The sequence below is a fragment of the Sminthopsis crassicaudata genome, chromosome 3 (assembly GCF_048593235.1).
Source record: "Sminthopsis crassicaudata isolate SCR6 chromosome 3, ASM4859323v1, whole genome shotgun sequence".
NCBI classification, from domain to species: domain Eukaryota; kingdom Metazoa; phylum Chordata; class Mammalia; order Dasyuromorphia; family Dasyuridae; genus Sminthopsis; species Sminthopsis crassicaudata.
In genome coordinates, this window is record NC_133619.1 from 368,351,686 (window position 1) to 368,495,864 (window position 144,179).

Genomic DNA, 144,179 nt, shown 5'->3' on the forward strand with positions numbered 1-144,179 from the left:
CTCTGTGGGTATGTAAATGCAATACATACTTACACATTTATCTAAGTTATACAATAGATAGAATAATGAATCCAAATATACTAGCTGTATGAGCTGAGCAAGTTACCTAACCTCTTTCAACCTTAAAATCCATATATATTAATGGGGATAATAATAATGTCATCTACTCTATTGTGAAAACAAATTGAAATAATCTTTGTAAATACTTAAGAAACCTTAAAGAGCTATATAAATTCTAGCTGCTATTCATTTTTTAAAGAAATATTTTATTGATCTTTAAAAAAAATGTCACTTAGACTTACTGTTAAGTAAAATAAGCAGCCCATTATCCATGTACAACAAAACATGGCAGATTTTACAGTTGATGTACTGTTATTGGTGATGCTTTTTTTTTCCCCCACTGGCAGTGATTTTTTGAAAGACTAAAGAATAACATGTGTGTTATAGAATTATTTCCACAGTTTTCATTTAACAAAAAGAAGGGAATGAGTTGGAAAGTGTTGTATATTTTCCTAAGTCAGATCATTAAAAAATGCATGTTTCTCTGATCAGATCACATATGCAGCATTTTAGGAAAGATAAATATTTTCCATGGGACCTGGAAATCCAATAGGCCTCTCAAACACAACCTACCTCCTAACACTATGTTGGCTCCAAAATTCCCTTTTTTGTCGGTGGGCACCATAACTACTTTTTAAAATTTATATTATTAAATATTCCCATTATATTTTAACATCTATTTTCTTTTTTTTTAATAGCTTTTAATTGACAGAACATATGCATGGGTAATTTTTCAACATTGTCCCTTGCACTCAACTTTCCCTGTTCCAACTTTTCTTTCCAACCCCCTCCTCTATATGGCAACAATTTCATACATATTAAACATTTTAACATTTATTTTCAAAAATTTTGAATTACAAATTCCAACCTTCATCTTAACCATTGAGAAGACAAGTAGTATAATATATATTGTGCATGTGAAATCACATGAAACATATTTCCATATAAACTATATGGCCAGAAGTACATGTGTGTGTTCCTGTGTACATATATACAACCAGAGAAATAAAAATAAAGTGAAAAAAGTATACTTTAAACTGCACTCACAGTCCATTAGTTGTCTTTCTTGAGATGGATTGCATTTGTAATCATTTTTATTTGTCTTACATCATTGTATTATGAGAACAGTTAAATCTTTCACAGTTGATCATAGTTAATAATATTGATGTAATTGTGTATGATGTCTTAGTTATACTTCCTCGACTCTGTATCAGTTCATGTAAGTCTTTCCAGTATTCTGAAATCATCTTGCTTGCCATCTTCCATTGCGCAATAGTATTCCATGAAAATCATATCACAATTTGTTCATCCATTCCTCAATTGATGGTTATCCTATCAATTTTCAATTCTTTGCTACTACAAGAAGAATTGTGATGAAAATTTTTGTACAAAATTTTTGATCTCTTTGAAATACAGATCTACTTGTGTTATTTCTGGTTTAAGGATGTTCAGTTTAATAGGTCTTTGGGAGTAGTTCCAAATCATTTTCCAGAATAGTTGTACTGTTCCACAATTCCACCAACAATGCATTTCCACTTTTCCACATTCCCCTTAGTATTTGTCATTTTCTTTTCTTTCATATTAGTAATTCTAATGAATATGAGGTAGTATCTAAGGTTTTTTTTTTAAGATTTTAAACTAGAATGAAAAATCTTTTATTTATTTGGATATTTATAACATAATTTGCAGTCCTTAAAAAATTAGCAGCTTAAAAAATCAATTGTAATTGATTTTGAGAACTGCTTTCAAGTGATTATTGATAGTTTTGAATTCTTCTGAAAATTATTTCTTCATATCTCTTGACCATTTATCAATTGGGGAATAATTTTTGCATTTTTAAAACTAAATTTATTCCATATGTATGTGTGTATACACACACACACACACACACACACACACATATATATATATATATATATATATATATATATATATATATATATATATATATATATATATATATATATATATATATATGCTTTTTAGCACAGCTGATCCATGAAATGACAGAGGTTATGCCCAAGGAGGTACAAAACAGCAGATCAGTAAATAGAAGTATGACAATGAGAACTAGGCTCAACAGTGGCCCAAGTGTTCAACCAATTCATTAAAGTCATACTCAAGGAGATAATAACCCAAAGAGGTTGGATGCCAATGATGCCAATGAGGTAGGATGTCAACACTGAGGTGGAAGTCAACAAGGTAAAATATCACAATTCTAGTTAACAATTAAATATCAGTGAGGTAGGTTGTCACAATTTACTCTTTAACCTGGCCTACCAAACTCCTTACCTCTCAGCTATCCATCAGCTTGGCTTGGCTTGGCTACCCCAGGCTAGCGAGCCAGATTAAAGAGAGCAACTGCTGTCTGCAGTGGACTTATAAAGGGCCTGTGAGGTCACACGCACAGCCAATCAGCGAGAGAGCTGTCACCCATTACAAAGCTATCTCAATATGGACAGGATCCCACCCACAGGGCAGTCCTATATTCACAGAGGATACTTCTTGGGGAACTCAATCTCCTGTTGCACTGTGGCACTGCCCATTTAAAGGGCCCTTACAGTTCCCTTCTCTTGTTTTGCAGGAACTGCACATCTCATCAAGCTAAACCTTTAGCACCAGCTTTTTAGCACAGCTGATCCATGAGATGACAGAGTGTTACACCCAAAGAGCCTTTAGAAGGTCAGGACTCTGATTTGATCAACCAGCAGAAAAGCAATCACATGGAAGAAAGGGATTACTTGATCAGTCAGCCAGAAGACAATCATATTGTAAAAATGGATTACACTTGGGGAGAATACAGACCTTTTAAACCAACAGGGCTGTGTCCAGTGCAAACAACTCCAATGTAATTACCAGATGGTGAGAAGAGATTTAGAAAGTGGTAAATAGAAGGTAAGTAGATAGGTTAACTGCCTGGGAGAGAGGATTTGCTTGTATTTCTTCAGATGGAGAAGGAATCAGATGGGTGCCAACGAGTCATATTTGCATTGTCCATTGGAGAAAGAGACAGAAAAAGAGAAAGACCTCAAAACAAAGGAATAAATCTAAGAAACATATGACACTGAAAGAGCATGGCTGATAAGAAGATTGTTAAAGAACTTTAAAACCAGCAGGAATCATTGGATTTCCTAACACAAGATGAGACTAATGGACAATGGACTTATGGACATTTATAAATTCTCAATTTATGATTATTTGATCATGTTATTTGTTACATACTTCTAGTATGTACTATGTTACTGTATTTTTGCATATGTGGGTCTCTTTCTCTCTTTTAAGATCTCTTTGGGATATAATCCCAGTAGAAACACTGCTGGATCAAAGGGTATGCAAAATTTGATAACTTTTTCAACAGAGTTCCAAACTGCTCTCCAGAATGGTTGCATCCATTCACTGTTAATTACATTACATATTGAAAAGGAATAGCAATTGTACCTAATAAATTTGTGGTTTTGTGTATAATTATCTTTTTTTTTCTTATTCTGTTATGGAAAGGCTTGTTTTGTTTCTAAAGTCCAGAAATTTTAAAAATTGATAGGATTTCAACAGATATAGATGATGGATAGTATACTTTATACATAAGATCTAAAAGCCTTTTTTAGGGATAAGAAAGAGAATAAATAGAGACAGGACATAGTCAATGTATTTAGGGAAAATATAGAACATATAGGGAATGAATAGGAAAATATGAGAGGCAACATGGAATAGTGAACAAAGAGTTAGGTGTGAGATCAGGAATTTTTTTTTCTTTTACCAAAACACTTCTAAATTAAATGCTGTTTTGAATAAGTTACACTTTTTTACTTTTATTAGACTAGATGATAGAAAACTATACCTTTGCACAGCACATGTACTTTAATAATATTTTATGTGTTTATATGCAGGAATTAGAACTGATGAAATATACTTTGCTGGGTAATTGAAAAATGGCTTTTCTATTCATTTTAGTAGAATCTTAGGTCCTTATTATTCAGTGCTTCTGTGTAACTTAGAATGGAACTCTGTTTTACTAGATTATCTTCCTACTAAAAAATAACTGTCTGAAGTTCCTTAACCATATCTTTAAACTCAAGGCTTCAGGTCAAATTTGAAGATCATCATAATAGCAATTATGGATAGTTATTACTTCTGATTAAAATTAAATTAAAAAGCACTTGTCAACTAAAGGGAGACTTAATTATACCATAAAACCTATCAGACTTTTATTTCTAACATCTGTTAGATATGTGTGCCAATAGCAATGATCTGAAGTATTTGCCAGATACCTAGTCAAAAACCCTCTATGTATCATCAGAGAATTGACACAATATGATTTCAAATATTTTGCTTCTAAATCCAACAACTGGGTCCAATCTAAATACATTTAAGAACTCAGCGATGCTAATCTTTCCTCACATTATGGAACAAATGTAGTATATGCTGTAGGGACAGTCATTATGATTGATCATATTCTTCTGTGGTACTTGGAAGACTTGGAATTCTTGAGAGGAGGGATTATCATTTCCTGGACAGGAGCCAGCCTTGGAATATTTGTTGCTTCCCCATGATGTATAGATAAAGGCTATTTTTATTCTGATATTTAAAAATCTAAAGATTGGAACTCATAGCTTCCCTAAATGTTTTTGGACGAAACACTTTTGGATCAAAGATAACTAATTAGCAAACAGACTGGATGGGCCACATGTAGCAGCTGGGTGACCTGTTTTCTGTTGATTTTCCTTCTTTTTGTCAATGTGCTAACTAAACGAAGCTCACTCTGTGACTGTGGCTAAATCCCTCTGGGGCTCAGTTTCTTCATCTTTAAAATGAAAGAGTTGGACTAGATGGCTTCCAAGATTCTTCCAGTTCAGGTACTCTGTTACATATGAATCTAGTCTTTAAAAAAAAAAAAAAAGATTATAATGTACACCACTTGTTTGTTTATTTAACTGGAAAACATATACAGTTCTGTAGCCTCTCACATGCCTGATTTTCTCATACTAAATAGATACTTTTCTTCCAAAGTATTAAAGTTGCTATTTCTGGGATATTTGAAGGGATAGGAAGCAGTAAAAATTACTTTAGTTTTAATTCATTAATAAACTATCAAGTATGAAAGCCAGGAAGACATTAATTTGGGTCCCACTCCTGGTACATAGTGACTATTTGATGCTGAGACAGTATTTTAATTCTTGGATATCCTGTCAACTCTTTAAAATTATAAATTACAGAGACGATACTGCAAAGATGGTGAAATAGCTCCGAAAATTCAAAGCTATAGGACCTCAAAGTAAACATACAGTGTTAAACACTGTATACATAAAAGTAAACATACAGTGTTAAATATAAGTAAGAGTTGGCAGACCAGTATCCCTCCTAGGAAAACTGGAAAAAATTCAAAGAAAGATGTCAGGACAGAGGTTTGGCTCCAGTATAAACACTTTGAAAGTATCTCCCCTGGGCCTTGCTGGGTTGCCTCTATAACAGGAATTTTCATTTCCCAGGCAATGTGGAGTGTGAAGTGTTCGAGCCAGGGAATATTGAGGAAATCGCTGCTGATAAGGGACATCATGCCCAGCCTAGTCAGTAAGATACACTCCTGGGTGAGAAAGAACTGGTACACATCCAGTAAGTGCAAAATCAGTGAGGCTGGGATGTTGTTAGCTGTGTTTACTTAGAAGATATTGGAGTTATTATTTTGGGGATCCAGGCTAGAGGGAAGAACTGAAGGAGGACCTGAACCCAGAATTACCACAACCTAGTATTAGAAGTGATAATAAAAACAAACTCTTTTTTTTTTTAATGCACAGGAAAAGAAGAAAACCCAACCACAGATAGTTACTATGGGAATAGAGAAGACCAGAGCTTATCTTTAGAGGAGATAATAAAGCAAAAAGAAAATCTCTCCTATTCCAAAGAGTAATGTCAAATGGTAACCTTCCCCAAAATAATTCACAGAAAAATTTTTAAAAGACTAAAAAATCAAGAAAGAGATTGAAAAATGTTTTTTTTTTTAATATCCAATAATATCTAAGATAATCCAATAAAAACAAGAATATTATGAAAAGAAAGCCAATTATCTAGAAAAGGAGATCCAGGATCCAGGAAGAAAATGACACCTTGAAAACTAGAATTTTTCAGTATGAAAGCACGAAAGTTATGAGACAAAGAAATATAAAACAAAATATAAAGAATGACAAAATAGAAGAGAATGTGAAACATCTTATAAGGAAAAACAATTGATCTGAAAAATAGATCAAGAAGAGAAAACAAAAACAATTGGACTACATGAAAGCTACAATTAAAATAATCTTGATATAATGATACAAGAAATAATTAATTAATTCTGAAATTTTAGAACAAGAGGGGAAAGTAGAAATAAAAACCAAAATTCTACCCATCATCACTGAAAAATGTCCTATGAGGTAATCCTACAGAACTATCATAGCCAAATTCCAGAAATACCAGGTCACAGTAAATTTATTATAAATAAGAAGAAAAAATCTATTATGGGGGAGTTTTAATTAGAGTTACATAAGACTTAACAGTATAGAAGTGGGTCTTGGAATACTACATATTGAAAAGCAAAATAATTGGTTTTGTGGCCAAAAATATCATACTCAGCAAAATTAAATATAAGCATGAATGAAAATAAATATATTCAACGAATTATCAGACTTTCAGCATTTTGTTACAAAAAATCCTCAACTTAATAGAAAATTTAGTCTACAAGATCCAACAGAAATATAAGGTAAACACAAAAGATTAATTACAAGAGATTCAATAAGGACAAACTATTCATGTTTTATATGTGGGTCTGTGAACTATATGTTTCAGATTGTCATTATTAATTAGAAGTTTGAAAGAAAGATTGAGGAAGGGTTGAATATAATTCTAAAAATGAAACTATAAAAAAAACCCAAAACTATGTAGGAAACAGAGAAGAATTAGAGGAGGAAGAATGGTAATTGTAGAACTCTACTTTCATTGGGAATGGGTTAAAAAAGGAATAATACATATGTAATGAGAAGGTTTAAAAAGTACTCAAAATTCAGAAAGAAATAAAAGAATAATGAGAGAGGGAGGCCAAATATAGAAATAGGAGGACAAGGGGAAAGGGTTGGGGGAGAGGATGAGAGGGATCCTTAAATGAGGAGTAGATTAAGTAACAGAAAAGCAAAGTAGCCAGTAGAAGTATAGTAAAGGAATCAGGAGTGATAGGAAATAAGAAATAAATACAACATAAAATAAGATCATGAATCAAATTTATTATGGAAAAAATGGGTAATAATCATAATCTCAGACAATATTAATGATAAAATAGATTTATTCAAAAGAGATAAATATGGAAACTTTACTATATGTCTGCAATATTTTAGACAACTTAAAATAACTAGGCAATATAAGGTTGGAAAATTGCTATGATGTGGGACATGAGCTGGTGTATTTAGAAAAATATATAGAAACTCAGACTTATGAAGGTTTAGGGAAACAGAACAAACAAGCATAATATTGTCTTACATTTATACATGTGAATGTACCTGAGTATGATTATAGGATTTTAGATACCTTTGTGTGTGTATCTATATTTATATATATGAGCACACAAACATGTATCTTCATGAAATTATAGTGTTTTATTTTTCTGAAGGGCAGAAAAAAGGATAAAAAATAAAGTAAAAAGTGCACAGCAGAGAACAGAAAAAAAACAATCTATAGGGAAAAAATAGATAACTGAATAAAATACAATGTTAGGATTTATTATATAGATTTTCTTGAAATAAAAATTTATTGCTTTGTATTTTGAATCCTCTTTTATTTTCTGCTCTTACAAGTGATATCTTTTCTTCCTTTTCTTACATTGTCTTTACGTTTAAAATAAAGTTTTTAAAATGTAAAAAAAAAAAAAAGAAAAGAAAAGAAAGAAAACAGGGTCAGCTAAATGGTAAATTAAATAGAGAAAAAGCCCTTGAGTCAGGAGGACCTCAGTTCAAATCTGGCCTCAGACACTTGGTACTAACTAGCTATGTTACTCTGGGCAAATTGCTTAACCCTTATTGCCTCATCAGTATATACATATACATATCTATCTATAGCTATAATGTGTATAAGTAATATAAGGTGTATATATATATATACATATATATATGTATATATATATGTATATATATATACATGCATGTCATATATATATACATGCATGTCATATATATATATATATATACATATTACATGTATAAATATATGTATATCTATATTGTAGAACAATTGCCAATAATAAAAAGTAAATAGCATTTTTATTGAACTTTTGGCTTACATATTATCTTATTTATTTGCATATTATCTCATTTATTCTTCATGAAAACCTTTAAAGTACATGCTTATTTAATCCCCATTTTACAGATGAGGAAATAATGTGAGAAAGGTTAAGTTTCTTGATCAAGAAAATATAGCTGGTAAGTATCTAAAGTAGGGTTAGAAATCTAATATATCTGACTTCAAATCTAGCTATCTATCTATTATACAGCCTAACTGCTTTACAGCATAGGGAATTTCTTCCCTGATAGTTCCCTAAACAAATGATAACATAATTCTGTACCACTAACAAAAGGAACTCTGAAATATCATAACATTGAAGAAATAATTGTATATTTGCATATCAGATCTCTTGTCAGGAATACAAACAGCATATTTCATTGGAACTTTATAATCGTCTATTCTACAACCTAGTTGTTACCTAATTTTTCCATGGGATCACTAACTTGATTACCTTGAGCATTTTCTTTTATTTCACTAACCCTCCATTTCTAGAAGATGAACAGTCCTTGGAATTCCCCAGTATTTCTGGTGAAAAAGAAATCTGGAAAATGGCGTTTGTTAACTGATCTAAGAAGAGTAAATAAACAGATGGAAACTATGGGAACTCGTCAGCCTGGACTTCCATCTCCTACTCATTTGCCAAGAGAATGGCCTCTTTGGGTTATAGACATTAAGGATTGTTTCTATTCTATCCCTCTAGATAAGGAGGATATGACAAGATTTGCTTTTTCAGTGCCTAGTATTAATTTGGCTGAGCCTTATAAAAGATATGAATGGACAGTTTTGCCACAGGGAATGAAAAACAGCCCTACTATGTGCCAAATGTATGTTGCTGCTGCTCGTACTCCAGTAAGAAAAGCATTTCAAAAAGTAATATTGTTACATTATATGGATGATATTTTGGGATATGCACCTGAGGAACAGATGTTAGAAGCATGTCTACAAAAGACCATGGAAATACTAAAGTACTATAAACTGCATATAGCTATAGAAAAAAATCAAAGACATGCGCCTTTTCAATATGTAGGATATGAAGTATATCCTAAGACACTCACAGTACAAAAGCTTTCTTTAAGAACAGAGAAGTTGAATGTAACGTGCTGTTGTCTCCAGAAGCTGCTGATCGCTCTCTGGGAGGAGATCTGCTGTGTCAACTCAAATCTCTTGGACAGATTCTTCTTCCTGTAGAGAACTGTTGTCTCCAGACAGTTGCCGTTAACTCTGGTCCAGAGAAGTGAATTCCCTTCCTGCAGAGAGCCGTGTCAAGCCTGGTCTAAAGCAAAGACTGACTATCTCTGGAGTGCTGCCCTTTTTATCCTCCCAGAGAATGGGCATGAGATAATGCAAGGGCTTCTGGGAAGAACCACTTCAACCAATGAACTTGCTCCTCCCAAGCATGCAAGCTCTTCCCCAGGAATTCACAAGTCAAACTACCAGAAAAGGCCAGAACTAGAAAATTGTCAAGTACCGACTTAGCACTTAGTAAAAACCCAATATCTCATTATCTCATTAGCACTTAATAAGAACTTAACATCTCCCCCTTTCTTTTTGATTTAGAACATAGGGTGGTCGTGACCTTGAAACATAAATCTGTCAATAAGGGAGGCATTACACATAATTACATAGATTATATAAACACATAGTAACATGGTAACATAGTAGCATAATATATGCTAGAAGTATGTAACAAATAACAGGCAAATACGACTCATTGGCACCCATCTGATTCCTTCTCCATCTGAAGAAATACAAACCTCTCCCCCAGGCAGTTAACCTATCTGGTCCCTTCCATTCACCACTTTCTGGGTCTCTACACATCACCTGACAATTATCTAAGGACAGTGGAGCTGCTCGCACTAGACACTACCCTTCTGGTGGGTTATAAAGCCTGTCTGCCGGAGCCAGTGCATCTTTGTCAAAAATTAGAAAATTAATGGTATAGAGGACTAAATTTAGAAGTTCCCTAGGGCAAAAATTAATAGGAGATATCCAATGGATGTGTCCACTCTTAGGCCTAATTACCAATCAACTGCAACCTCTATACGACATTTTTAAGGGGAGACAGTGCTTTAAATTCATCATGCCAGCTTACAAAAGAAGCATAAGAGGTTTTGAGAGAAGTTGAACTGGCTTTATCCAATGTGGTTGAAAGAGTCACTCAAAAACCCTTGGAAATATCAGTTTTTGCTACAAAGAGGCACTCAAAACAGTCCTTCATCAAGAAGCCAGTGTGATTGAATGGATGAACCTCCCAGCACAACCAGAACAAAGCCTTACTCCTTACCCAGTGCTTGTGGCTAGAATTTTATTAAAGGCCATTAAGAAAGTAGTACAATTATCTGGGATAAGTCTTGAAAAAATATACACATTCTATACTAACATACAAATTAATGTATGCTGTGAGACCATCCCAGAATGGCAAATTTTATTGGCCACAGCTGCAAATTTTGCACATGGGTCTCCATTAAAGATAACCTGGCTACTACATAATTGGCAATGGATTTTTGAAGGAAAAGTTTCTAAGGTTCCTCTTAAAGGACCAACAATCTTTACAGACACCTCCAAAGAAAATATTTGTGCTGTATACTCTCATGATTTAACCATAAAGAGAGTAGTCAGGACTCCTTTTCAGTCCACTCAACAGAATGAATTATTTGCTATCATGCTAGCTCTTACTTATTACCCAGGAGACGTAAATATAATTACTGATTCAGCCTATTCAATAGGTGTGGTACAAAGAATTGCCACAGTCCAAATAAAATTTGCAGCCTCTAATATTTATCAGCTCTTTAAGGAACTTCAAGAGCAAGTGAGACAGCATCCAGGCAAGATTTATATCTTGCATGTCCACTCACATAGTGGACTTCCAGGTCCTATTTTTGATGGAAATTCAAAGGCAGATAGCCTTTTAACTATGTTAGCCAGTATTCCTTTATTTCAGGAAGCACAAGAATCTCATTCTAAATATCATAAGGCTGCCTGAGCTTTATGTTTACAATTCGGAATAACAAGAGAGGAAGCTAGGAGCATAGTAAAAACCTGTACAGCTGGTCTTCCTTTCCACGCTCCTACACTCCCTCCATGGAAGAATCCTCATGGTTTGAGACCCAATGAAATCTGGCAAATGGATGTGACCCATTATAAATCTTTTGGTCTTCTGTCTTTCATCCACATGGTAGTAGATACCTTTTCAGGATTCACTTTTGCAGTGCCAACAGCAAGAGACAGTCTGAGTGTTCACTGAATTCCTTATCCAAGCATTTGCAATTATGGGTGTGCCACAATAAATAAAAAACAAATAATGGACCTGCATATAGTTCTAAACATTTTGCACACTTCTGTGCATAGTGTAATCTTACACACTACTGGAATACCTTCTAATCCGCAAGGTCAGGCAATAGTAGAGAGAAGAAACAGAGACATTAAGATACTCCTCCAAAAACAAAAGAAAGGGGGAGCCACAGGTAGCCTTAGATAACTTCTAAATTTAGTTCTCTATACCATTAATTTTCTAATTTTTGAGAAAGATGCACTGGCTCTGGCAGACAGGTTTTATAACCCACTACAAGGGCAGTGTCCAGTGCAAACAGCTCCACTTTCCTTAAATAATTGCCAGGTGATGTGGAGAGACCCAGAAAGTGGTGAATGGAAGGGACCAGATAGGTTAACTGTCTGGGGGAGAGGGTTTGCTTGTATTTCTTCACATGGAGAAGGAATTAGATGGGTGCCAATGAGTCGTATTCCCCTTGTCCATTGGAGAGAGACAGAAAAAGAGAAAGACCTCAAAACAAAGGAGAAAACATCTGACACTGAAAGAGCATGGCTGATAAGAAGACTGTTAAAGAACTTTAAAACCAGCAAGAATCATTGGATTTCCTAACATAAGATGAGACTAATGGACAATGGACATATGGACATTTATAAATTCTTAATTTATGATTATTTGATCATGTTATTTGTTACATACTTCTAGTTTTTCCTATTTTACTATGTTACTATGCTACACTATGTTACTATGTGTTTATGTAATCTATGTAATTATGTGTAATGCCTTCCATATTGATGGATTTATATTTCAAGGTCATGACCACCTTATGTTCTAAATCAAAAGAAAGGGAGAGATGTTAGGTTCTTACTAAGTGCTAATGAGATAATGAGATATTAGGTTCTTACTAAGTGCTAAGTCGGTACTTAACAATTCTCTAGACCAGAACTAGCGCCCCAACATACACGATCCTGATTCCAGTGGAAAAACCTCTGATTCAGATTCCAGTGGAAAAGACTTTTTGATGCAGAAATAACCATGAGAAACAACGAAACTTTTTAAAAGATTAAGTGAATGTTCTAATAGACAAATAAGGAACTTAACTTGTAAAGGGCTAAACCAGCAATCTCTTATAGTGAAATGGGGCAAATGCCTTCTGTTCAAGGAAAATGTTTAGAGAGCATCATCAAGGTTACAAAAGCCAAGGACTGATTATAATTTTGGAGGAGATTACTGAACTTTTAAAAACTGTGCAGGCCATATGTCCTTGTTTTTCTCTGGAAGAAGAATTGTATCTAGATGAATAGGAATTAGCAGGAAAGCAATTAGGTGAACACTACAATTCCAAACCAAACTCAATTTCTAAAGATACACTTCATACCTATAATTTAATTCAAATGGCTTTAAAAATTATTATTCTAAAGGAAGAGAAGAAGGAGCAAAATGGGGAGGTGTCAACTAAACTAGGTGAAAAGGATGAATCAGGTAACAATGAAGGTAAGTACAATTCTGAGCAACAGAAGCATTTCCCATCTCCTCCCTCAATTAACCCTTTAGGAGTGGAGCAAGAGAGAGATGGTGAAGATGCAGAAACACAAACAGAATCTCCTGTGAAGCAGCCTAGGCCTATGACAAGATTAGAAAAAACATTGGTTAAATCTAAGAGAGAAGGACAGGATATAAGTGATTTTATACATGCAGATCCTGTGATTGAAGATATTGACTCTGTAGGTCAAAAAAGGAGAAGATATACACCTTTGGATTTGAATAAAATTAAAGATTTGAAAAAAGGTTGTACCCTTTATGGAACTACATCAGCTTATGTTAAAATTTTAACCCCAAATGATTGGAAATCCATAGCAAGTTCATGCCTAGAATCTGGACAAAATTTGTTATGGCTTGCGGAGTTTTATGAATTATGTAAAATCAAGGTCAGATGCAATTTGGAAAGAGGAGTTAACACACAATTCACTTTTGAGCACTTAGCTGGTGAAGGTAGGTATGGAGAAAATTCAGAACAGATTAATTATACCATGACAATACATGAGCAAATTGCTAAGGCTGCAATAAAAGCTTGGGGTGTCCTCCCTGGACAGAAAGATTGGGGAGAGGCTTTCACTAAAATAGAGCAAGGTCCCAATGAACCTTTTGCAGATTTTGTGGGATGTTTGCAAACTGCTGTCAAAAGAACTATTGGAGAAAATGCAGCTACAGAAATAATGACCAGATATCTGGCTAAGGAAAATGCCATTGAGATTTGTAAAAGAATTATTTTGGAATTAGACAAAGATGCTCCTTTAGAGGAAATCATAAGACACTGTGGTACAGTGGGAACAAATGCTTTTAACAACTGGACTATGATGAATGTGGAAAGACAGGGTCCCTCTTGGCAAAGGATTTCTAGAGAAATTCGTTGATGTTTTAGATGTGGAAAAATTGGACATCCAAGAGCTCAGTGTAGAATATCATAAGCTTTCAAGTTGTTAACCTGGAGTAAACTAGAGTATAGGCCAATATAAGAAATTCAAATGTAGATTATATGGTAACACATTGCTTTTTCTATTTAATATATTATGGATTTGTAAAAAATAAAACTACACACTGTCTCTAATATAATATAAATGTTAAATCATTTTACAAGATCATTATATAACACAATACAATATAATGTAAATGTTTAAGAACTTTTCCATTCAAATCTTTTTTTTTCAGATGTTCAAAGGGAAAAAAAATTATGTTGCATGCAACTGTTAAGAGCAAAATTTTGTCTGATACCAAATTTTAAAATGGCCAAAAGGTGACTAAAAATAAATCTTAACATTTGTGCTCATGTTTTAAATAATTAGGGTAATATGGCTAAGGTGAATCTAATAAGTTTAAATACAATATGTAAATCCTTAACTTTGTAGACTGATAAGGAAAATCTCTTAATTTTCTATGCCTCATGAAATCTAACACACTATTTTACACAAAACAGAGATTACTTGTTGACTGATTTGATATATTTATTATGCTTAAGTTCCTTTCTGTGCTTTTTAATTTTTCATTTTTTTTCTTTTTGGAAATTGATATCCATAAAGGACTGTTTCCATGGGCATAATTACTACAGAGAGTTATTTGCTCACATTTGCCAAATGATATCACAATGGAAATCTCCAGGTAGGGGGAGAAACATTTTTAAGAGATAAAGAAAAAGAAAGGAGAAAAATGAAAATTCATTCAAACATATCCAGAGAAATTTCATATAATAAAATGTAGTTAAAAATAATTTAGAGCATCCCCAGAATTAACAGAAAAGATTTAAGTGTTCTGATTGATGCATTTGTTTGTGGAGCAGAGGATTTATTTTAAATTAAAACAGAACACATTTTATCCTTTCTACATCTCCTCCTCCCAACTGAGAAAGCAAGAAAAGCAAAACAAAGCAATACCCATGCTTATATTTATACACACAGAGACATATATCCCCCAAAAAAATCCAAGAAAAGGAAAAAAGACCTATTTAAATTATTTTGTTAAGTTCTTTTTGTAGTGGCAAAGAAATGGAAATTAAGGAAATGTCCTTCAATTGGAGAAGGGTGAAACAAGTTGTGGTATAAATGACTGTGATGAAATAGCATTGTGCTATAAGAATTTATGAACAAATGGTTTCAGAAAAACCTTGAAAGACTTATATGAACACATACAAAGTTAAATGAGCAGAACCAAAAGCATATTGTACATAATAATATCTATATTATAAGATTGATCACATGTAAAAATCAAAGCTGCTATGCTCAACACAATTCTTTATTTAAGGCAATTCTTAATGACCAACAAAACATATCTTTTAAAAATTATTTTTTTCTTCGTTTAGCATTTCTGTTTTCTTTTCCAAGATGCTAATATGCAAATATATTTTACATGACTTCACATATGTAATCAATATCACATTGTCTTCTCAATGAATGGAAGAAGAACAGCATGAAGGGAGAGAGGTTTGGGAACTCAATATTTTTTTTTAAATTTTAAAATCTTTCATGTGATATGTAAAATGTATTGGATTACCTGTCATCAAGGGGAGAGAGTAGAGGGAGGGAGGGGATAATTTGGAAAAATGAATACAAGGGATAATATTATAAAAAAAAATTACTCATGCATATATACTGTGAAAAAATTATTAAAAAAATAAAAAAAAAACTTTCATGTGATTGTGAAATAATAAAATAAATATAAAAAGGTAAAAATGTGAGCAATAAAAGGGAAATATTTGATATTTCATATCAAATTTAATATCACTTCAGAAAAAGAAAAAAAAACAAATTAGAATAGTCAAAACTGAAGATAATTCCGTAAGGCAATAATAAGGTTAAATGGCTGGAAAAAAGAAAGAAAAAAATAATATATTGCATAGCAAAAAAACAAAAAAACAAACAAAAACAAAATAACTTAATCAGAGAAACTATTAAGAAGAGATAATGCAGAATTGTTAGACTCCCTGAAATATATATATATATATATATATATCCAGAAAAAAAATTCAGACATATTTTTAAAAATCATGTAGGAATACTTCCAAAATCCTTTAGAATCAGAATAAGTAGTAATAATAGAAATAACCCACCAATTTCTTTCCTCCTGAAATAAACTTTCAAAACGAAAACTTCCAGGAGCAAGTGTCCAGATCAAAGAAAAAAAATATTGTAAAAATCCAGAAAGGAAAAAAAAAAATACGTAGGAGTTGTAGTAATAATCAGATGTGATTTAGCAACTGCCATGATACAGGAGCAAAAGAATTTAGAATACACTAGTCCAAAAAACAAAACATAAAGTTTTACAGCCAATAATAACTCACTCAGCATAACTAAATATGATTGCACAGGGAAAAATTTAAATTTTCATAAAGAAATAATTTTTAAGCATTCCTTATGAAAAGATAAAGAGCTGTGTAGAAAGTTTGAGACACATAAAATAGCAACCATGAAAAAGCAACTATATATAATGACAAAATGCTTACATTTTAATAGCAAAAGACAATAAATGTATCCTTATAGAACATTATCATCAAGTTTTTAAAACCAAATTATTATTTAATAAGGCAAAGGCCAGGGGAGTGGTACTTTTGTACTTTGGTGATTTAAAAACACAAAATTAGTGGTAGTGAAATACATTGGGAAGTTTGGCATTTGAAACATCCTAGAGATAACACCTCATCTCAATATATCTATTCCCCAAACAGGGCTGGCAATAGTTCTTGCATATTGAACAAAATTAAGCCCCCAAAGCACAACCCCCTTAATCCCAATTGAACAGGTTTAGGACATATTATTGTCTTTATGTATTGTCAATGTCTTAAATGTTCCATGGGTCATGCTGTTGTCTATATACAATTTTGACATTTTGTGAACAATTTACTTTTACTGCTCTGGGTTGGAATTATCACTTTTTTGATGATTTCCTGTTAAATAGAATCTAGGGTCTTTTTTTGATCATAGTTTTCGGGAAGTGTAATGATCCTCACATTATCCCTCCTAGATCTATTTTCCAGGTCTATAGATTTTCCCAGGAAGTATTTGACGTTATTCTCCAGCTTTTCATTTTTTTTTGTTTTGTTTTGTTTTGTTTGACTGATTCTTGGGTTCTCAATGAATCATTCATTTCTATTTGTTCCGTCCTGATTTTTAATGAGTTATTTTCTTCATTCACATTTTTTAGTTCTTTTTGTATATGCCCAATTGAGTTTTTAAATTAATTTTTTTGCTCTATTGAATTTTTTCCATTTCCCTAATTTTTTTAGAGAGTTATTTTCTTTTTCCAATTCAGAAATCCTACTTTCTTGTGATTTTTTTAATGTTTTCTAATTCACAAATTTTGTTTCCTTGCATCTCCTGTGAATTCTTTATTTTTTCCAACTCAAATTTCAGGATATTGTTATTCTCTATCATAGGTTCTCTTTCCTTTTCCCATTTTTCTTCAAACTCTTAACTTTTTAATATTCTCCTCAAGGAGAAAGTTATGCGATGGGAGGCAGGTATTGTTCCCCTTTAAAGTGTTATCTGCTGACTCTTTGCTGTTAACTTCCTTGGGGTTGGATACCCGCTCTTTCTCTGTGTAGAAGGAATCAATAGTTCTCTTCAGCTTTTTACTCATTGTTAAAAATCTTTTGGGGTCTGCCCTTGGGGTAAGAAGTTTATTTACTAATTTACCAGCTTCCTCCCAGACCAGATGGATTTAGCGGCTCCTGTGCCTGAGGTAAGACAGAGCTCTGGGAGAGAGTTCCCCTCCCCCCTCCCCGGAAACGCCTCAGAGGTGACACGGCTGTGCTGTGAGGGTTGCCCAGTGAAGGACCCTGCTGTGTGTCCTAGCGACTTCCCTGAGGTTTAAGACTGAACAGTAAAAATGACACAAAGCCCGGCCAATGCATCCTGTGGGGCGTAGATATCAGCAGCTGAGGTGAAAAGCCCCTGCCTCAAACTGGAAGTGTTGGCCTGGAAACTGCGGTCCCTACTTCAAAGGTTCCGCTTCTCTGGGAGTTCTGCTTCTCTGGGAATTCCGTGGCTGCCAGAGTTTCATTGCCTCAGACCAAGCCTGGCCCTATGTGGATTAGATGTTGCCTTGGGCTGTGTCCCTGCTGTTCAAGCTCTTAACTACCCCAAGATGAAACCCTGGACAGCAGAAGGTGGTTTCACAGCTGTGCTGAGATCTGTTAGGTCACTTCTGGATTGGGGTGGTTCTAGGATCTAGCTTTATATTTTAAAGTGGCTTGATTTCTCTTCTGGACTGCTGTTTTATAAGCAGAGAAGAGCTAATAGCCTGTGTCAGATTCCTCTATCTCAGTGGCTTCTCTGATCCCAGAGTTCTCCCCAGCGGCACAGTGTGCTAGCACCTAACTATCTGTGTTGTCCTTTTCTGTAGAGACTCCAGATTCTCTTCAGCTGGAATGTTGTGCTTCTAATCCTTGTGGTTTCTATCAGTCCAGCATTATTTTTGAGGCTGATTTAACTAATTGGTACTGAGGGAAGAAGGGAGCTTACAAATTTGCGTGTATCTTTTCCGCCATCCTGGCTCCGCCCCTGGAATTATCACTTTTTATGATTCTTTCTTGACTTTTCCAATAAAAACTAGTCCAGTTATTTTTCTAGATCTTGTGGAGTTGTGTTGGGGAACTGGGCTATACTTCTGTCAACTTGTTATTCTACTATCTTGAACTTGACCTTTCAAGTGAGAATGGGAGTATATTCCATCATATTAATTGAGGCCCACAGAGCAAATGGTTTTTCCAAAGCATAAATATGGGGGAAGTCATAATATTTAAACCAAGGTCTTTCTGACTTCAAATACAGTGCTCCTTCCATTGTGTTATGGAATGAAGTTCTCAGTAAGATAACAGAAATTGTGTCATAGATAGGACCCAGTAAATCTGAGAGTTTACTGGCTTTTAGACATTCGGCTTAAACATTTAAACACTAGAGGACAGACAAAATGAAAAAAAAAAAGTGACAAATTGAAGAACCATGCTTCTGAGACTAGTTTGATATCTATGTGATGAAATTTAATCTGATGCTGAGTGAAATGAGCAGAACCAGAAGATCACTATACACTTCAACAACAATACTGTATGAAGAGGTATTCTGATGGAAGTGGATATCTTCATCATAAAGAAGATCCAACTCACTTCCAGCTGATCAATGATGGACAGAAACAACTACATCCAGAGAAGGAACACTGGGAATTGAATTTAAAATATTAGCACTACTGTCTATCTACCCCGGTTACTTATACCTTCAGAATCCAATACTTAATGTGCAACAAGAAAATTGGATTTACACACATATATTTTATCTAGGTTATACTGTAACACATGTAAAATGTATGGGATTGCCTGTCATCTAGGGGAAGGAGTAGAGAGAGGGAGGGGAAAATCTGGAAAAACGAATACAAGGGATAATGTTATAAAAAAATACTCATGTACATATACTGTCAAAAATGCATAATTATAAAATTAATTTAAAAAAGAGATATAAAAAAAGAAATTTTATCTGAAATATCTGTATTCTTAGAGGTATTTCTCTTATTTTAAAGATGATGAATTTTATTCACTATTTTCTGGAAGAAAAAAACAAAAAAAAATCTATTTCCTGGCAGATTGTTTTTATATTGTGGTAAGATCCTGAAATTTAAATAGATACAACTAGGGAAATCATAGTTGGGAATTTCATCTTTTAAAGAATATGATAATGGGTAAAACCCAATGCACCATGCCCAACTGCAGAGCAAATATAATGGAACCTATAGAGAGTTAATAAAGACTAAATCAAATTAGGGAACATGTAAATAAAACAAACATTAACATCTTAACAACATGAAATAGAGCTGAAAGAATTATAGATGCAAGCAGTAGAGAGGAAAAGTGGTAAAGGGAGATGAGGGGTAGGAAAGAGCCCCTAGAAACAATAGACTTGAATAACTGAGAATAAATTATGTTGTTCTAAACTACGAACAGATTTAATGGGAAAGAAAATGAAGTTTCCACCATTCCAATAGACAGACAGACACTATTGGACCAAAGATTATTTATCATTTAAAAAAAGAAAGTCAGAAATTAAAACAAACAAAAAAGCATGGCAGGTGCTGGAAGTGTGTCTGATACATTTCTCCCAATGAAAATGGAGTTTCCCCTTCACAATTATTTAGAAAAGTGAATAGAAGGAAGAATAATAGATTTTACCTCTGGACACCTAGAAGTTGGGGACAGTTACCCTTTAATTCTTAGGATTCTTTAAAATACTCTATTGCTTCTGGGATACTTCTTTTCATGCAACAGCTAGGTCCTAGTTCATGTGAATAATGACTTCCTTTAGTAGTTGCATGAATTTGAATCCACATTATCTGAATTTATAATTAAGTGAAATGTGGTAATTAGTTTCAGCCCAATGGAAGCAAGCAAGGCAAATTTGAATAATGTAGCCACCAGAAAATTCATTATTCACATTAAGCAGACCCTAGTTCTATTAAGTACAAATTGGCAGTGTCTTTCCTTTAAAGTTAAACTTATTTCTTCAAATATTGTGCACAAAGTTCTTGTTATACCACATTGCCTCACTTTTAGAAAATGCATTGATTGTATTGTCCTCAGGACTTAAAACTTATTTTTTTCTTAAACTCTTCAGGACACCTGAAGTTTGTAAGTTTATAAAAGCCAGTGTCTATTTCATCATTCACTCACACATAGCATTTAAGAACTGGAGCTCATGGGAAGTGATACTGAATAAAGAAGGAAATGCTGTTTAGTCAATGCAATAGTGTGGATAGTATGTCAAATCCCAGAACCACGATTCCAAATACCTAGTACTTCCTATGATTTAAATGAGGAAGAGTAGTAGAAAGAATAAACAACTTGAAGTAAGTAAACTTAGGTTTGGCATTTAACATATATTATTTACTACTGGTGTGACCTTAGGCAAGTCATTCAACTTCTTTATGCCCCATTTTTCTCATCTGTAAAAGAACAAGATTAGGTTTGAGGTTAGTGAAAATCCCTTCCAGCTCTAAATTCTTTGATGTTAAGCATAACATAATTCAGAGAATCATTAAGAGTCTGAACTCCTCCTTATGTAATCAACTTAAACTGACTAAAGTAACTGTGTTCTTGACAGCTAATAGAGGATGAAGCATAAATTTGCTTTCAGATTTGGTGAGCAGAGTAGGTTGATAAATTTATCAGACTCATATGCAAAAGCCATATTAATATAATTCCCTTTTGAAGGTCCATGGACGTTCCTGAAGACATCTGTCTCTATGATGAAAAAGCAGAAAAAATGTAGAAATTGTGGGAAAGAGATTGCCATATTTCACCTAGAACTTTAGCCAGTTTTTTTCACTTTTCTCTACTCTGTTCTTTTTCAATTTTTTTGAAATTTTTACAATTTATTTTTACAATTTTATTTTTTTTTAAATTGAAAACTTGATTTTCCTTTAAAAAAACAATAGATTAGTCATAGTTTTATTGATCTATCAATCTTTTAAATAATCAGATTTACTTTTCTGTATCATTTTTATATCTTATTTTTCATTTGACTTGGAAGTTTTTGGAAATGTGTGCTTAATGAATTGATTTTCTGTTTTTCTGTTTTACATATCACTTTTCAAGGATCTATTATTCCACTTGGAATTGTTTTGCTGGCATTCTAAAATTGGGCATGAATTGGTTTCTTGATTTGATTAGTTTTTAGATAACATTTGTATTATTTAATGTCATTATTAAATCTCTATTTATGTTTCCTTATTTTGCTTGTAGTCCCAATTATAAGGTTAATCTAGGTTCAGAATTTGTATTTAACAGGCACAGCCTTAAAGAGGGTGAATACAAGTTTATTATTTTTCAGAACCTTGATTCAAACAACACAAAAGGGAAAAGGAAGCTTACAAGATAAAGTAACACAGAATCAACAAATATAATGATTACTATAACAATAAAAATAATATAAGAAGCCAAAAAACAAACAACCTACAATATACAGCATCACCACTCCTAGGAAGCACCATGTAACACTTGAGGTTTTTCCACTGGGACAATTCCTAGTCACAGTTGTTCAAAGTCTCAAAGTGAAAGGGTCCCAAGTAAAGTATCCATTCTCTCCTGGGTGAGATTCTCAAAGTCTCTTTCCCACTAAGTTTGTATAAGCTAAGGACAAGGAAGACACCATGCTAAATGTTCTCATTTGATATGTGAATCTTGAAATGAAGCAGCCTTCCAGGGATCAGGTACCCCATCTTGAGTGACCCATCAATGAGTGTATTTATTCATTCCTTTAGGATGATTGCTTTTACTCAGGGAAATGGCCAGCTTTCCAAGGCAAACACAGGTCAGCAATAAAGGAAACATTAATCAATGCATAGGAAGGGTGGCCTGGCCTTCCCTTCCTATGCTTCCTGGAAGTCTATCAGATAACTGCAAGTATGTTCTCATGTTCTCAGCAAAAAGTTACTCAAAAGACATAGCCAAGATTCACTAGGATTTCTTACTTGCTAGAATTCCTTATACCAGTCTTCATACTTTTCATTGAATAGCTTGAGATGGAGGAGGAAGATGGTAGAAACTCACTTGAGCTACCGCAAATGCTTCCAAATACTCATCGATTATATTTAGAGCATTACAACTTAAAAAAAAAAGATGTGGTGGAACAATTTTCAGAAGACAACTTAGAAAATGAGCAAGAAAGACCTATTGTATGAGGATGGGACTGGAGAAGAGTTGAGATATAGGTTGTACTAGCACAGGCTTAGAGCCAGCAAATCAGGAGAGGTCTTCAAGAGCTACTGAATCAACAGCCATGGAAGCAATAGTGAAAGCAATAGCACTAGCTTCCACAAATCTCAGACCACAGGTAGGAAGGCTGTGCACCTGGTAAGATGGAGATTTTAAGGTGCTTTTGCTGGTACTGAGATAAATCTTTGTTGATTTGCCCACACTTAAATCTGGGTGGCAGTGCTGGCTCACATTACAGATCCTTAGAAGGATCTCTGAAAGTAGCTGCAGAAAACTCCTAAAGTTTTGGATATTGCACCCACCACCATGAAACAGAGCCCTACTATAACAAAGGGTTAAAAGTTAAATTATAGGCTGGGGAAATGAGCAAATGGAAGAAAAAAAAGATTCTTACCATAGAAAGTTACTATGTGACAAGGAAGATCAAAACACATACTCAGAAGAAAATAAAAATGTCAAAGCTCCTACATCCAAAGCCTCCAAGAAAAATAAAAATTGGTCTCAAGCCATGCAAAACTCAAAAGGGATTTTTGAAAATAAAGGAGAGGTAGAAGAAAAATTGGGAAGAGAAATTATGATGATATAAAGAGAAATACAAAAAACCTAATGAGAAAATGTCTTAAAAAGCAAAATCATCCAAATGGGTAAGGAGGTACAAAGGCTCATTGAGAATAATAATTTCTTAAAAATTAGAAAAGCAAATATAAGCAAATAATTATAAGAAATCAAGAAACAATGAAACAGAATAATAAAAAAGAAATAATATCTTATTCGAAATAAAACTGATTTGGAAAATAGATGATAGGAAAGATAATTTAAAAATTACTGGTCTCCCTGAAAGCCATGATAAAAAAAAATCCTCTTGCTTATCTTGCAATATTATCAAGGAAAACTATCCTGATATTCTAGAATCAGGATAAAATAGTAATTGAAAGATTATATTTCTGAAAGAAATCCCAAGATGAAAAAAAATTCAAATTATAGTCAAATTCCACAACTTCCATATCAAAGAGAAATTATTAAAACCATGTAGAAAAAAAGATTCGAATATATAGGAACCATAGACAGGATAACACAAGATTTAGTACCTTCTACATTAAAGAATTTGAGGTCTTGGAATATGATATTCCAGAGGGAAAGGATTATAAACAAAAATCAATTTCCAGTAAAATTGAATTTAATACATTGGGTAAAAGGTAAAAATTCAATGTTTTATTTCATAAAACTTTAAGAATTTCCTCACTTTTGAGGAGCTACAGGGTAAAAGGAGAGAGAGAATAGAATATATGAGCAGGAAATATAGTTAGCAATAGTATTTATGAAAATAATTTTAAAGCAGATTTCTCTGTTGAACGCTTCATTTCTTAAATGTTTAGGGAACTGAGTCAAATGTAATTGCATCAAAAATTCCCCAATTGATAAATGATCAAAAGACATGAAGACATGAAAAAGCTATAAAAAATCATACATACTATCTGACCCAATAATATCACTGTAATCGCATACCATAAGAGATATTTTAAAAATGAAAAGGATCCTATTAACAATAAATAAATAAATAAATAAATATATATATATATATATGTATATACAGAGAGAGAGAGAGAGAGAGAGAGAGAGAGAAATTCCTATCTCAGGGCAAATAATTGGTAATTGTTTATTTTGTCTACTTATTTTAAATGGAATTTCTCTATCTCTTGCTGATGGGCAAGATATGATATGATCAATTCTTATAATAGTTTTCCTGAATATTGAACCAGCTCTGCATTCCTGGTATAAATCCTACTTGATTAGAGTGTATTTTCCTGTTGATAATTTGCTGTAATCTCTTTGCTAATATTTTAAAAATTTTGCATCAATATTCATTAGGGTAATTGGCCTGTAATTTTCTTCCTGTTTTGGCTCTTCCTGATTTAAGTAATAGTACCATATTTGTGTCATAGAAGGAATTTGGAAGGACTCTTTCTTTACCTAATTTTCCTAATATTTTACATAGTATTGGAATTGATTGTTCTTAAATGTTTGGTGGACTTTATTTGTGAATCCATCTGGTCAAGGAAATTTTTTTCCCCTTCGGGAGTTCATTAATGATTTGTTTAGGGATGAGTCAAGTTGGTGGAGAAGGCACACATGAGAATCTGAGCTCCTCTCATACCCTCATTACCAATTTTTAAAATCAGCCTCAAAAATAGCACTAGATTAGTAAGGTTTATAAAGATTGGAAGTACAAAAACTCACCCAGCCTAAAATAATCTGGAATATCACCAGAAAAAGTTTGCCTGAGTGGCAGGATCAGACCAGTGTAGGGGAATTTGAATAATTGGGAATGTGACCAGTGTAGGGCAGGGATAGAATCAGAAGTGGGGCGGCCTCTGTTGTTGGGAGGTTTATATACAGTTCTCTGCCATAGCCTGACTGCTTTGCTTTGGGCAGAGTAGTAGACCAGCAGAGAAATTGGAGCCTATGTAAAGGGTACTCTGAGAGATGCCAGAGTCTAACAGGATTTGGCTGCGCCCACCCAGGACTGGAAGTGACTCAGTGAAGACCATAACACAGCTCTTTATGGCATTCTGCAGTTAGAGGCTCTTGTTGGGGGACAGTCACAAACCTGCACAGCAGGGGCACTGCCCAGGGCAGCCTCTCATCGGCACAGTGGGGGGCTCAACCTGGGGTAGTGGAATTTCCCCAGCTTAAGCTTTCCAGGTAAAGACACTTCCCTGTGGGATGAGGGATAGAGCACTGCTAATGCTCAAAGCAGGCGGTTGTGTGTGTGTGTGGGGGGGGGGGCAGTGATACTTTTGCTGCTTAACCTCTAGTCCCAAGGCAGTCTATAATCCTCAAAGTTGGGGTCCTTTCAGGGCACTTACACAGCCTGGCCCTTGATACCCAGACCTAATCACTTCCCTGTGGAGCTCTTCCCAGAGTACTGATCTAACCAATTGGAAAAATATATATTTTTTTATTTTTTTTTAATTTTTTATTATATATATATGTTTATAATATTATCCCTTGTATTCATTTTTCCAAATTATCCCCCCCTCCCTTTATTCCCTCCCCCCGATGACAGGCAATCCCATACATTTTACATGTGTTACAATATAGTCTAGGTACAATACATGTGTGTGAATATCATTTTCTTGTTGCACAATAAACATTAGAATCCGAAGGTACATGCAACCTGGGCAGACAGATATTAGTGCTAACAATTTACATTCACTTCCCAGTGTTTCTTCTCTGGGTGTAGCTACCTCTGTCCATCACTGATCAACTGGAAGTGGGTTGTATCTTCTTTATGTTGAAGATTTCCACCTCCATCAGAATACATCCTCATACAGTATTGTTGTTGAAGTGTACAGTGATCTTCTGGTTCTGCTCATTTCACGCAGCATCAGTTGATTTAAGTCTCTCCAGGCCTCTCTGTATTCCTCCTGCTGGTCATTTCTTACAGAGCAATAATATTCCATAACCTTCATATACCACAATTTACCCAACCATTCTCCAACTGATGGACATCCATTCATCTTCCAGTTTCTAGCTACAACAAAAAGAGCTGCCACAAACATTTTGGCACATATATGTCTCTTTCCGCTCTTTAGTATTTCTTTGGGATTTAATCCCAGTAGTAGCGCTGCTGGGTCAAAGGGTATGCACAGTTTGATACCTTTTTGGGCATAATTCCAGATTGCTCTCCAGAATGGCTGGATTCTTTCGCAACTCCACCAGCAATGTATTAGTGTCCCAGTTTCCCCACATCCCCTCCAACATTCATCATTATTTGTTCCTGTCATCTTAGCCAATCTGACAGGTGTGTAGTGGTATCTCAGAGTGGTCTTAATTTGCATTTCTCTGATCAGTAGTGATTTGGAACACTTTCATGTGAGTGGATATAGTTTCAATTTCTTCCTCTGAGAATTGTCTGTTCATATCCTTTGACCATTTATCAATTGGAGAATGGTTCGGTTTCTTATAAATTAGGGTAAGTTCTCTATATATTTTGGAAATGAGACCTTTGTCAGAACCTTTGTTTTTAAAAATATTTTCCCAATTTGTTACTTCCCTTCTAATCTTGTTTGCATTAGTATTATTTGTACAGAAACTTTTTAGTTTGATGTAATCAAAATCTTCTATTTTGTGATCAATAATGATCTCTAGTTCTCCTCTGGTCATAAATTCCTTCCTCCTCCACAAGTCTGAGAGGTAGATTATCCTCTGTTCCTCTAATCTATTTATTATCTCCCTCTTTATGCCTAAATCATGGACCCATTTTGATCTTATCTTGGTATATGGTGTTAAGTGTGGATCCATATCTAATTTCTGCCATACTAATTTCCAGTTTTCCCAACAGTTTTTTCCGAATAATGAATTTTTATCCCTAATGTTGGTATCTTTGTGTTTGTCAAAGATTAGGTTGCTATATATGTATCCTTTTTTGTCCTTTGTATCTAATCTGTTCCACTGATCTACCGGTCTATTTCTTAGCCAATACCAAATGGTTTTGGTGACTGCTGCTATATAATATAGCTTTAGATCAGGTACACTTAGACCACCTTCCTCTGAGTTTTTTTTCATTAGTTCCCTTGCAATTCTCGACCTTTTATTCTTCCATATGAATTTTGTTGTTATTTTTTCTAGGTCATTGAAATAGTTTCTTGGGAGTCTGATTGGTATAGCACTAAATAAGTAGATTGGTTTGGGGAGTATTGTCATCTTTATTATATTCGCTCGGCCTATCCAAGAGCACTGAATGTCTTTCCAATTATTTAAATCTGATTTTATTTTTGTGGCAAGTGTTTTGTAATTTTTCTCATGTAATTCCTGACTTTTCTTTGGTAGATGGATTCCCAAATACTTTATACTCTCAACATTTGTTTGGAATGGAATTTCTCTTTGTATCTCTTGCTGTTGCATTTTGTTAGTGATATATAAAAATGCCGAGGATTTATGTGGATTTATTTTGTATCCTGCCACTTTGCTGAAATTTTGTATTATTTCTAGTAGCTTTTTAACAGAGTCTTTGGGGTTCTCTAAGTATACCATCATGTCATCTGCAAAAAGTGACAGTTTAATTTCCTCATTTCCTACTCTAATTCCTTGAATCTCTTTCTCGGCTCTTATTGCCGAGGCTAGCGTTTCTAGTACTATATTGAATAGTAATGGTGATAGTGGGCAACCTTGTTTCACTCCTGATCTTACTGGGAAAGGTTGCAGTTTATTTCTATTGCATATTATGCTTACTGGCGGTCTTAAATATATGCTCCTGATTATTCTAAGGAATAGTCCATTTATTCCTATACTCACAAGAGTTTTTAGTAGGAATGGATGTTGGATTTTGTCAAATGCTTTTTCTGCATCTATTGAGATGATCATATGGTTCTTATTAATTTGATTATTAATATGGTCAATTATATTAATAGTTTTCCTAATATTAAACCAGCCCTGCATTCCTGGAATAAATCCTACTTGATCATAGTGTATTATCCTGGAGATGATTTTCTGAAGTCTTTTTGCTAATATCTTATCTAAGATTTTAGCATCAATATTCATTAAGGAGATTGGTCTATAATTTTCTTTCTCAGTTTTCGATCTACCTGGTTTAGGTATCAGTACCATGTCTGTGTCATAAAAGGAGTTTGGTAGGACTCCTTCATCCCCTATTTTTTCAAATAATTTATATAACATTGGGACTAATTGTTCTTTAAATGTTTGGTAGAATTCATGTGAATCCATCTGGCCCTGGGGATTTTTTACCTGGGAAGTTGATTAATAGCTTGTTCTATTTCTTTTTCTGAAATGGGACTATTTAAGCAATTTATCTCCTCCTCTGTTAATCTAGGGAGCCTATATTTTTGGAGGAAGTCATCCATTTCACTTAAGTTATCAAATTTATTGGCATAAAGTTGGGCAAAGTAACTCCTTATTATTTCTCTAATTTCCTCTTCATTGGTGGAAAGATCCCCCTTTTCATTTGTAAGACTATCAATTTGATTTTCCTCTTTCTTTTTTTTTGATCAAATTTACCAAAGGTTTATCTATTTTATTGGCTTTTTCATAAAACCAACTCTTGGTTTTATTTATTAATTCAATAGTTTTTTTTTTACTTTCAATATTATTGATTTCTCCTTTTAATTTTTGTATTTCAAGTTTAATTTTTGGTTGGGGGTTTATAATTTGGTCTTTTTCTAGCCTTTTAAGTTGTAAGCCCAATTCGTTAATCTTCTCTTTCTCTATTTTCTTCAAATAAGCCTCTAAAGATATAAAATTTCCCCTTATTACTGCTTTAGCTGCATCCCAAAGATTTTGATATGATGTCTCATCATTGTCATTATCTTGGGTGAAATTGTTAATTGTTTCTATAATTTGCTCTTTCACCCAGTCATTCTTTAAGATGAGATTATTCAGTTTCCAATTACTTTTTGGTCTATTTACCCCTACCTTTTTACTGAATGTAGCTTTTATTGCATTGTGATCTGAGAAGAAGGCATTTATTATTTCTGCCTTCCTACATTTAATTTTGAGATCTTTATGTCCTAATATATGGTCTATTTTTGTATAAGATCCATGAACTGCTGAGAAGAAAGTATATTCCTTTCTATTGCCATTCAGTTTTCTCCAAAGGTCTATCATACCTAGTTTTTCTAATGTTCTATTTACTTTTTAAATTTCTTTCTTGTTTGTTTTGTGGTTTGATTTGTCTAAATCTGAGAGTGCAAGGTTGAGATCTCCCACTATTATAGTTTTACTGTCTATTTCTTCTTGCAGTTCTCTTAACTTTTCCTTTAGAACGTTAGATGCTATACCACTTGGTGCATATATGTTTAGTATTGATAGGGCTTCATTATTTATGCTACCTTTCAGCAGGATATAGTTGCCTTCCTTATCTTTTTTAACGAGATCTACTTCTGCTTTTGCTTGATCTGAGATAAGGATAGCTACCCCTGCTTTTTTGCCTTTACCTGAAGCATAATAGGCTCTGTTCCAACCTTTTACCTTTACTCTGTATGTATCTCCCTGCTTTAAGTGTGTTTCCTGTAGACAACATATTGTAGGGTTCTGCTTTTTGATCCAATCTGCTATCCGTCTCCGTTTGATGGGATCGTTCATCCCATTTACATTTACAGTTAAAATTACTAATTCTGTATTTCCTGCCATCATATTATCCCCAGATTATGCTTTTTTCCCTTGACCCCCCTGATCCCCCCTCCCCGATATTTAATTTACAGACCCCCCTTGTGACGTGCAACCCTCCCTCTTTTTTTTTTTTTTTTTTTTTTTTAGGATCCCTCCCCCCTCCCTCCAAGTCCCTTCACTTATTCTCCTTTTCCTTTTCCCTTTTCCTCTCCCCCCTTTTAATGAGGTGAGAGAAAATTCTCTGAAAAACAAATATGTTAATTATTTACTCTTTGAGCCTCTCCTTATGAGAGTAAGATTCACACAATGATTCTCCCCCTCACTAAGTTCCCTCAGATATGGTGTATTTTCTATGCCTCTTCCTGGGATGTAGTTTCCCTCTTTTTATCATTCCTTCCCCTTTTTCTGAACCGACCTCCTTCCCTTTAGTACACCCCCCTTTTTTTTCTTTTATATCAGTAAAATCAAATTGTCCTTGAGTACTTTTTATATACCCACAACAGAGTTACAGTTCTCAAGGGTTCTGTGTACCTTTTTCTGTTTCTCTTCAGTCTTGTGGATGTAGATCAAATTTTTTGTTTAAGTCTGGTTTTTTTCTTAGAAACATATAGAATTCCTCTGTTTCATTGAATGACCATCTTCTTCCATGGAAAAAGATGCTAAACTTAGCTGGGTAGTTCATTCTTGGTTGCAGTCCTTGATCTTTTGCCTTACAGAATATCAGGTTCCAGGCCCTTCTATCTTTTAATGTGGAGGCAGCCAGATCTTGGGTGACCCTTATTGTGGCACCTTGGTATTTAAATTGTTTTTTTCTAGCTGCTTGCAGGATTTTCTCCTTTGTGTGGTAATTCTGCAGTTTAGCCACTCTATTCCGTGGTGTTCTTTTTTTAGGGTCTATTTCAGAAGGAGTTCGATGAATTCTTTCCACATCTACTTTCCCTTCTGTTTCTATTATCTCTGGACAGTTCTCTTTGATAATTTCCTGTAAAATAGAATCTAGGCTCTTTTTTTGGTCATAGTTTTCTGGAAGTCCAATAATCCGCAGATTATCTCTCCTAGATCTATTTTCCAGGTCTATAGATTTTCCCAGTAAGTATTTGACGTTGTTCTCCAGCTTCTCATTTTTTTTTTTTTTTTGTTTTGTTTGACTGATTCTTGGGTTCTCTGTGAATCATTCATTTCTATTTGTAACATCCTGACTTTTAAGGAGTTATTTTCTTCTTTCACAGTTTTTAGTTCTTTTTGTAAATGCCAATTTCATTTTTAAATGAATTATTTTGCTCTATTGAATTTTTTTCCATTTCCCTAATTTTTTTTTGAGAATTATTTTCTTTTTCCAATTCAGAAATTCTATTTTCTTGAGACTTTTTTATCTTTTCCAATTCAGAAATCCTACTTTCCTGTGTTTTTTTAACCTTTTCTAATTCATAAATGTGGTTTCCTTGCATCTCCTGTGAATTCTTTATTTTTTCCAACTCCAATTTCAGGACGTTGTTATTCTCTATCATAGCTTCCCTTTCCTTTCCCCATTTTTCTTCAAACTCCCTTAATTTTTTAAGAGTTTCTTCTAGGAGAGAGTTATGTGATGGGGGGCAGGAATCGTTCCCCTTTAGGTTGTTATCTGCTGTCTCTCTGTTGTTAACTTCCTCGGGGTTGGATAGCTGCTCTTTCTCTGTATAGAAGGAATCTGTAGTTTTTCTGGCTTTTTTGCTCATATTTAAAAAATCTTTTGGGGTCTGTCCCTGGGGTAGGAAATTATTTATTTATTTCTTTACCAGATTCCTCCCAGACCGGATGGATGCAGCGGCTCCTCTGCCTGAGCTTAGAGAGAGCTCTGGGAGAGAGTTCCCCACCCCCTCCCTGGAAGTGCCTCAGAGGTGATTAGCACTGCTGTGCTCACGGGCGTTGAATAGTAAAGACAGCACAAAGCCCAGCCTATGTGTCCGGGTGGGGCGTGGATGTCTGCAGCAGGTGACGTGAAAAGCCCCTGTGCTCAAACTGGAAGTGTCTGCCAGAAACCGCGGTCCCTAGTTCAAAGGTTCTGCTTCTCTGGGACTTCCTGGAGCTGAGTTCCACTCCCTCCAGCTAAGCTAGGCAGTGTGTGTTGCCTTGGGCCGTATCCACCCACTTGTCAATCTCTTAACTATTCTCAGGTGGTAGCTGAGGCCACACCCCCTGGTACCCAGATCTGCTGAGTCACCTCCAGGATCCAGGGAAAATCTAATCTGAGTTTTAAAATATTTTGGCTTTCTCTTCTGAACTGCTAAATAATTAGCAGAGAAGAGCTAACAGCCTGTGCCAGATTCCTTTGCCTCAGTGGCTTCTCTGATCCCAGAGCCCTTCCCAGCGCAATGGGCGCAATATGCGAGCACCCAGCCGTCTGTGCTGGCCTCTCTTCTTCCTCCCCTGGGAACTGACCTTTTCTGTTGAAACTCCAGATTCTCTTCAGCTGGTAAGTCGTGCTTCCAGTCCTTGTGGTATCTATCAGTCCTGGGCTTATTTTGAGACTTAATTTATCTAATTGCTTGTGAGGGAGTGAGGACATTCACAGAGTCATGTGTTTCTTCTCCTCCATCTTGGCTCCGCCCCTGTTTTCCACTTTCTAATAATAATATATATATATATATGTATATATCTATATATCTGTATATCTATAAATATATATATATATATAATATATATATTTCCCCATTTACCTTTCTATACTCCTATTGAATGCAGTTATTGTAAATTAAATTTTCTGTTTAGTACTTTTTTTTTAATAGAGATGACTGAAAATCTCTTATTTCACTGAAATTCCATCACCTTCCCTGAAAAATGATACTGAATCTCACTAAGTAGTTGATTCTTGGTTGTACTCTAGATCATTTGCCTTCTGGAATATGGTATTCAGGCCCTCTCATCCTTTATTTTAGAAGCTACCAGATTGTGGGTAATCCTGACCGTTTCTCCTTTATATTTGAATTTTTTTGTCTGGCAGCTTGCAGAAATTTTCCTCTGAGACAGACTGTAGTTATAAAATTTCACAATAATTTTCGTGGAGTTTTTGTTGTGGGATTTCTTTCCCAAGATGATTGATGGGTTCTTTCAAAGAATATTTCCACCTTAGTTTCTAGAATATCAGGGCAGTTTTCCTTAATGATCTCTTAAATAGTGCTATCCAGGCTCTTTTTTTTTCCTCATGGTCTTCAGGTAGGTCAATAATTTTTAATTTGTTTCTTCTGAATCTATTTTTCAGGTCAGCTGTTTTCCCAATGAGGTATTTATTTCACATATTTCACATTTTCTCCCATTTTTTCATTCTTTTTAGTTTCTTCGATTATTGCTGTCTCATAAAGTCATTAACTTCCATTTGTCCTTTTCTAGTTTTTAAATTGTGATTTTCTTAAGTTAGGTTTTGTATCCCTTTGCCCATTTGGTTTCTTTTGAAGGTGTCATTGTCTTCATTTTTTTTTTTTTAATTTGGCCTATTCTACTTTTAAGGAGTTTTTTTTTTTTTTCTTCAGTCATTTTTCCCTTTTCTTTTCCAAGCTGTTGACTCTCTTATGTATACCTCTCATTTCTTTTCTCATTTTTTCTTTCACTTCTCTTATTTGCTTTTTGAAGACTTTTATGGGCATTTCTATGAAACCTGTTTGGACTTGAGACCCATCATATCACTGTTTGTTATTTCCTCTGTGGATATTTTGTCTTCATCTGAGTTGCTCTTTTGGTTTTTTTATTACCATAATAGCTTTTTGTGGTGAAGGTTCTTTTCTGTTTCTTCCTCATTTTCTTTCTTTTTCTTTTGGTATTTCCTGCTTTTTTTTTTTTTTTTTTTTTTTACTTTTATGGTTAAGCTTGGCTGTTGGGGGTAAAGGATATGATATTTCAAGCTTCCTTTGCAACTCTGAGCTTTAGCTTTGAGCACAGGAGACCCTTGTATTTTGCAGTGGGTATTTTAGCCTTGTCTTTTCTGAAAACAATCTAGTTTCCCATGATTTGTCTTTGGAACTGGGTCTGGGAACTACCCCACTGATCTTCTCTCTATTGAGCCAGGACTGAGGATCTTAGTTGCTGATTATGATTAAGACCCTCTAACTGGCTTTCCCAGAGAATGTCTAAGCTGGGCTTTTATTACAGTGAGCCTGACCTTTCTTGAAGTTTTTCTAGTACTATATTTTTTTATTCACATATATATTTATTAAATGCCCTGCATTGTTCAGTTTATTTTCCAATCACTATTTGTTTTTTATTTCTTTTTTTAGGTTATTTATTCAATTCCCATTGTAGACTATGTTGGTTGTTTGGATTTTTCTCCAATTATTGCTTCAATACAGATTTTACTATTTTATTCTATTTTTTATTGATTTATATATTTTATCTATCTACTTATCTGTCTGTCTATTATATCTTGATTTTTACTACTTTCTTCTTTCAAGTTTGTATCTTGGGGAACTTTTGGCCAAGATGGCGGAGTGGAGGCAGACAGCTGCTTGAGCCATGTTTTCTCTCAGGACTTACTTCATGACAAGACTCAGAGTTAATGTTTGACCGGAAAAGAAACCCACAAATAATCACCAACAGACAACATCCTTGAAATTTTCCAGAGAAGGTCTGTGTTTGCTCAGGGGAGGGTTGAACAGAATGGGTGCAGATTGAGGGCAGGCAAGCCAGAGTGAGACAGACAGCTCACACAGTTCAGACCTGAGGGGGGAGGGGTACAATCTCTGCCATTTCTGCAAAAAGACTTTTACCCCAGTGTGGATATTCTGTCTTGGCAGCAAGCCAGGAGCAGCAGAGAGGGTATAAACACCAGAGGTGAAAATTAAAACCCCAGAAAGCTAGCGTCTCTCGAACCAGCCACCCCCAACCCCCACCTGGAGTGACTCCGAGTTTTCAGAGCCTCAGAGCGCAGACTCAGTGCAAACATCGCTGTCCTGTTAGTGGCTTGTCGCTGCCCTCCCCCCCCCCATCTGTAGAGAAAGCCCATTAACACCATCCAGCCCCATCCCCCCCAAAACAGACCAATTGTTTCTCTTGTCAATTTGTTTTCTTCCATTCCACTCTTGACAAAATGAACAAAAAATTCAAAAGGGCTCTAACCATTGACAGCTTCTGTATGGAGAGAGAGCAGACTTCAAATACTGAGGAGACTAAAAACAGACTATCCCAGAGGAATCCCCTAAGGGGGATATGATCTGCTCCTCAATACATAAGACTCTCATAGAGGAAATCAAAAAGGCTCTCACAAGAGAGCTAGAATAGAAATTGGAAAAGGAAAGGGAAGCTTGGAAAGAGAGCCTGGAGAAGTCATCCAGAGTGGATAAAGAGATCAAATCATTGAGAAACAAAATTAGTGAATTGGAAAAGGTAAACAACTCCAAGGAAAACAGGATTAGTGAGCTGGATAAAGAAATCAGCTCTCTAAAAAATAAAATGGATAAAATGGAAAAAAATTCCATAGAAGAAAATAACTCACTTAAAAACACACTTGGACAATTACAAAAAGATATAAAAAAGTGAGTGAAGAAAATACATCATTAAAAATTAGACTCGAACAAGTAGAAATGAATGACTCAAGGAGAAACCAAGAGGTAGTCAAGCAAAACCAGAGAAAGGAAAACAATTGAAATAATTGAAAAGAATGTCAAGTACCTCATTAGAAAGACCTTATTAGAAAGACCTGGAAAACAGATCCATGAGAGACAATTTGAGAATAATCGAACTCCCTAAAAAATGTGAGGAAAAAAAGAGCTTGGACACTATTTTTGAGGAAATTATCAAAGAGAACTGCCCAGATGTTTTGGAAACAGAAGGTAAAATAGGCATTGAAAAAATCCATCGATCACCTACTGAAAGGGACTCTAAAATCAAAACACCAAGAAATATAGTGGCCAAGTTCAAGAACCATCAGACAAAGGAAAAAATATTGGAAGCTGCTAGAAAAAAGCAACTCAGATATGGAGGAGCCACAATAAGGATAACCCAGGATCTAACAGCATCCACATTGAAAGAACGAAGGGCCTGGAACATGATATTCTGAAAAGCTAAGGAGCTTGGTATGCAGCCAAGAATAACGTTTTTCCAGGGAAGAAGATGAGCATTTAATGAAATAAATGAATTCCATCAATTCTTGATGAAAAAACCAGAACTACATAAAATTTTTTATCTTCAAATACAGAACTCAAGAGATTTCTAAAAAGGTAAAAAGAAATCTTGAGAACTATACTTCTGCCAAAAAATTATGTAAAGAGCACATGTATAATGTGTCCTAGAAATTGGAGGTGGAAAGGAAATTATATCATAAAAAAGTGTAAAGTGGTGGTACTACATCTCATGAAGAGACAAAGGTAACCTATTATATCTGAGAGAAAGAAAAGAGGGAGATGAACATAGTGTGTATCAATAGACATATTCGATTTATGATGAAAATTCTTCCACTTCATTGAAAAGTGAGAGGGAAAGAGTAAGCTAAGAGGAAGAGAATACACAAAATTGTGAGGAAAAGGGGTAAAATAAGGGGAGGAACTTTAAGGTGGGGGAGGGATACTAAAAAGGGAGGGCTGTGAAAAGCAAGGGGTGTTCACAAGTTTAATACTGGGTAGGGGGGTAAGAGGGAAGGAAAGGGGGAAAGCATAAGCAGGGGAAAATAGACCAAAAAATAATTGGAAACTAAATAATCTTATACTAAAGAATGATTGGGTAAAACAGCAAATCATAGACATAATTAATAACTTCACCCAAGAAAATTACAATAATGAGACATCATACCAAAATTTGTAGGATACAGCCAAAGCAGTAATAAGGGGAAGTTTTATATCTCACCAGGCCTGCTTGCATAAAATAGAGAGAGGGCCAATGAATTGGGCTTACACCTAAAATTGCTAGAAAAGGAACAAATTAAAAACCCCCAGACAAACACAAATCTTGAAATTCAAAAAATAAAAGGTGAAATTAATAAAATTGAAAGTAAAAAAAAACTATTGAATTAATTTATAAAATGAAAAGTTGGTTCTATGAAAAAAAAAACAAACAACAAAATAGACAAACCCTTAGTAAACCTGATTTAAAAAAGGAAAGAGAAAAAGCAAATTGTTAGTCTTGAAAATGAAAAGGGAGAACTCACCACTAATGAAGAGGAAATTAGAACTTTGCTCAACTTAATGCCAATAAATTCGATAACTTAAATGAAATGGAAGAATACCTTCAAAAATATAGCTTGGCCAGATTAACAGAGGAAGAAGTAAGTAGTCTAAATAGTCCCATCTCAGAAAAAGAAATAGAATAAGCAATTAATCAACTTCCTAAGAAAAAATCCCCAGGACAAGATGGATTTATATGTGAATTCTACCAAACATTTAAAGAACAACTAACTCCAAAGCTATATAAACTATTTGAAAAAATAGGGATTGAAGGAGTCCTACCAAATTCCTTTTATGACACAGACATGGTACTGATACCTAAATCAGGTAGATTGAAAACTGAGAAAGAAAGCTATAGACCAATTTCCTTACTGAATATTGATGCTAAAATCTTAAATAAGATATTAGCAAATAGACTTCAGAAAATCATCCCCAGGATAATACACTATGACCAAGTGGGGTTTATACCAGGAATGAAGGGCTGGTTTAATATTAGGAAAACTATTAGTATAATTGATCACTTTAATAATCAAATTAATAAATACCATATGATCATCTCAATAGATGCAGAAAAGGCATTTGATAAAATCCAACATCCATTCCTACTAAAAACGCTTGAGAGTATAGGAATAAATGGACTCTTCCTTAAAATAATAAGGACCATATATTTAAAACCGTCAGTAAACATCATATGTAATGGCGATAAACTAGAACCTTTCCCTGTAAGATCAGGAGTGAAACAAGGTTGCCCACTATCACCATTACTATTCAATATAGTACTAGAAACGCTAGCCTCGGCAATAAGAGCAGAGAAAGAGATTCAAGTAATTAGAGTAAGAAATGAGGAAATCAAGTTATCACTCTTTGCAGATGACATGATGGTATACTTAGAGAACCCCAAAGACTCTGCTAAAAAGCTATTAGAAATAATTCAGAATTTTAGCAAAGTTGCAGGATACAAAATAAATCCACATAAATCCTCAGCATTTTTATACATTACCAACACAATCCAACAGCAAGAGATACAAAGGTAAATTCCATTCAAAAATAACGGTCGATAGAATAAAATATTTGGGAATATATCTACCAAAGGAAAGTCAGGAATTATATGAGCAAAATTATGAAACACTTGCCACAAAAATGAAGTCAGATTTAAATAATTGGAAAGACATTCAGTGCTCTTGGATAGGCCAAGCAAATATAATTAAGATGACAATACTCCCTAAAGTAATCTATTTATTTAGTGCTATACCAATCAGACTCCCAAGAAACTATTTAATGACCTAGAAAAAATAACAACAGAACTTATATGGAACAAAAAAAGGTTGAGAATTTCAAGGGAAGTAATGAAAAAAAAAATTAAATGAAGGTGGTCTAGCTGTACCTGATCTAGAACTATATTATAAAGCAACAGTCACCAAAACCATTTGGTATTGGCTAAGAACCAGACTAGTTGATCAGTGGCATAGGTTAGGCTCACAGGGCAAGATAGTGAATAAAAATAGCAATCTAGTGTTTGATAAACCCAAAGATCCCAAATTTTGGGATAAGAATTCATTATTTGACAAAAACTGCTGGGAAAACTGGAAATTAATATGGCAGAAACTAGGCATGGACCCAAATTTAACACCACATACTAAGATAAGATCAAAATGGGTCCAAGATTTAGGCATAAAGAATGAAATCATAAATAAATTGGAGGAACATGGGATGGTTTACCTCTCAGACTTGTGGAGGAGGAAGGAGTATGTGTCCAAGGGAAAACTAGAGACCATTATTGATCACAAAATAGAAAATTTTGATTACACCAAATTAAAACAGAAATATGGGGCAAAGAGATAAGGAAAGGGGAGGATCTCTAAAGGGAGAAAGCTGCTTGAGGCAAATTGTACTCATAAATAAAATACCAAGGAGGAGGAAAAGGAGAAAAAGAAAGAGAAAAAATATAATTTGGAGTTAATAAGATGGCAGGAAATATAGAATTTGTAGTTTTAACCATAAATGTGAATGGGATAAACTCTCCCATAAAGTGTAGGCAGATATTGTTTACAAGAAACACAAGTAAAGCAGAGTGATACATACAAAGGAAAGGTAAAAGGCTGGAGCGGAATCTATTGTACTTCAGGAAAAGTAAAAAAGGCAGTGGTAGTCATCCTGATCTCAGATCAAACAAAAACAAAAATTGATCTAATTAAAAGAGATAAGGAAGGAAAGTATATTGTGCTAAAGGATAGCTTGGATAATGAAACAATATAAGTATTAAACATAAATGCAAGGAAAAGTTAAGAGAGTTGCAAGAAGAAATAGAAATGCAAATCTGTAATTTAAGGATGTCTCAACACTGCCCTCTCAGAACAAGATAAATCAAACCACAACATAAATAAGAAAGAAGTGAAAGAAATAAATAGAATACTAGAAAAGTTAGTATACTATAATAGATCTTTGGAGAAAATTGAATAGAGACAGAAAGGAGAATATTTTTTTCTTGCAGGTCATGGAACCTGTGCAAAAATTGACCATATTTTAGCACACAAAGACCTCAAAATCAAATGCAGAAAGACAAAAATAATAAAATGCATTTTTTTCAGATCATGATGCAATAAAACTTGTATTCAATAAAAGGCCAGGGGAAAAAAGCCTAAAAATAATTGGAAATGAAATAATCTTAATGAATGGGTGAAACAGCAAATTATAAACACAACTAATAATTTATCCAAGAGAATGGTAATAATTAGACAACATACCAAAATTTATGGCATGCATCCAAAGTGGTAATAAGGGGAAATTTCATACCTCTAGATGCTTACTTGCATAAAATGAAGAGAAGATCAATGACTTAGGCTTGCATCTAAAAAAGCTAGAAAAAGAACAAATTAAAATGCCCAATCAAATAGCAAACTTGAAATTCTAAAAATAAATGGATTGACCAATAAAATTGAAACTAAAAGAAAAACTATTGAATCAAGCTAAAAGTTGCTTTTATGAAAAAAACAACAAAAGAGATAAACCTTTATAGTTAATTTAATTAGAAAAAGGAAAGTGGAAAATCAAATTGTTAGTCTCAAAAATGAAAAGGGAGAACGCCCCAACAATGAAGAGGAAATTACAGCAATAATTGGGAGTTACTTTGTCCAATTTTATGTAAATAAATTTCATAACCTAAGTGAAATGGAGGAATATCTACACATATATAGATTGTCCAGAATATATAGATTGCCCAGATTAACAGAAGAGGAAATTATTTAAATAGTCTTATTTTAGAAAAAAAGAAATACAACAAACTATTAATCAACTCCCTAAGGAAAAAAAAAATTCCATTAACAGATGGATTTACATGTGAATTCTACCAAACATTTAAAGAACAATTAATTCCAATATGGTAAAGGACTGAAAGTGAGAAGATACCCTTGGATAACCAAGCATGTAAGGCTAATTACAAATTGGACAATACTCTATTAACATATTCTTGGAGAATGGCCTTGCCCAACTATTCTGTGCTGGCTCCATCTGTAGGTGTAGACAGAGAATTGTGAGAGGGATCAGAGGGTGGAGTAAGACAAGCAGGGGTCACTTTTTGGCTGTGGAGAAAGAGAAAGAAGATGTGGAGATTCCTACATCCATTCCCCATAACTGCTATCCCAAAAGACCAAGAATAAAGATCAAGGACTTTTGCTTATCCTGACTCAGCTAAGGTATCCAGGGTGCTAACTCAGTCTTTATATTTGGTGCCCAAGGTATGGGCCAAGGACCTTACTTTCACTGAAGAAGTCCCCCAGTGACCAGGAAATTAGGTAAGTATTTTAATAGATAAACAGGGAACTTATTTTGTTAAGAACTAAACTTGTGGCTTTTTATAACTGAAATGGATGTCAGGAAAAGATTCTCCTCTGTCCCCAACCCCACCCCCACACTCACCCTGAAGAGGAGCTATAGAAAGCATGCTTAAGTTGATTAAGGGACATGGCTTAATTATAACTTGGGAACAGATTGTTAGACTCTTGAGTACATTAGAACACATGTCCCCTTGGTTCTTAAAGGAAGAAAATGTAGACAAAGATAATTGGAAACTGACAGGAGAACAACTATCTGAATACTACAACAATAGATGTCCTCATTTAATTTCCAAGGAAACATTCTATACATACAACATAATACAATTGGCCTTAAAAAATCCTGCAAGTTATAGAAAAAAGAAAAGTTTTCAGAACATCCAGAAGAGGAAGTGTGAGGAAAAAGAGGAAGACAAAGAACAGTTTAATAACCATATTGCCAGAGGGCATGGGGACTTAAATGAGATTCAAAGGTGTGGTGATTCTCCCTCTCACAAGGCAGCTTCAATCCCACCTACAAAGCAGATTATTGACATGCCCCCATCAATTTCACCTTCCTGGATAGAGGCAGGAGACATAGTGGGAGAGACAGTGATACAACCAGCATTGCCCCCCTGGCAATCACTACCTCCTATGACTAGATTGCAAAAGGCAGTACTTAAAACAACAAATATAGGTGATTTGAAAATAGGTATGTATCCAATGATTCAACAATTTAACTCTTCAAGTCAAGAAAGTAGAAGATACACTCCTTTTGATATAGAAATCCTCAAAGACCTGAAAAAGGCTTTCACTCTTTATGTGGCTACATCAGCTTATGTTAAGATGTTATTACAGAATATAGCTTATGAAGTCTTAATCCTTAGGGACTAGAAATCTATACCTATGTTTAGAACCTGGACAAAACTTGTGGCTTTCTGAATATAGTGAGCTCTGTAGGATACAACCTAACAAAATAGTCAAAGTGGAGTTAATACTTCCAATCACCTGTGACCAACTAACAATTGCTGCTGCTGTTATCAAAGCATGGACTTTTCTCCCCAATAAAAACAACAAAGGTGAGACATTCACAAAAATTGCACAAAGGTCAAATGAACCCTTTGCTGATTTTGTGGGACATTTGCAGACAGCTGTCATACGGATTAATGGTGAAAATGCAGTAACAGACATTTTGATAAGGCAACTTGCTAAAGAAAATGCTAATGAGGTTTGTAGGATTATACTAGGACTACATAGGGATGCTCCTTTAGAGGAGATCATAAGATGCTGTGCCACAGTGGGCACAAATGCCTTTTATAGGGTATGATGCAGACTTCCCAAGATCCCAACATGGGAAGACAGGGTCCCTTTTGGTAAGGGACTTCCAGAGAGACTCATCAATGCTTTCAATGTGATAAAATAGGGCAAGTGAAAGCTCATAATTGACATAGAGATAGAGTGAGAAAACAGGGTAGGAGAATAAGACCCAATACCCCATGTCCAAAATGCAACAGAAACTTTCATTGGGCATCAGAATGTAGACTGATTCAGGGAAACTTGATAAGGGGCCAAGCTCCAGGGCCTCAGGCAAAAAGCACTTGGGGTGTGATGGTAGCCAATGCTATACCCAGAGAGTGCTTAGAAGTCTAATATCCAGACATGACCAATCAGCCAGGAAGCCATCTGATGAAAGAAAGGGATTACACAATCAATCAGCCAGGAAGCAACCTGATGGGAGAAAGGGGTTATAGTTGGGGAGAATAAAGTTGTTTGGCTGGGACAACTGAGATACCCCCTGGAGAAGTGAAATCTGTTCCTCTCCAGCCTACGGATTTCTTGCCTCCAGGCACAGTAGGCTTCACCATTTCACCTCCTGAGTCCATCCATACACTGATGTGGGAAACTGGGTAATGTCCTAGTCACTAATACAGGTAGACAATGTGTGACTTATCAACCAGGAGAAGTAGTAGCATAAGGTTTACTGATACAGACTCTTAATAAATAATCTGGTTATTTCCCAGATTCTGACTCCAAGCAACAAAATCCAGGAATATTCGAGACAGCAGCTGTGACAGCTGACTGATCTATGTTCACTATCTATATAAATGGCATACCATTAGAAGGATTGGTAGACACTGGTGTAGATCGCACAGCCATTAGAGGTACCAACTGACCCAGTCACTGGCCAAAGACTAAGGCAGACACCTACATGTCTGGGGTAGGAGGATCAATAGCAGCTGAAGTTAGTGCTACCACTTTGGGATGGACTTTTGAAGGCAAAACAGGAATTTTTACTCCTTTTATAGTTGAAAAAATCCCCATCAATCTGTGGGGAAGAGCTATTTTATAACAATTAGGATTAAAAATTAGTACTTCAGTTTTTTAGGCAGAGCTGCTGTTGAAGGCCTGCCTACACTTTCACCTGTTCCTATCCAATGGAAAACTGATACACCAGTATAGATAGAACAGTGGCCTTTAGCTAGTGATAAAATTCAGGCCTCATTAGACATAGTACAGGAGCCACTTGACCAAGGACACTTACAACCTTCTCTAAGTCCTTGGAATTCTCCTGTATTTGTTGTAAGAAAGAAATCTGGAAAATGGAGGATGTCGACTGATTTAAGAAAGGCAAATGAACAGATGGAAACTATGGGAACTCTTAAACCTGGACTTCCATCTCCTCCTACTCAATTGCCTAGAGAATGGCCCCTTTGGGTTATAGACATTAAGGGTTGTTTCTATTCTATTCCTCTAAATAAGGAGGATATGAAAAGATTTGCCTTTTCAGTGCCCATCATTAACTTAGCTGAGCCTTATAAAAATATGAATGGACAGTTTTGCCTCAGGGAATGAAAAACAGCCCTACTATGTATCAAATGTATGTTGCTGCTGCTCATACTCCAGTAAGAAAAGCATTTCCAAAAGTAATGTTATTACATTATATGGATGATATATTGGGATGTGCACCTGAGGGACAAATATTAGAATCATGTCTACAAAATACCATAGAAACACTATGGATTATAAATTGATCATAGCTCCAGAAAAAATTCAAAGACAAGCTCCTTTTCAATATTTAGTATATGAAGTATGCCCTAAGGTGCTTAAAGTACAAAAACTTTCCTTAAGAACAGATAAGTTAAACACCTTAAATGACTTCCAGAAATTAATAGGAGATATCCAATGGATGTGTCCAGTGTTAGGCTTGACTACCTATCAATTGAAACCATTATATGAAATTTTAAGAGGAGACAGTGCTTTAAACTCACCCTATCAGCTTTCAAAAGAAGCTCAAGTGGTTTTGAGAGAAGTTGAACTGGCTTTATCCAATGTGATTGAAAGTGTTACTCAAAACCCTTTGGAAATATTAGTTTTTGCTAAATATGAGGCACCCACCGCAGTACTTCTTCAAGGAAACAGTGTGATAGAGTGGGTGAACCTCCCAGCACAACCAGAACAAAGCCTTACTCCTTACCTAAGGCTTGTGGCTAGAATTTTATTAAAGGCCATTATACAAGCAGTACAATTATCTAGGATAATACCTGACCAGAAATATACCATATATACTAATGCAAAAGTTAATGTGTGCTGTGAAACCACCCCAGAATGGTAAATTTTATTAGCCATGGCTCCAAATTTTACACATGGGTCTCCATTAAGTATAACCAGACTATTATATAATTGGTGATAGATTCTTGAAGAAAAGGTTTCTAAAGTTCCTCTTAAAGGGCCAACTATCTTTTCAGATGCATTCAAACATAATATTTGCACTGTATACTCTTGTGACTTAACTATAAAGAGAGTAGTCAGAACTCCTTTTCAGTCCACTCAGCAGAATGAATTATATGCAATCATTTTAGCTCTTACTTATTATCCAGGAGATATAAATATAATATTTGATTCTCCCTATTCAGTAGGTGTGGTACAAAGAACTGCCACAGCCAAAATAAAATTTGCAGCTTCTAATAATTCCAATTTATAATGTGCTGTTGTCTCCAGAAGCTGCCAATCGCTCTCTGGGAGGAGATCTGCTGTGTCAACTCAAACCTCTCGGACAGATTCTTCTTCCTGTAGAGAACCATTGTCTCCAGACAGTTGCCGTTAACTCTGGTCCAGAGAAGTGATTTCCCTTCCTGAAGAGAGCTGCCTCAAGTCTGGTCTAGAGCAGAGACTCTTTAACCTGGCGCTCTTTAACCTGGCTCCCTAACCTGGGTGGCCAAGCAGAGATGGATAGCCGAAAGAGGTAAGGATTTTGGTAGTGAACACATGGGTCTTCTGACCAGGTGTTCACTCTGGAACCAACAAGTCAGGGCATCGTCAGGGCATTATGTGAATAGGTATATTAAAGGCTTTTAAGATTATACATGGCTGTTCTTGAGTGTGCTACCGGTTATTAAACTATAGATTCGAGAGATCATGGCCAGAGACCTTTGAAGGCCTCAGAGGAGGCGAGCTGGGTAGAATTCACACTGCAAAGATCAGTGGTCAAAGGCACTCTGTTGGGCCTAGGACAGACTAGTAAATGTAACTGCCAGGAGGGCATGTTACAAATGGCTCTTTAAGGAACTTCAAGAGCAAGTGAGAAAGCATCAAGGTCAGATTTATATCTTGCATGTCCACTCTCATAGTGGACTTCCAGGTCCTATTTTTGATGGTAATTTGATTTCTAACTATGGTGACCAATACTCCTTTATTTCAAGAAGCCCAAGAATCTCATTGTAAATATCATCAGGCTGCTCAAGCTTTATGTTTAGAATTTGGAACAACAAGAGAGGAAGCTAGGAGCATAGTAAAAGCCTATCTGGCTTGCCTTCCTTTCCACTCTCCTACACTCCCTCCAGGGAAGAACCTCTTGGTTTGAGACCTAATGAAATTTGGCAAATGGATGTGACCCATTATGAATCTTTTGATCGTGTGTCTTTTTCCATGTTGTGATAGCCACCCTTTCAGGATTCACTTTTGCAATGCCAGCAGCAAAAGAGAGAGCCTGAGTGGTCACTGAATTCCTTATACAAGCATTTACAATTATGGGTGTGCCACAAGCAATAAAAACAGATAATGGACCTGCATATACTTCTTAACATTTTGCACAATTTTTTTGCATTGTAAAAAATTTTACACAGTACTGACATACCTTTTAATCCTCAAGAACAGGTAATAGTAGAGAGGAGAAAGAGACATTAAGACACTCCTCCAAAAACTATTAACTTCTTGATCTTTGACAAAAATACACTGGCTTTGGCAGACAGGTTTTATAACCCACTGGAAGTGCAGTTTCCAGTGTGAGCAGCTCCACTGTCTTTAGATAATCACCAGGTCATGTGGAGAGACCCAGAAAGTTGTGAATGAAAGGGACCAGATAGGTTAACTGCTTGAGGGAGAGGGTTTGCTTGTATCACTACAGATGGAGAAGGAATCAGATGGGTGCCCATGAGCTGTATTTGCCTTGTTTATTGGAGAGAGATGGAGCAGACCCTTGAAATGAAGGAGAAGACCCAAGAAACATCAGGTGGTTCTGTTGCTGACTGTGCCCACCTCTGAAAAGCCTGGCAGTTATGGCATTTGACTCATGGACTTTAAAAATTGTTGGACTTTAAAACCCTCAGGAATCATTGGATTCTCTGAAACATAAGATTGTTATAGGACTTCAAAACTCTCAGGAATCATTGGATTCTCTGAGACATGATAAGACTGTTTAGGACTTGAAAATCCTCAGGAATCATTGGATTTTCTGAGAAATAATAAGACTGTTGCAGTACTTCAAAATCTGTAGGAATCATTGGATTCCATAACACATAAAAAGACTTTTGCAAGCCTTCAAAAACTTGTGGGGATCATTGAATTCTCTGACACGTGAATCAATGGATAATATATTGGTTTTGGATTATCTCTTGGCTGCTGAAGAAGGCATATGTGTGACTAAAGTTTACATATTCTCCTTCTAGGATGTATGGAAATCTTTTACAAGACCATGATGACTTATATTGTTTGTTATATCACTACTTGCACGTATAATTCATGCTTGTTATACCACATTGAGCCTGCACTGGCTGTGGGGAGAGTCATCACCAATAGCCTGTATGTTATTGCTGTGTAGTTGTGTAATACCTCCTATGCTGATGGATTTGTGCATACCTGTTTCTAATAAGACTCTTCAGTGCAGAAACCCACAAGCAATTCCCACTTCCATTTGGTGCTTTTCATCTCCCTTCCTGAGAAGTCAAGGGAGTTTTCACCTTTTTGGTGTTTTCAACTTTTTTTCCTGAGAAGTTAGAGAGGGCACAATCACCTTCTTTTTGGGGTTCTCACCTCCCTGAGAAGTCAGGGATGGTGTGACCACCTGTATTCTAAAACAAAAGAAAGCAGGGGATATAAAGTGCTGAAACTGAGCAGATGCACTTGGATAACCAGGCACTTAAGGCTAATTACCAATTGGACAATACTCTATTAACATATGCTTAGAAAATGGCCCTGTCCAACTATTCTGTACTGGCTTGATCTGGGGGTGTAGACAGAGAATTGCAAGAATGATCAGAGGGTGGAGTAAGACAAATGGGAGTCACTTTTTGGCTGTGGAGAGAGAGAAAGAACATGTGGAGATTCCTATATCCATTCCCCATAACGGCTATCCCAAAAGACCAAGAACAAAGATCAAGTACTTTTGCTTATCCTGACTCCACTGATTTTAAGGTATCCATGGTGCTAACTCAGTCTTCATACAATATTTTTTAACTATTTGAAAAAATAATGAATTAAGGACTCTTACCAAATTTCTTTTATGACACAGACATTGCACTGATCCCCAAAACAGGTAGTATGAAAACAAAAAACAAAACCAAAAAAAGTATAGACTAACCTCCCTAATGAATATTGATGCAAAAAATCTTAAATATAACATTACCAAAGAGATTATAAAAATCATCCCCAGGATAATAAACCATGACCAAATAGGATTTGTAAGTGAAATGCAGGGCTAGTTCAATATTAGGAAAACTATTAGCATAATTGACTATATCAATAACCAAATTAACAAAAAAAAAAAACATTTGATTATCCCAGTTGATGGAGAAAAAACATTTGATAAAAGCCAACATCCATTCCTATTAAAAACACTAGAGAATATAGGAATAAATGGACTTTTCCTTAAAACTTTCAATAGCACCTATTTAAAATCATATGTAATGAGGATAAACTGGAACCATTCCAGGGGTTGATTAGGGGTGAAAAAATGTTGCTCACTATCACTATTACTATTCAATATTGTATTATAAATACTAGCTTTGTCAATAAGAGAAGGAAAAGAGATTAAAGGAATTAAAGAAGATAATGAGGAAACCAAATTAGCCAAGAATTATACCCAAAACCAACAGCAAGAGATACAAAAAAGAAATTCCATTTAAAATAATTGTCAATAGGATACAATATTTGGGAATCTATCTGCCAAGGAAAAATCAGGAATTATACAAATAAAAATACAAAACACTTTCCAGAGAAATAAAGTGAGATCTAAGAAATTGGAAAAAATATCAGGTGCTCTTGGATAGGCTGAAAAAAATGTAATAAAGATGACAATACCATCTAAACTAATCTATGCATTGTTATGCCAATCAAACACAAAAGAAATCAACAACATTCATCTAGAAGAAGAAAAAGTCAAGAATTTCAAAGGAATTAATGAAAAGAAAAGCAAATAAAGGTGACCTAGCTATAGCAAATCTAAAACTATATTATTATGCAGCGATCATCAAAATCATTTGGTATTGGCTAAGAAATAGACTAGTTGATTAGTGGAATAGGTTAGTTTAACAGAACAAAACAGTTAATGACTATAACAATCTAGTGATTCACAAACCCAAAGAATTCACTTGGATTTTGGGATAAGAACTCACTAAATGACAAAAACTGCTGGGAAAATTGGAACCTAGAATAACATGAAACTAGGCATTGACCCACACCAAATACCATGAGAAATGGGAAACATTATCTAGACATAAAGACTGATATTATAAGCAAATTATAGGAACATAGGGCAGTTTACCTCTCAGATCTTTGGAGAAGGAAGAAATTTGTGGCCAGAACTGAAACTTCTCATTGTAGATAATTTTGATAATATTAAATTTAAAAGTTTTTGTACAAACCAAACTATTGCAGACAAGATTAGAAGGGAAGCAATAAACTGGGAAAACATTTTTACATTCAAAGATACTGATAAAGGCCTCATTTCTAAAATATATAGATAATTGACTCAAATTTATAATAGTTCAAGCCATTCTCCAATTGATAAATGGTCAAAGGAAATGAACAAAAATTTTTCAGATGAAGAAATTGAAACTATTTCTAGTCATATGAAAAGGTGCTCCAAATCACTATTGATCAGAGGAATGCAAATTAAGACAACTCTGAGATACCACTACACATTTGTCAGGTTGGTTAAGATGACAGGAAAAGGTAATGGCCATTGTTAGAGGGGATGTGGTAAAACTGGAATACTAATACATTGCTGGTGAAACTGTGAATGAATCCAAACATTCTCAAGAGCAATTTGGAACTATGCTCAAAAAGTTAACAACTGTTCATACCCTTTTATCCATCAGTGTTACTACTAGTATTATATCCCAAAGAGATTTTAAAATAGGGAATTGGACCTACATGTGCAAAAATGTTTGTGGCAGTCATTTTTGTAGTGGCAAGAACCTGGAAACTAATTAGATGCCCATTAATTGGAAAAATGGCTGAATAAACTATGGTGTAAGAATGTTATAGAATATTATTTTCTGTAGGAAATGATCATCAGGTGATTTCAGAGATGCCTGGAAAAACTTTTTTTATTTTTTATTAATTTTTATAATTATAACATTTTCTTTGACAGTACATATGCATAAGTAATTTTTTTTTTACAACATTATCCCTTGTACTCCCTTCTGTTCCAAGTTTTTCCCCTCCTTCCCTCCACCCCCTCACCTAGATGACAGGCGTTCCCATACATATTAAGTATCTTATAGTATATCTTAGGTGCAATATATATGTGCAAAACCGAATTTTGCTGTTGTTGTTGCAAAGAAAGAAAAAAAAAACAAAAACAAAAACAACAAAAAAACAATACTCTCAGTTTACACTTATTTCCCAGTGTTCCTTTTCTAGGTGTAGCTGATTCTGTCCATCATTGATCAATTGGAATTGGATTAGCTCTTCTCTATGTTGAAAATATCCACTTCCATCAGAATACATCCTCATACAGTATAATTGTTGAAGTGTATAATGATCCCCTAGTTCTATTCGTTTCACTCAGCATCAGTTGATATAAGTCTCTCCAAGCCTCTCTGTATTCCTCGAGTTGGTCATTTCTTACAGAAAAATAATATTCCAAAACATTCATATACCATATTTTATCCAACCATTCTCCAATTGATGGACATCCATTCATTTTCCAGTTTCTAGCCACTTTGAAAAGGGCTGCCACAAACATTTTGGCACATACAGGTCCCTTTCCCTTCTTTAGTATTTCCTTGGGATATAAGCCCAGTAGTAGCACTGCTGTATCAAAGGGTATGCACAGTTTGATAACTTTTTGGGCATAGCTCCAGATTGCTCTCCAGAATGGCCGGATTCTTTCACAATTCCACCAACAATGTATCAGTGTCCCAGTTTTCCCACAACGCCTCCAACATTCATCATTATTTCTTCCTGTCATCTTAGCCAATCTGACAGGTGTGTAGTGGTATCTCAGAGTTGTCTTAATTTGAATTTCTCTGATCAGTAGTGATTTGGAACACCCTTTCACATGAGTGGATAAAGTTTCAATTTCATTACCTGAGAATTGTCTGTTCATATCCTTTGACCATTTATCAATTGGAGAATGGTTTGATTTCTTATAAATTAAGATCAGTTCTCTATATATTTTGGAAATGAGGCCTTTATCAGAACCTTTAACTGTAAAAATGTTTTCCCAATTTGTTACTTCCCTTCTAATCTTGTTTGCATTAGTTTTGTTTGTGCAGAAACTTTTTAATTTGGTGTATCAAAATTTTCTATTTTGTGATCAATAATGGTCTCTGGTTCTCCCTTGGACACAAACTCCTTCTTCCTCCACAAGTCTGAGAGGTAAACCATCCCATGTTCCTCCAATTTATTTATGATTTCATTCTTTATGCCTAAATCTTGGACCCATTTTGATCTTATCTTAGTATGTGGTGTTAAATGTGGGTCCATGCCTAGTTTCTGCCATATTAATTTCCAGTTTTCCCAGCAGTTTTTGTCAAATAATGAATTATTATCCCAAAATTTGGGATCTTTGGATTTATCAAACACTAGATTGCTATTTTTATTCACTATCTTGCCCTGTGAACCGAACCTATGCCACTGATCAACTAATCTATTTCTTAGCCAATACCAAATGGTTTTGGTGACTGTTGCTTTATAATACAGTTCTAGATCAGGTACAGATAGACCACCTTCATTTAATTTTTTTTCATTACTTTCCTTGAAATTCTCCACCTTTTTATGCACCATTATTGCTCTGTAAGATATGACCAGCAGGAGGAATACAGAGAGGCTTGGAGAGACTTACATCAACTGATGCTGAGTGAAATGAACAGAACCAGAAGATCGCTGTACACTTCAATGCTGTATGAAGAGGTATTCTGATGGAAGTGGATATCTTCAACATAAAGAAGATCCAACTCACTTCCAGTTGATCAATGATGGACAGAAATAACTACACCCAGAGAAGGAACACTGGGAAGTGAATGTAAATTGTTAGCACTACTGTCTATCTACCCAGGTTACTTATACCTTCAGAAGCTAATACTTAATGTGCAACAAGAAAATGGTATTTACGCACATATATTGTATCTAGGTTATATTGTAACACATGTAAAATGTATGGGATTACCTGTCATCGGGGGGAGGGAGTGGAGAGAGGGAGGGGATAATTTGGAAAAATGAATACAAGGGATAATATTATAAAAAAAAAATTCTCCACCTTTTTTTGTTCCATATGAATTCTGTTGTTATTTTTTCTAGGTCATTAAAATAGTTTCTTGGGAGTCTGATTGGTATAGCACTAAATAAATGGATTAGTTTAGGGAGTATTGTCATCTTAATTAAATTCGCTCGGCCTATCCAAGAGCACTGAATGTCTTCTGGAAAGACTTATATAAACTGTTGCTGAGTGAATTAAGCAAAACCAGGAGATCATTATATATGGCAGCAAGAAGACTATACAAGGAACATAAAAAATAAGAAAAGATTAAAAATAGAAAACAATATAATTTTCCATTTCAAAAAGTCTTTATAATAAATACCACACATTGCTTTCAGAGCTGTCCTATTTTCTGTTTCCTTGTAGGTCTTCTTTTGTTTTCTGCAGGGAACTTTTTTTGTATTCTTTTTCTCCTTTTCTTTCCCCCCAAAAAGTTCTAATTGTCAACATATACATATATACATACACACACATACATATATTTATTTAAAACTATATTATGCTTGTTTACCCTCTGCTTCCCTGAAGGTGGATAACATTTTTTTTCATAAGTCCAAGTCTTTCAACATTATTTCTATACCCATCAACTCATCATTTTCTCCACTACAGAAACATCCCAATCTTATAGTATTTTAGTCTAAAACAATATCAATTAATATGACTGACATTTAGCTTTAACTTTGTCTGAAATCATGATTAATGCTCCTCTTTTTATCTAATGAATTCTATTCCTGATCTTTATTATTATTATTATTATTATTACATTTGAGTGTATCTCTTCCTTCTTATGTCTCCTGAGTCCTCAGCTTTAATTTCTCTCTTATTACTTAACCTACCATCTCTTTAAGAATCCCTTCTTTTTCCTCTTCCCCAACCCTTAACCTGTTCCTGTCAATCTCTCTATCCTTCAATAATCCCCTTCCTAATCCCTTCCATTATCCTTTTTTTTTAAAATAAATTTAGAAGCTTTAATTCACTTCTAAATGTAACTCCAATCTGATATAAGGAGATTCTTCTCTAAAAATACCTCCCTATCTCTTTACCATCTTAATTCTTTCTGAATTCAGAAGACTTTTTATCCATCTAGATATACATACACACACACACACACACACACACACACACACACACACACACACACACATATATATATATATATATATATATATATTATTGTTTCTTTTTCAACCTATTACCAATGAGGCTAGGGTTCTAGATCTACAAGCTTCCTTTCCCATTCCTATATATTTCCTATATGGTTTTGATTTTTAGAATCACATCATAAACAGCTCTATGAAAATCTTTCTTTTTAAATTTTTAATTTTTAAAATTTATTTTTAAAATGTAATTTTCTTGGTTATACATGTATATTAGGGATTTTTAAATACACATTTTGTTATGAACCACATTGGGAGAGAAAAATCTGAATAAAAGAGAAAAACCACAAGAGAGAAAAGAAAACAGAAAAAAGAAGTGAATATCGCATGTGTTAATTTTCATTCAATACCTATAGTTCTTTATTTGGATGCAGATGGCATTTTCTATTAAAAATTTATTGGGATTGCTTCAGAATAGAAGCACTGAGAAGAACCAAGTCTTTCATAATTGATAGTTACATAATCTTGTTATTACTGTGTACAATGTATTTCCAGTTCTGCTTGTTTTTCGCAGCATGAATTCATGTAAATATTTCCAGACCTTTCTAAAATCATCTGGTTAATCACTTTTTATGGAACAATATTCTATTACCTCCACATACCACAACTTTTTCAGCCATTTCTCAATTGACGGGCATCTGCTCATTTTCCAATTCTTGGCTACCACAAAAAGAGCTGCTACAAATAGTTTTGCACATGTGGGTCCTTTTCCTTCCTTTATGATTTCCTTGGGATACAAACCCAGTATTGGCATTGCTGGCTCAAAGAGGTATGCACAGTTTTATAGCTTTTTAGGCATAGTTTCAGATTGTTGTCCAGAATGATTGGATCATCTCACAACTCCATCAACAATGCATTAATGTACTAGTTTTCCCATATATTCTCCAATATTTATTGCTATCTTTTCCTATCATCTTAACCAATCTGAGAAGTGTGAGGTGTTCTCTCAGAGTTGTTTTAATTTGCATCATTCCAATCAATTGTGATTTAGAGCATTTTTTTTTTTCATATAACTATCAATGGTTTTAATTTCATCATTTGAAAATTGTATGTTTTTACCTATTGACCATTTATCAATTGGGTACTGACTTGTATTCTTATAAATTTGACATTGATTTTAGAAATGAGACCTTTATCAGAAATACTTGTTATAAAGTTATTTTCCCAACTTTGTACTTCCCTTTTTGATCTTGTTTCAGTTGTTTTTGTTTGTGCAAAACCTTTTTAATTTAATATAATCAAAATCCATTCTATCTTTCATAATGTTCTCTAGTTCTTTGTTCATAAATTCCTCACATGCAAATTATCCCTTGTTCTCCTTATTTGTTTATAATATCATTCTTTATGCCCAAATCATGCATCCATTTTGACCTTTTTTTGGGTATGGGTTGTGATATGCAGATCTACGCCTAGTTTCTGATGTTATTTTTCAATTTTTCCAGCAATTTTTTTTCAAATAGTGAGTTCTTATTCCCAAAATTGGAGTTTAGGGGTTTATCAAACACTAGATTATTATAGGCCTTGATTATTTTGTGTAGTATGTATTTAAACTATTTCATTGATTCACCACTCTATTTCTTAGCCAGTACCAAATGATTTTGATTACTACTGCTTTATGATATAGTTTTACAATTAATATTGCTAAGCCACCATCATTTCTAGTTTTTTCATTAATTGCCTTGACATTCTTGATCTTGTTCTTCCAAATGATTTTGTTATTATTTTTTTGGTTCTATAAAATAATGTTTTAGCAGTCTTATTAGTATGTCTCTGAATAAGTAGAGCAATTTAAGCAGAATTGTCATTTTTATTATATTAATTACCCATGAACAATTAATATTTTCCTAATTGTTTAGGTCTGACTTTATTTGTGTGAGAAGTGTTTTGTAATTGTGTTTATATAGTTCTTGGGTTTGTCTTAGCAGGTAGCCCCCCAAGTACTTTATTTTGTCTGCAGGAATTTGAAATGGAATTTTTCTTTCTATCTTTTGCTGATGGGCTTTGTTAGTAATACATAGTGATGCTGATGATTTCTGTGGGTTTATTTTATATCCTGCAACTTTGTTAAAGCTCTGAATAGTTTCCAGTAGATTTCTGGATTAGCTTTCTCTAAATATATCATCATATCATCTGCAAAGCATGAAATTTTTTCTCCTCGTTACATATTCTAATTCCTTTAATTTCTTTTTCTTTTCTCATTGTGAAAGCCAACATTTCTATTACAATACTAAATAATAATAGTGATAATGAGCATCTTTGTTTTATCCCGATCTTACTGGGAATCCATCTAGATTCCCTTCATTCCAAATAATGCTTGCTGTAGGTTTAAAATAGATATTGCTTATTATTTTAAGGAAACCTCTCTTTATCCCTATGTTGTCTAGTGTTTTTAATAGGAATGTGTATTATATTTTGTCAAAAGCTTTTGCTGCACCTATTGAAATCATAATATGATTTCTTTTTAGTTTGTTATTGATATGATTAATTATGTTGATTATTTTCCTGATATCAAACCAGTCCTGTATTCCTGGTAATAAATCCCATTTGGACAAAATGTAGTGTCCTGCTGATAAGTTGCTGTAATTAAAAAAAAAAAAAATTGCATCAATATTCATTAGGGAGATTGGCCTATAATTTTACTTCTTTGTTTTTGCCCTTCCTGATTTGGGTATCAGTGCCATATTTGTGTCATAGAAGGAATTTGGCAGGACCCCTTCTTTACTATCTTTCCAAATAGTTTACATAGCATTGAAATTAATTATTCTTTGAGTGTTTGGTAAAATTTACCTGCTAATCCATCTGGCCTTGGAGACTTTTTGTTAGGGATTTCATTAATGACTTGTTTAATTTTTTTTTTTTTCTAAAATGGGACTATGTAATATTTATTCCCTCCTCTTTTAATCTGACAATTTATGTTTTTGTAAATATTCATCCATTTTGGTTACATTGACAGACTTGCATTCACCCCTTTTATTTTTGATGCTCGTTATTATTTATTTTCCTTTTCTTTTTTCTGATCAAATTAATCAAAGGTTTTCCTATTTTGTTGGGGTTTTTTTTCATAAAAGCTACTTTTAATTTTATTTATTAGTTCAAAAGTTTTCTTAGTTTCCATTTTGTTAATCTCTCATTTGAGATTCAAAATTTCTAATTTGGTATTTAATTGGGGGTTTTACATTTCTTCTTTTTCTAGATTTTTTTAGTTGCAAGCCCAATTCATTTATCTCCTCTTTTTTTTTTTCCCTGAGGCAATTAGAGTTAAGTGAATTGTCCAGAGTTACACAGCTAGGAAGTGTTGGTCTGAGATCAAATTTGAACTCAGGTCCTCCTGATTTCAGGAGTGGTTCTTTATCCACTGTGTCACCTAACTGCCCCAGTCTCCTCTTTTTATATATTATTCATGTAGCTTTTTAGAGATATAAAATTTCCCCTAAGAATCACTGTGTCTTAATTGGTATGTAGACATTATCATCATATTCTTGGATGAAATTATGAATTGCTTTTGTGATTTGGTTTTTGACTCGCTCATTTTTTTAGCATTAGATTGTTTAATTTCCAATTGGATTTTGGTCTATCTTTCCCTGGCCCTTCATTAAATATTATTTTTATTGCATTGTGGCCTGAAAAGAAAGAATTTACTATTTCTGCCTTTTTGGATTTGATCATGAGGCTTTTATGCTCTAATATATGATCAGATATTGTGTACATACCATGTATTGCCACAAAAAAGTGTATTCCTTTCTGTGCCTATACAATTTTCTCCTAGGTGTTCTAGGATACTATTAACCATCCTATTCTATTTCTTATTTATTTTGTAATAAAGGAAAGTTTGAAGTCCCCCAATGAAATAGTTTTGCTATCCTTTTGTTCTTCTTGTAACGTTGCCTTAGAATATTCTCCAGGAATTTGGCTGGTTTATCACTTAGTGTATACACATTTAATATTATTACAAATTTATTATTTATGGTACTCTTTTCAAGGTGTACTTTTATTGCTTATCTTTTAAATCAGATTCATTTTTAATTTTGCTTTATTTGAGGTCAGAATTTTTTTTTACTTTAGCTGCAGCATAATAAATTTTAATCTTCAATAAATTTAATAAATTTAAATAATCTTAATTCTGCATGTATCTTTGTCAAATGCATTTCTTGTAAACAATGTATTCCAGGATGCTGTTTTGTAATACACTTTGCTGTTTCCTTCCATTTTGTGGGTGAATGCATTCCATTCACATCCATAGAGATGATGATCAGTTTTTTTTTTTTTTTTCCCCTCTCCATCCTACTTTCTCCCCTGTATACACTTTTGGTCTCTCTTTCCACTCTGTCCTTAGTCCTCACTCACTTCTTATTTCCTCACTCTTTCTCTTAGTAGTGCTTTTTTTTTTTTTTTTTTAATTCACTCTACCCATTACCTTATTTTCTATTAATTCTTTCCCTCTACTCATACCTTTTGTTTCTGCCCTGGGTTCTATCCTGAACCTCTCTTTTCTTTTCCTCTTTCTCCTCCTACTTCTTTATAGGGTAAGATACATTTCTATACCCAATTGAATGATTAAGTTATTCCCTCAAAGAGCCAAAATTGATGAGTTCAAGCTCTTTTACATGAGAATTATGCCTTCCCTTTCCTGTCTTTTTCCAAGACAGACCGTCTTTCCACCCCTTAATGTCTTTTCCCTTTGATATTATCACATCAGAGTCCATTAACAATTACCCCCTCTGTCCATGTTCTGCCTTCCTCTGTTTGCCCCAGTAACAAATACAGTTCTCAAGTGTTACAGAATTTTTTTCCATCTAGGGAACCTTTAAATATAAATATATATTTATATGGTTCTTTTGATTCTTGTATTTGTAGATTAAATTTTCTGTTTATATTTTTAATAGAAAGGAATGAAAGTCTCTTACTTCATTGAAGCGTCATTGTTTCCCCTGAAAAAAATGATACTGTGTTTATCTGGGTAATTAATTCTTGGTTGTAACCTTTGGCCCTTTATCTAAATAATATAGGAAATATAGGAAGGTCTTTCTCAGGAAATGGCACTTTACCCGAGTCTTGACAGGAAATAGGGAACCAAGAGATATAAAATTAAGAAAGAAATGAATTCCAGGTATACTGAAATGAGTAACAAGGCATAGAGATAGTATAAAATCTTTCATATATGGGAAAAAAGCAGATTAATTTCATTGTAATATAGTTTTGTGAGAAGGGAAAGGATAATGAACCTAGAAACATATGATCTAAAACCTGAAAGACTTTAGATGTATTTTATTGAAGAGAGAATAGTGTGATTTTGCTATTGAGGAAACTAAGGGACAAAGTCATAATGACAGAATGAGGCAAAATATAAACTGCCTTTCCCAACTTTCCATTCCAAATAAAAGTAAAGGGGAGACCTTTCTCTAGTTCAAGACAATTTTAAAGTTCAGAAGGAGAGTCCAGGGAAATTGGGAGAACATTTTCTAGTACTTGTGAATCTAGGAGGATAAGGGACCTTTCTAGGTAAAAACTAGTTTAGAGATCAGATTAGTAATCTCATTTCTCCCCAAATAACACCACCTGGGAAGCATAGCAAAGTTACAGAATCCCAAAATAACAGCAGAGAATAGCAATAAGAAAATACCTCATAGTTGGAACTTTTCTTAGGCAGATATCTACATCAAGGTTCTAATCCAGGTCTTTCTTAATCTTTCTAGTTTTCTCTCAACATATTATGTCAACTTTGACCTCAACAATTCTCTGTCACCTAAAAGATCGGTAACTGCCTATATTTGTGTGACTGTGTGTGTGTGTGTGTATATATATATATATATATATATATATATATATATATATATATGTGGCAGGGGAGGAGTATGGGTATGTGTGTGTGTGTGTCCATGTATGTATTGAGAGACAGAGAGAGAGAGAAAGAGAAAGAGAGAGAGAGAGAGAGAGAGAGAGAGAGAGACAGAGACAGAGACAGAGAAAGAGACAGAGAGACAGAGAGCTAGCACACAAATCTATGCATCAGAACTTAGACCAGGCATAGCGCTTAAAAGCAGCTCTTTACACATTATCCTCCAGTTTGCTGAATCAGCATTTCTGGGAATATGACTTTGGGAAGATATTATTTCTGAAAACATAATCAGGATATTTTAGAATAGCTGAGTCAGCAAAATGAGTGATGATTAACATGGAGAAGTGCAGGGATTTATGGCAGCTTTTAAGCTGAGGGCCCAGTTTACGGGATGAAGTAAAACAGATTGTGTGATTATCATGAGTCCATTTGTGTAGTGTACTAAGGAAGATCCCTTGGTTTATATAAATGTGATTATAAAACTTGAACTGCCCTACCATGAAAATGGCATGTTTATTTTAAATACCATGGATATCTTTTATGTTTTTATTATTTTAAATTATATCTTTAAAGATAAAATGGTAAATTTATTAGTTAAGTGTTTCTTTCCTAAAGAACTCTTTTGAAAGAGCATACATTAAAATACTGTTCCAATTTCTTATCACAGAGTGTAAGTGATCTTTCTGGAAAGCTGTACCAGGTGAGCATAAACTCAGGGAAATCATATGAAGATGAAAAAGTTTTGAGAATTAGTTGAGCATTGTTCTGGATGTCTATTGTTTGATTAGCTGAGCTAGATTCAAAGAGCCTTTATTTTATTGATCTACAAGTGACAACATTTTTGGCTATGAAAACTCCAAAACTCATTTAAGTTATCACTCAGTTGTCATCCAATAAATCAAGTTAAGAAGAATTTTTAACCAATTAATCCGTGTTTGGTGCCCAGCACTATGCTGGACACAGATAAAATGATGGAACCATTGAGTTTCACAAAAATCCAAATATTCATGTGGAGATTTCAGTGAGTTTATGAACTTAAATAGGAGAAATGAATTTTGTTTTTATTAATCTCTAATGAAAAGTCAGCATTTCATTCAATTATATATATATATATATATATATGCAACTTATATCATTCTAGGTGCACCAGACTGCTAAGGGGACACATGACCATGCAAAATATTTAAGAACTCTATGGGACTTCACAATTATGATACTAAGGATAGTACCCCTATAAACCAGAGGATATAATAAAATACAAAAGTTAGTAAAAATGCAAACACTCCTAAACCTGAATTTATCTGTCTATTTTTTTAAACTGAAAGTGATACAAGCATAGTGGCTGCTTGATACTACCATTACTATTCAATATTGTATTAGAAATGTTAGCTTTGGCAATAAGAGAAGAAAAATAGATTATCACACTTTGATCCAGCCATGCTTCTATTGGGCCTATAATCCAAAGAGTTCTTAAAGATGGGAAAGGGATCCACATGTGCAAAAATATTTGTGGCAGTCATTTTCATAGTGGCAAGAAAGTGGAAACTGAATGAATGCCTGTCAGTTGGAGAATGGTTGAATAAGTTACAGTCTATGAATGTTATGGAATATTATCATTTGATAAGAAATGATCAGGGGAATAATTTTAGAAAGGCTTAGAGAGACTTACATGAATTGATGCTGAGTGAAATGAACAGAACCAGGGGATCATTGTACATGACAACATCAACACTATACAATGATCAATTCAGATGAATATCCAATGAGATGATTGATTCCAGTTTCAATGATCTTGTGATGAAGAGAGCCATTTACACTCAGAGAGAGAACTGTAGGAATTGAATGTTGATCATAACCTAATCTTCTCACTCTTTTTGATGTTGTTTGCTTATATTTTGTTTTTTGTTTTTTTTACTCATTTACCTTCTTTTTTTTGATCTGATTTATCTTGTACAGCAAAAGAATTGTATAAATATGTTTATACGTATTGTGTTTAACATATATTTTAACATGTATATGTTAAATATACTTACTTCTAGAGGAGGGAGTGGGGGGAAGGATCAGAAAATCTGAAACACAAGGCTGGCTAGGGTCAATGTTATCAATTTATCCATGCATATGTTTTGAAAATAAAAAACTTTATAAAAACACTTGCTTTTGTTATTTTATGTGTTTACTTGCTCAACTGATTGTCTATCTCACACTTCATTGAACTGTCACCTTGCTTTTGACCTTTTGAATTCACCTTTGGCCTTAAGAATTTTCCTCTATAAAAAATTACTCATGCATATATACTGTGAAAAAAAATTCTAAATAAAAAAAGTTATAATTACAAAAAAAAATAATAATTTTCCTCTATTTCCTTAAAATATACCTATGCTGAGGAGCTTTGAGATTTCAGTATTATGTATGAAGCAACCATGTTTTGTTAAAAGTGGAAAGAAATTCCTAAGGGAGCTTCTTTTCTACTGCAAAATGTTTGCTATGGTATAAATATAAGATTTCTACAAAAATATTCAAGAGGAATGGTTTAAATATTATCTATCTATCTGTCTGTCATTATTATCATCATTATCTTTAATTATTGAGCTTGCAGTCCTGATTCCTATCTAAATCCTATAGCTGTTTCCCAGAGAAATGATAATTCTGGATACAACTCCTAACAACTGCTTTTGCCTTCCTACATCTTTACCTCCTTTTCCAAAGCAGTCACTGATACTGAAAACCCAGAAAAATAAGTTTTTTTCCACCAAAGCTTTATAAACTATCTCAAAATCAGAAATGGATGGGATTTTAATTTATTTATTTATGGTTTATTATTTCTTTCATGTTTTTTATTTTTTAATTTTTTTTCTGAATGTGATTTTTATCAATCCAAATGTCATTTTAGGAGATACGTCACCATTTTTTTCTACCATTACATCTCAAAGACTAACTTGCTGTTAGTACCTCTTATATATATTGACTTCCCATTAGGGTGTGCATTTTTTGAGAGCAAGGACAATTATTTATTTCCCTATGGCTTAGCACATTATTTTGCATAGAGTAAGTATTTAACAAAGAATCATGCATTCATCATCTAAAATATTTTATCCAAAAAACATCATAGATATGAAAAGCATAGGTCAATGGAATATTAATTGATACTCTAAGATAAGTGATAGAATTTTTTTTCCTCTGAGAATCCCATTTATCATAAAGTCAAAAGCAATCTTTTTCTTCCAAAACACTAGCAGTTTTTTTTTTCACTTACAAGTCATATGGATAAGATAGATGACATTCATTATTTCCACAATATTGATTTTGTAGTCATTGCCTTGGTAATTTTAATAAGGCCCAGAGTATTACTATTTCCTTAATTTACAATGAGAGAAATAAAGAAAAAATGTCCATCTCAATAAGAGTGCACTTGGTAAAATGCACTTTTGTACAAAATGACACAAAGGAAAACAAATCACATCATAATTTATTATTTTCTTTTAAACACACTATTGTTGGGCATAATATCTTTGCTTTTCTTCCATATGCTGTATCCTTAACTACTGGGAAACAGGGCAATAATAATATATGTTTCTTTAAGAGAAACAAAAATATTTGATCCCATTAATCAACTCTTTATTTATATATCTGAGAAAAGCAGCATGGAACAAGAGAAAAAGAGGTGGCTTTGATTAAGAAAAATATGAGTTCAATTCACCCTGTCACATACTGAATAACAGATTCTAGTTAAGACTCTTAACCTCTTGGTGCTCTAGTCAATTCTCCAGTTCTATATATTGCATAGAATTCACCAAATTGCATTGAGAAAGGAAATTTCTCAATTCAGAAGTTGCATGAAACAATGAAATCATTAGTTTAGTCTCTATATCTATCCTATTATGTGCTGATTCTCAAACTAATGCTTAATTTAAGTAAGAGCATTCAATGAGCTGGAAAAACTCTGATGGTTCTTATATCTAATCACAGATCAAAAATAGTATTATGATCTACCATGCTCACAATAGTTGATTCATCACCTGCTTCTATTTTGGCAAATCTATTCTACCTTTCTTTGATTTATTACACTACATCACAACAGTCATTCAGTTTCATTATAACTATCAAATGGAGCTTGCTGTACTTTTGCAATGTAAACAGAAGATAACAGATGAAATGCTGGTTTATTTACCCTTAGGACTATAGATTTAGAAGTAGAAGGTTAACTTAGGAGCTGCTATATCCAACAACATCATTTTAAGGTTAGGATATGGAAACATAGAAAGGTAAATGATATGTCCAGTCTGGGAGGAAGCTGGCAAAGAAATAAATAAATAATTTCCTGCACCAGGGACAGACCCCAAAAGATTTATTAAATATGAGTAAAAAGCAAAGAAAAACTATCAATTCCTTCTACACAGAGAAAGAGCGAGTATCCAATCCCGAGGAAGTTAACAGCAGAGAGTCAACAGATAACATCCTAAAGGGGAATGATACCTGCCCCCCATCACATAACTCTCTCCTAGAAGAGACTATTAAAAAATTAAGAGAGTTTGAAGAAAAATGGAGAAAGGAAAGGGAAGTGGAGGGAGTGATAAAAAGAGGGAAACTACATCCCAGGAAGAGGCATAGAAAATACATCATATCTGAGGGAATTTAGAGAGGGGGAGAAATATTGTGTGAATCTTACTCTCATCAGAAGAGGCTCAAAGAGTAAATAATTGACATATTTGTTTTTCAGAGAATTCTCTCTCACCTCATTAAAAGGGGGGAGAGGAAAAGGGAAAAAGAAAAGGAGAATAAGGGAAGGGACTTGGAGGGAGGGGGAAGGGATACAAAAAAAAAAAAAAGGGAGAGCTGCGCGTCACAAGTGGGACCTTTGGAGAAAACTGAATGGCAATAGAAAGGAATATACTTTCTTCTCAGCAGTTCATGGATCCTATACAAAAATTGACCATATATTAGGACATAAAGATCTCAAAATTAAATGTAGGTAGGCAGAAAAAATAAATGCCTTCTTCTCAGATCACAATGCAATAAAAGCTACATTCAGTAAGAAGTTAGGCGTAAATAGACCAAAAAGTAATTGGAAACTTAATAATCTCATCTTAAAGAATGACTGGGTGAAAGAGCAAATTATAGAAACAATTAATAATTTCACCCAAGATAATGACAATGATGAGACATCATACCAAAATCTGTGGGATGCAGCTAAAGCAGTAATAAGGGGGAATTTTATATCTTTAGAGGCTTATTTGAAGAAAATAGAGAAAGAGAAGATTAACGAATTGGGCTTGCAACTTAAAAGGCTAGAAAAAGACCAAATTAAAAACCACCAACCAAAAATTAAACTGGAAATACAAAAATTAAAAGGAGAAATCAATAATATTGAAAGTAAAAAAAAAAAAAAACTATTGAATTAATAAATAAAACCAAGAGTTGGTTTTATGAAAAAGCTAATAAAATAGATAAACCTTTGGTAAATCAGATCAGAAAAAAGAAAGAGGAAAATCAAATTGTTAGTCTTACAAATGAAAAGGGGGATCTTTCCACCAATGAAGAGGAAATTAGAGAAATAATGAGTTACTTTGCCCAACTTTATGCCAATAAATTTGATAGCTTAAGTGAAATGGCTGACTTCCTCCAAAAATATAGGCTTCCTAGATTAACAGAGGAGGAGATAAATTGCTTAAATAGTCCCATTTCAGAAAAGAAATAGAACAAGCTATTAATCAACTCGCCAGGAAAAAATCCCCAGGACCAGATGGATTTACATGTGAATTCTACCAAACATTTAAAGAACAATTAGTCTCAGTGCTATATAAACTATTTGAAAAAATAGGGGATGAAGGAGTCCTACCAAACTCCTTTTATGACACAGACATGGTACTGATACCTAAACCAGGTCAATTGGAAACTGAGAAAGAAAATTATAGACCAATTTCCTTGATGAATATTGATGCTAAAATCTTAAATAAGATATTAGCAAAATGACTTCAGAAAATCATCCCCCTCAAGTAGGATTCATACCAGGAATGCAGGGCTGGTTTAATATTAGGAAAACTATTAGTATAATTGACCATATTAATAATCAAATTAATGAAAACCATATGATCATCTCAATAGATGCAGAAAAAGCATTTGACAAAATCTAACATCCATTCCTACTAAAAACTCTTGAGAGTATAGGAATAAATGGACTATTCCTTAGAATAATTAGGAGCATACATTAAAGACCGTCAGTAAGCATAATATGCAATAGAAATAAACTGCAACCTTTCCCAGTAAGATCAGGAGTGAAACAAGGTTGCCCACTATCACCATTACTATTCAATATAGTACTAGAAACACTAGCCTCGGCAATAAGAGCCGGCAATAAGAGATTCAAGGAATTAGAGTAGGAAATGAGGAAATCAAACTATCACTCTTTGCAGATGACATGATGGTATACTTAGAGAACCCCAAAGACTCTGCTAAAAAGCTATTAGAAATAAAATTCAGAATTTTAGCAAAGTGGCAGGATACAAAATAAATCCACATAAATACTCAGCATTTTTATATATCACCAACAAAATGCAACAGCAAGAGATACAAAGAGAAATTCCATTCCAAACAAATGTTGAGAGTATAAAATATTTGGGAATCCATCTACCAAAGAATAGTCAGGAATTATATGAGAAAAATTACAAAACACTTCCCACAAAAATAAAGTCAGATTTAAATCAATGGAAAGACATTCAGTGCTCTTGGATAGGCCGAGCAAATATAATAAAGATGACAATACTCCCCAAACTAATCTATGTATTTAGTGGTATACCAATCAGACTCCCAAGAAACTATTTTAATGACCTAGAAAAAATAACAACAAAATTCATATGGAAGAATAAAAGGTCGAGAATTGCAAGGGAACTAATGAAAAAAAACTCAGAGGAAGGTGGTCTAAGTGTACCTGATCTAAAGCTATATTATAAGCAGTCACCAAAACCATTTGGTATTGGCTAAGAAATAGACCGGTAGATCAGTGGAACAGATTAGATACAAAGGACAAAAAAGGATACATATATAGCAACCTGATCTTTGACAAACCCAAAGATACCAACATTAGGGATAAAAATTCATTATTCGGAAAAAACTGTTGGGAAAACTGGAAATTAGTATGGCAGAAATTAGATATGGATCCACACTTAACACCATATACCAACATAAGATCAAAATGGGTCCATGATTTAGGCATAAAGAATGGGATAATAAATAGATTAGAGAAACAGAAAATAGCCTACCTCTCAGACCTGTGGAGGAGGAAGGAATTTATGACCAGAGAAAAACTAGAGATCATTACTGATCACAAAATAGAAGATTTTGATTACATCAAACTAAAAAATTTCTGCACAAACAATACTAATGCAAACAAGATTAGAAGGGAAGTAACAAATTGGGAAAATATTTTTAATGTTAAAGGTTCTGACAAAGGTCTCATTTCCAAAATATATAGAGAACTGACCCTAATTTATAAGAAATCAAACCATTTTCCAATTGATAAATGGTCAAAGGATATGAACAGACAATTCTCAGATGATGAAATTGAAACTATATCCACTCATATGAAAGAGTGTTCCAAATCACTACTGATTAGAGAAATGCAAATTAAGGCACCTCTGAGATACCACTACACACCTGTCAGATTGGCTAAGATGACAGGAACAAATAATGATGAATGTTGGAAGGGGTGTGGAAAAAACTGGGACACTGATACATTGTTGGTGGAGCTGTGAAAGAATCCAGCCATTCTGGAGAGCAATTTGGAACTATGTTCAAAAAGTTATCAAACTGTGCATACCCTTTCACCCAGCATTGCTGCTATTGGGCTTATATCCCAAAGAAATACTAAAGAAGGGAAAGGGACCTATATGTGTCAAAATGTTTGTGGCAGCTCTTTTTGTTGTAGCTAGAAACTGGAAGTTGAATGGATGACCATCAATTGGAGAATGGTTGGGTAAATTATGGTATATGAAGGTCATGGAATACTATTGCTCTGTAAGAAATGACCAGCAGGAGGAATACAGAGAGGCTTGGAGAAACTTACATCAACTGATGCTGAGTGAAATTAATAGAACCAGAAGGTTGCTGTGCACTTCAATGCTGTGTGAAGATGTATTCTGATAGAAGTGGTTATCTTCAACATAAAGAAGATCCAACTCACATTCAGTTGATCAGTGATGGACAGAAATAACTACACCCAAAGAAGGAACACTGGGAAGTGAATGTAAATTGTTAGCACTACTGTCTATCTATCCAGGTTACTTATACCTTCGGAATCTAATACTTAATGTGCAACAAGAAAATGGTATTTACACCCATATATTGTATCTAAGTTTTATTGTAACACATATAAAATGTATGGGGTTGCTTGTCATCGGCGGGAGGGAATGGAGGGAGGGTGGGATAATTTGGAAAAATGAATACAAGGGATAATATTATAAAAATATGCATATATACTGTGAAAAAATTCTAAATAAAAAATTTTTTAAAAAGTGTATCAAATCAAAAAAAAAAAATTCTTTAAATGGGGGGATGGAGCCAAGATGTCAGAGAAGATACACACAAATTTGTAAGCTCCCTTCTTCCCTCAATACCAACTAGTTAAATCAGCCTCAAAAATAACAAAATAACACTGGACTGATAAAAACCACAAGAATTAGAATCACCACTTACCAGCTGAAAAGAATCTGGAATTTCAACACAAAAGGTTGGTTCTGAGGGGAGGAAAAAATGATGAGTTTGGAAAAGGCTTAGGTACTAGCACACTGTGCCAACAGGTGGGGAGAACTTTGCGATCAGAGAAGCCACTGAGATAGAGGAATCTGGAACAGGCTGATAGCTCTATTCTGCTTATAAAACAGCAGATCAGAAGAGAATTCAAGCCACTTTAAAATATAAAGTCATATCCTAGAACCACTCCAATCCGGAAGTGACCTAACACCAATCTTGGCATGGCTGTGCAGCCGCCTTTTGCTGTCTGGGGCTTTTCCTTGGGGCAGTTAAGAACCTAAACAGCAGGGGACACAGCCCGGTGCAGCCTGTAATCCACATACTGTAAGGCTCAGCCTGAGGCAGTAGAATTCTAGCAGCAGAGAAACGCCAACAGCAGCGGAACTCCCAGAGCCACAGAACCTCTGCAGCAGGGACCGTGGTTTCCGGGCAGACACTTCCAGTTTGAGCACAAGAGCTTTTTGCATCAGCTGCTAATATCCACGGTGCAACAGGAGGCTTTGGCTGGGGTTTGTGACGCTTTCACTGTTCAGCCTTAAACCTCAGGGCAGTCCCTAGACCACAAATCGGGGTTCCTCACTGGGCACTCCTCACAGGGCATTGGTACTAACTACCTCTGAGGCATTTCTGGGAGGGGGGGGGGAACTCTCTACCACAGCTCTCTCTTAGCCCAGTCACAGAACTGCTGCACCCATCCCATCTGGGAAAAAGCTAATAAATTTCTTATTGAAGGGCAGAGCCCCCACAGAATGTTAACAATGAGTAAGAAGCTGAAAAGAACGATTAACATATTTGATACAGAGAAAGAGCAGGTATCCAACCCTGAGGAGGCTAACAGCAGAGAGTCTCCAGATAACACCCTAAAGGGGAATGATACCTGCCCCCCATTACATACCTCTCTCCTAGAAGAGACTATTAAAAAATTAAGAGAGTTTGAAGAAAAATGGAGAAAGGAAAGAGAGAATAACAGCATCCTGAAATTTTAGTTGGAAAAAATAAAGAATTCCCAGGAGGTGCAGGGAAACAAAATTTGTGCATTAGAAAAGGTTAAAAAATGACTGGAAAGGAGGATTTCTGAATTGGAAAAGATAAAAAATTCCCAAGAAAGTAGGATTTGTGATTTGGAAAAAGAAAATAACTCACTTAAAAAAGAAATAAATTATATGGAAAAAAATTCAACAGAGCAAAATAATTCATTTAAAAACTCAATTGGGCTTATACAAAAAGAACTAAAAAAATGTGATTGAAGAAAATAACTCATTAAAAATCAGGACTGAACAAATAGAAATGAATGATTCATTAAGAAACCAAGAATCAGTCAAACAAAACAAAACAAAAAAAAAAAAAAATAAAAAGCTGGAGAATAACATCAAATATTTACTTGGAAAATATATAGACCTGGAAAATAGATCTGGGAGAGATAATCTGAGGATCATTGGACTTCCCAAAAATTATGATAAAAAAAGATCCTAAATTTTATTTTATAGGAAATCATCAAAGAGAACTGTGCAGGGATAATAGAAACAGAAAGGAGAATGGGCATTGAAAGAATTCAGCAAACACCTTCTGAAAAAGACCCTGAAAAAAGAACTCCACTGAACAGAGTGGCAAAGCTGCAGAACTTCCAAACTAAGAAAAAAATATTGCAAGCAGCTAGGAAAAAACAATTCAAATATCAAGGTGGCACAATAACGATCATTCAAGATCTGGCTGCCTCCACATTAAAGGATCAAAGGACTTGGAACCTGATATTCCAAAAGGCAAAAGAACAAGGATTGCAACCAAGAATAAACTACCCAGCTAAGGTTAGCATTTTCTTCCATGGAAGAAAATGGTCATTTAATGAAACAGAGGAATTCCATTTGTTTCTATGTAAAAAGCCAGACTTAAACAAAAAATTTGATCTACATCCACAAGACTTGAGAGAAGCAGAAAAAGGTAAAAAGAACTCTTGAGAACTGTATCTCTATTGTGGATATACAGAAAGTCCACAAGGATAATTTGATTTTACTGATATAAAAAAGGGAAGTAGTAAAGGGAAGAGGATAGTATCAGAAAAAGAGAAAGGAGAGATAAAAAGAGGGAAACTATATCCCAAGAACAGGCATAGAAAATCAACCACATCTGAGGGAATTTAGAGAGGGGGAGAAACATCGTCTGAATCTTACTCTCATCAGAGTAGGCTCAAAGAGTAAATAAGTGACATATTTGTTTTTCAGAGAATTCTCTCTCACCTCATTAAAAGGGGGGGAGGAAAAGGGAAAAGGAAAAGGAGAATAAGGGAAGGTTACAAGAAAGGGGAAGGGACTTAAAAGGAGGGAGGAGGGATATTAAAAAGGGAGGGCTGCATGTCACAAGTGGGGTCCATAAATTAAATACTGGAGAAGGGTTCGGGGGGATAAGGGAAAAAATGAATAATCAGGGGATAATATGATGGCAGGAAATGCAGAATTAGTAATTTTAACTGTAAGTGTGAATGGGATGAACTCTCCCATTAAACAGAGGCAGATAGCAGACTGGATTAAAAGTCAGAACCCTACAATATGTTGTTTAATATTTAAATAAACACATTTAAAGAGGGGCGATACATACAGAGTAAAGGTAAACGGTTGGAGCAGAATCTATTATGCTTCAGGTGAAGCCAAAAAAAGCAGGAGTAGCCATCCTTATCTCAGATCAAGCAAAAGCAGAAGTTGATCTAATTAAAAGAGATAAGGAAGGAAACTATACCTGCTAAAAGGTAGCATAAACAATGAAGCCATATCAATACTAAATATATATGCACCAAGTGGTATAGCATTTAACTTCCTAAAAGGAAAAGTTAAGCAAGTTGCAAGAAGAAATAGACAGCACAACTATAATAGTGGGAGATCTCAACCTTGCACTTTCAGAATTAGATAAATCAAACCACAAAACAAATAAGAAAGAAATTAAAGAGGTAAATAGAACATTAGGAAAACTAGGTATGATAGATCTTTGGAGAAAAGTGAATGGTGATAAAAAGGAGTAAATTTTTTTTTTTCTCAGCAGTTCATGGAACCTATACAAAAATTGGCCATATATTGAGACATAAAGAACTCAAAACTAATTGCAGGAAAGCAGAAATAGTAAACACCTTCTTCTCAGATCACAATGCAATAAAAACTACATTCAGTAAGAAGTTAGGGGTAAATAGACCAAAAAGTAATTGGAAACTAAATATTCTCATCTTAAAGAATGACTGGGTGAAATAGCAAATTATACAAACAATTAATAATTTCACCCAAGAAAATGACAACAATGATTCATCATACCAAAATTTGTGAGATTCAGCTAAATTGGTAATAAGGGGAAATTTTATATCTTTAGAGGCTTACTTGAATAAAATAGAGAAAGAGAAGATTAATGAATCGGGCCTGCAACTTAAAAAGCTAGAAAAAGACCAAATTAAAAACTCCCAATGAAAAACTAAACTTGAAATTCTAAAATTAAAAGGAGAAATCAATAATATTGAAAGTAAAAAAAAAAAAAAACTATTGAATTAATAAATAAAACTAAGAGGTGGTTTTATGAAAAAGAAAATAAAATATATAAACCTTTGGTAAATCTGATCAAAAAAAGGAAAGAAGAAAATCAAATTGTTAGTCTTAAAAATGAAAGGGGGGATCTTTCCATCAATGAAGAGGAAATTAGAAAAATATTAAGGAGTTACTTTAAATAAGATTAGCAAAAAGATTTCAGAAAATCATCCCCAGGATAATATACTATGATCAAGTAGGATTTATACCAGCAATGCAGGGCTGGTTTAATATTAGTAAAACTATTAGTATAATTGACCATATTAATATTCAAATTAATAAAAACCATATGATCATCTCAATAGATGCAGAAAAAAAGCATTTGATAAAATCCAACATCCATTCCCACTAAAAACGCTTGCAAGTACAGGAATTAATGGACTATTCCTTAAAACAGTCAGGAGCATATATTTAAGGTTGTCAGTAAGCATAATATATAATGGAGATAAACTGGAACCTTTCCCAGTAAGATCAGGAGTGAAACAAGGTTGTCCACTATAACCATTATTATTCAATATTGTATTAGAAATGCTAGCCTTGGCAATAAGAGTCAAGAAAGGGATTAATGGAATAAGAGTAGGTAATGAGGAAATCAAACTATCCCTCTTTGCAGATGATACAATGGTATACTTAGAGAACCCCAGAGATTCTAATAAAAAGTTATTAGAAATAATTCACAACTTTAGCAAAGTTTCTGGATACAAAATAAATCCACATAAATCCTCAGCATTTTTATACATCACCAACAAAATATAACAGCAAGAGATACAAAGAGAAATTCCATTCAAAACAACTGTCAAAAATATAAAATATTTGGGAATCCATCTATCAAAGAAAAGTCAGGAATTATATGAGCAAAATTACAAAACACTTGCCACAAAAATAAAGTCAGATTTAAATAATTGGAAAGACATGCTCATGGATAGGCTGAGCGAATATAATAAAGACGACAATACTCCCCAAAATAATCTGTTTATTTAGTGCTATACCAATTAGACTCCCAAAAAACTATTTTAATGACCTAGAAAAAAAAATAAATACAAAATTCATATGGAAGAACCAAAGGTCGAGAATTTCAAGGGAATTAATGAAAAAAAAGTCAGATGAAGGTGGTCTAGCTGTACCTGATCTAAAGCTATATTATAAAACATCAGTCACCAAAACCACTTGGTATTGGCTAAGAAATAGAGTAGTCGATCAGTGGAACAGATTAGGTATACAGGACAAAATAAGGTACAACTATAGCAATCAAGTGTTTGACAAACCCAAAGATACCAACATTTGGGATAAGAATTCATTATTTGTGGGAAAACTGGAAATTAGTATGGCAGAAATTAGATATGGAACCACACTTAACACCATATACCAAGATAAGATCAAAATGGGTCCATCATTTAGGCATAAAGAATGAGATCAAAAATAGATTAGAGGAACAGAGAATAGTCTACCTCTCAGACATATGGAGGAGGAAGGAATTTATGACCAAATGAGAACCAGAGATCATTATTGATCATAAAATAGAAGATTTTGATTGTATCAAATTAAAAAGCTTTTGTACAAACAAAACTAATGCAAACAAGATTAGAAGAGAAGTAACACATTGGGAAAATATTTTTACAGTTAAAGGTTCTGATAAAGGCTTCATTTCCAAAATATATAGAGAACTGACTAATTTGTAAGAAATCAAACCATTCTCCAGTTGATAAATGGTCAAAAGATGTGAACAGACAATTTTCAGATGATGAAATTGAAACTATTTCCACTCTTATGAAAGAGTGTTCCAAATCACTACTGATCAGATTAATGCAAATTAAGGCACCTCTGAGATACCACTACACACCTGTCAGATTGGCTAAGATGACAGGAACAAATAATGATGAAAGTTGTAGGGGATGTGGGAAAACTGGGACACTAATGCATTTTTGGTAGAGTTGTGAAAGAACCCAGCCATTCTGGAGAGCAATCTGGAACTATGCCCAAAAAGTTATCAAACTGTGCATACCCTTTGATCCAGCAGTGCTACTAGTATGTTTATATCCCAAAGAAATACTAAAGATGAGAAAAGGACCTTATGTGCCAAAATGTTTGTGGAAGCTCTTTTTGTAGTGTCTAGAAACTGGAAAATGAATGTATGCCCATCAATTGGAGAATGGTTGGGTAAATTATGGTATATGAAGGTTATGGAATATTATTGCTCTGTAAGAAATGACCAGCAGGAAGAATACAGAGAGGTTCGGAGAGACTTGCATGAACTGATGCTGAGTGAAATGAGCAGAACCAGAAGATCACTATATACTTCAACAACAATGCTGTATGAAGATATATTCTGATGGAAGTGGATATCTTCAACATAAAGAAAATCCAACACACTTCCAGTTGATCAATGATGGGCAGAAACAGCTACACCCAGAGAGGGAACACTAGTTATTGAATGTAAACTGTAAGCACTACTGTCTTTCTACCCAGGTTACTTAGACCTTCGGAATCTAATTCTTAATGTGCAGGAAGAAAATTGGATTTACACACATATATTGTATCTAGGTTATACTATAGCACATTTAATATATTTGGGATTGCCTGTCATCTAGGGGAAGGAGTAGAGGGAGGGAGGGGAAAATTTGGAACAATGAATACAAGGGATTAATGTTAAAAAAATGTTAAAAAAATTACTCATGCATATGTACTGTCAAAAAATTTATAATTATAAAATTAATAAAAATAATTCTTTAAATGTTTCTGTTTTGTTAAATTTCCATTTTTACCCTACTCAGTTTTGCTGGTGATTCTTGGTTAAAATTCTAGCTTCTATGCCCTCCAGAATATTATATTGCAAGCCCTCTGAATGCTTCAATGTAGAAACTACTAAATCTTGTATTAGCTTGACTGTGGCACTACAATACTTGAATTATTCCTTGATTCTTTCAATATTTTCTTTTTGAACTAGGAGTTCTGCAATTTGACTATAGTATTCCCTGGAGTTTTCTTTTAGGGCCTTCCTTCAGTAAGTGATCAGTGAACTCTTTCAATTTCTCTTTTACTTTCAAGTTCTAGAATATCAGGAAAGTTTTACTTGACAATTTCTTGAAAGATTATATCTAGGTGCTTTTTTTTAGAGCCTATCATTTTAAAATTATCTCTCCTGAATCTATTTTCTAGTTTGATTGTTTTTCAAAGGAGATATTTTATACTAAATTTGATTTTTTCATCCTTTTGTGTTTTTTAAATTGTTTCTTGATTTCCAATAAAATTATTAACTTCAATTTGCTTAATTCTAACTTTTAAGGAATGAGTTCCTTCAGTGAGCTTTTGTATTTCCTTTTCTATTTAACCAATTTTTCTTTTACAGCATTCTTTTCATTGGCTTTTTATGTTTCCTTTTGCCCATCACTCATTTTTCTTCCCAACTTTATTTCTCTTGTTTGATTTCCCAAAATCCCTTTTGAGGTCTTCCATGAACTGAGGCAAATTCTTGGTTTTCTTGGAGTCTTTGGATATAGCTTTTTTTAAAAATCTTCTTTTGTGTACATTTTGATCTGTATTTGTCACTGTATTAACTTTATGGTAAAGATCTTTTTTTTTCTGCTCATTTCTTTAGCCTATTATTTGACTTTTAAGTCTTTGAAAGTAGTTTTATTTCCAAGAGGGAAGTGTAACCAGCCACCATGGCTACTGATTTCCATACATACCAATCTTCCCCAGATAGACATGTAGAGGAGACCGAAGTTAAGGTGTGAAAGATCCTTTCTTTATTGGTAAACTCAGCAGGGGGTTAGCAGGAAGCAAGAGCAGGAGCATGTATGTCTCTGCATCTTTCTCTGCATCCCTGAATCTCTCTACATTTCTGCCTCTCTCTACTTCTCTCTGCATCTTTTTTACACCTATGGCAAAGCTAGCCATTATATTTACTCTTCTCTGGGATTACTCCATGCCTAGCCCACTCAGCACTGTAGGTGGATCCGCAGAAGTTAGTGCTGCATACTATGTGGTTGGTAATTCTGGAATACTTTTGAAATCCACTGGCCTTCCCCATCAGGATCTGCAAGACATAAATATCCAAGCCCTCTCCATAGTACTAAGATTGAGCTTTGCTAATGTCCTTCCTCATCTTTTTGACACTTATAAGCCCAGTTTTAAGACTTTATCCACATCCAACCATCTGGCTCTCTAACTTATATACTCCAGCTGTGTCACCACTCATATCACCTGACCCATTATGCATTCCTTCCTTTCCGTCTCTCAAGAGGATGCTGAACCTTCCCTTATAAAGTCTGGAATTCCTCACTTGTAACCTCTCCCTCAGAGATTACTGATTGCCAGCATGTCTAATCCCAGACCTTTGGACATCTTCAACCATTGCCTCATCAAGCAGCGGTTCTTGTTCAACAGAACACCCAGACACAGGAGCTTGCGAGCTCAAGTTTGAAAGACACTGGAGCCAACATTCTCACTTTTTTCTCATCTCCTCAAGGCTGGAGTCCTCATCTAAGGAGGACATGGCTTTCTGGCAATGGGCGTTAATGTTCTCTCTAGCTAATTTCCTTATAAGAAGACCAGCTACTTCTCCTTTACCTAATAACCTCTCAATAGCCACCTGTAGATAAGCTACAAAATCATGGAAAAGTTATACTGCTGGAGGATAGGAGAGCCAGAGCTCCTTAACATGTGGAGATTTAAACCTGTACGTGCTAACTGCCTCTTTCAATTCTTTAAATTTCTTCCACTCTAATGGGGCCCATGTTCTTTCCTGCGAGCCATCAAACACGTTAAATCTTTGCTTCCTGCTTCTCTTCCTTTGCTGCCTTCTGCAACATACATCCTAATATCTATCTACTTCCTGCTTCTTTCCTCACTGCCTCTTCCTGTGATGTAACATCTATTTTGGGCTTGCTTTATCAGTCTTGGGATCTTGTCTCCCTTCCCATGATTGGACCAGCTAAACTCATGAGGTCCCTGGAAAATCCTATCCCTATTCTTCAGATGCCATTTGTAACCACAGCTACTGATTGCCTGGGCCATACATACCAATTTCCCCTGATAGACATGGAGATGAGCCACTGTTAAGGTACCATACGCCTTTCTTTATTGGTAAACTCAGCAGGGGTTAGCGGAAAGTAAGAGCAGATGTATGCATGTCTCTGTGTCTCTCTCTCTGCATCTCTGCCTCTCTCTACTTCTCTCCACATCCTTCTCTCTTGTTTATGGCAAAGATGGCCATTTATATTTACTCTCCTCTGGGATTACACTGTACTTAGCCCACCAGGAATGCATAGGTGGATCCTCAGAAGGGAGACACCTGGAGTTAGTGCTGTGTCCTAAGAAAAGATCTAGCAAGAGGGCACATCCCTTGCCATCTCAAGGAAACACCTATAAGACACAACCTCTTTTCTCATAGGCTAAGCCTCTTTTTGCCTTCTGAGTCTACTCTGCCAACTGACATGGCACACATGACAATTCTCAAAAGGAAAGTACCAAGATTTAGGCATTTTTTGCAGCTCTGTTCAGAGACACTTCCAGGAACCTGTAAAATTTCAATTCTTCCAAGGTAGTATATTTTAAGGAGAGGTAAGTGCACTCCTCTCCTAGTCTGTGCTCTGTGAGTGATCACAGATATTCTATTTATATTATTATAGCTTTTTATTTACAAAATAGATGCATGGGTAATTTTTCAGCATTGACAATTGCAAAGACCTCTTGTTCCAATTTTTCCCCTCCTTCCCTCCACTCCCTCCCCCAGATGGTAGGTTGACCAATACATGTTAAATATGGTAAAGTATATATTAAATACAAAATAAGTATACATGTCCATACAATTATTTTGCTTTACAAGAATAATCGGACTTTGAAATAATGTACAATTAACCTGTGAAGGAAATCAAAAATGCAGGCAGACAAAAATAGAGGGATTGGAAATGCTATGTAGTGGTTCACACTCATTTCCCATAGTTCTTTCACTGGTTTTGGCTGGTTCAATTCATTACTGCTCTATTGGAACTGATTTGATTCATCTCATTGTTGACATGGGCCATGTCCATCAGAATTGATCATCATATAGTATTGTTGTTGAAGTATATAATGATCTCTTGGTCCTGTTCATTTCACTCAGCATCAGTTCATGTAAGTCACTCCAGGCTTTTCTGAAATCATCCTGCTGGTCCTTTCAAACAGAACAATAATATTCCATAGCATTCTTATGCCACAATTTATTCAGCCATTCTCCAATTGATGGGCATCCACTCAGTTTCCAGTTTCTGGCTACTACAAAAAGGGCTACCAAAAACATTCTTGCACATACTGGTCCCTTTTCCTTCTTTAAGATCTCGTTGGGACATAAGCCCAGTAGTAACACTGCTGGATCAAAGGGTATGCACAGTTTGATAATTTTTTGAGCAAAGTTCCAAATTGCTCTCCACAATGGCTGGATTTATTCACAATTCCACCAACAATGCATCAGTATCCCAATTTTCCCACATCCCCTCCAACATTCCTCATTATATTTCACTGTCATTCTAATCAATCTGACAGGTGTGTAGTGGTATCCCAGAGTTGTCTTTGCATTTTTCTGATTAATAATGACTTGGAGTATATTTTCATATGGCTAGAAATAGTTACAATTTCTTCATCTGAATATTTTCTGTTCATATCCTTTGACCATTTATCAATTGGAAAAACAAACATTCTCTTTTACCTTGGAAATGGAGGGTCCATGCTCCACTATGGCTGCAAGATCTGGTGTGCTAATGCTCTTTCTCATTCTGAGAATGACACCTAGAACTATGACCCAGAACTGAGTATGAGCAAAGTAAGATTGCTGCCTCAATGCTAGCAATCATGTAGTCTCTGACCATTTGTACATCCTATTTACCATCTTGAGTTGAGACCTCTGGATGCTGCTGCTACTGCTTCAGTAGTTCCCAAGGCCTACTTCTGGTTTTCTGGGGCTGGTACTGTGCTAGAACAGTGTACTAGACTGTGTCCTACTCTCACCCTAATCTCCCTAATGCAAAAAACCTTTCCTGATGTCCTTCTAAGTGGTCTTTGACATTTGTGGACTAAGAGGTCTAGAAATTGCCACTGCCACCACTGATTCAGAGGACTCAGGGACTTCTGGTTTATTAGGATATGGTTTACTGGGATGTGTTTTATTGGGACCTTGTACAATCTGTGTTGGAATACAATACACTCTAATCTTGGTGTAATAAATCTTTCATGGTTATCTTCTGGGATGTAAAATTGCTTCATGACAACTTTTTTGTGTTCTGCTACTTTAAAATTCATTTTATGTAATTATTTAAAGATGTTTTGAGGGATTTGAAAGAAAATATCTAGTTTTAATCCATCATCATGGCTCTGCCATTCCTAGTTGTGCTTATGGTGATGGGTTCTAGGGCTAGCAGTTTGTTTTCTGAACTTAGTTTGGAGACCTCAGAACTGATCTGCTGTACCACTGGCCAACTTAATCAGGACCATGGGGACTTGTGTGCTGATCCGCTTTGTATTTGAGAGCCTCCTACTGGTTTGATGGCATACTATCTGTACTGGTCTACACTCCCCTTTTATCCAAATGAGACAGATCTTTCCCTAAGTCCTTCTAAGTTATTTTAACTAGAAAATTGTTTCACTTTGTCTTTTTTTTTTGCAGGTTCTGGCACTCGACAATACATCTAGAGGCCTGATTAATGTTGTTTCTTAAAGAAAATAGAGTGAGCTTAAGCAACTACCTAATTTTTCGCTACGACCTTAATTCCCACTTTGTGGATTCTTAATAAATATGTATTAATGGATTGTATGCAATAAAGCGTTTATTTGGTAACATGATAGGGAACATAAATAAAGGAGCAAAATTGTGAAATAATATTTTTTTATTACTCCAAATACTTCCAAAGTCTCAACTAAGGAAAGACACAAAGAATAATTAGAAGAAGCATTACAGTGGTCTAGATTTGGTTAAAGAATTTATAAAGATGTCCCATAACATAACATTCCTAATTTTCATAATTAATTTTGATTTCCCCAGTTACATGCAAAAACAATATTTTTATTATACATGTACATTCATTTAAAAACATATTTCCTTATGAATCGTGTTGGGAAAGAAAAAGCCAAACAAAAAGGAAAAAGCCACAAGAGAGTAGTAAACAGAAGAAAAAAGAAAAAAAGTAAATATAGTTTGTTTTGATTTATATTCAGTCTTAATAATTCTATCTAGATGCTGATGGTTTTTTCATCCAAAATTTATTGGGATTGCCTGGGATAATTTAACTGCTGAGAAGAATCAAGTCAGTCATCATCACACAATTTTCTTTTACTGTGTACAATATATTCCTATTTCTTGTTTCACTCAGCATCAGTTTGTGTAAATATTTCTAGGCCTTCCTAAAATCAGCTTGTTTATCATCTTATAGAACAATAATATTCCATTACTTTCATATATAATAGTTTAATCAGTCATTCCTCATTTGATTGGCATGTACTCCATAACATTCATCTTTAGATTTAAAAGTATCTGTGTTTTATTGAAAAAAAATAAGTCATACAAAACTACTATGATTAATTTGGTATGTTCTTTCCCAGTCTGGACTCTATTTTTTCTAAAGCTTAATAAAAACAAATCCTAATTTACAAATAGATTGAGTTTCAAAGCCCTTTTGTAAACTGGAATTAATGTTTCCATAAGCACTGTTATTCATTTTTAGTTTCTAAGAGAGCACACAGGAATGGGACAACAAAATTTATAACTTATAGCCTGTGACATGCCATAAGTTAGAAAAATAAGTAAGATGTTTTTCAGGCAGTATTTTATTGATGCATTGTCTCTGTTCTAGACATCCCCTCTGCCCTTTATTTTTTAGCATTGTCTTTCCCTTTTCAAGAAAATATTGGGCTAGTAATTTCTATCTCTCATACAATCTCACTGATAGACATTAAAAGTGGGAGAACAATTAAATATGACGTGTGAGATTCTCCTTTTATTCCTTCACTTCTCTGATGCCATGGAATAATAATAGGAAGAGTACTGAGAAAATGTTTTAATAATATGTTGAGTCCTGGGAGTGACAGAGAGGGAAAAAAAAATGAGCATCTAGATAATATCTCCTGAGGGACAGACATTGGACTAAATGCTTTACAATAATCACATTTGATTCTCATAGTAACCCTGTGAGGTAGGTGCTATTGTTATCCCCATTTTATATTTGAGGAAACTGCAAGCTGAAGTTAAGTGACTAGCTCAGAGTCAAACTACTGGATTAGGCATTTATGATGTTACTCTATCCACTGTTCCCCCTAACTTCCTCTTGAAACTTAAAAAAGATAATTGTTAGTTGTAGCATTAGGAAACTCCAAGTGATGAAACATCTCTTTCATTGCAAATTCTATGATTTACAGGCTTTGAGGATAACCTAAGAAAAGAACAGAAATGTTAAATGGTTTCTGTGGTGTCATATAGTTTCTAAATACTTAAGATGAGTTTTGAACTATGACTAAGATCAGGTATCTGTTCCTCTTATCATGCTTTTTCTGACTATTATGTACTCTATTAATGTAGGTCCTTAAATGGGAATTGCATTATATTAGATTACAAATATTTTCACAAAATAAATTCTTTTTATTTATTTGATTTTATATATATTCAAATCTGATCATATATCTTAGATCGGTTTAGATTGGTGAACTGGGGAAGACAGTAATTGAGACAACACAAACAAACCCATAATCATATCACTTTCCTCTTCCTATGAAGTCACTTGATTGATTTTTGTTCACAGACATAATCCAGTAAGATATTTATCATTATGGCAATGCCTTTATGAAAATATACAGTTATCTTGCCACTATCTCTGATCCTAGAAAGGTGAAGACATTGCATCAATCCTTTTCAAAATATATAACAATGCATTCCTGAAATGTCTTTAGCTTCTAAAATGTATACTCTAGAGTTTTTGATCAAACAATCTGATTTACTGTCCTCACATCTAGACTTCTAAATATTGCTTATAAAATATATAATGTAAATGAAAGACGGAGATTTTTGTCCCATCATATCTGCAGAATTGAAAATTTCAGGAAGCACATCAGAGGAAAACTGATTTGCTTTGCCTTTTTTGTCTAACTGCTTGAAACTAAAACAGTTCAAGACAAAATCTTGGCCTTTTTATGTATGCTGAACATTGCTCTCTCTTTCAAAGTGAGGATTCTTTAGTGGTGGAAGAACTGGCTAATGAATAGGACTGCTCTCCCTTGCAAAATTCCCTTCCATTTAATAACATTTCAATTTGATGCAAATATGAAAAGACAGTGCTTACTATTAAGCAATTGTTATCCATCTCAGACCTCCCTAATTAAAGTTCCCAAAGCAGCGATAATGTTCACCAAGGTGCTGGGGGGGGGGGGGGAGAAAAAAAAAAGCTTCACAGGCAAGTCACCAAAGAATTGAAAAAAAATGGCTTGAAACTTAATTTGTAAAACTAACAGTTTCTGTGAGGAAAAAAAAAAAGTTTATTTTAGTTTGTGTTACTATACAAAGGAGGAGTGGCAAAAATATTAGACTGGCTTAAATTTGAGCTTTTCAAAAATACATAAATTACAAATCAGAGCAAATGAAGCTGCTATAAAACTTTAGAACCCTAGAATTTGTCCATTTTTATCTAGTGTGATGCAATACAAAGAAACTTGGCCTGGGACACTGGAAAATCTAATGCTGCTTCCATGTCTGTTACTTTGTGACCTTAGGTAAAAATTGTTATTGCTATGGGACTCAGTTTGCTCCCAAATTAATTGCTGGGTTACACTGGATAATCTCTGAGAGTCCTTCAGGCTCTGAAATTCACTAAATGTGGGACTTAAGAGCATATCTTTTAACATTTTAGGTCCCCAATTTCTTTAATTGCTTATTCCTAAATTTGTGGTCTTAGGAACTTTGAATCTATTTTCCTTTCCACATAAACACATTCATTATCTTGGATTTCATTTTAAAAATTTATTTTAATCTGTTCTATCATTCCTGTTCAATACAGCCATGTTATGAGTATTCCTTTCATAGTCAATGTCCTGGCCAAACTACCTTATTATTCAAATAAGTTATTTCAATATGTGAATTTCTGCCTGAAGATATAATGCTAACCTATGGATCAACTTTGTGTCCTTGTAGATATCAAATTGAGAAAAAGGGAAAGTGTCCTAGAATATTGTTGTATCTGATTTTTCCAACAATTCTGGTTATTTTGATTTTCCATACCAGGATTATATTCCTATATATTGAAAGGATGGATAGTGGTAAATCTTAGGAGCAGTGGAAGTTGACAATAATTTTTGCTAACATGGTGAAAACTCCTTATTTCTTATAAAGTTTAAAAATAATGTCTGTTTTCATTTGGCTTTTAATATTTTGGGGGGCACTAACTGCCTAAGGTATGTATGACTAGTCTCAAAGAAGGTATTTCTGAATTTAATAATTGGTATTTTAGTGGAACTTGATATATTTTCAGTCCCATCAGCAGCTTTAAAAACATATGACTGTTATCTTGATGGAAGATATGCCCAAAGTAGTTTTCATAATTAGCCTTAAGATTATCTTTTAAAAAAATGACTCTTATGTTGGACAACAGTGGACAAGAAGTTAGACAAAAAATGTCTACATATTAAGTCTTTTTATAAAAGTTACAGATGAGGAAAAAAAACAACATGTGGCACTTTTAAAAGGCAACTGAGAGATCACAAGCAGTTAAAGCAAGTTTAAAAGAAAAAAAATGTTCATCTCATTCTACAAGCAAAATGGCTTATACCTCAAAATGAGCTGGTAAATGGAAAACAAGTAGCTCTCCTCTGGACAAAAATGTTAATAAAAATATTAACAGAACAAGCTGTTAATTTTAATCTACTTTGTTAACATTTTTCTTAATCACTTCCTTGTGTATATGTTCTATTTTAGAGAGAATTTTTTAAAGGAAGGTTCAGGTTATATTAAGTAATAAATCCATGCTAATATATTTTCTTTTTTTATTATAGCTTTTTACTTATAAGATATATGCATAGGTAATATTTTTAGCATTGACAATTACCAAACCTTTTGTTCTAATTTTCCCCTCTCCCCCCTGATGGCAGGTTGACCAATACATGTTAAATACGTTAAAGTATAAGTTAAATACAATATATGTATCATGTCCATATAGTTATTTTGCTGTACAAAAAGAATTAGACTTTGAAATAGTGTACAATTAGCTTCTAAAGGAAATAAAAAATGCAGGCAGACAAAAATAGAGGGATTGGGAATTCTTTGTAGTGGTTCATAGTCATCTCTCAGAGTTCTTTTGCTGGGTGTAGCTGGTTCAGTTCATTACTGCTGTATTGGAACTCATTGTTGAAGAGGGCCGCGTCCATCAGAATTGATCATCATATAGTATTGTTGTTGAACTATATAATGATCTCCTGGTCCTGCTCATTTCACTCAGCATCAGTTCATGTAATTCTTTCCAAGTCTATCTGAAATAATCCTGCTGGTTATTTCTTACAGAACAATAATATAACATAATATTCATATACCACAATTTATTCAGCTATGCACCATTTGATGGGTATCCACTCAGTTTCCAGTTTCTGGCCACTACAAAGAGGGCTGTCACAAACATTCTTGTATATACAGGTCTCTTTCCCTTCTTTAAAATCTCTTTGGGACATAAGCTCAGTAGTAACACTGCTGGATCAAAGGGTATGCACAGTTTGATAACTTTTTTTTTTTTTTTTTTAAGTGGGATTTTATTTTATTTTATTTATTTATTTATTTTATTTTTGTATTCATTTTTCCAAATTACCCCCCCTCCCTTTATTCCCTCCCCCCGATGACAGGCAATCCCATACATTTTACATGTGTTACAATATAGTCTAGGTACAATACATGTGTGTGAATATCATTTTCTTGTTGCACAATAAACATTAGAATCCGAAGGTACATGCAACCTGGGCAGACAGATATTAGTGCTAACAATTTACATTCACTTCCCAGTGTTTCTTCTCTGGGTGTAGCTACCTCTGTCCATCATTGATCAACTGGAAGTGAGTTGGATCTTCTTTATGTTGAAGATTTCCACTTCCATCAGAATACATCCTCATACAGTATTGTTGTTGAAGTGTACAGTGATCTTCTGGTTCTGCTCATTTCACTCAGCATCAGTTGATTTAAGTCTCTCCAGGCCTCTCTGTATTCCTCCTGCTGGTCATTTCTTACAGAACAATAATATTCCATAACCTTCATATACCACAATTTACCCAACCATTCTCCAACTGATGGACATCCATTCATCTTCCAGTTTCTAGCTACAACAAAAAGAGCTGCCACAAACATTTTGGCACATATATGACTCTTTCCGCTCTTTAGTATTTCTTTGGGATATAATCCCAGTAGTAGCGCTGCTGGGTCAAAGGGTATGCACAGTTTGATACCTTTTTGGGCATAATTCCAGATTGCTCTCCAGAATGGCTGGATTCTTTCGCAACTCAACCAGCAATGTATTAGTGTCCCAATTTCCGCACATCCCCTCCAACATTTATCATTATTTGTTCCTGTCATCTTAGCCAATCTGACAGGTGTGTAATGGTATCTCAGAGTGGTCTTAATTTGCATTTTTCTGATCAGTAGTGATTTGCAACACTCTTTCATGTGAGTGGATATTGTTTCAATTTCTCCCTCTGAGAATTGTCTGTTCATATCCCTTGACCATTTATCAATTGGAGAATGGTTCGGTTTCTTATAAATTATGGTCAGTTCTCTATATATTTTGGATATGAGACCTTTGTCAGAACCTTTGTTTTTAAAAATATTTTCCCAATTTGTTACTTCCCTTCTAATCTTGTTTGCATTAGTATTATTTGTACAGAAACTTTTTAGTTTGATGTAATCAAAATCTTCTATTTTGTGATCAATAATGATCTCTAGTTCTCCTCTGGTCATAAATTCCTTCCTCCTCCACAAGTCTGAGAGGTAGATTATCCTCTGTTCTTCTAATCTATTTATTATCTCCCTCTTTATGCCTAATTCATGGATCCATTTTGATCTTATCTTGGTATATGGTGTTAAGTGTGGATCCATATCTAATTTCTGCCATACTAATTTCCAGTTTTCCCAACAGTTTTTTTCCGAATAATGAATTTTTATCCCTAATGTTGGAATCTTTGGGTTTGTCAAAGATTAGATTGCTATAGATGTACCCTTTTTTGTCCTCTGTATCTAATCTGTTCCACTGATGTACCGGTCTATTTCTTAGCCAGTGCCAAATGGTTTTGGTGACTGCTGCTATATAATATAGCTTTAGATCAGGTACACTTAGGCCACCTTCCTCTGAGTTTTTTTTTCATTAGTTCCCTTGCAATTCTCGACCTTTTATAGTTTGATAACTTTTTGAGCATATTTCCAAATCACTCTCCGGAATGGCTGGATGTATTCACAATTCCACCAACAATGCATCAGTATCCCAATTTTCGCACATCACCTCCAACATTCTGCATTATCTTTCCCTGTCATCCTAGTCAATCTGACAGGTGTGTAGTGGTATCTCAGAGTTATCTTAATTTGCATTTCTCTGATTAATAATGACTTGGATCATCTTTTCATATGGCTAGAAATAGTTTCAATTTCTGCATCTGAGAATTGGCTGTTCATATCTTTTGACCATTTATCAATTGGAGAATGGCTTGGTTTCTTACAAATTAGAGTCAATTCTCTATATATTTTGGAAATGAGGCCTTTATCAGAACCTCTGACTCTAAAAATGCTTTCCCAGTTTTTATTGCTTCCTTCTAATCTTGTCTGCATTAGTTTTGTTTGTACAAAAAACTTTTCAATTTGATATAATCAAAATTTTCTATTTTGTGATATATAATAATCTCTAGTTCCTCTTTGGTCATAAATTCCTTCCTCTTCCACAGGTCTGAGAGGTAAATTATTGTATGTTCTTCTAATTTATTTATATCTCATTCTTTATGTCTATGTAATGAAACCATTTTGACCTTATCTTTGTGTACAGTGTTAATTAAGTGTAGGTTAATGCCTAGATTCTGCCATACTAATTTCCAATTTTCCCAGCAGTTTTTGTCAAACAGAGTTCTTATCCCAAAAGTTGTCATCTTTGGATTTGTCAAACACTAGATTAAAGTTATTGACTGTTTTTTTTTTCCTTTGAACCTAACCTATTCCACTGATCAACTAGTTCATTTCTTAGCCGATACCAAATGATTTTGGTAACCGCTGCTTTATAATATAATTTTAGATCTGGTACAATTAGGCCACCTTCATTTGAGTTTTTCCCATTAATTCAAATGAAATTATTGACGGTTTGTTTTTCCATATGAATTTTGTTGTTATTTTTTCTAGGTCATTAAAATAGTGTTTTGGGAATCTGATAGGTATAGCATCAAAAAAATAGACTAGTTTAGGTAGTATTGTTATCTTTATTATATTTGCTTGCCCTATCCAAGAGCATGTAATGTTTTTCCAATTGGTTAGATCTGACTTTATTTGTGTGGAAAGTGTTTTGTAGTTTTGCTCATATAGTTTCTGATTTTCCCTTGGCAGATAGATTCCCAAATATTATTTACTATTGGTAGTTACTTTAAATGGAATTTCTCTTTGTAACTCTAACTGTGGATTTTGTTAGTGACATATAAGAATGCTGATGACTTTTGTATCCTGCAACTTTGCTAAAGATGTGAATTATTTCTAATACCTTTTTATTACAATCTCTGGGGTTCTCTAAGTATATCATCTTATCATCAGCAAAGAGTGATAATTTGGTTTCCTCATTACCTACTCTAATTCCTTTAATCTGTTTCTCAACTTTTATTGCAAAAGCTAGGATTTCTAATACAATATTGAATATGGTGATAGTAAGCAACTGTGTTTCATTCCTGATTTTATTGGGAATGATTGCAGTTTATTCCCATGACATATGATGCTTACTGTTGGTTTTAAATAGATGGTACAGATTATTTTAAGGAAAAATCTATTTATTCCTATACTCTCAAGTGATTTTAATAGGAATGGATGATGAATTTTATCAAATGCTTTTTCTTCATCTTTTGAGCTGATAATATGTTTTTGTTAATTTGGTTATTAATATGGGCAATTATACTAATAGTTTCCCTAACATTAAACCAGCCCTGCATTCTTGGTATAAATCCTACTTGTTCATTGGTATATTATCCTGGGGACGAGTTTCTGTATTCTTTTTTGCTAATATCTTATTTAATATTTTAGCATCAATATTCATTAGGGAAATTGCTCTATAATTTCCTTTCTCTGTTTTCAACCTACCTTGTTTAGGTATCAGTACCATGTTTGTGTCATAAAAGGAATTTGGTAGAATTCCTTCATTCCCTATTTTTTCAAACAGTTCATATAGCATTGGGGCTAATTATTCTTTAAATGCTTAGTAGGATTCACATGTAAATCCATCTGGTCCCCGGGTTTTTTTTTTGTCAGGGAGATGATTTATAGCTTGTTCTATTTCTTTTTCTGAAAGGAACTAGTTAAGCAATTTAGTTCCTCCTCTGTTAATCTGGGAAACCTATAATTTTGGAGGTAGTCATCCATTTCCCTTAGGTTATCAAATTTATTGGCATAAAGTTGGGCAAAGTAACTCCTTATTATTGCTCTGATTTCCTCTTCATTGGTTGAAAGTTCTCCTTTTTATTTTTAAAACTAACAATTTGATTTTCCTCTTTCCTTTTTCTACTCAAGATTTACCAAAGGTTTGTCTATTTTATTGTTTTTTTTTCATAAAACCAACTCTTAGTTTTATTTATTAATTCAATAGCTTTTTTTTACTTTCAATATTATTAATTTCTCTTTTAATTTTAGAATTTCAAGTTTAGTATTTGATTGGGGATTTTAATTTGGTCTTTTTCTAGCTTTTTAAATTGCAAGCCCAATTCTTATCTTTCTCTATTTTATTCAAGTAAACCTCTAAAGATATAAAATTTCCCCTTATTACCGCTTTGGCTGCATCCTACAAATTTTGATATGATGTGTTATCATTGTCATTATCTTGAGTGAAATTATTAATTGTGTCTATAGTTTGCTGTTTCATCCAATCATTCTTTAAGATGAGATTATTTAGTTTCCAATTACTTTTTGGTATATTTACCCCTAACTTCTTATTGAACATCGTTTTTATTGCATTGTGATCTGAGAAGAAGGCATTTACTATTTCTGCCTTCCTGCATTTAATTTTAAGATCTTGATGTCCTAATATATGGTCGATTTTTGTATAGATTCCATGAACTGCTGAGAATAAAGTATATCTCTTTCTGTCACCATTCAGATTTCTCCAAAGATCAATCATACCTAATTTTTCTAATATTATATTTACCTCTTTAATTTCTTTCTTATTTATTTTGTGATTTGATTTATCTAATTCTGAGAGTGCAAGGTTGAGATCTCCCACAATTATAGTTTTGCTGTCTATTTCTTCTTGCAACTCTCTTAACTTCTCCTTTAGGAAGTTAGATGCTATCCTATTTGGTGCTTATGTGTTTAGTATTGATATTGCTTTATTGTCCATGCTACCCTTTAGCAAAATATAATTTCTTCCTTATCTCTTTTAATTAGATCAATTTTTTTTTCTTTTGCTTGGTCTGAGATCAGGATGGCTATTTCTGCTTTTTTTTTTTTAACTTCACCTGAAGCATAATAGATTTTGCTCTAGTCTTTTACCTTTATTCTGTATGTATCTCCCTACTTTAAATGTGTTTCTTATAAACAACATATTTTAGGGTTTTGACTTTTGATCCAGTCTGCTGTCCACCTCTGCTTTATGGGAGAGTTCGTCCCATTCATATTTACAGTTAAAATTACTAATTCTGTATTTCCTGCCATCTCATTATCCCCAGATTATGCTTTTCTTTTTCTTGCCCTCCTTACCCCTTTACCAGTATTAAACTTAGGGGCAACACTTGTGTAATGTAGTTCTCCCTCTTTAGGATCCCTCCATCCCTCTTTTGAATCCCTTCACGTTTTTTGTATCCTTCCCTTATTACTCTTTAACTTTTCCCTTTTCCTATTTTTCTTTTTAATGGGGTGAAAGTAGTTTCTCTGTAAAACAAATATGTCAATTATTTTTCTCTTTGAGCCAACTCTGATAAGAGTAAGATTCACACAATGTTCCTCCACCTCTCTAAATTCCCTCAGATATGATAGATTTCCTTTGCCTCTTCATGGGATGTATTATCCCTCATTTTATCTCCCCTTTTCCTTTTTTTCTGACACTATCCTCTTTCCATTTCTACTTCCCTTTTTATATTATATCAGTAAAATCAAATTATCCATGTGGACTTTCTGTATATCCACAACAGAGATACAGTTCTCAAGAGTTTTGTTTACCTTTTTCTATTTCTCTCTATTTTTTATTATTCATTTTTCCAAATTATCCCCTCCCTCCCTCCACTCCCTCCCCCCGATGACAAGTAATACCATATATTTTACATGTGTTACAATATAACCTAGATACAATATATGGGTGTAAATACCATTTTCTTGTTGCACATTAATTATTAGCTTCCGAAGGTATAAGTAACCTGAGTAGATAGACAGTAGTGCTAACAATTTACATTCACTTCCGAGTGTTCCCTCTCTGGGTGTAGTTATTTCTGTCCATAATTGATCAACTGGAAGTGCGTTGGATCTTTTTTTTTTTTTGTTGAAGATTTCCACTTCCATCAGAATACATCCTCATACAGTATTGTTATTGAAGTGTATAGTGATCTTCTGGTTCTGCTCATTTCACTCAGCAACAATTGATTTAAGTCTCTTCAAGCCTCTCTGTATTCCTCCTGCTGGTCATTTCTTACAGAACAATAATATTCCATAACCTTCATATACCACAATTTACCCAACCATTGTCCAATTGATGGACATCCATTCAACTTCCAGTTTCTAGCTACAACAAAAAGAGCTGCCACAAACATTTTGGCACATACAGGTCCCTTTCCGCTCTTTAGTATTTCTTTGGGATATAATCCCAATAACAGCAATGCTGGGTCAAAGGGTATGCACAGTTTGATAACTTTTTGGGCATAGTTCCAAATTACTCTCCAGAATGGCTGGATTCTTTCACAACTCCACCAACAATGTATCAGTGTCCCAGTTTTCCCACATCCCCTCCAACATTCATCATTATTTGTTCCTGTCATCTTAGCCAATCTGACAGGTGTGTAGTGGTATCTCAGTGTTGTCTTAATTTGCATTTCTATGATCAGTAGTGATTTGGAACACTCTTTCATATGAGTGGAAATAGTTTCAATTTCATCATCTGAGAATTGTCTGTTCATAACCCTTGACCATTTATCAATTGGAGAATGGTTTGGTTTCCTATAAATCAGGGTCAGTTCTCTATATATTTTGGAAATGAGACCTTTGTCAGAACCTTTACTTTTAAAAATATTTTCCCAATTTGTTACTTCCCTTCTAATCTTGTTTGCATTAGTATTGTTTGTACAGAAACTTTTTAGTTTGATGTAATCAAAATCTTCTATTTTGTGATCAATAAAGATCTCTAGTTCTCCTCTGGTCATAAATTCCTTCCTCCTCCACAGGTCTGAGAGGTAGACTATTTTCTGTTCCTCTAATCTATTTATGATCTCATTCTTTATGCCTAAATCATGGACCCATTTTGATCTTATCTTGGTATATGGATCCATATGTAATTTCTGCCATACTAATTTCCAGTTTTCCCAACAGTTTTTTCCAAATAATTAATTTTTGTCCCTAATATTGGTATCTTTGGGTTTGCCAAAGATTAGGTTGCTATAGATGTACCCTTTTTTGTCCTTTGTATCTAATCTGTTCCACTGATGTACCGGTCTGTTAGGATTACTAAGTGAGAACTGAGGTTGTCTGGATAGTTACAAGGTGAGAACTCAGGTTGACTTGATAGAGGGGGCAAGCTCATTGGCTGAGGTGGTTCTTCCCAGAAGCCCTTGCATTATCCCACGCCCATTCTCTGGGAGAATAAAAGAGAGGACAGCACTGGGCGCAGAGCAGATCGGCCTGGAGAAGGATAAGAGCTGGAGGAGATTCAGAGCCAGGATTCAAGAAGGAAGACTCTGAATTGCATCAGGCTTGACGGGGCTCTCTGCAGGAAGGGAAGTCACTTCTTTGGACAAGAGTTAACAGCAACTGCCTGGAGACAACGGTTCATTACAGGAAGAAGAATCTGTCGGAGAGATTTGAGAAGACACAGCAGATCTCTTCCCAGAGAGCGATCCAGCAGCTTCTAGAGACGACAGCTCGCTACAATTGGCGTCCACACGTGGGGCAAGGACTTTTGCTTATCCTGACAAGAGGAGCTAGACCAGACCTTCGCAATTTGGCGCCCGAACAGGGACAGACACAGTCCTGATTCCAGTAGAAAAGCCTCCCATCCAGATCTCAGTCTCTCTGACCCAGAACCGTGAGTAAAGAGGAAACTTTGTTAAAGATTAAGTGAGTGTGCTAATAGATAAATAAGGAACTTAACTTGTTAAGGGCTAAACCAGGAATCTCTTATAGTGAAATGGGGCAAACACCTTCTGTTCAAGGAAAATGTTTAGAGAGCATCATCAAGATTATGAAAAGCCAAGGATTGATTATAATTTTAGAGGAGATTACTGAACTTTTAAGAACTGTGAAGGTTATATGTCCTTCTTTTTCTCTGGAAAAAGAATTGGATCCAGATGAGTGGAAATTAGTAGGAGAGCAATTAGGTGAACACTACAATTGCCTTTGTGACATTTTGCCCTTTGGTTCCAGACCAAACTCAGTTTCCAAAGATACAATTCATACCTACAATTTAATCCAAATGGCTTTAAAAAATGTTATTCTAAAGGAAGAGATGAAGGAGCAAAATGGGGAGGTGTCAACTAAACTAGGTGAAAAGGATGAATCAGATAACAATGAAGTTAAGTACAATTCTGAGCAACAGGAGCACCTCCCATCTCCTCCCTCAATTAACCCTTCATGGGTGGAGCAAGAAGGAGGAGAGGAAGAGGCAGAAACACAAACAGAATTGCCTGTGAAGCAGCCTAAGCCTATGACAAGATTAGAAAAAGCATTGGTTAAAGCTAAGAGAGAAGGACAGGATATAAGTGATTTTATACATGCATATCCTGTGATTGAAAATACTGACTCTGTAGGTAAAAAAAGGAGAAGATATGCACCTTTAGATTTGAATAAAATTAAGGATTTGAAAAAAGGTTGTACCCTTTATGGGGCTACATCAGCTTATGTTAAAATGTTACTAGATGGTTTGTCTTATGAAGTCCTAACCCCGAATGATTGGAAATCCATAGCAAGGATATGCCTGGAACCTGGAGAAAATTTATTATGGCTTTCAGAATTTCATGAATTATGTAAAATTCAAGTCAGATGCAATTTGGAAATAGGAGTTAACACACAATTCACTTTTGAGCACTTGGCTGGTGAAGGTCGGTATGGAGAGAATTCAGAACAGACTGATTATACCATGACAATATATGAACAAATTGCTAAGGCTGCAATAAAAGCTTGGGGTGTCCTCCCTGGACAGAAAGATCGTGGAGAGGCTTTCACTAAAATACAGCAAGGTCCCAATGAACCTTTTGCAGATTTTGTGGGACGTTTGCAAACTGCTGTCAAAAGAACTATTGGAGAAAATTCAGCTACAGAAATAATGACCAGACATCTGGCTAAGGAAAATGCCAATGAGATTTGCAAAAGAATTATATGGGGATTAGACAAAGATGCTCCTTTAGAGGAGATCATAAGACGCTGTGCTACAGTGGGAACAAATGCTTTTTACACCCGGACAATGATGAATGTGGAAAGACAGGGTCCCTCCTGGCAAGGGCCTTCTAGAGAAACTCGGCGACGTTTTCAATGTGGAAAAATTGGGCATCTAAGAGCTCAGTGTAGGTATGGAGATACAGTGAGAAGACAGGGTGAAAGAAGACCTAAAACCCCATGTCCAAAATGCAACAGAGGACTCCATTGGGCATCAGAGTGTAGAATAATTCAGGGAAATGGGATGAGGGGCCCAGGTCCAGGGCCCCAGGAAAAAAAGACTTGGGGCATGATGGCAGCTGATGTTATACCCAAAGAGCCTTTAGAAGGTCAGGACTCTGATTTAATCAACCAGCAGAAAAGCAATCACATGGCAGAAAGGGATTACCCAATCAGTCAGCCAAAAGGCAATCAGATTGCAAAAATGGATTACACTTGGGGAGAATACAGGCCTTTTAAACCAACAGGGCTGTATCCAGTGCAAACAATTCCAATGTAATTGTCAGATGATGAGAAGAGATTTAGAAAGTGGTAAATAGAAGGAAATTAGATAGATTAACTGCCTGGGAGAGAGGGTTTGCTTGTATTTCTTCAGCAGGAGAAGGAATCAGATGGGTGCCAACGAGTCATATTCGCCTTGTCCATCAGAGAGAGACAGAAAAAGAGAAAGACCTCAAAATAAGGGAGAAGATCTAAGAAACATCTGACACTGAAAGAGCATGGATAATAAGAAGACTGTTAAAGAACTTTAAAACCAGCAGGAATCATTGGACTTCCTCACACAAGATGAGACTAATGGACAATGGACTTATGGACATTTATAAATTTTCAATTTATGATTATGTTATATACTTCTAGCATGTGTTATGTTACTATGTTACTATATGCTTATGTAATTTATGTAATTATCTGTAATACTTCCCATATTGATGGATTTATGTTTCAAGGTCATTTATGTAATTATCTGTAATATTTCCCATATTGATGGATTTATGTTTCAAGGTCATGACTGTCCTATGTTCTAAATCAAAAGAAAGGGGGAGATGTTAGGATTACTAAGTGAGAACTGAGGTTGTCTGGACAGTGACAAGGTGAGAATTCAGGTTTTCTGGACAATTACAAGGTGAGAACTCAGGTTGACTTGATAGAGGGGGCAAGCTTATTGGCTGGGGTGGTTCTTCCCAGAAGCCCTTGCATTATCCCACGCCCATTCTCTGGGAGAATAAAAGAGAGGACTCTCAGAGAAAGAAGACTCTCTGCATTACATCAGGCCTGACGGGGCTCTCTGCAGGAAGGGAAGTCACTTCTAAGGACAAGAGTTAACAGCAACTGCCTGGGGACAACGGTTCGTTACAGGAAGAAGAATCTGTCTTAAAGATTTGAGTAGACACAGCAGATCTCTTCCCAGAGAGCGATCCGGCAGCTTCTAGAGACGACAGCTCGCTACACCGGTCTATTTCTTAGCCAGTGCCAAATGGTTTTGGTGACTGCTGCTATATAATATAGCTTTAGATCAGGTACACTTAGACCACCTTCCTCTGAGTTTTTTTTTCATTAGTTCCCTTGAAATACTCGACCTTTTATTCTTCCATATGAATTTTGTTGTTATTTTTTTCTAGGTCATTAAAATAGTTTCTTGGGAGTCTGATTGGTATAGCACTAAATAAATAGATTAGTTTGGGGAGTATTGTCATCTTTATTATATTCGCTTAGCCTATCCAAGAGCACTGAATGTCTTTCCAATGATTTAAATCTGACTTTATTTTTGTGGCAAGTGTTTTGTAATTTTTCTCATATAATTCCTGACTATTCTTTGGTAAATAGATTCCCAAATACTTTATACTCTCAACATTTGTTTGGAATGGAATTTCTCTTTGTATCTCTTGCTGTTGCATTTTGTTGGTGATATATAAGAATGCTGAGGATTTATGTGGATTTATTTTGTATCCTGCCACTTTGCTAAAATTCTGAATTATTTCTAATAGCTTTTTAGCAGAGTCTTTGGAGTTCTCTAAGTATACCATCATGTCATCTGCAAAGAGTGATAGTTTGATTTCCTCATTTCCTACTCTAATTCCTTGAATCTCTTTCTCGGGTCTTATTGCCGAGGCTAGCGTTTCTAGTACTATATTGAATAGTAATGGTGATAGTGGGCAACCTTGTTTCCCTCCTGATTTTACTGGGAAAGGTTGCAGTTTATTTCTTTTTTTTTTTTTTTTTAATTTTTTATTTTATTTTATAATTATAACATTTTTTGACAGTACATATGCATCGGTAATTTTTTACAACATTATCCCTTGCACTTACTTCTATTCAGATTTTTTCCCTTCCTCCCCCAACCCCCTCCCCTAGATGGCAAGCAGTCTTATATATGTTAAATATATTACAGTATAATTTAGATACAATATATGTGTGTAGAACCGAATATTTTGTTGCACAGGAAGAATTGGATTCAGAAGGTAAAAATAACAGTTTACATTCATTTCCCAGTGTTCCTTTTCTGGATGTAGCTGGTTCTGTCCATCATTAATCAATTGGAATTGGATTAGTTCTTCTCTATGTTGAAGAAATCCACTTCCATCAGCATACATCCTCGTACAGTATCATTGTTGAAGTGTATAATGATCTTCTGGTTCTGCTCGTTTCACTCAGCATCAGTTGATGTAAGTCTCTCCAAGCCTCTCTGTATTTCTCCTGTTGGTCATTTCTTATAGAACAATAATATTCCATAACATTCATATACCATAGTTTACCCAACCATTCTCCAATTGATGGACATCCATTCATCTTCCAGCTTCTAGCCACTATGAAAAGGGCTGCCACAAACATTTTGGCACATACAGGACCCTTTCCCTTCTCTAGTAGTTCCTTGGGGTATAAGCCCAGTAGTAGTATGGCTGGGTCAAAGGGTATGCACATTTTGATAACTTTTTGGGCATAATTCCAGATTGCTCTCCAGAATGGTTTATTTCTATTGCATATTATGCTTGCTGACTGTCTTAAATGTATGCTCCTGATTATTCTAAGGATAATCCATTTATTCCTATACTCTCAAGAGTTTTTAGTAGGAATCGATGTTGGATTTTGTCAAATGCTTTTTCTGCATCTATTGAGACGATCATATGGTTTTTATTAATTTGATTATTAATATGGTCAATTATACTAATAGTTTTCTTAATATTAAACCAGCCCTGCATTCCTAGTATGAATCCTACTTGATCATAGTTTATTATCCTGGGGATGATTTTCTGAAGTCTTTTTGCTAATATCTCATTTAGGATTTTAGCATCAATATTCATTAAGGAAATTGGTCTATAATTTTCTTTCTCAGTTTTCAATCGACCTGGTTTAGGTATCAGTACCATGTCTGTGTCATAAAAGGAGTTTGGTAGGACTCCTTCATTCCCTATTTTTTCAAATAGTTTATATAGCATTGGGGCTAATTCTTCTTTAAATAATTGGTAGAATTCACATGTAAATCCATCTAGTCCAGGGGATTTTTTTCTGGGGAGTTGATTAATAGCTTGTTCTATTTCTTTTTCTGAAATGGGACTATTTAAGCAATTTATCTCCTCCTCTGTTAATCTAGGAAGCCTATATTTTTGGAGGAAATCATCCATTTCACTTAAGTTATCAAATTTATAGGCATAAAGTTGGGCAAAGTAACTCATTATTTCTCTAATTTCCTCTTCATTGGTGGAAAGTTCCCCCTTTTCATTTGTAAGACTAACAATTTGATTTTCCTTTTTCTTTTTTCTGATCCGATTTACCAAAGGTTTATCTATTTTATTGGCTTTTTCATAAAACCAACTCTTGGTTTTATTTATTAATTCAATATTTTTTTTTACTTTCAATATTATTGATTTCTCCTTTTAATTTTTGTATTTCAAGTTTAATTTTTGGTTGGGGGTTTTTAATTTGGTCTTTTTCTAACCTTTTAAGTTGCAAGCCCAATTCGTTAATCTTCTCTTTCTCTATTTTCTTCAAATAAGCCTCTAAAGATATAAAATTTCCGCTTATTACTGCTTTAGCTGCATCCCACAGATTTTAGTATTATGTCTCATCATTGTCATCATCTTGGGTGAAATTATTAATTGTTTCTATAATTTGCTGTTTCACCCAGTCATTCCTTAAGATGAGATTATTCAGTTTCCAATTACTTTTTGGTCTATTTATCCCTAACTTTTTACTGAATGTAGCTTTTATTGCATTGTGGTCTGAGAAGAAGGCATTTATTATTTCTGCCTTCCTACATTTAATCTTGAGATCTTTATGTCCTAATATATGGTTAATTTTTGTATAGGATCCATGAACTGCTGAGAAGAAAGTATATTCCTTTCTATCACCATTCAGTTTTCTCCACAGGTCTATCATTCCTAGTTTTTCTAATTTTCTATTTACTTTTTTAATTTCCTTCTTGTTTATTTTGTGGTTTGATTTGTCTAAATCTGAGAGTGCAAGGTTGAGATCTCCCACTATTATAGTTTTACTGCCTATTTCTTCTTGCAACTCTCTTAACTTTTCCTTTAGAAAGTTAGATGCTATACCACTTGGTGCATATATGTTTAGTATCGATATGGCTTCATTATTTGTGCTACCTTTCAGCAGGATATAGTTTCCTTCCTTATCTCTTTTAATTAGATCAACTTCTGCTTTTGCTTGATCTGAGATAAGGATAGTTACCCCTGCTTTTTTGGCTTTACCTGCAGCATAATAGATTCTGCTCCAACCTTTTACCTTTTACTCTATATGTATCTCCCTGCTTTAAGTGTGTTTCTTGTAAACAACATATTGTAGGGTTCTGATTTTTGATCCAGTCTGCTATCTGTCTCCATTTGATGGGAGCGTTCATCCCATTCACATTTACAGTTAAAATTAATAATTCTGTATTTCCTGCCATCATATTATCCCCAGATTAAGCTTTTTCCCTTGACCCCCCTGAACCCCTTCCTCGATATTTAATTTATAAACCCCCCTTGTGACGCGCATCCCTTCCTTTTTTTTTAGTATCCCTCCCCCCTCCCTCCACGTCCCTTCCCTTATTCTCCTTTTCCTTTTCCCTTTTCCACCCCCCCTTTTAATGAGGTGAGAGAGAATTCTCTGAAAAACAAATATGACAATTATTTACTCTTTGAGCCTCTTCTGATGAGAGTAAGATTTACACAATGATTCTCCCCCTCTCTAAATTCCCTCAGATATGGTGTATTTTCTATGCCTCTTCCTGGAATGTAGTTTCCCTCTTTTTATCACACCCTCCCCTTTTTCTGATACTACCTCCTTCCCTTTAGTACACTCCCTCCTTTTTTTTTATTTTATATCAGTAAAATCAAATTATCCATGTATACTTTCTATATACCCACAACAGAGATATAGTTCTCAAGGGTTGTGTACCTTTTTCTGTTTCTCTTCAGTCTTGTGGATGTAGATCAAATTTTTTGTTTAAGTCTGGTTTTTTTTCTTAGAAACATATGGAATTCTTCTATTTCATTGAATGACCATCTTCTTCCATGGAAAAAGATGCTAAACTTAGCTGGGTAGTTTATTCTTGGTTGCAATCCTTGATCTTTTGCCTTTCGGAATATCAGGTTCCAGGCCCTTCTATCTTTTAATGTGGAGGCAGCCAGATATTGTGTGACCCTTATTGTGGCACCTTGGTATTTAAATTGTTTTTTCTGCTTGCAGGATTTTCTCCTTTGTGTGGTAATTCTGCAGCTTAGCCACAATATTCCGTGGTGTTCTTTTTTTAGGGTCTATTTCAGAAGGAGTTCGATGAATTCTTTCAACATCTACTTTCCCCTCTGTTTCTATTATCTCTGGACAGTTCTCTTTGATAATTTCCTGTAAAATAGAATCTAGGCTCTTTTTTTGGTCATAGTTTTAGGGAAGTCCAATGATCCACAGATTATCTCTCCTAGATCTATTTTCCAGGTCTATAGATTTTCCCAGTAAGTATTTGACATTATTCTCTAGCTTTTCATTTTTTTCTTTTTTGTTTGACTGATTCTTGGGTTCTCAATGAATCATTCATTTCTATTTTTTCCATTCTGAATTTTAAGGAGTTATTTTCTTCATTCACAGTTTTTAGTTCTTTTTATAAATGCCCAATTTTGTTTCTAAATGAGTTATTTTGCTCTATTGAATTTTTTTTCCATTTCCCTAATTTTTTTTTGAGAATTATTTTCTTTTTCCAATTCAGAAATCCTATTTTCTTGGGACTTTTTTATCTTCTCCAATTCAGAAATCCTATTTTCTTGAGACTTTTTTATCTTTTCCAATTCAGAAATCCAACTTTCCTGTAATTTTTTAACCTTTTCTAATTCACTAATTTTGTTTCCCTGCATCTCCTGTGAATTCTTTATTTTTTCCAACTCCAATTTCAGAACATTGTTATTCTCTATCATAGCTTCTCTTTCCTTTCCCCATTTTTCTTCAAACTCTCTTATCTTTTTAATAGTCTCTTCAAGTAGAGAGTTATGTGATGGGGGGCAGGAATCATTCCTCTTTAGGTAGTTATCTGCTGACTCTCTGCTGTTAACTTCCTCGGGGTTGGATACCTGCTCTTTCTCTGTGTAGAAGGAATCTATAGTTTTTTTGGGCTTTTTGTTCATACTTAAAAAATCTTTTGGGGTCTGTCCCTGGGGTAGGAAATTATTTATTTATTTCTTTTTCAGCTTCCTCCCAGACTGGATGGATGCAGCGGCCCCTGCGCCTGAGCTAAGAGAGAGCTCTGGGAGAGAGTTCCCCACCCCCTCCCTGGAAGTGCCTTAGAGGTGATCAGTACTGCTGTGCTTTGAGGGCGCTGTGTTTTAGCGGATTACCTGAGGTTTGAGACTGAACAGTAAAGGTGACTCAAAGCCCAGCCTATGTGTCTCAGTGGGGCGTGGATGTCTGCAGCAGGTGATGTGAAAAGCCCCTGTGCTCAAACTGGAAGTGTGTGCCAGAAACCGCGGTCCCTAGTTCAAAGGTTCCGCTTCTCTGGGACTTCCGCTCCACAGCCTCCAGCCAAGCCAAGCACTATGAGTTACCGCCCCACCCACTTTTCAATCTCTTAACTACCTCCAGGTCAAATCCTGGATTGCCTATGTCGGCCACACCCACAGTGCTGAGATCTGCTGAGTCACCCCCGGGATCCGGGAAGATCCAATCTGGTTTTAAATTTTAAAGTTGCTTAGATTTCTCTTCTGAACTGCTGTATTATAAGCAGAGAAGAGCTAACAGCCTGTGCCAGATTCTTTTATCTCAGTGGCTTCTCTGATCCCCGAGCCCTCCACAGCATGAACGGTGCAGTGTGCCACTACCGCACCGTCTGCGCTGGCCTCTCTTCTTCCCTCCCCTGGGAGCTGACCTTTCCTGTTGAAACTCCAGATTCTCTTCAGCTGGTAAGTCATGCTTCCAGTCCTTGTGGATTCTATCAGTCCAGCGCTATTTCTGAGGCTGAGTAAATCTAGTTGGTTGTGAGGGAAGAAAGGAGCTTACACAGTCACGTGTATCTTCTCCGCCATCTTGGCTCCGCCCCCCCAACCTTTTTCTATTTCTCTTGAGTCCTATAGTTTGAGATCAAATTTTTTTTTTGTTTAGATCTGTCTTTTTATTTTTTTTTCCTTAGAAACAAATAGAATTCATCTGTTTCATTAATTGTCCATCTTCTTCCATGGAAGAAAATGCTTAGCTTAGCTGAGTAGTTTATTCTTGGCTGCATTCCAAGTTATTTTGCCTTTAAGAATATTAGATTCCAAGCCCTTCAGTCCTTTAATGTAGAGGCAGCCAGATCTTGAGTGATCCTTATTGTGCCACCTCAGTATTTGAATTATTTTTTTTTTCTGGCTTCTTGTAATATTTTTCCTTAGTTTGACAGTATTGAAATTTAGCCACATAATTATTTGAGTTTTTATTTTAAGGTCTTTTTAAGAAGGTGTTCAATGAATTCTTTCAGTGCCTATTTTACCTTCTGATTCTATTACATCTGGGTAATTATCTTTGATGATTTCATGTAAAATGGTATCTAGGCTCTTTTTTTCATCATAATTTTTGGGAAGTCCAATGATCCTCAGATTATCTGTCCTAGATCTGTTTTTCAGGTCTGTTGTTTTTTCCAAATAGATATTTAACATTTTTTTGTACTTTTTCATTTTTTTTTTTATTTTGCTTGACTGATTCTTGATGTCTCTATGAATCATTCTTTTCTATTTCTTCAGTTCTGATTTTTAATGAGTTATTTTCTTCATTAGCTTTTTGTTTCACTTTTTTTTTTTTTTTGTATATGTCCAATTGAGTTTTTAATTGAGTTGTTTTGCTCTATGGATTTTTTTTTCCATTTCAGTATTTTTTTAACTGAGTTATTTTCTTTTTTCAATTTACAAATCCTACTTTCTTGGGAGTTCTTTATGTTTTCCAATTCACAAATCCTACTTTCTTGGGAGTTCTTTATGTTTTCCAATTCACAGATCCTGCTTTCCTGGGAGTTCTTTACCTTTTCCAATTCACAAAGTGTGTTTCCTTGCACTTCTTTTCAAATTCACATTTCAGGAAGTTGTTACTTTCTTTCATAGCTTATCTTTCCTTTTCCCATTTTTCTTCTTGTTCTCTTTTAAGATTTTTTATAGTTTCTTCTATTTTGGGGGACAAGGTGACATCCCTCTTTGGGGTATTGTCTGGAGACTGTCTGCTATTAGTCTCCTTGGGGTTGAAAACCTGCTCTCTTTCTTTATAGAAGCTATCAATCATCTTTTTGATTTTTTACCCATTTTTTAAAGCCTTTAGGGTCTGCCTCCAGGGCAAGGAATTTACCAGCTTTCTCTACAGGGCAGGGATAGGTATATGGACAATAGCCGTCCAGTCAATAGGCTGTAAAGACAGGTTGAGCTGGGAGAGTGCTCTGGGAAAAGCTCCACACTGGAAGTCACTAAGCCTGGGTATCATGGGCTGAGCTTCAGAAGTACTCTGTGAAGATCCCCGCTTGAAGATTAGCAACTGCCTTGGGGCTAGAGTCTGAGTACTGAAAGTATCACTGCTTCCCCCACAAAAGCCCTCTTTTGGGGTTAGAAGTTGCTCTATCCCTCACAGCACTGGAAGTGTCTCTGCCTTTGGAGTGTAGTTGAGCTGAGGAAATTCCACTTCCCCATGCTGAGTCCCCCACTGTGCAGATGAGAAGCTGCCTTGGGCTGTGTCCCCTGCCATGCAGATTTGTGACTGCCCCTGCAAAATCCCTAGCTGCAGAATACCACTGCAGTTATGTATTATGGTCTGCATTGAGTCACTTTTGGTCCTGGGTGGGCACAGCTAGATCCTGTTAGGCGCTGGTGTCCTTCAGAGTACCCTCTGCCCTAGGCTTTAATTTCTCTGCTAGTCCACTACTCCACAACCAAAGCAAAGCAGTCAGCCTATGGCAGAGAGCTCTCTGTAAACCTTCTTACCACAGAGGCTGCACCCATTCCCAGTTAACTCCAAATGCTAGCCTCCAGTTCTATCCCTGCCTGTGCTGGTCTGTTCCTACAGTTCAGCACCTTTTCTGGAGATCTTCAGGATTATCTTTGAATGGTGAATTGTTGCACTTCCAAACTTCGTGAATTTTACCAATCAGCATTATTTTTGAGGCTGAATTTAATAATTGGTAGTGAGGGTATGAGAGAAGCTCAGAAAGTCTCCTGTGCCTTCTCCTCCATTTTGGCTCCACCCCCTCTATCTCTCAATAAATATTATTTGAACACTTAGGCCATATATTAGTTCTACTTTTACTTTTTTTCAATGCTAGTTATACCACCATAAAATCATCTATATAGAGAATATTTGCTCTAGAGCAACACAAGAGCACTTGTGGTGATAAGTAAAATGAATTGATCATTCTCTAACTTCTAAAATTAGAACTTCCAAAACAGGAAATAATAATTAAATTATATAAAATGTAATAGTTGATAGTAAAGCACTGGATGTTGGAGAAAGGAAAATCCCAATTTTGATAGTCTGATTTGTGTAATTATTCACATAGAAAGACCAACTTTACTTACAGGCATGAAAAGGTAGAAGCAGACAATAGAGTGCCTGTCCCTAGTGACATCTGTCCTGGTTAATACTGAACAATTTGCTTTAACTCCCAGGTTTTCACTTTCCTGAATTATAAAGAGGCAACAGGAATTAACAAAAGGATTACTAATTCAATTTCTATATGCCCCACTTTTTATCCTAGTGACTAAAAGAAAGTCACTTTCTTTAAAACTATTTTCTCTTCTATAAATGAGGGAAAATAATGTTGACTTTATCTAATTTAGAAGGTCATTGTTGAGAAATTTTCTTGTTTAATTGTAAAATGGCATGGTTAAAAAAACTATTCTTATTATATTTTAAACAACAAAAGGCAAGATGTCATAATAGATAGAGAGCTGACATCAAAGTTAGAAAGTCTCAATTCAGGTCCAATTTTTGATGCATAATAGTTGTGAGCCCCTAGAAAAGTTATTTAACTTACATACAGGAAAGACAGAAAAAAGTATATGGCAAGTTGTAGAGGTGTTCATTTATACTGGTAGAAGAATTTCCTCATTGGCACTCCTTGCATTTATAAAATCCTAGGTCAAGTAATACACATACACATACACACACAGATATCCACACACAAATACATTCATATTAGAAAAGAAATAATTTTAGTTGGTTGTTTCTATACGTATAAATACATATGGATATAAATTATATATATGTATATATAGTAAGTATATATAAATAAAGAGACAGTGAGGAAAAGAGTACAGAAGAGGGAGGAAAAGGGAGAAAGAAAAAAAGGAGAAAAAAGAGGGAGAGAGAAAGAAAGAGACAGAGATAGAGACAGAGACACTAAAGATGGAGACAGAAATATATATATATATGTATATCAATATATAGATATATATATAGATATAGATATAGATATAGATAGATATATAGATATATAGATATATATATACACATATACACAAAGAGAGACAGAGACAGAGAGAGAGGCAGCAAGAGAGAGAGATTGGGAGAGAGAGTTGTTTAATCATTTCAGATTAAATCTTCATCTTCATGCCCTATTTTTCTGACAAAGATATTGGAGTGGCTTGCTGTTTCCTTCTAGAGTTAATTTTAGAGATAAAGAAACTGAGGCAGTTAAAGTTAAGGGATTTGCCCAGATGAATCTTTCTGAGCTCAGGCCTGGCTCTTTGTCCACTGAGCCAACTAATTATCCACACACTTGCACACAGACATACATGTGCTATATACATATATGTGTGTGCATATATGTATATATACACATACACATAGATACATGTATTTATTGCTGCACATATTACAAAAATCTGTCAAATCACTTGTTAAATGCCATTCCTAGTTAAATTCAAAGACTTTTTGAACTAAGACTTATTAGAATTTAGGTTCTTTGACTCCTATTCTTATTCTAAGTCCCACTCAGATTTATAATCATTATTTTAAGATTCATGATAATTGGTGATACTTTTACAATTATAGATATATGCACAATTGGTCATGGGATCCCTCTAAAGATCATTGCCCACATTTGTATAACATCTTTATCTATCTATCTCTCTATCTCTCTATCTATCTATCTGCATTTCAGTTCCTTTATAGAGGCACCCTAGAGCTAATTGCTGGCCATACAAGTTAAATTAGCTTCAATCAATAGAAGAATCATTGTCTTGCATGCAGCATGACATCAGTAAGTATTCTTGAATTAAATCAAATTCAACAAACTAATATGTGAATGAAGTATATAAGGGGACCTGTGTCAAGCAGTCTTTCATCAAGATGAGATCTGTACTTCAGTATTCATCTCATTAATGATTTGATATATGTTAAATGACAATCTGTAGTACAAATTTTTGCATGCCCTTATAATCTTCCTGCCTCAATAATACCAATCATGACAATAACAGGAATTGACAATTGGTGGTTGAAAGTTTACAATGTGTGGCTTTTTTTGTTTGGTACATTCGGTCTTTGGTGCCCATAATAGCCTTATGAAGTTAATTGTGGCATATATTATTGTTCTCATTTTACAGATGACAATACTAAGGTTTAAAAGAAGGTAACTGACTTGCCCATGATTATATAGCTACTAAATGCCAGAATTGGGAATTAATTATAGATTTCTTTAATGTTAGGATTCTTGCAAGGTACTAAGACAGTGGAATTGATAGAGACAATAATTATCTTAGCATGGTTCAGTAGGATTGATCTGATCCTACAAGGAAATGTTATGGGCCAGAACTTGAAACAAGGTACTAAGTGGAATTGAGGAGGTAATGGTTAAATCTAGTTTAGCACTGATTCAATCTTACAGCAAATAATGGCTTCCTAATAATGTAATGATTGGAATATACTCAGTGCACAGCATATAAGCAAGGAGCTCCCACAAGCCCAGGGAAGCCCATAAGCCCACTCTCAGAGGAGAATCAGATTCATTCCAACTTCCACCTTTGTGCTGGCTGGAGACATTGGGAGGACAAGAGACTGAAGTTGGCAGAAAGCAAAGGACTACCAGCAAAAGCTCTTGGAACCAAGGAAAGAGATAGGCCTATAAAAAAACTAACTGGGCTATTTGGAAGGTGACAATAAAGGATCTGGAATTTGACTCCTGGCTGCATTTGAGGTGATTATTGAACTGAACTGAAACTAAGGCTTCCTCCAGAAGCTCCCCAAGAAACCTGGTCCCAGAGAACATTACACTTTAGAGAAGAACATTACACCTTAACTTTAGGTTTAGCTAACTATCCAGTTTGTTGAAACACCCCATTTAGTAGCAAACATATATACACACACACACACACACACACACACACACACACACACACACACACACACATATACATATATATACTATCTCATTTGATCTTTGATCTTCATAACAACTCTCTGAGGTAGGGACTATCAGTTTCCATTTTACAGATAAACAAACTGAGGTTAGGAGAAGTTAAATGACTTTTTTCAAGGTTATACAGCTGTAATGTTCTGTTCTCTAAATTACAATTGTTCTCTTGGAAAAGGCCTTGGCTTTAGTTCGGTTTCAATAATCACCTCAAATGCAGCCAGGAGTTAAAGTCCAAATCCTTTATTGTCTCTTTCCAAAATCTTATCTCCTTCACTTGGGGCTCAGCTTGTTTTCTGGAGGCCTTCCTCTTGGTTCCTGAAAGCTCTTGTCTGAATGTCTCCAGCCAGCACAAAAGTAGAAGTTGGAATGACGGACTCTGCCTCCACGAATGTGGGATTGTGGGTTTCTGTGGGCTTGTGAATCTCCCGGAACTTAATCCTAGTTGTGAATCTCCTAAAGTCCATGAGTGGGATTGTTCTTTTATATGCTCTTTTAAAGGTATGAAAGGTGTGAACTCTGAACTAGAGAACTGTTAAGTACCATGAAACTTAGACAACTGACTTAGCACCTTGTAAGAATCCTAACACCCAGTAGTCAGTATCTTAGTCCAAATTTAAGCTCAGTTTTTCCTTATGTACCACTCACCCCTTGATAACTCTGCCACTTATTAGGTACCTCTCCTAAACTATGACTTGCAGAACTTTTGGTAATCATATGCATAATCCTTGACTCCTCTTTTTTTACTAAATGTTTTAACTTTGATGTACTCTGGTCACTTCAGAGGTGTGTAACCCTGGTCATGTATCATGTAAAACCCTTCTGAGTATCAGTTCCTTCATTTGCAAAATGGAATATCTACCTACCTCAACTGTTTATATATGCAAACCACAAACTCTTATACAACTGTAAGTTGTTTTTTAATTGTAATTACATAAACATGAAATTTTACTTCTCATTTTGCTAGTCTCCATTTCTGATCTACCCCTCTTACAAATGGTAAATGTTTGAGTCATCAACTGACATTCCTAATTCTTAAAATCACCCAACTACTGGGAGACAGTATCATGCTATAATGCTTAGTCACCAGATGGGTCTTGCCAGGTCTGAAATTTACTACCTGTAAGGGTCCTTTAAATGGGCGGACACAGTGCATCTGGAGATTGAGGCCCAGAAGTAATTTCTGTGGATATTAGGACTGCCTTGTAGGTGGGATCTTGGCCACGATGAGATAGCTTCGTAATGGGTGACTCTCTTGCTGATTGGCTGTGTATGTGACCTCACAGGCCCTTTATAAGCTCACTGCAGGCAGCAGTCACTCTTTTTAACCTGGTGTTCTTCACCCTGGCTCCCTAGCCTGGGTGGCCAAGCCAAGATGGGCAGCCAAAAGAGGTAAGGGTTTTGGTAGTGAACACGTGGGTCTTCTGACCAGGTGTTCACTTGGGAACCATCAAGTCAGGGCATCAGTCTGGGCATTATGTGAGTAAGTATAAGAAAGGCTTTTAAGATTACACGTGCTTGTTCTTGAGTGTACTACTGGTTATTAAGCTATAGATTCAAGAGATAGTGGCCAGAGACCTTTGAAGGCCTCAGAGGAGGCGAGCTGGATAGAGTTTACACTGCAAAGGACAGTGGTCAAAGGTACTCTGTTGGGTCTAGGGCCGACTAGTAATTGTAACTGCCAGGGAGAGCACGTTACAAATGGCGCCCAACGTGGACGCATCAGGAATTATCAGGTTTTGAAAATATTTAATATTCAGAATTAAGATTCTGAAAGATCCAGTAGAAATGCCACTTAGGAGGGAAGGGAAAGAAGTAATATGGACCCAGATAACTCTGGGATAGGGCTCAAGGACACAGCTGAACATAATGCTTATATAAAGAGGTTAAAGAGCCAGATGGAAGATCTTTTAACAAAGATCACCACTGAAGAACAGCAGGAAGCTTGTAATCAAGCTCCCAGAAGGCTATCCCCACACCCATTAAATATAACTCAGAGAGGGAGCAACCTAGAGCTAATGCATATGTATGACAGTATAGAGTATAAAATGCCACAGCAAGAGTTGCTGGAATTGCAGGTTAAACTACAGATTGAGATAGAGAAAGAAGAAAAAGCTAGGTTACTACAGATAGAACAAGAAGAGTTCAAACCAGTGGCTGAAACTAAGGAAGGAAATAAATGAACCACATGGACTAAAGTTGTAAAAATTGTTCTTAGCGTTTTATTGGTTTACCTTGTGTATTGTTGTTTTAAGGAATTTATCGATTACTCTTCCATTGAGAAGAAGTTTAGTTCTTTTTATGTGCAAAGCTCAGGTTGGATTTTAAATCAGCCTTTGGGGAATTTTACAATTCCTCTTCCCTCTGCCTCACCTTCTTGGGCCAAGGGAGAAGGGGGAGGAAAAAGGAAGGGCGATAATATCATCAGCACTGCCCATTAATCCATTCAAAACTCCTGTGTCTTCATTTCAAAAGACAGGAGTAAGCTTTATGGCCCAAGGCAAAAAGGAATTGTGGGGTATTGACTATAATCAGAAAAATTTTAAAAATACAGTTCAGTTAATTTCTAAGAAACCTTACAGGGACAAGACCTTGCAGTTAGAGAGAGTGGAGTTTTATACTTGTAAAACTGCTAGGATCGTCTTTGGAGAGTTGGAACTCCTAGTTGGAACTCCTCTTTTCTTACCTCATGGATTTTCTACTTCCACAAGTTGGCTTGATTTCCCAACCCTCTACAAGTAATTGTAAAATAGTGTTTATGTTTAGAATGATTTGGAAAATTGCTGTTTTAATCACTAGAATAAATAGACAGTGTGTGATCTTTGACCCAGGAGGAAAAGCAATATCAGATTTATTGATTCACACTTCTGAAGTACAATTCGGTATCAGAAACTCAAACTTTGATTTTTAGTCAAAAGAATTCAGGGATATAGCCTAGTGTTCTTTTTTCATTAACTGTATGAGTGGCAGACCTCTGAAAAGGTATCAGCTCTTTTAAGAACTTCAAGAGTGAGTAAGAAAGTGCTCAGATAAATATACCTTATATGTCCATTTTCAGAGTGGACCTTCAAATCATTTATAATCAGGCTGCTAGAATCTTATATTTGCAAATTGTGATAACTAAAGAGGAAGCTAAGACCATGGCAGAAGGCTACACAGCTTATCTTTTCTTTCACTCTCCTATACTCCCTATAGGACAAAACCCTTATGGTTTGAAATTTAATGTTTTAAGACCAATGGACATTATGGCTTCATTCCAATCTGGAGAAGCAGCTAGACATGTGATCAACCATTTTTCCATTGTAGAAATTTCATATGCATTTAAGACAGTTTATGGATTGGCTTACAAATATTTTGCCTTTAGGTGTTTTTGCATTGAATTTGACTTTTCCCATTCCATTGGCATTTCTTATAATCCTATTAGTAAAGTCATTACTACACAGACTATATCCCCAAGATCTTCTCTTCTAAACAAGAGAAGGGAATTTTGGGATATGCACAATATGAGATATGTGATTGCTTGCAATTTTTAAATTTTGATTTTACATTTTTAAACACTTTTGATTTTACATCTTCAAAGTATTTTGATTTTACATTACTAAGTTATTTTGATTTTACTTTTTAAAATTGTTTTGGTTTTACATTTTTAAATTCTTTGCCTTTTACCTTAGCAATGCACTTTGGGCATACACAGAAAGTGCAGCTAAGTGACAGACTGACTAACTTTTGCCTGACTTTTGTTAATCTTTTTGACAACAACTTTGCTTCCACTGTGATGTGGAAAGGCCTGCATGGCATTTGGAAAGGCCCAAGTTGGGCCCGGGGTACATTCCTTCCTAGGTGCAAATCCAACAGCAGAGTTCATCCCCACCAGAGACATTTGTAACCTGGGGATCCAAGAGAAGGACCAGACAACAGCCCAGAGGGACCAGCCAGATGTCCACAGCCCTTCAGACTCTGATGACAGCAATGTCCCTCCTGACCGTAACACCAGAGACAGCAGACACAGTTCCTTTGTTGCAGCTGAAATGGACTGTCTTGGGTGATATGCAATATAAAGACTATAAATGGACAATGGGCATGCTTGCTTCTCCCGTGGCTACTTGCCATATGGTGGCCTGGGGAGAGGCTTTGCCCTATGCTTTCTATTGAAGGACTATGCTTTTAAATTAGTGGGTGAAAAACCAACGCACCCACCTGCCGTTGTTATTGAGACAATGTTATTGGACATGACTTTGCTTATGTGCACCTGTGAAGCTAGAATTGCTCTAGAATTGTGAAAAGTGCAATAGAGAATTGTGATAAGCTAGAATTGTTCTAGAATTGTGAAAAGTGGAATAGAGAATTGTGAGAAACTAGAATTGCTCTAGGATTGTGACAAGTGCAACAGAGAATTGTAAGAAACTAGAATTGGTCTAGAATTGTGATAAATGTAACTAGAATTGTGACAACCTACCTCACTTATATTTAATTGTTAACTAGAATTGTGATGTTTTACCTTGTTGACTTCCCACCTCAGTGTTGACATCCTACCTCATTGGCATCCAACCTCTTTGGCATATTATCTCGCATTTGACTTTGATGAATGGGTTGAACACTTGGGCCACTGTTGAGCCTGGTTCTCATACTTCTGTTTACTGATCTGCTGCTTTGTACCTCCTTGGCATAACACTCTGTCATCTCATGGATCAAGTGAACTATAGCTGGTGCTAAAAGTTTAGCTTGATGAGATGTGCGGTTCCTGCAAAACAAGAGAAGGGAATTGTAAGGACCCTTTAAATGGGCGGACACGGTGCATTGGGAGAATGAGTAGAAGTAATTTCTGTGGATATTAGGACTGCCTTGTAGGTGGGATCTTGGCCACGATGAGATAGCTTCGTAATAGGTGACTCTCTTGCTGATTGGCTGTGTGTGTGACCTCACAGGCCCTTTATAAGCCCACTGCAGGCAGCACTTGCTCTTTTTAACCTGGTGTTCTCCCTGGCTCCCTAGCCTGGGTGGCCAAGCCAAGATGGGCAGCCAAAAGAGGTAAGGGTTTTGGTAGTGAACACGTGGGTCTTCTGACCAGGTGTTCACTTGGGAACCATCAAGTCAGGGCATCAGTCTGGGCATTATGTGAGTAGGTATAAGAAAGGCTTTTAAGATTACACGTGCTTGTTCTTGAGTGTACTACTGGTTATTAAGCTATAGATTCAAGAGATAGTAGCCAGAGACCTTTGAAGGCCTCAGAGGAGGCAAGCCGGATAGAGTTCACACTGCAAAGGACAGTGGTCAAAGGTACTCTGTTGGGTCTAGGGCAGACTAGTAATTGTAACTGCCAGGGAGAGCACGTTACAACTACCTATATGACCCTGTATAAGAAATTTAATCTATCTGAGCATCAGTTCTCTAATATATAAAAGGGAATAATAGTAGGTAGGATTAAATGTAATAATGAAAAGTACTTTATTGGGATTCTAGAACCAAAGTCTACCTTTAAATCCTATTTGTGTTACCAGAGGCAAATGACAACATCTATAGCCTAAATTTCATTATTTCTAACATGAGTAGAATCAGCCAGATAGTCCCTAAGGTCTCTTCTCACCCTAAATCTATATTTCTATGATTTCAAAAAACTTTATCATTTCACCCATAGTAATTATCTGTTAGTTTTTCACTCCTCTGATTTATGGTTCCAGCTAGAAACAAATCTGCAACATGTACAATATACTGTTATTACAAAGGTATTCAGAAAACTATCCTGGAAATTATGGACCACGTCACAATGACATCTCCAATATTCATATTAAAGTAATTACAAAATAAAGATATGAAATGATTCTCACCTACTTTTCATTGATTCATATATTTTGAGAAGTAATTTGTTATCCATTAGAAAGCACCACAAGAAAGGATTAATTAGAAATACAAGGACAATCTATCAAAAACAAGTCATTATGCCATTATAGGAGGAAAAAATACCTAAATTATTTGATTTCATGCATTTGTCATACTGTGGATAGTCTCTCCACCAATGTGAAAATATCCAATTATTCTCTACCATCAGCATCAATGATGATTCTCTTTGCCTTTTCCAGAAGATTCATCTGAAAATATTTGGTGAAAGGACAAATAATATTGCATCACATCAGGACTAATAAAGGAAGAAAGCATAGCAGTTTCCAATTTATTTTTTTTTTATTTTTTTTATTTTTTGCAAAAGAAAACTGAAGCACAGATGAGTGATTTGCCTATACTTTATGTGGAAAGAAAATACTTCAGCTTTCTTTTCTTATCCTCAGACCCCCAAGAATTTGAGTACAGTCAGGGACTACACAACAAGACATTATTTATACATGGAGGTTGGAATCATAGAACTTCTACAAATAACAAACCTGAAATTAAATTTATTAGATTGTTATCTCCTGGAGAGCAGGAACTATCTTTTTATCTTTTGCCTCTTTTTGGCAGGAATTAGTACAGTTCTGGCCAATACTTGGCACTTTATAAGTGTTTATTGACTGACCAATGATTTTTCTGTAATACTTTAAGATTTGTGAAGCACTTTACATATACTATCTTATTTGATCCTCATGACAATCTGCTGCAGTAGATTCTCATATAATTTCCATTTCATAAATGAGGAATGAGTTAAATGACTTGTTTCTTATCACATATATAATAAATTTAAAGGACTGGCTTAGAACTCAGGTCTTCATTGCATTGGCAATTAATCTACGCTATGATATTGAGAAAAAAAAAAACAAACAAAACATTCCCTAAAATTTTCTAAAACCTCAAGTGTTCTTAACTTGTTTTACAGGGTAACTGACAATTTTCAGATCTTCTTAGGAATGCAATCAGATATAAATGTATAAAATTCCATGACCAGAATTCATGAAATAATAGTCATATTGTTATCATAGCATACAGTGTAATGCTGTTCCCAAATGTTTTTCATTATCTTGCTTCATAATAGAAATTCATGTCATTTTATGCACTTCTTTATGTTTTCATTTTATGCATTCATATTCATTTTTTCAAATGATGCCTTATGAATAGTCATAGTTAGGAACACACTGAAAGAAGGTTGACACACATTTTGCAGTTGTTGTGACCTAGAAGAGGAGACTTAATCTCTAGAAGCTTACTTAGTGGGAAAAGATTAAATGAAGTATTTAACATCTAAAAGTCTTTTGTGTTGCTCAACCACAAGAGAATAAGAAAATTGGTACATTATTTTCTTAACATATGTTAAACTCTATGAAATAAGGCTCCTTCTGATATGCTTTAAAATTCAGGTAAGGCAAATCCACTGCCTTACATCACAATGATGTGTCTTGACCCAGTAAATTATCACAAATGTACTGGAGCCACAAAGTAACTATTTGAAAAATAAAAGCAATTCACTCAGAGATGCAATTACTATTATAGAAGTCAGATTGTATGCCTGAGGAAAATAACCAATAGCTATGAATAATGACTGTAATAGCAATATTTCTAGAACCTAGGGTCAAAAAGGAAAATTAAGTGGAAACAAATAGTTACCAAAAAAGAAAAAAAAAAAATCCATGGGATCTTGAGGGTACAGGATTTATTTGCCAAGGAATGGGAGTTGGGTTAAGGGGAAACACTGAATTCCAAAATATCATTTAATCTCCAACATTTCCTTCTTCCTTCACCCTATCTTAAAATTTATTCACAGCATTCCATTTATCTGCTTTTTGGATATTTGTCTTCTGATGTTTTAAAGAAAGTGAAAATACTTGGAGACAAATTTCCTTTTTATATGACCTGATTCAGGGAATCAAAGAATATTAGAATTCGTTGGTTGAAGTGTTGCTTGTCAGAAAGGATTAAAAAATGTAGGGATATAGCTAACACACTTTTTTGAACAAAAAATGGACATGTTTACCCATATAATATTGCGCCAATCATAATGATGTTTCCCGATCATTATTCACAAACTTTAAACCTTGCTCTCCCTGGAAAAATTAGGCATTGTCTACACTGTAGCAGTCTTTATTACTGGCCCCTGTGATTAAGTTCCCCATATTGATTGCTGAGCTGATATAAAGTCTTCTTCCCTAAAATAATCTGATTTTGATCTATTGATTCCCCACAAGCTGTGGTTAAGTGTTGTATTGATCTTAGACCTCTTGCCTCACCCCCCACTTGCCAACCTGCTGGGTCATACACATCTGTCCCTAAAAGTTGGATCAAGACAAATTTGGAATGGGACTTGAAGATTATTTAGTTTAACTTCTTACCAAATAACTCTTATACAACTTCAATAGCAAATGATTCTTCTGCCTCTGCTTAAGCTTAAGATGATGGGCAACTCTTTATCATGTAAGAAAAAGGGGAGTCTGTCTTATAAACACTATACAAATAAGTACTGTATCTTTAATTTCATTGATATTGTGTGATACAAGATGAAAAATTTTCATCTACCTAGTATCAGATGGTCATCTTCTTTGAAACTTGTATTCTTAGATAACTACCTGAAATATTGAGAAGTTACCTGTGATCACATATCCTAAATTTTGAACTCAGGTCTTCTGGGATCCAAGTCAGTTCTCTGTCTACCATGTTACACTTTTAAAACATATGGTTGTTATTCTTATTTCTTGAAAAACAAAAAAAAAATAACAACACTATATTAGAGTCATTACATTGTGTCTATTTGTGGCTTATGAGACTAATATGAAGTTACTGTAATTCTCTACTACAAGTCAAGAACAAGTAGTTCATGTGAGCATTTGCAATAGATTCTCTAATTTTGTACATCTCACACTTATTTTGAATTATTTCAGTTCTTCTTGCTCATAGAACACAGCATCTTCTCTGATGAGGGCACACCATGCTGGGTAGTCCTATGCCAGTATCTCCAGAGTCATCGTGGCCATAAAAGGAAAAAAAAATGGTGTATCATGGTGGGAGCATAGTGATTGATGATGGTGGTATGACATTTTCTTGCATGTGGCCATCACGTTGTCTTCAACTTCAGTAAGCTGGTCTTCATTTTCCAGGCTTATTTTACTCAAGGGACAATAAGAGTTGTTCATTTCTTAGGGCTATTGGATTTTGTACAATGTGTAAGTTTTTGCACATTCCATGTTACTTTGTGTCTGTGTCTGTGTGTATGTGTGTGCCTGAACTCAGGATGGGGTCCACACACGCCACAAAAATCAGTATAGGGTTAGTAAGCAGACAATTTTTAGAGTACTTTTTTTAACCTCTTCACACCAGAAAGTAAGCATTAAGAGATCATTAAAAGCCTTCTCAGACTGGAGATTGTTGAATCCCACTGATGCTTCTAGTGAGAATGTGACACTATGGCCTAGGTCACCTATGTGCAAAGTTGTGACAGTTCCCAGGGTCTCCTTACCTGCTTATTCATCACTTGCCCATTGCCATAAAAATTAAGCTTGGTATAAAGGGGATAATAATATGAGTGATGTATTTTTCAATTTAATTTTTTAGGATATAAATGTACATTCATTTTTTATATATTTGCATGAGAGTCATGTTGAGAGAACCAAATAAGAACAAAAGAAAAAAAAAAAACAAGAAAAAAGATGAAAAAAGATGAAAATATTTTGCATTGGGTGATCAACTGTGATGGACTTGCTCTTTTCATCAATAAGGTGATTCAAGCCAATTCCAATAGACTTTTGATGAAAAGAGCCATCTGCATCCAGAAAGATGACTGTTGACATTGGTTGTGAATTACAACATAGTATTTTCACTTATGTTGTTGTTGTTTGCTTACTTTTTGTTTTCTTTCTTATTTTTTTCTTTTATCTGATTTTTTGCAGCATGACAAAAGTAGAAATATGTATATAAGAATTGTACATATTCAACATATATTGAATTGCATGCTGTCTAGGGTAAGGGGTGAGGGGAAGGAAGGAAAAAAATGAAACACAAGGCTTTGCAAAGATGAATGTTGAAAACTATATTTGTATATCTATTTGATAATAAAAAGCTATTATTGAAAGAAAGAAAGAAAGAAAGAAAGAAAGAAAGAAAGAAAGAAAGAAAGAAAGAAAGAAAGAAAGAAAGAAAGAAAAGCATATTAATTGATGTATGCTCAGTCTCCATAGTTTTCTCTTTAGATGTGGATGGCATTTTCCATCCAAAGTTTATTGGGATTGCCTTCGATCATTGAAGTTCTGAGAAGGACCAGTTCTATCATAGTTGATCATCACACAATTTTATTGCTGTGCACAATGTTTTTTCTGCTTCTGCCTGCTTCACTCAGCATCAGTTCATCTTTCCAAACTTTTCTTTCCAACTAAATCTTTCCAAGCTTTTCTAAAATCAGCCTGTTTATCATTTTTATAGAATAATAATATTCCATTATATTCATATACCATAACTAAATCAGCCATTCTTTAATTGTTGGGCATCTACTTTTTCCCCCCCAATACTTTGTCTCCAAAAAAAGAGCAAGTACAAATATTTTTGCTCGTGTGAATCATTTTCTCTCTTTTATAATTTTATAATTTGTTTGGTGTGCAGATATAGTAGTATCCTGCCTGGATCAAATAGTACCCATAGTTTTACAGCCTTTTGAGCATAGTTCCAAATTGCTCTCAAGAATGTCTGGATTAGTTCATAGCTCCATCATCGAAGCATAAGTAACTCAGTTTTCCCACATTCCTTCCAACATTTATCATTATCATTTACTATTATTTTGGTCAATCTAATAGGTATGAGATAGTACTTTTAGAATTGTTTTAATTTGCATTTCTCTAATCAATTATGATTTAGAATATTTTCTCATATGAGTATAGATGGATTTAATTTCTTCATCTGAAAAATTGTTCATATCTTTTTATCATTTATCAATTGGAGAGTTGTATTTTTAAAATTTGATTCACTTATTTATATATTTTAGAAATTGGCTCTTTATCAGAAACACTTCCTATAAAAGTGTTTCCCAGCCTTCTGTTTCCCTTCCAATCTTATCTGCCTTAGTTTTGTTTGTGCAAATACTTTTTTAATGTGAATCAAAATGATCAATTTTATATTTTATATTGCTTTCTATTTTTTGTTTGGTCATAAATTCCTTCTTTCTCCAATGATTTGACAGGTAAACTATCTCTTGTTCATTTGATTTGTTTATAGTATCTGGGTGATGTCTTTTGATCCGAGTATTAATAAGATGGAAGTGAGACAGAGTTGCATAAAGTTGTCATCATCACTCTCAAATTGTTCCCACATGCATATTCCATTAGGGGAAGTCTACACAGGCCTGAGAAGACACATTCCTCATTCACTGATTACTTTGAGACTCTGTGATTATCCTCAACCTGGTTTAGCCTAGCTGCTAGAATAGTTTACCAGTGTTTAGCTGCTGTGCATATTTCAGCTTCTTGAAGCCATACCTGAGATTAGGTGGATTAGGCATTTTAATAGGTGAAGTAAATAACTTAAGGAAAAATCGATCTTGTAAGTTAAACATAATTGCTGTGTTGTAATTGATGAAAAGTCATGGGGCCTAAGAATGTGTGATCACTCCTGATTAAGTATTTCTTTCATCTAGAGGAAGTTCTTTGAAATTATCATCTCTGTATTGACACAAATATCACAAAATTATTTAAAAATAAAAATAATTCTTATTTACCTTATTTTCCTGATTTAAAAAATGAGTTGCAAACCTCAATTGTTTCTTAGAAAAAAAATTGCTTAGAAGTTAATTAGATCTGAATCTTCAAGGTTCCAGTTTTTTTTTTTTTTGTTTTGTTTTGTTTTGTTTTGTTTTTTTGTTGTTTTTTTTTACTTCACCATTTTAATTCTAGCCTTCCTATACAAAGTTTAATCTTCTCTCCTGCTTAATATGTCAAATTTAGTGTTCTTTAAATTGCACCAAGGTATGCTCAATATATAAATATTTTTGCTCTCTTTACTTTGTCAGTTACTGAACAGGCTTACCTCCTTTACCTTTTAGAAATCTAATGATTTTGTATCCTACACCTAGTTGAGGTGCATGATATGAAGACCACCAGCAAAGGAGAAAAATTATTTATTATTTTTCTTTTACTTTTTCCATGAAGATAAATGATATTTACCCTTTAAAAATAGGACATTATCTAAAAGGGGGCAGATTCCCAAAATAAGTATGAAGTTAGTAAGAGTTATCTATTTAGTTGTTTTAAGTCCTATGACTTGGTTGAGTAGTATTTTACCCTTAGGTACTAAAAGAACTTGCATATGAGAAAGTTCATGGAAAGAGAGAGAGAGAGATATTGCCAAAATTGTCACAATTTTAAAACAATGGAAAGGAACAGAATATATAAATTATATACAAGTCAATTTGACTTGACTCCTGAGAAATTCTAGAATGAATCATTCAAGAGGTGATTAGGAAATATATGTCTTGATGGTATACTTAGAGAACCCCAAAGACTCTGCTAAAAAGCTACTAGAAATAATTCAAAATTTCAGCAAAGTGGCAGGATACAAAATAAATCCACATAAATCCTCGGCATTTTTATATATCACTAACAAAATGCAACAGCAAGAGATACAAAGAGAAATTCCATTCCAAACAAATGTTGAGAGTATAAAGTATTTGGGAATCCATCTACCAAAGAAAAGTCAGGAATTATATGAGAAAAATTACAAAACACTTGCCACAAAAATAAAATCAGATTTAAATAATTGGAAAGACATTCAGTGCTCTTGGATAGGCCGAGCGAATATAATAAAGATGACAATACTCCCCAAACTAATCTATTTATTTAGTGCTATACCAATCAGACTCCCAAGAAACTATTTCAATGACCTAGAAAAAATAACAACAAAATTCATATGGAAGAATAAAAGGTCGAGAATTGCAAGGGAACTAATGAAAAAAAAACTCAGAGGAAGGTGGTCTAAGTGTACCTGATCTAATGCTATATTATATAGCAGCAGTCACCAAAACCATTTGGTATTGGCTAAGAAATAGACCGGTAGATCAGTGGAACAGATTAGATACAAAGGACAAAAAAGGATACATATATAGCAACCTAATCTTTGACAAACCCAAAGATACCAACATTAGGGATAAAAATTCATTATTTGGAAAAAACTGTTGGGAAAACTGGAAATTAGTATGGCAGAAATTAGATATGGATCCACACTTAACACCATATACCAAGATAAGATCAAAATGGGTCCATGATTTAGGCATAAAGAGGGAGATAATAAATAGATTAGAGGAACAGAGGATAATCTACCTCTCAGACCTGTGGAGGAGGAAGGAATTTATGACCAGAGGAGAACTAGAGATCATTATTGATCACAAAATAGAAGATTTTGATTACATCAAACTAAAAAGTTTCTGTACAAATAATACTAATGCAAACAAGATTAGAAGGGAAGTAACAAATTGGGAAAATATTTTTAAAAACAAAGGTTCTGACAAAGGTCTCATTTCCAAAATATATAGAGAACTGACCCTAATTTATAAGAAACCGAACCATTCTCCAATTGATAAATGGTCAAAGGATATGAACAGACAATTCTCAGAGGAAGAAATTGAAACTATATCCACTCACATGAAAGAGTGTTCCAAATCACTACTGATCAGAGAAATGCAAATTAAGACCACTCTGAGATACCACTACACACCTGTCAGATTGGCTAAGATGACAGGAACAAATAATGATGAATGTTGGAGGGGATGTGGGGAAACTGGGACACTAATACATTGCTGGTGGAGTTGCGAAAGAATCCAGCCATTCTGGAGAGCAATCTGGAATTATGCCCAAAAAGTTATCAAACTGTGCATACCCTTTGACCCAGCAGTGCTACTACTGGGATTATATCCCAAAGAAATACTAAAGAGCGGAAAGAGACATATATGTGCCAAAATGTTTGTGGCAGCTCTTTTTGTTGTAGCTAGAAACTGGAAGATGAATGGATGTCCATCAGTTGGAGAATGGTTGGGTAAATTGTGGTATATGAAGGTTATGGAATATTATTGCTCTGTAAGAAATGACCAGCAGGAGGAATACAGAGAGGCCTGGAGAGACTTAAATCAACTGATGCTGAGTGAAATGAGCAGAACCACTGTACACTTCAACAACAATACTTTATGAGGATGTATTCTGATGGAGGTGGAAATCTTCAACATAAAGAAGATCCAACTCACTTCCAGTTGATCAATGATGGACAGAGGTAGCTACACCCAGAGAAGAAACACTGGGAAGTGAATGTAAATTGTTAGCACTAATATCTGTCTGCCCAGGTTGCATGTACCTTCGGATTCTAATGTTTATTGTGCAACAAGAAAATGATATTCACACACATGTATTGTACCTAGACTATATTGTAACACATGTAAAATGTATGGGATTGCCTGTCATCGGGGGGAGGGAATAAAGGGAGGGGGGGATAATTTGGAAAAATGAATACAAGGGATAATATTATAAAAAATATATATATAATAAGAAATTTTAAAAAATATGACATCATGAAGAATATTAAAAAAAAAAAAGGAAATATATGTCTAAGGAAAGAGGTTTAAAAAAAAGCAATGATTTTATGATTTTACTGAGAGGTCATGCTAAATTAACTACACTTCCATTTTGGTTGTATTAAATGACTGTTTCATATACTCCAAACCTAGTTTAGTTTTGTGTCAAAAAAAAAAAAAAGCAAATTAGGTTATTGACGTTGTCAAATATACTATGGTGACTCTTTAAAAATAACTTCCTTTAAAGCCAAAAGCAATTTTTATAAGTGTCTCTAACAAGGAATCATTTCTCAAATATATAAAGAACTAAGACAAATTTATAAGAATATGCCATTTCCCAATGGATAGTCAAAGGGCATAAACAAGCAGTTTTCAGTTAAAGAAATTAAAACTATTTATATTCATTTGAAAAAATGCTCTGAATCACTATTTGCTAGAGAAATGAGAAAAGAATTCTGAGTTAGCATCTCAGACCTATCAGATTGGCTAATATGATGGAAAAGGAAATTTTTAAATGCTGGAAGGGATGTGGAAAACTTGTGACACTAATGTTGCTGGAGTTATGAACTGATACAATCATTCTAGAAAGCAATTTGTAACTATGTGCAAAGGATCAAATTGCTTATCCTTTGACACAAAATCAAATTGTGGTTATCCTTTGACATAGCAAGAGAACATTTGGTTTGTATCTCAGAGAAATTTATTTAAAGAAGGGAAAAAGATATATTTGCATTTTTTTTCTTTTTGCTAAGGCAATTGGGTTTAAGTGACCTGCTCAGGATCACACAGCTAGGAAGTGTTAAGTATCTGAGACCACATTTGAACTCAGGTCCTCCTGACTTCAGTGCTGGTGTACTATCCACTGCCTCATCTAGCTACCCTCATATTTGTATAAAACATATTTATAGTAGCTCTCTTTGTGCAGGCAAAATATTGGAAATTGAGGATATTTCAAACATTTGGGGAATAGCTAAACATGTTGTGGTACATAAGGTTGTGGGGTGCCAAACTATGCTTTCTAGAGCCTCCACATGGGAATGCCAAATCTCTAGAGGATCTCAGGACCAGCTTGAGACCTTGATCTTAGTAGAGGAGTAATGAGGTGAGACTCATGTGGATGATCAAAATACAGAATCTGTTTATTCCAAATTCTCTCACCCTTATATACCCTAAAACACCTTATATAATCAAAGCAACACTGAGCATGCACTAATATACTGCACATTCAAGACCACATAAATAACTTGGTATTGTATATAGATGACTCTTTTCCACCTGGTATACTGTGGTTCAACTACTACAGAGGTTGTCACTGCCCCCTGACCTCTCAGGAAAGCCAAAAGCCCTTAGGGGAGCTGGGGAGCTGAAGGACCTTATACCTTTCTCAGAGTTTCCTCACTATCAGTGGCCCTCTACATGTCTCCCTTTCTTTTGTTTTTAATTGAAGCAGGTATATATCAATGTTTAAATCCATCAACATGGGAGGTTTCACACAAGCAAGTAGTAATATAACAAACAATATGAATAAACAAGATACTATAAAAGACTTTTATAAGTCCAAGAAGGAAGATATAGAAAATAATTAGCAATTCACAACTAAACAAACACTTTCTTCATCAGCCAAGAGATAGTCCAAAGCCCATCTATTGTCCATCACTTCATGTGTTAGGGAATCCAATGATTGCTGCAACAATCTCATCATCAATTTTTGATGTTCATGAGTCAACTGTCATATACATAGGGTAAATTTTCATGCTCTTTCAGTGGTAGATGTAGTCAGAGATGAAATGTTTCTTGGGTCTTTTCCTTTGTTTCCAGGTTCTTTTCTTTTTCCATCTCTCTCTGATGAACAAAGCAGATATGGCTCATTGAAACCCATTGGATTCCTTCTTCATCTGTAGAGACATAAGCAAACCCTCTGACCCAAGTGATTAGTCTATCTGGTCCCTATCGTTCACCACTTTCTGGATCTCTCGACATCACTTGGCAATTATCAAAAAATATTGGAACTGCTCACACTGGACACTATCCTTCTGGAGGATTATGAAACCTGTCTGCCGGAGCCATTTCATCTTCATCAAAAACCAAAAAATTAATTGCATAAAGGGTTAAATTTAGTAAATTTCCTTAATGAATATTGATGCTTAGTTTTAATGAATATTGATCCTTAGTTTTAGTTCCAGTTCAATAATCCCAAAATGCAGCCAGGGGTTAAAGTCCTTTACTGTCTCTTTCCAAATCTTATCTCCAGATCCTTTATTTTCTCCTTCAAGTCTTGTGTTCTTCACTTGGGGGCTGGGCTATCTTTCTGGAGGCCTTCCTCTCTCTTTGGATTTCCAAAAGCTGTTGTCCAAAAGTCTGCAGCCTCTCATCTTCCGCAATGTCTCCAGCCAGTATGAAGGCAGACTTGGGAATGAATCAGACTCTGACTCCAATAGTGTGGGATTGTGAGTTTCCCAGAATTCAATCCTAGTTGTGAATCTCTTGGAAGTCCATGAGCAGGCTTTTCCTTTAGACTTGTGAATTTGCTGCACTTGTGAATCCACTGAATCCTGGCTCTGAATCTCCTCGAGCTTCTCTGAAGTTCTCCTAAGAAGTCTTCTCCTTGACCCAATCCATACTGACTGACCCCATTTAATCTTGGCTCCTTATGTCCTCCCAGAGAATGGGCTTGTGGGAGCTCCTTAAAGGACCAATGAGGGAACTCCTTTAAAGGTGTAAACTCCTTCAAAGGTTTGAACTTCTTTAACGGTATAAAGTGATTTAAAGGTTTGAACTCCTTTAAAAGTGTGAACCAAGATTACCTTGCTTCAACTTCTGGCCCATAACATCTGTAGGAATCCGAATATTTTCCTAATAAATTTTCCAGCCCTGCATTCCTGGAATAAATCCTACTTGATCATGGTGTATTATCCTGGGGATGATTTTCTGTAGTCTTTTTGCTAACATCTTATTTAAGATTTTACCATAAATATTAGTTAAGGAGGTTGCTCTATAGTTTTCTTTCTCAGTTTTCAACCTGCCTGGTTTAGATATCAGTACCATGTCTATGTCATAAAAGCAATTTGGTAGGACTCCTTCATCCTCTATTTTTAAAATAGTTTATATAACTTTGTGGCTAATTGTTCTTTAAATGTTTGGTAGAATTCACATGTAAATCCATCTGGTCCTGGGGATTTTTTCCTAGGGAGCTGATTAATAGCTTATTCTATTTCTTTTTCTGAAATGGGGCTATTTACACAATTTACTTTCTCCTCTGTTAATTTGGGAAGCCTGTATTTTTGAAGGTAGTTATCCATTTCACTTAGGTTATCAAATTTATAGGCATAAAGTTGGGCAAAGTAACTCCTTATTATTGCTCTAATTTCCTCTTCATTGGTGGAAAGGTCTCCCTTTTCATTTATAAGATTAACAATTTGATTTTCCTCTTTCCTTTATCTGATCAAATTTACCAAAGGCTTATCTATTTTATTGTTTTCTTCATAAAACCACCTCTTAGTTTTATTTATTAATTCAATACTTCTTTACTTTCAATATTTTTAATTTCTCCTTTTAATTTTAGAATTTCAAGTTTAGTATTTGTTTGGGGGTTTTTAATTTGGTCTTTTTCTAGCCTTTTAAATTGCAAGCCCAATTCATTGATCTTCTCTTTCTCTATTTTATTCAATTAAGCATCTAAAGATATAAAATTTCCCCTTATTGCTGTTTTGGCTGCATCCCACAGATTTTGGTATAATGTCTCATCATTGTCATTATCTTGAATGAAATTATAAATTGTGTCTATGATTTGCTGTTTCAGCTATTCATTGTTTAGGATGAGATTATTTAGTTTCCAATTACATTTTGGTCTATTTACCCCTAACTTTTTGTTGAATATAGTTTTTATTGCATCATGATCTAAAAAGAAAGCATTCTCTGTTTCTGGCTTCTTGTAATTAATTTTGAGGTTTTTATGTCCTAATATATAGTCAATTTTTGTATAGGTTCCATGAACTTCTGAGAAGAAAGTATACTCCATTCTATCACCATTCAGTTTTCTCCAAAGGTCTATCATACCTAATTTTCCAAATATTCTATTTAACTATTTAATTTCTTTCTTAGTTTGTTTTTAGTTTGATTTATCTAATTCTGAGAGTGCAAGGTTGAGATCTCCCACTATTATAGTTCCTTTAGGAAGTTAGATGCTATACCACTTGGTGCATATGTGTTTAGTATTGATATTGCTTTATTGTCTATGCTACCCTTTAGCAGGATAGAGTTTCCTTCCTTATGTCTTTTAATTAGATCAATTTTTGCTTTTGCTTGATCTGAGATAAGGATAGCTACTCCTCCTTTTTTTTTTTTTAACTTCACCTGAAGCATAATAGATTCTGTTTCAGCCTTTTATCTTTACTTTGTATATATCTCCCTGCTTTAAATGTGTTTCCTGTAAACAGCATATTGGGTTCTGACTTCTGATCCAGTCTGCTATCTGCCTCTGCTTAATGAGAGAGTTCATCCCATTCACATTTACAGTTAAAATGACTAATTCTGTATTTCCTGCCATCATATTATCCCCAGATTATGCTTTTTTTTCCCTTGTCCCTCCTGAATCCCTTCCTCAGTATTAAACTCATGGGTCCCAAAAGTGTCAAGCAGCCCTCCCTCTTTAGTATCCCTCCATCCTCCCTTTAAATTCCTTCCCCTTTCTTGTACCCTTCCCTTATTACTCTTTTCCTTTTTCCTTTTCTTCTCCCACTTTTTAAAGAGTTGAAAGAGAATTCTCTGTGAAACAAATATATTAAATATTTTCTCTTTGAGCCAACTCTGATGAAAGTAAGATTCAAACAATGTTCCTCCCCCTCTCTAAATTCCCTCAGATATCATAGGTTTTCTTTGACTCTTCATGGGATGTAGTTTCCCTCTTTTTATCTCCCTTTTCCCCTTATTTGACACTATCCCTTTTTCCATTTCTACTTCCCCCCCTCTTTTTGTTATATCATTAAATCAAATTATACATGTGGTTTTTATGTATATACACAACAGAAATACAATTCTCAAGAGTTCTTTTTACCTCTTTATGCTTCTCTTGAGTCCTATGGTTGGAGATCATTTTTTTTTTGTTTAGATCTGTTTTTTTTCCATAGAAACAAATGGAATTCATCTGCTTCATTAAATGTCCATCTTCTTCCATGGAAGAAAATGCTCAGCTTAGCTGGGTAGTTCATTCTGGGCTACATTCCAAGTTCTTTTGCCTTTCAGAATATCAGATTCCAGCCCCTTCAATCCTTTAATGTAGAGGCAACCTGTTCTTGAGTGACTCTTATTGTGGCACCTCAGTATTTGAATTGTTTTTTTTTTTTCCTAGCTGCTTATAATATTTTTTTCCTTAGTATGATAGCTCTGAAATTTGGCCACAATATTCCGTGGAGTTTTCTTTGTTGTTGTTGTTGTTGTTGTTGTTGTTGTTGTTTATGGTCTTTTTCAGAGGGTGTTCAATGAATTCTTTCAATGCCAATTTTATCTTCTAGTTCTATTTTCTCTGGGCAGTTTTCTTTGATGATTTCTTGCAATATACTATGTAAGTTCTTTTTTTCATAGTAATTTTTGGGAAGTCCAATAATCCTCAGATTATCTCTCCTAGATCTGTTTGTCAGGTCTGTTGATTTTTCAAATAGACATTTAATATTTCTTTCTATTTTTTCATTTTCTTTTTTGGTTTTGCTTGACTGATTCTTGGTGTTTCAATAAATCATTGATTTCTATTTGTTTAGTTCTGATTTTTAATGAATTATTTTCTTCATTAGATTTTTTTTTACTTCTTTTTATATATGTCCAATTGAATTTTTAAATGAGTTGCTTTGCTCTATGGAATTTTTTTTCCATTTCACTAATTTTTTTTTTCTTTTTCCATTTCACAAATTCTACTTTCCTGGGAGTTCTTTACCTTTTCAAACTCACAAATTCTGTTTCCCAGCACTTCCTGGAGTTTTTACCTTTTCCAATTCACATTTCAGGAAGTTGTTACTCTCTTCTCTTTCCTTTCCCCATTTTTCTTCTAGCTCTCTTTTAAGATTTTTAAGAGCGTCTTCTAGCTCATCCTTTTGTGTTGGGGACGAACAATTGTCTGGAGACTGTCTGTTATTAGTCTCCTCAGGTTTGAAAACCTGCTCTCTTTCTGTATTGAAGCTATTGATCATCCTTTTGAATTTTTTAACTCATTTTTAAAGCCTCTAGGGTATGCATTCAGGGCCAGGAGGTTACCAACTTCCTCTGCAAAATAGGGATAGATGTATGGATGGCCTGCCAACAGGCTACAAAGAGTGGTCAGGTATGTGCTCTGTGAAATAGTTCCCCAAAGGAAGTGACTCTGGTGTGGAGGTGACCTGTGAAGAACCCCTGCTGTGCAGATTAACAACTTCCCTGAGGCAAGAGACTGAGCTCACTATGCAAGAGAGTAACAATCCCAAGCCAAAGCCCTTTGTGGGGCTGTGGGTATTAGCAGTTGCCCAGTGAATAGTCCTGCAAGGCACTGGAAGTAGATGTGTCCAGAGAAGCACACTCATGCTGGGGAAGTTCTATTGCCCCAGGCCAATTCTACACTGTGCAGATTAGAGGCTGCCCAAGGCTGTGCTCCATTGCTGTGCAGATCTGCAACTGCCCTGGCCATGCTGCAGAACGCAGCTACACAGTTTTGCTGGTCTTTGCTAAGTCACTTCTGGTTTGGGGGGGGTGGTGGCACAGACAGATCCTATTAGATTCTGGCATTTTAGAGTACCCTGTACCTCTGGCTCTAATCTCTCTGCTGGTCCACGGCTTTACAATCAAAGCAAAGCAGTCAGCCTATGGCAGAGTCGTTTCCACTACTTTTCTAGCCATAGAAGCTACCCCAGTCCCTGGATGCCAGTCTTTCCTCTCTCCCTGCCTGCTGCTGGTCTGTTCCTGCCCCTCAGGACAAACCTGATCTGGAGGTCCTTTAGCTGGTAAGTTGTTGTACCTTTAATCTTCGTGAATTTTGTCAGCCAACCGCTATTTTTGAGGCTGAATTCAAAGATTGGTAGTGAGGTCATGAGAGGAACTTAAAGAGTTGTGTATTGAGAACCTCCAAATGTTTGCACAACAGGTGAGACTAGGTCAGGATAACCCAGAACAGTGGGAAATTCACTTGCACTGCCAGTCCCAATACAGAAAGACAGTGAGAGGACCCAAGTTTCTAGCAAAAGAAGCTTCCTTGAGTCTACCCTAGTAGCAGAACTCAATTTTTAAAAATAAACACAAAAGCAAATCATTTTCTAAGAAATTTGATATAAACCTTTTTTTTTTTTTTTAATTTTACTTCTTTCATTCTTATTCTAAATGCCTTTATTTTGTTTATGGAGAAAAAAATGTTTTCTTTTATAATTGTTTTCATCTTCTGTTTGGTTAAGGCTTGATCTACCTAGAAATATGAAAGGTCTGTAATATTTTTTCTTCTATTTTTAATGGCATAATATTGATAATAAAGGCACATATCCATTTCAAATGTATTGTGGAATATTGGTCTAAATTATATCTATGTGATATTCCTAGCTGCCTTGTAGCTCAGAATTTTGATACATTCTCTCCACCATTAGAATTTGTGCTCCTTGAAAGCAAATATTGTCTAACTTTTAATTACTTAACTTCAGCACTTATCATAACACTTCTCAGTGAACTATAATAGACTGATCCATGTTTTTATGTAGTTTGTTATATTTAGAATAAAACTTCCCTTTCTATAATTACTTCAAGATTCTTTAAAATTAGGAAAAAAAATACTTTTATGGGTGAATTTTGGAATCTAGAATTTTGCTAAAGCTAAAATTATTAATTTTCTCAGTATCTTGGTTGGTTTCCTAAAATTTTCTAGCCTGTTGTGTCATCATCAGAAATAATTTTTGTATTCTTTACTTATCTTTACATCTTTATTTATTTCTCTTGACCTATTGATATTGATGGTATTTCTGGAATGATATAATGTGCGTGTGTCTGTGTGTGTGTGTAGGGCAAGAACTCTTTCCTTTTTATTAGGAAATCTTCTAATGTATTCCCATTTCATATGATAAATGCTTTTAGTTTCAAATAAACATTTTATGATATTAAACTATTCTATTATGCATGTGAAGTGAACTTTTTAAAATAAATAATTATCATATCTTTCCAATGCCTTTTTCTGCTTTAGTTGAGAAAAATCACATCATTCGGTATGTTTTTGTTTTAATATGATTAATTATATTGATTGTTTTCACAATGTTGAACAATCTTTACATTATTATCATAAATCCAACTTGCTCAGAATAAATGATTTATTAGATTGTTCTAACCTATTAAAAATTAAAAAAAACTTGAATTAATATTCACTTATGAAATTGTCTACACTTTTGTGATTTATCTTTTGCTGATTTAAGTACTATGCTATATTTGCCTCTTAAGTGGAACCTGGTAGCCTGCTTTTTTTCCCTTAATTTTAAATAATTCCTTGGGGTAGAGGGAAGATAGTGGAGAGAAGACAGTAAGTTGCTGAGCCCTCCCAATTTCCTTTTTGAAATAACACAATTTTAAGGCTCTAAACAGGTTCTGAAGTGTCAGAATTCCAAAATGAAACAAGTCACAATGAAACAATTTTCCAGGTTCAAGTATTTTGAACAACTTCAGGAAAGATCTATCTCACTTGGGCAAAAGGGGAACACAGAGGTTAGCACAGACTCAATGTGGAAAATATAGGCGAAAGCTCTTAGTCAAAATACATAACAGCAATGGAAGCCCCTCCATCCTGGCTCAGCAGGCCAATGATTCATAAGCCTAGTTGTGAGCTCTCTAACCTAATCACAAAATGCAAATTGAGAACCTCCAAATGTTTGCACAACAGGTGAGACTAGGTCAGGATAACCCAGAACAGTGGGAAATTCACTCGCACTGCCAGTCCCAATACAGAAAGACAGTGAGAGGTCCCAAGTTTCCAGCAAAAGAAGCTTCCTTGAGTCTACCCTAGTAGCAGAACTCAATTTTAAAAAATAAACAAAAAAGCAAAAGAGCCCTGACCATATAAAACTAGTATGGTGACAGAGAAGATCAGAACACAAGTCTAGAAGAGAACAGCAATGTCAAAATACCTACAAGGGGAATATGAATTGTTCTCAGTCTCAAAAGGTTCTCTTCAGAGAGCTCAAAAAGAAGTTTAAAAATCAAGTAAGAAATATAGAAGAAAACCAGGAAAAGAAATGAGAGCTATGCTGGATAATTATCCAAAAAAGTCAACTGATTAGAAAAGGAAATACAAAACTTATCTTGGGGAATGGCTGAATAAGTTTTGGTATATGGATGCAATGGAATAATACTGTTCTATAAGAAATGATGAGCAAGCTGATTTCAGAAATTTCCGGAAAGCCTTACATGAACTGATGCTAAGTGAAGTGATTAGAAACAAGAACATAGTATATACAAAAACAAGATTATGTGATAATGAACTATGATGGACTTTGCTTTTTTCAACAATGAGGTTATTCAAGGCAATTTCAATAGACTTGTGATGGAAAACATCATCTGCTATCAGAGAGAGAAATAAGAAGATTGAATGAAAATTGAAGGGTATTATTTTGATCTTTTTAATTTTATTTTCCTTTTCCTGCCTTTTCTTTTATAACCAGATTGATACAAAAATATGCTTAAAATCCTTGTTCACATACAGCCTACAACACATTACCTGCTGTGTTGGGAGAGGGGCATGTAAGAGGGGGATGGAAAAAGAAAATTGTAACTCAAAATCATCCACAAATGAATATAATTGTAATGTAATTGTAAAATTAAAATAATATTGAGAAAAAAAAGAGAATAATTCCTTAAAATGGTTTTTAAGTCATGGTCTGAGTACTAATTGTCCTTTAAAAATCTGATAGGACAATAATTGTTTTATAGAATTTTAGTTCAACAATACCATAATGATTCTCAAATTGTAATTTCTTTTACTCAAAATTCCATTACTTTTTGTGTAATTGTGTTATTTTGGTCTCATGTTATTTTCACCTCTATATTTTGAAGTATTCCTCTATTTCTTTTTCTTTCCTGTTCTGAGATTTGTTGTCAGAAAAAAAAAAAAAAGTTTAAAATATAGTTATGTGACCAAGAGAATATGGGAAAATTCAAAATATGTAACAATAAATTCCCATTTCAAGAAGATACATAAAATAACAGAGCACATTTTAACCAGAACTGGTTTTTCTTTTATTTTTTTTATAGTTTTTCTTTTGTTTCTTTGCTTATTCTCCCAACCCCCCACCTCATTTTTCCTTTTTCCTTCCTCCTTCTTCCCTCAAGCAGGCTATAGTTAAGCAGGAATATATTTATGTACACACACACATTCATAATACATATTCAAATTCACACATATTTATACATATACATGTATATATACATATACATATAAAATAATATTAATATAATTGAAATAAAATATGGATTTCTCTCTTGGATGAATTTATTTTTTTAATTTTGACTTTGAGATCAATAATTACCATCCCTACTTTTACTTTTTTTCTAATGAATTTTATTACTGATCATTGTTACTCTGTTTGTTTTTACTTCTCATTTCCAATTTTTGCTAATTCATCTACTTTACTTCTGTCTTCTCACCTTGCTAATACTTAACTTCCTCCCAACTCTTTCCTTCCCTCTTTATCCCATTCTCATTAATCTACATATTTTATCCCACACACTTCAATCTACATATCTTACCCATCCTAATTCTTTATAAATTTTGGAGGGTTTCAAACTTCTAGAGAAAAATGTATTGTTTCTTCTTTAACCCATTCTTGATGTGAGTAAAATTTATTTCAAAATTATCAGCTTTCCTCTCTGTGTCAATTCTTGCTCTTGTACCTCATTCTTATAATATAATTACATTTTTTACCTTTTGCTACATGGTTTTCCTTTTAAGAAACACATAATACTCAGCTATATCCCATCTTTCTTTTGAATTACCCAAATTATAATGATAGTCTTAGATATATGATGTACATTTCTATGCATAAAACACTGTTTGTTCTTATTGATTTTCTTGAAATTAGTATTTGATGTTGGATCTTAAATGTCCAATTTCTATTAAGTTCAGGTCTGTTTGCCACAAAATCCTGAAAATCTGACAATTCATAAAATATTCATCTTTTTGTTTAGTATTATATTTAATTTTGCTGGATATGATGTTTTCAAACTCAACCCTTTGATGCATAGTATTGTAAGATATGTGCTCTTTTATTGTAGACCTGCATAGGTCTTGTGTTATTCTGATTTTGCCTACATGGATAGCATTTGAATTTTTTTTTCTTAATGCTCATAATAATTTCCTCTTTGATAAAGAAATTTTGGAATTCAGTGATAATGTTCCTATAGATTTAGGATCTTGTAGAACCATTTTTAGGTAGTGATTGATGGATCTTTTCTATTTCTACTTTCCTCTCGTTTTCTAATATTTCACAATGTTCTTTAATTATTTCTTGTATTGTATCAAGATTGATTTTTTTGGAGGGAGGCAGTCATAGTTTTCCAGTAGCTAAACTATTCTGATGTTTTCTGGATCTGTTCTCCAGATTTGTTGTTTTTCTTATGAAATGTCTCACATTTTTTCTATTTTTCATTCTTTATGCTATTTTATTATAATCTTCATCTCTTATAATTTCACTGGTTTCCGCCTGCCCAATGCTAATTTTCAAAGAGTAATTTGGTCTTAGGATTCTGGATCTCTTTTTTTCCTGTGATTTTTCTTAATTATTTTTTTTTGTTTGTTTGTTTTTTCCTTATTCTCTCTCATTTTATTTTTAAAGTTTCCTTTTGAGTTCTATGAATTCTTTTGGGGCAGGTAAACCATTTAATATTACTCTTTAAGAAAGGAAAGACTTTTTTGTTTGTTTTTTGCTTCAATATCCTCTTCTGAAAATGAACCTAGTTTTCTCTATTCTCACAGTAACTTTGGGATGAGAATGATGTTTTTGTCTCCAGCTCCCCCCTGGACTAGAACTGAAAACTGAGAACTCCCTGCTGCTGTAAGTACCAGAAACCAGCATTGCTTTGGCACTCACTAGTTCCTTCTTGTCCAAGACCATGTCTTAGCACCACAGCTAAGCCTGGTATTTCTTATCAGCAGACATTCCATCAATTTTTCTAGATTCAAATGCTAACTCTCCATGTTCTTCGGAAAATGAAAATTCCTATGACTGGAACTGAGGCTAACTTCCAATCCAGCTAACCCTAGGACTCCCTATTTGTTGTTTCAGTGGTTTACAAGTATTTACATTTCACAGGAGCCAAACCTCTGTCATTTTATCTAATATGTATTTTAGGAGGATCACAGTTCTACCCCAACTCCTATTTGTTTTAAGCTGCTCCTAAGGTGCAATTTTGTCTTGTTTGTGGGGGAAATCTGGAGAGCTTAAAATTTTCTGACTCTTCTGGGTTCCCCAAATCCTCTCTATTCTCAGATTTAAAAAAAAATCAAATTGTGCATGAGTTTTCTATAATTTAATTCATTTATCCAGTATTTTATAATTTATTTTACCTTATTCCTTTGGTTTTTTGTGATTCTATTTTCCAACAGGTTGGCAAAAAAACATTTATCTATTTTGTTATTTTTTTCAAAGAATCAACTTTTAATTAAAAAAAAAAAGTTCTCTCTCTCTCTCATGCTGAGGCAATTGGGGTTAAGTGACTTGCCCAGGGTCACATATCTAAGAAGTGTCATGTGTCTGAGATCTGATTTCATGGCTGGTGCTCTATGTACTGTGCCACCTAGCTGCCCAATAAATGTGTTGTTTTTTTGTTTGTTTGTTTGTTTTTGTTTTTGTTTTTTTATTTATTGTATCATACTTTTCTCCATTACCTCTCCCAATTAACTATGCAATATAATAGATAACTTTTTAAAGACAAAAAGGGAAAGAAAATAAAAAAAATTAACATATAGGATAAAAATGTAAAATATGCAACTCTTGGATCTTCAAAGACCATAATGAAGGAATATCTTTCTTATTTTTTTCATTCTAGTTATTCGTTATAATTTTTGTGAGTGTTTGTTTTCTTTCTATTCACAATTTTATTGTTGTGTATATAATTTTCTTGGCTCTTCTTCATTCACTCTGATTTAATTCATGTAGCTCTTTGTATGATTCTCTGTATCCATTAAATCCATTCTTCTTTACAGCTTAGTATTATTTTTATCCTATTCATTTGCCATAATTTGTTTAGGCATTTTTTCAATTGACAATCACCTGCTTTCTTTCCAAGTCTTTGTTATCACAAAAAAAGAATGCTATAAATACTTTACTACATACTTTTAAAAAAATATATTGGTCTGCTTTATGTTTATCTGTTTTGTTATTTTTTTCAAAGAGCCAATATTGAAATTCAGGTATCATTTCTATAGAATTTTGGTTTATAGATTATTTGTCCTTTAAATTTAAATATCTCCTTTTTACTTTTTTATAAAGTGTTGTTTATTAATTGGTTTCTTGTAAACAAAATTTTATTCAGTTTATAAATGTTCATCTTTCCTAGTTTGCTAATGTAGTTTTAGGTGTATATACATGTATGGATGTGTGTATGAACATTATGTATATATTTATAATTTTCCCAGAAAATTGTTTAAAATCTATCCCCCAAACCTTGATTCAAAAAATCATTCTATTTCATATACTAATTCATTGTAACTTTGATTGTAAACCACTCATAATTTAGAATTTCATTAATAATGATTTGTGCATTATGATTATTGCCTCCTGAAGTTATTATTATATTTATTATGTTGTTGCTGCAAAAATATGTTAACTGTTTCTGTACTCTTTTGACATTTGCAATATCTCTGTGGCCTAATAGATTCAGTTTTAGCAGAAGTTCATGTTGTATTATAATTATTTATATTCTTTATCCATTGAGAAGGTGCTATACTTTTTTTTTTAGATTTAATTTCTTTATTAGTTAGTTTAATTTCACATTTTTCTTTCCCTTCTTTCCACACATACTGTGTTTTAATTTGTTATTTTTCCTATGAATTTATCTGTTTAAATAATTGGAGCATGTAAATCTAACTTTGAGATTGGTTTAAATAGAGCTTTGCTTGGGGCAGCTAGATGGTGCAGTGGATAGAGCACCAGCCTTGAATTTAGGAGCACCAGAGTTCAAACCTGGTCTCAGACACTTAACACTTTCTAGCTGTCTGACCCTCTGGCAAGTCACTTAACCCCAGCCTGGGAGGGGGAGGGGAAATATTGCTTTGCTTGTGATTTTTTTCAATATAATGTAATTTGTTTGCTTATTTTTATATTATAAAGTTTTGTTTTTCCTCTATCTGATAAATGAATAAAGCTCTTAGTTTTTACATTATTTTTCTACAAAGTAAATTTTGTTTTGGTCTCTAACTTTTTGTTTGTGAATGATTTGTTTTTTCATGTATTTTTTGTAAGCAATCTTGAGTTTGTTTTTTCCATTCAATCTCATTCTTTTTTATTTTATTAGATTATTCAAACATTCCCATTTAAAATTATAAGAATTAGCTTTATATTTCCTTTGTGTATTTCTCTAATATTGTTTTAAATAGATTAAAATTTTAAAATTAAATTCAATTAAATGTTCTACTTCCAAGATTCATAAAGAATATATCTCCTTAGTTATATTTCTGTAATTAACGTTGAGGAAAACTCAATCCTACTAACTTTCTTAGTCACAACCACAATGTGCTCTACTTCCATTTTAGTACTTCCTTCTTTAATTTTGGAGTTTTTCCTAACATTATTTCTTTTGCCATGCTTTTCATCTAGTTATGTTATTCTTCCCTTTCTTCCCTTTTATATGTAATGCCATTAATTCAAGTATATTTTTCTTCCTCTTTTCCTACCCAATTTCTTTTTTTTATATATTTGAAAAATTTTGTGCCTTTTGTCTAAAAGTAATTTCTTTCCATCTTTCTCTTCGCTAATTTTTTTCTCTTTGTTTATTCTCTATTTATTACCTTGATTAATTGTCTTTTTGCCATTTTCTTGCTACTTTAGCCTGTAACATTCACATGAATTCAAGCTGCCAAGATACCTATTTTGAACTTTTCCTTTTAAATAGTTTCTACTTTTATATGATGGGAGTTGAAAGATTCCTTTCTAATTGCCCAACCCATGGCTGATATTGATTCACAAATCCTGGTCAAATGGACCCTTTGAATATCCAAACCCAGCCCCCACTATCAGCTCAGCTTCCCCCAGCCCTCACCTGATCTGAGCTAATTGAAAAGCCCACCAGAACTTGTTACTGTCCATCATCTTTTGGGTATAAAAGAGGTGAGCAGGAATTCCCTCATTGCAGGAGCCCTCCCAGCCAACACATGGTATCCTTCCAGCCATGAAGGGGTTCCTGCCTGCCAAGCGGTCACCTTTGGCCCTGGTGTCTTTCTAACTGAACTTTACTTCCAAATTTCTACAATAAACCTTTTATTTATCAATCTAGGTTTTTGGGCCTGTAAATTCATTTTATAGGGGACACTACACCTCATGGGATTATCTATGCACCGAGAAATGGTATTCCCCCTTTCCTTTCCCTCATTATATTGATTTGTTGACTTTACCCTCCTTCCCATTTTTCCTATTTTGTCTATCTTAGAAATATTAATCTCTTGGTTTGAAAAAAAAAATAGAAATACTGCGTCATGTTGTAAATTTTCTTTGGTTCTCATGCTTTTCATTACTTATTCTTGCCTTCCTTGTGATTATTTTTTCTTACTTATCATGAAATCTCTTTAAAATAATTTCCTCCATACTTCTGGATATCAGTTTCCCTTCTTCTCCATTCCTTTACCCCCTTTCCTCCCCACCCCTACCATCCAGATCACTGATTCCATTTTTTTCCTGAGGAATGTTGTATCTATGGTGTCACAACACGTTCTCAGAGGTAGTTTTCTCTCTAACCACCAAATTTCTAAAGAGTATACCCATTGTAACTTACATTATAGAATCTCTTTTCCCTAATGGAGTGTTATTCAGTGGGGTCTACTCTCACCATGAATTGAGATTTACCCTTTTTTTCTCCTATTCCTAGACTATAGAGGTTCTCTCTCTTTATGATTTACTATTGACTTAATTAAGATATATCAAACATTATTCTTATTTTCATGCTCCCCTCTCTGTTTTATGCCCTTTTATGCCCCCTCCTATTTTGTGTTCTCTCTCTCAACACCTCCCTCTCCTCCTAAAAATAAAAATGATTCATCTGTAATCATACTGTCAGGATATTTAATCCATAATGTTACAGGTTTGTTCCTTCATTATCAGTTATTCCATTCAATTACTACTTTCATATTTATATCTTTGTGTACTCTAAGAAGGAAATTTTAGTGATATCTCTGCTACAGTTTTTGTTTTTAATTCTATTGTTGTCTTTCTTTTTTCTCTTTGGGAGGCTAATTTCTTTAAAAAAAAAATATATATATATATATATATGAATATATATGTACAAATATATATATGTGTACATATATATACATATATACACATATATTTAAATATGTATACAAATTTTAATTTTTCATGATCTTTAAAATATACATATATATGTATATGTATGTATCACATAAATATGTATCTGTTGATGTATTTAAATTTCTTTCTGTCAATTAATTCTGTCAAAAGTAAATTTTAAAAATCAGTCAATACTTCTGTTTGTAGGTACAAAACCTAATTAAGTATGTTTTTAATTAATTGTTACCATAATCTATTCCTTGTAATTTCTTTTTAATATTGTTTTATTCTGCCAACTCACGTTTTTAGAAATGAGAAGAAAGGAGAGTGTCCTGGCAATTTTTACTTCAGTATAGCTGTGTTAGAGAAGCATTGCTAAAAATTTAATACTATTATTTTCCTGCCCAAGCAGCCTCATTTAAGTATTTGTTTCTTTCTTCCCAATAGAAGCTCCTTTTTCACCTTAAATTCCCCATCTAAAAAGGGAGAGAAGCTTATTGTCAAACTATTCTTATGCAAACAAAGATCCTGACTATAACCTTTGAGTTCTACTTCAAAGCTGGAATGAGTGTTAAGACTTATGGTAGCTCTGAAGATAAAGTTTCTGAATAAGAGTAATCACTTTAAGTATTCTCTTCTGAGATTTCCTGGTAATCATATGAGGCATGGGTTAATGAAGTCAGAGACCTTCTTTTTCAAGACTAAAACAAATGAATTACACAAAATACAGGTCATTTGAAGTAATTACATGAATAAAAATAAATTTTACATAAAGTTGGCTATATAGCTTAAATAACCCAAGACTTTATTAAGTACTGTATAAAGAATATATATTACAGAAAAAGAAGCTCTACAGGAAATATGAGGAGGTAATTAAGCTTGTCACCAAACAGATTAGAATTATTCACAACAATGCTAAATTAGAAGGGTATATAGTTTCAATCTTGACTCAGCAAACCTGAGTTCAAATCTCTCCTCTGTCACTTATAGCCAGTATTATATAGTACAAGTCATTTAGACTCACTGGGCCTGTTTCCTGATATGTAAAATGAGGAGATTGTATGCAATTACCTTTAAGTCCACTTCTAATTAAAAATCCATGACTTTATAATTCTATTTCCTTTTCATTGCTTCTAAGTAAAGGAACTTGGTTTACATATGATGCTTGAGTTTTCAACAGAGGATAAAGAAAACTGTTTAATCAGTTTTGGGCAGTATCTTGACATTTTATTTTCTTAAACACATATGAGAATGCCAAATTAGCAATCCATCTTTCATGGACACCTGGGATATTGGCCATTTCCTTAGGCTAATTTAAAAGCACTGTGCCACTGTATATGATTTAAATTTCCAAAACCACAATTGTTTATATTTCTAACAAGTCATATCCACTGAAGAAAGTAATTTTTCAAAGTATCTAAATGTGCATCTATAGAATAAAGAAGCAAATTAATGTGCAAAGAAAGCTGATTTAGAATTCATGACACTTAGGCTCTAAACTAGAGATTTCTGCCATTTGCTAGTTTTACCTAACCTCAAATTTCTCCAGACCTTATAAATTTCTCTGGCTAAAGGTTCTTGTTTGTTAATAAAAGGATTTTACTAGATTAATAGTTCAAAATTTCTTTGAGAGCATCCATGTGATCATAGTTGTAGATTTAGTATCCACTGATTGAGAAAAAAATACATTCACATCTGAATCTGCAGGTTGCTTGAAATAAGTGATTTTGAATTGCTTATTATCTCTTATTCCACAAATTCAATCTATAAGCAAAGTCTATTGATTTCACCTTGCCAATATTATTTAAATATATGTGCTTCTATCCTCTGACATTTCCACCTCTCTAGGGTAAACTTGTATTACTTCACACATAGATTATTGCAATAGCTTATTTATAGGTCTCTTGTCCCAAGTCTCTCCCCATTTCAATCCATTCTCCCTTCATCTGCCAAAGTGACTTTCTAAAGTACAGGGATGATCATGTCACCTCATTTTCATTTGGCTGGTAGGTGAAACATCCTTTATCTGTGTTTCCCTATTAGAATATAGACTCACTAAGACCAGGGTCTGTTTTGCTTCTGTTTTTGTATCTTTACCATTTAGCATGGTGCTTTGCACTTAAACATTCCATTCATTCATTCATTCATTCATCCATTAAAGAGTCACAGTTTTCCAGGGACTTGTTTTTCATTACTCAACAACCTCATTCCTAGACTTCTGGGCAAGGAATCTTATGGGATCAAAGATTATAGGTTTAGAAATGAAAGAGAACTAAGGTTCAGAGAGTTTAAAGGGCTTTTCTGGAATCACATAGGTAGTAAGTAACATATATAGGAATTTAATCTGGGCGCTCTGACCTGGAACCTCTTTTTCCATTATAGTGCCATATGGAATTTCAAGTGAAATCTCATGTTTCTCTGTAAGTTACAACATTTTAATTTGGTGGTCTCCAAAATAAATGAAGCAAGTAAAAAAATGTAAAAATCAATGGCCTGAGAGCCAAAATAACCAAACTCTATTTTGGGCCCAATTCTATCACGTATCCAATGTGGTACTTAGGTAAATCACTTCTGTAGATTTACTTCTGGAAAAAAAAAAAAAAAAAAAAAAAATTGGAATATGTGATCTCAAAGACCATTTCCTGCTATTATTTAATATAAATTTTCCCTTCAGACTACTTTATAAAGAACTTCAATTGGTTAAACAACAATTCAACTTCATTTTCATAATAGTTTTGAAAAGTGGGTTACATATCTTTGTACATGTAGACATGTGTGCTTCAACTGGATGAAAGTCACATATTTTTAGTTCAAAAGTAATAATTTTCTTTATGATAATTATGTGGAAATGTAACTGTAGAGATAAAAAGAGCATTTACAACACCACTATGAAAACTACATGAGATGAAAAATATTGCATTCATTTTGATATTATAGCATTAAAAAGAAAAAAAATATTAAATAAGTGGAACTATTTACATAATATATAATAATGTATATTTTTATTTTATATAATATTACAAACATTAGCTTACTTAAGTCATAATGGAAATATGTGATATAGGTTGTATTAGTATTATTTTGAAATATATTTTAATTTATTTTGTTAAATATTTCCAAATTGCATTTAAAAAATAATTTGATCATTTAATTTTGTCTTTCTATTATCCCTCTCCATTCCATGAGGTGAAAGCAATATTATATAAATAATACATGTGAAACCATACAAAATTCATTTTCATATTAGACATGTTACAAAAGAAAACACGCACAAAAAAAAAAAAAAAATCCCAAGAAAAATAAAGTAATTGAAAAAAACAATATGGGTCAATTTGAATTGCATCTGGAGGTACATGATAATTTTCATCATGTATTTTTATCATGAGAGTATTTTCAATATGGATCCTTTGAAATTTTCTTGGCCATTAATTTTTCTTGGTATTTATCAGAGTGACTAAGCCTTTCCCAGAGGATTAGTATGTACACATTTCCTTTGGCTCTACTCACTTTGCTTTGTATCAGTTCATACAAATCTTCTCAGCTTTTTATGAAATCATCTTGCTCATCATTTTTTAATAGCACAATATTATTCCATTGCAATCATATACCACATGTTGTTGAGCTATTCCTTAGTTGATATGCCCTTCCTCAATTTCCAACTGTTAGTCTACAATTATTTTGCTATATTTTATAGCATAAAAGATATATGTGTATATATATATATATATATATATATATATATATACATATATATATATAATTTTTTTTTTGTAAAAATAAATCATTTTCCTTTTCCTTTTGTCTCTTTAGAAAAAAGACCTAGTTGCATCAAATGGTATGCACAGAATTTAGTCCTTTTTGGCATAGTTTTCAATTATTAACCAGAACGATTGAATAAGATCACTACTCTAACAACAATGCATTAGTGTCCCCATTTTTTCATATATTTTCTATAACTTGTCATTTTTCATTTATGATAAGTAGCAAATCCAATATTTATGAGGTTGTATCTCATAATTGTTTTAAATAGCATTTTTTTTTTCTAATCAGTAGTGATTTAGAGCATTTTTTTCTTGTGACTATTGACAGGTTTGATTTCTTCTTCTAAAAACTGCCAATTCATATTCTTGACTGTTGCGGGTTCGCTAGGAACTGAAAGTACCATACCGCTCTCTGCTAGCTTCCTCCAGCCTTCGGACGTCTCCGGCCCCACTTCGGAGACAGAAGCGGGGAATAAGCAAACAGAGAGCCAACATGTAGCAGAGCTGTTCTTTATTGTCTGCTCCCCAAAATGTCTCCCTGAGCCGTTGCTGTTCCCTACTTTTATACAGAATCTTCTTGGACCCTCCCCAATTCCTCCCTTCATGGGCAGGGCCAGCTCCTTTAGCAATGCCTAGCCGTTTTTCTCCTTATATGGCCAGGCAACTCATAGTTCCATGCATCTACTGACACTTAGCTCTATTAGTCAACCCGGAACCACATCCTGGAGATGACTGACATTAGGGCGGCTCCCTTCCGCACAGGGGGCTCAGTTCCAGGTCCATTACTCTTGACCATTTATCAAATGAAATGACTTTTATTTTTATAAATTTGATTTAGTTTTTGAGTAATATTTGAGTAATGAAGCATTTATAGCATTTATCAGAGAAACTTGCAATAAAATTATTTCTCAGTTTCTCCTTTCCTTTTAATTTTGGCTATATAAGTTTTGTTTGTGTAAAACCTTTTTTTTCTTTTTTCATGTAATCAGAATTATTTATTTTACTTCCCATGATCATCTCTATCACATATATGATCAAAAATTCTTTTCTAATCTATAGATTTGACAGGTAAAAATTTCCATGCTCCTTTAATTTAGTTATGATATCAACTTTATATATAAATCATGTACCTATTTTAATTTCATTTTGTTATATAATGTAAAATGTTGGTCTTTGCCTAGTTTTTACTAAATTGCTTTCTGGTATTCCCAGTAATTTTTGTCAGTAGTAAATTCTGTCCTCCCAAATGTGTCACTTTGAGTTTATGAAATATTAGATTATGATTTACTACGTTGTTTTGTGTATCTAATCTATTCCACTGATCTATCATTCCATTTCTTAGCTAGTACAAGTTTATTTCCATGATTACTACTTTGTAATATAGTTTGAAAAGAGGAAGTGTTTGGCCACCTTAACAATTTTTTGCACCAATTCCCTTATTATTTTTGACCTTTTGTTCTTCCAGAAAAATTAAGAATTTTCCCTAGCTTTATAAAATGACTTTGAACAATTTGATTTTGATGTCACTGAATAAATAAATTAATTTATGTAGTACTAAGAGTTTTATTATTTTATCTAGGTCTACCTATAAGCAATTGTTATTTCTTCAACTGTTTAAATATCTATTTGTGTGAAAAGTGTTACATATTTGTGTTTACGTAGCCCCTGAATTTGTTTTCTTAAGTAAATTATCAAATATTTAATAATTTCTGCAGTTATTTTAAATGGAATTTTTCTTTCTACTTCTTTATGCTGGACTTTGTTGGTGATAAATAGAGATGCTGATGTTTTACATGCATTTATTTTATATACTGCAACTTTGGTAAAGTTGTTAATTATTTCAGAGAGTCTTTTAAAAATTTATCATTCAGAGTTCTCTAAATATACTATCATATCATCTGCAAAGAGTGATAGTTTTGTTCCCCCATTGCCATTTTTAACTAAAAATCCTTTTCTTTATATATATATATATATATATATATATATATATATATATATATATATATATATATATATATATATATATATATATATAATCTGATAATTCTTATATAATATTGAACAATAGCAGTGGGAATTAAATGGAGAACCTTGCTTCACCCCTGATCTCATTGGAAGATTTATCGTTTTTCTCTGTTATACATGTTTGCTCTTGATTTTACATGGATATTACTTAAAAATTTAAGAAAAGTTTCATTGATTCCTATATGATTTAGTGTTTTTAATAGGATTGGGTGTTGTATTTTATTAAAAGCTCTTTTCTCTATCTCTTGATATAATCATATGATTCTTGATTTTTTTGTTACTGATATAATCAATTATGCTGATAACTTTCATAACACTTAACTAGCCTTGCATTATTAGTATAAAAAACATCATGCCATAGCACATGATCTTCAAGTAATTTCTTTGCTAGTGTTTTATTTAAATTTTTGCAACAATATTCATTAGGGGAAATCCTGTAATTTCCGTTCTCTGTTTTTGCTGTTGGTAGTTTAGGTATCCAAATCATATTTGTGTCCTAAATTTAACCTGATAGTCCTTTTGTGTATTTTTCAAGTAATTTTATAGTAATGGAATTAATTGTACCTTAAATGTTGGGTAGAATTCATTTTTAAATCCATTTGGACTTGAATGTTTTTTTTTTCTTTGGGAATTTCATTTATATGTCTGGACTTTTGTTTTTCTATTTTTTTTATTTTCCCCCTTCTTTTCCTCCAAAAGACCTATTTGTAAGTTCCAATTTGATTAATGAAGAATTCAGAAAACTGGGGATCACAGGGGGAATCCTGAATTTATCTAATAAGGAGAATGTAGAGAACTTAAGCATTTAATTACACTGAACTTTGTGTAAGACTAGGGAGTAATATTGCTTTGACATACTATTGGAATAAACGGGAGAGCTGTTGGAATACATGAGAGCCAACTGACAGTGGCTGTTGGAGATCCAACCAAAATGAATCTCCTCTTGTGAGAGGATAATACAAGAAGACTGAGAGGCAATTGCTGTTCTCTGATCTCTTTGAGTAAGAATAATTGTCTGACCTCCCTCCTCTTTCCTCTGCCTCCAATTTATCTCATTCCCAGTCTGCCACACCAGTGTCAGCAAAGGCTGCCTTGCAATACCTTCAGATGTTATGATCCACAGCTTTGGAGGCTTTCAGAGAATTGACCTATCCCTTAACAAAGTACTGTGATGTATATAGAGCTCAAAACAAAATTCTCTTAATTTAGATAAAACTTTACATTTTTAAATAGTGTCAAATAAAATAGAGGAGGTGGATGAATTTCAATGAGCTTCAATATGCAAATTGCTTCTTCTTTATTAAATGAGAGTCTATGACGTGAATGCTGTAGGTTCTGATGCTATGCATGATAGAAAGAATGGCTTTGAATCATTACTTTAAATTTTGCTGTTTGACCATATAATCAAAAGCATTTATTAATCACATACTGTGTGGTAGTAGTTGTAGCTACAAAGGTAAAGGGAAAATAATCTTGAGCAGGATAACTCACTTCCAATATTAGGTTTATAATGATAAAATGGAAAAAATTCCCTGAAATTCTCAAGGCCATTAAGAGGAAAAAGAATTACTTAAACCACTTAAATATATTAATGCTAACCCTCCAATCTTTCATTTCAAGGAAAAAAAAAACT